Below are 112086 nucleotides of genomic sequence, written 5' to 3'. Positions count from 1 at the left end.
ATTTCCTGCTTCAATAAGTGAAACCGGCATAGGTTATGAAGAGCTGTTAAATGCTAGTTCATCTTATTGGTGCACGAAATCACTTTCAAGAAATGTGAGGATTAATATATAACTAAGGGGAGCATGGAGACATTAGCCTTTCCTACAATTTGCACATTATTATTGGCTGTCCTTTGGTTTATAAAGCAATGCAGATTCTTAATAATATGTTTTTTAACCAGGGAGGTCCAGGACCCATAGTAGGAGTTCTCTGGAGAGAGAAAGAGAGAGAGATTAAAGGTTTAAATTAGATGGCATACAAGTGAATTTAATGTTGTTCACACGACCAATTTGATGTGCTATATTTAGGAACAAAGTTGAAGATGATTTATGTAACCAAAGAAAAACAGTAAAATTTTTCAAAGGCACCCAAAAGTGCAATCCAGAACTCGTTCTCAAAACCCCAAACCTGAAATCATCCAATTCTCAGATCATATGCTTTTCTCTTACCTTACCTAATAAGAGGATAACCCCTATGAAACTTCTCCATGAAATAAGGTCGTAGGATACCATTGGAAATTTGACCATGTACCCAAAATCCTTCATTATTATCACAAACCTTACAAAAATAAAATCATATATAACTTTAAGGGAAATTATCCAGATATACAAGTCTTCAAAGATACAAGAATTCAAAATGATTTAACTTGACAGATTAGGTGAGATATTTTTTCAGTGGGAGGGTCATATCCTCTAGACATGGAGATCAGTGACTGGACCCGATGGAGGTAGCTCTACAACCACATAGAATAAAGTTAAATAAATCAAAGATAGAGATGATCACTGGTCAGCCAAAAGTAATCAATCGTAATTATAGAAGCGAAATTTCCTCTGAAAATGCGAATCGAATGACCTTATTGAGTAGTGGTTGGTGGGTTGGTCTGAAAAGGGTTATCATCGAGCTGACAGAAACAAATTTAAAAATCAAGGTGCAAGTTGAACTGAAGAAAGTAAAGCCCTCTCCCTATCACTTCCCTAGATCAGCTAGCTAGTGGAGTTAAACTTAGTAAAGTAAAACTTCCTTCTCTCCACTACTTCCCTAGTTCAGTTAGCCGCTAGGTGACTTTGTTGTTACATTCTAGAAAGAGAATATGAGAGTTCACTCTCTCTCTCTCTCTCTCTCTCTCTCTCTCTAAACCAATAATTATTATTGCAGTGACAACAGAAATCACATTTTAAGTCACTCATGTTTTCTGTTGGCACGGAAAGAGAGGCTCGATCTTTATTCCTTTATTCCATTCTAGAAACGAGCTCTTTTAGCAGCAAAAGTGATTAGTACCATTTCATTCCTAAGATGATATGAGAGAGAGAGGGAGGGGGGTCATGACAACTTTTCTAATCTGGGACCTGCTCACCTGTATGAAATAAAAGGAAGATCAACATGGGTCTCACACACACAGAAGCAAACTTCATCGCAGTTTCTTAAAAGGGAATAAAAGGAACAAAAGGACCAGCTAAGAACATGAATACTCTTTAAGATTTGAAATGACCAACTTCTCACACTTCATTATTGTGTCTTTGAAAGACAAAAGACCAAAAAAAGGTGGTCTAAGAATGGGTTAATTGTTGAAGAGGCAATTAGCCAGGGTAAAGATTCAGGGCTGTTGGAAACTGAAAAAGGGCTTACAAATGCTTGGTAGCTAGGTGCTAAGGTGCACTGTCTCTGTGACTTTTTTTTTTTTTTTTTTTTTCCTTTTTTCCGCCAGTGTCTGTTTGTTAGTAATCACAACTTTCCTCCCATGCACAGCTATGAACTGCAAGGACATAGACAAGCCATGCAGATTAGGCTTTCTTAATTATCAAGTAACTTGCTAAGGTGAGGTGATCAGATGGTTTATTTGGTCATTTCACAATCTGCTAGAGAATGAGAATCTGGAACGAGGGTATTAGATGCTTTGAAGTTTTTTATTGATTATATCTTAACCTTTTTTTATTAATATGTCGAATAAGTTGGAATAAAGTTAAGTAATTAAAAATTTTCACAGGGAAGGATATATGGTGAATCCAACTATTTTTGTTAGGTATTTGATAGATATGTCCAAAGATCCACTGTTGATAAGAATAAACTAAATCTAGTCATCAACTTATCTTATTATGAATTTGTACTTATACCAAATGCTAAGTACTTCAGCGAAGCATACTTTATTTTACTTTTATTTTTTTGGTATAGTTATTGCTTGTATTATATGTCTCATTCTGTTTAGACTGAAACTTAACAGGTGCATAAGAGAATTTAAGATCTCAAAACTGTAATCCACACAATCTATCTCATAAAATTCACACTAGCCTGTTGGTCAGTTATATAAGCATATGTACATGAATGCTGTGAGGTATTCAAATAGAATCTACCATGTGAGATCCACCTCTAGTAGATTCTATTGATGCCTGAATGCATTTGCATATATTCAAAATAAAGAACTCCAACACTCTGTGTGTAACTATCCAAGATCTACGAGTAGTTATACTTGAATGAAGAAACAAAAGGGGATATTTATGTGGTTTTGATAATAAGTTGTATGGAATGGAATGAAATGGAATATGAGGGGGATGAACTGGGGAAGGTAGGGTCTTTTTCAACATGCAATAACTTCAAAAAAAAAAAAAAGGGATGAAAAGAGAGAAAGGGAGAGTGTGATGCGATTCTCATTAACCTAAAAAGTCGATATTCATTTCTTTCACTTTATGAGAAGATCTCTAATGCGCCTTTTAAACTAGAATTTTATTTTTATTTTTTTTTTCTCTTGGTTTTGTAAGAGGTGGGGAAGGGTTCAGAGAGACTGTGATTTGTTGCGATAAAGGAGTTGCAGAAGGATAATTGTAATATTTTGTATAGTGGGAGTGGGAATATAACAACATGGGTTCGTAGCCTTCAATTCCTTCTTTTTCTCATCTCTTTCTCTCCTTCCTTTTTTCCTTATTGGATTCCACAACCAACAACCCCAACTGGTACCTAGCTAGCTAGCAAGCTAGTTGCTGCTCATCCTGAATGATCTTGTCCTACTTTCTTGTCAATTCCTTCTTTCCAACTTAATTATATGCTTCTACGTGAGGATGCATGCATGAGCTTAATTCCAAATCCTATAAAGTTATTCTGTGCATCTGGGTTCATGGAGTTTTTTAATTATAGTTGGAAGAATCAGAACTCTTTTTGTTGTGTCCATGGATTACTAATTGCAGTTGTGTTCGAAGATGCTTAATTGAAATTGGTTCTTCCCTGGATACTGGATAATAATACTGCATGTACTGCTTGACCACTATGGAATTTTTCCCCATTAATGCTTCCTTTATTTCCTGGTTTGAAGGTGTATCTTCCAACAACTACATGTACTTGGTATCTCAATCTCAGTATATAATACCAAAAATATAAAGTAGCTTTGATTATACGGAGATCATGTACTGCTTGTACCACTACTGATGTACTTGGAAAGGATTGCCCACTGGGTAGCAGGGATTCCCATTTCTCCATACTTTCTGGCCCCAAAAAAGGAATGATCAAAAGGAGAGAGAGAGAGAACCTAACCACACTGTCAATACTATGACCCTTCGAGTCTGATACTAAAGAAAGAGTGGATCCAATGTCAAAAGCTTATACCAAAGCAGAATGGGAGAACAATTTTCCAATGTCAAAAGCCTTATTCCAGCAATTCTTCGCTGTGAAGCTATAATAGTTTCAATCTTAAATGTCATGCAGTTATGAGTTTGATAAGCTGCTTAGCTGCACTGTCCCTCCACATAGATTTTGAACCCAAGACCCATTAGCTGAAGGAATATTATTTGGCCCAGATGGGGTTGGTTAGCTTGGCCTGTTCTGTTTAACCCTTAATCAAGATTCATGAGCTTAGAGCCCAACCGAAGGCTAAGAAATTGGTATTGGTAGATTGGCTTGAACACTCGATAAAAATCATAATAATACAAGGGCTCATGGCTCCACGGGACCAATCTACAGTGTCGAACACCTGCAGCTCTAACTATCAGAGCACCTGTCACTGCTTCTGTTTTTTTTAAGTTCAACATCAAACAACGCAGGCACCTCAAAGCCCTTTGCAAAAGCTGTTGGATTTTCAACCCTACTAAAGAAGCCTCAGAAGCTAAGAATCTTGTTTTACCGGGTTTCCCCTCAGTCTCTCTCGCATGGGATCAAGCTCCATTTAGATTGAGGAAAAGCATGTCCAATTTTCCTGGGACTCACTTCTCCATACACGATTGAGACTTTTAAGCCACACACAGAATGATACACCACAAATTATTAGTAACTATAACTTTGCGCCTCCTCTCCACTTGCATCACAGTAGATGACCCCCAAGCAACATTTCACTAACCTGTGAGCGAATCAAAACATTGCTGTAGCATTAATGTCGGTTGAGGTACTTTCATATTTACAAGCAATCTATCCCAAAAGGTAGATCTGATGCAAGTATAATATACAGACTTGTCATAACTCTCCACTTAAATATTTTTCAATCATACACAAACTTTGCAGGTTCTCTCAGAACACTGGAAACCCAAGGTACACCAAAATTTGCCGAAGATGTCCTGCCACCATCTCTCTTTGTTGGGGCCTAACAAGCACGGATCTGTGGCACCCTTCCAACATGTGATGTGCAGCAGCCTCCTGAAACTTTCAAGGATGCAAAAAGGCAACAAAGTCTTGCTATCATGGGCCTAGCTCCTGTTGACCTGCAACCGCTGATCAATTCCTTACCAGCAGCATCATTGCGAGGTCCATGGTAACCTTCCAAATCGGCCTTTGTTATTAGAACTTCATCCCCTACTGGAGAGTGTGCAGAAATATCACCAAGACACCTTCCATACTCTTGGACAGCCTGCATATTATCATGTGTCATGAATAAGTAAGAGGGGGCAGGGGGCTTGGGAATTAAAAATGGCAGAATATTTTCAAGACGCTGGCTCCATGTGGGTTAATGATACAAGCAAGGAGCACATCACAGACCCCCTTCAAGAAAATACCAGAATGAACTGCTTGATGGTGTCCCCATCCAGTTTGTGGGCTTAGTTTGTTAGTTTTTGACTCACCTGCTATATGCAATTTAACTTTTCCAGTCAGCAAGCAATTATTATTTCATTTTTATAAAGCTTGTACAAGCTAAGGCTCAATCACAATTTAGATGAATAAAATTTTAGAGCCCTATTCAGTGTCCTGCTATTCGATTCAGTAGGTTTTGAGAGCTCCTGGTGCAGGTATAGGGTTTGATGACCCTAAGATCACTCTATGCTCACCAGAAATTTCAAAATATATATTTAGTGTAAAGCAGAAGTGAGGCTTTAAAGTGGAATAGGAAACTAGAAGAGGGCTATACTGAAATCTGAAGAGAGGAATTATGAAGTAAAACTTAAAGACTAGTAAATACTGGTGAAGTTCGATAAAACAAAATACTGGTGAAGCAAGTCTTTAAAATCAAATCAACGGACTCTTCTTCCTCACGATTAAAGACTATGCATGGTAAGCAGATTTGGTCACAGATCCAAGAATTCTAATACGGAGCTTGATTGACTAGAAAATTTAGTGATGGATCATAGCTCATATCCCTCTCTGTTGCAAATGACATTGTCCCAGAAATTGCACAAATAACTGTCTATTGAGATCTGCATCTGGCTCTGGAAGATTAGATTCAGAAATGGTTGGCTGCAAGTGTTCCTGGAAAATCAAGGTGAATCCAAAACAGCTCAGGGAAATTGGAACACTGTCAAGGCACCATTAAGGCATCCAAGTGGATTTTGGTGATCTAGACTACTATGATTTAGTGGTACTGAACGCCTTTGTTTTACGCAAAATATCATTAATATAAATGTTTCATTTACTTAAGATATGTTCATACCCAAGCAAATAACCCTTACTTGAATGCAATAAAATAGTAAAAAAAATAATAAAATTCCAAAACGGATAGAAAATCAACTGCCACTCTTAACACCAAAAAATTGTATTTTACAACTTTCTAACACTAGAAAATTTCTCAGATTTTATATTTCCATAACTCTTAAAATGATAAGACACTTCCAAAAACCAAAAGAGCAGTAAAATAGTCATTAGCTTTGACATTTAAAGAAGACTATTTCCATTTGAAGCAATTTTAGCATTTCATGCACACCAAATAAAGTTTGAAAAGAACATAACTCGTTCAACATAAACCAGATTTAACAAATCTTGGAACTGTGGGAAAGCTAGTTTTTTATTCTTTAACTATACAAAGGTCCAACATCAAAAACAAAAAAGGGGGGAATTCTTACATGCAACCCTCAAGATTTCAAACATTAACAAAAGACTAAAGCAGATAACTTCGGACAGTAACCTTCAGAATAAAATTTATTTTGACAAAATTGGCCATCCTGCAAACACCTGTTAATTAATCTAAAACTAATTTTTAAAAAAAGAAAAAGAGGGAACCAGTTAGAAAACCCCCATTATTTTCCCCTATATGCAAAAACAGAAAACCTTCAACTGAAACCAGTGTCACTTCGTGTGGTCAACTCAAGGGTCAAGTTACTGGCAAATACCTTGTATTCAACTCTAGAGAAGAAATTCTTGCTGTTTTGTCATTTTTCTGCTGGACAGTGGAATTTCCAATGAAGCATTTCTTTGAGTGATCCAAAGAATGACCTATATCACTTAGCCCCCATTGGATCTTGTAGATCAACGTTTTACAATTATATGTTAATTCATGAGTTAGATCAGCTCAATAGTGGTCACAAAACCACATCCACCTAAATGAGCCATGGTATAAAAGAAAGGAATCCATCCTATCAGGTTTTCTCCTAAAGGAGTCATCGAACAAAAATAAAATAAAACAATAAAAAAAATGATCAAAATAAAACAATTAATTTAAAGAAACAAGAAGAGAGTCATGGCATAAAAGTTTGAAGCCCCAAACTCAGGGTAACCATCCACTTTTTTAGATAGATTCAAGTCCCAACTCAAGGAAACCAAAATTTTGTTAGGTAGATATTAGATTCCACAGAACTAGTTCCCAGTGCACCTAGATTGCAAAACCAAAGCATGCTATTGCAGAATTACACAACCAAAAGCTTCCTTATGCATTTAATGATTTTGATAGCCTGTTCAATGAATTCCTTATGCATTTGTTTCCTCTATTTTATTTCTTAAAATTTTAGACCCTTGATGATTCACTCTCTCCCCTCCTGTTTCTGGTCAAAGCTTATCTCATTCTTCATGCTCCAGCAATCTGCAGTGCTTTAATGGTTGAACTGAATTCAAAATTCAGTGGCAAATTCTGGAAACACAACGGGAAATTTTGGGATAAATTCACCCTGGAAGATCAAAGCTTCTGTCTCTGCATGAAGCTCAGGCCAAGGGGCCAATCTGAGAGAACATCTATTGCCTCAACAGAAGGAGATGATATGCTGACCGGATCTCCTTAGATCCCCTTGACCGATCTCAGGAAGACAAAGCCCAAAACAGAATTGCCACCAGAACAGAATTCAAAGACTCTGGTGGGGACTTATCTCAGCTGTGACAGTAAGAAAGCACATAAAAGGGATGATAATCCTTCTTCCTCTATCCCCTCTGTTGTTGCCCTCTCCAACAGGAGGCTTCCAATGTGGGACAAGTTCATACCAATATAGGAAAGAAATCCTCTCAACAGGTAACTGAGAGGTACTACTCTCAAATGACCCTTGATTTCCCTACCAACAATAGAATATTGAAAAATGTAGCCATCATCCCTTCCATGCATCCTCATAACAAGGTCACTGGGTTCTCTACCCACCTCATGTAAGCACACCCAAAGAGGCCCAGTTCGTGGAATCTCTCGAGATGCTTCTGAGTATTTTTAGAGTATGACCTTCATCTGAGAAGGCTGACTTCCATTGACTTATAGGATCTCCAGTTTGAACCAAGGATACATCCTACCTACTACTCCCAAACCAAGTAAAGATGTGGTATTCCTGCCATTGGATGCTAGTGGAATTCCATAAATGGGATACATAAAATCTACGTGGTAAACAGCATATAACACCTTCAGCCTTCTAGTTAGCAATCTTTGGCCCTTGACCAGTTTGTTATATGACTTCTTGAAAGGACTTTCTTCAAGCATTACAATAAAACTGGAAAATTGTCCACAAACTAGACTACAGTTCAACATGATGATTCCATGACAAGATGGATAGCATGTCAACTGAATTTGGTTGTTAACAGGCTGACAGTTGGGAGATGTGAATAGCAAACAAAATCCCAACTACATAGGTATTTTAAGAAATATAAAAAAGAGACAGGAAAAAAAAGAAACTGGTTACCAATAACTAAAAAGAACTATAAATCAAGTTATTGCCAAAATTAGAGTTGGGTCAAAGTCCCAAAGAACAGACAGGAAGGCAACATATATTAAAATGGAAAGTTCTAATAACCACAGCAATAACTAGACCACAGCCATACTGAAGCAGAGTTGATGTCTCACCAAGTAAGGTAAGTCTCAACAGGTTCCCTCACCAGAACAAGGACTAACGAAAAAATCTTGAAGCAAGAGTGACAAGACAAAGATTTTGTGAAGATGGAAAATAGCATACCTTCCATTGTGAAGGAGCTAACAGTACTCTAGGTCTTCTTGATCTCACATATTCCAATGCAGCAGCAGGTGTCATACTCTTATACCTCACCTATAACGTCATCAACATTGACATGCATACAACATCAGAATCTACCCAAAACAAATGAAGACAAGTTTCCATTTGACTACCTCTTTCTGGTTAAATAAACATTCATGAATGCAAAATACACCTTTTTGAAGAAGGCATTGATTCCTGGCACCCAAATATGAACTTAACCAGGGCAGTAGTTAAAAAGTGTCACAAAGAAGGGATCTTACCAAATAGCAAAGTACGATGGTTGTACTCCTACCCCTCCCAGCTTTACAGTGAACATAAGTTGTTCTTTCACATAATGCATTCTCTAAATAATATCACAAAAAAATTCCATTTCAAGATCAGAAAATACAAACAGCATCATCAAATTCAATACTCTAATATTCTACAAGCATTACTGAGTCATCAACTGCTTGCATCTGTTTGACAACTACAATAAATACAAATTTAAATGGGAGGAGCAAAAGCATAAATATAAACTAGTACTCCTAGGCTAAGGCACATTGCTAGAAATTGACAATGGACTCCAATTAAAATGTGGCTTGTCACACCCATCAACTCTAGAGCACCTATCACAAAAAGGTTCTGCATACAAGGCTCAGGTCTTTCTGAGCCAGCACAAGGAAAAGGGAATGATATACAAATCATAATTAAAACTAGCACACTGATAGACTGATAGTTAAGAAAGCAAGGATTCAAGAAGTTAGACATCAGTTTGAGATCCAGACGATCAGCTCAACCACCAAGAAAGAAGTTATAAATCAGCTCAACATTAGTAATTCAACAGCAGGTGCTCATAGATGAGGATGATTATAAATCAGCTCAACATTAGTAGTTCAGAAGTCCAAGCATCCAAACTTGCGAGCCTTTTAACAGGAAAATCCATTAGAAAGGATGATTATAAATCAGCTCAACATTAGTAGTTCAGAAGTTCAAGCATCCAAACTTGCGAGCTTTTTAACAGGAAAATCCATTAGAAAGCCCTACCTATGCTTTGACACAAAACCCGTTTAGGCAAGCCTTCTAAGGAGACAATCCAGCCAGATTGTCTGAAAGTGTAAGGAACCCATATTGAAAGTGCAACCCATTGCACAAGACTCCCGCTGCTGCAGGGTGTGGGAGAGGGAAGTGTACACAGGCTTACTTCCTGCTCCATGGGAGGGCAGATGAAAACTAAAATTAAAATTACTCACCTATACCATAGAAAAAGGGACGAAAAAGGTCAATTGATGGAAAGACAGTTGCTTGAGGAAATGAACCACGTAATGAACCAAAAAGTGCAAAGAACTAAAGGCCCTATCAAAGCTACCCAAGGTTGAGACTTAAAAGGTATTTTAGAAAAACGAGAAGGCTTTTGATTGAGTCGCCTAGTTGAGAACTGTGCGAGGTGGTTGAGGAAAACCAGAAAAAGTCCAATAAGCAGACACTCACTGTAAATCACCTTTCCTTTGTCATGCTTAGCCCATTAGTTTAATGTATTAAAGTAACTTTAAAAACAAAATCATGTTATAGCAGCAAAAGCACCACTATGTTCCAATGAGGTTATAAAAGATTTACTTACCATGAATGAAGTCAACAGCTCGGCTAATATCTGCATGCGACGGGGCAAATAAGTAGTCCCTTGTTGGAATCACCAAATGGTCAATCCCATAAGCCTGAAAACCATAAAAGATAAATGTTAGATCTCCAAAAGAAAGCTTGAAAATCAATCTATCTCCAAAAGAAAACTTGAAAATCAATTTATCTATGGGATCTATAGTTAGCTTTAAGGGAGATGAGCTGAATTTTCTGGTATACTATGAAACTGATGCAAATGAAATTTAAAACAAAAGTAATGCTAGTATTCTATATAGATATTGAAATAAGCAAACTCAAAGCCTGACTGACGGAACACTAGACAATCTCTAAGTCATAGCTGCCCATTATATTCTAAGTTTAGGCACTAATCCTAGGTACATCCAAAATACAATTCTATGGAAATACTCAACAAAACAGATTCATATTGATGGGGAAGAGACAAACAAATCAAAACTGCGATGGTTGACAATAACAGTGGAAACAAAATTAATCTTCCCTCTTTAGTGAACCTGTTAGGAAACAAACAAATAGAGATTCTATGTAGCAATCTATCAAACAAAAAGTGGGCAATATCTTTTGCTAACAACTTGACAGCAAATCATGTCACAAACACATCCACAAATTCACATGCACAAAACACAAACAATTTATGTGGAGAACCTCTCCGGCGTGAAGAGGAAAAACCATGAGACTTTAGTCCACCCAAAAATCCATTAATCACCAAATAAATGAAAATACAAGGAACTTCACTAAATAAAACTAGAGGCAAACATCAACAATCATCAAGAACAATAATTCTTGGCATACACCATCAATCATATGAACTCCAAAATGAAATCAAGAAAACTGAAATAGATCTCACCAAAACAGAGGCACAAGTAACGTCCCAAACGCATTGAGTTAGGGAACTCACATGCATGATCCAACCATTGGATTTGAAGAGAAATGAGTCACAAACATGTTGTCTGAAAATCAGCTCAATCAGAAACCAAATGACCAACCGATGAATAAGTTAATCGAAACTGGACAGCACTTCTCAAAAACGGGATTTTCACTTTCCTTCTCTATTTTGGGATTCTATTTTCTTCCCTTCATTCACTATTTCTTCAGCAACAAGTAAGCAATTAGACCCTCTTTAGAAATCAAAAGGAAAGATGAAATTGCCCTTCCATAAATAATATGGGTCATCCTTCAAGCAATGGGCCATTTTCCATATGGAGGGAAACCTAACCCAACAAATCTCCCCCTCTCGACTATGTGGAGGGATTTGCTAGCCAGATGATCGAACAACAAACCTCAAGCTTCTCCCTTTGGTAAACCCTTCATTAACATGTCCGAACTATTGTGATCAATATGGATTCTCTCAATTTCTAATAACTAGGAATTCAGTACATCCCTAATCCAACAGTATCTCATATCAATATGCTTCAACCTAACATAAAAAGTGAAATTCCTACCAAGATGGAGAGCATTTTGACTGTCAGAAAATAACACATAGCAATCTTCCTTAAAAGCAAGTTACTGCAAAAAATTTCTTCATCTGCTCCAATTCTTTACAAGCTTTTGTGGCTGCAAAGAGTTCCATATGCCTCTGTAGTATGCGATTAGATGTATACCATGGTTTGCACAAGGCCAAACATAGCTTATGATATCGGTGTAGTAAATCACTTCTCTCAAATCCAAGAAGAGAACATCGAAATGTTGTCGAGTAAACTTTGAGATATATTGGTGGTACTTCAAATTTGAGGCTTGGTTTTGGAAGTAATAAACCTCTTCTTATTAGTTACACAAATGCAGAAATGGTTGGGGATATTGATTCTCGCAAGTCTACCTGAAGTTACTTGATTACTTTCGCTGGTGGTGTTATGGCATTGCAATCAAGATTACAGAAATGTGTTGCCCCTTCAACTACTAAGGTAGAGTTTATTGCAGCAAAAGAAGCTTGTAAAGAATTGCTCAAATGAAGAAATTTCTGTAGGAGCTTGCTTTTAAGTAAAATGGATATGTGTTGTCCTATGACAGTCAAAATGTTATCCACCTTAGTAAGAATTCAACTTTGCATGTTAGATTAAAGCATATTGACATGAGATACCATTCAACTAGGGATGTGTTAAATTCCAAGTTACTAGAAATTTCGAAAATCTATACTAATCACACACGTTCCAACATGTTGACAAAGTCTTTACTAAGGGAGAAGCTTGAGATTTGTTGTTTGATCATTAGCTTGACAAATCCTTCCACATAGTCGAGAGGGGGAGATTTGTTAGGTTTGGATTTCCCTCCATGTGGAGAATGGCCCATTACTTGAAGGATGGTCTACATGGTTTATGGAAGGGAATTTCATCTCTCTCTCTCTCTTTGGATCCTTAAGAGGGTCTAACTCGCTTTCTTGCTCTTGAAGAAGCACCAAATGAAGAGGACAAAAAAGAATTCCCAAAATAGAGAAGAATATAATGAATCCCGTTCTTGAGAGGTTCTGTCCAATTTTGGTCAACTCCTTCATCGGTGATCATTCGGTGCTCAATTGAGTTGATTTTTTGATAGAAGGTTGGTGACTTCTTATTCTTCAAATCCAGTGGTTAGTTTGGGCATTTGAGCTCTCTAAGCTAGTGACATTGGAACGTCAATTGTGACTTTGTCTAGTGAGATCTATATTAATTTTTCTTGATTTCTTAGTTCTGGAGTTTATATGATTGATAGTGAATATCAAGAATTGTTGTTATTAATGATTGTTGATGTTTTTATCTAGTTTTATCTAGAGAAGACCTTTGTATTTTCATTTATTTGGTGATTAATGGATTTTGGGATGGACTATGGTCCCATGGTTTTTCCTCTTCACACCGAGGAGGTTTTCCATACTAAAATTGATTATGTTATGTGTGTGTGAATTTGTGAATGTATTTGTAATGCGCTTTGCAGCAAAGTTGCAAGCAAAAAACTCTACCCACTTTGTGTTGGATAAATTGCCAAATAAAATCTCTATTTATTTGAATATTAACAAGTTCCACCAAAGAGAGGGAAGATTAATTTTGTTTCCATTGTCTTCGTCAACCATTAGGTATGATTTATCCTTTCTTCCCCATCATATATAATCAACAAGAACGGAGTATAAAGTGAGGAATTCATCAGAGGAGTATAAAGTGAAGAAGCAAAAATTAACTCCAAAACCCGACAAAAAGCATCTTGAACAGATTACCAATATCAAGAAATATACTACAGTAACAACAACGACAACCAAAAAGCATCTTGAACAGATTACCAATATCAAGAAATATACTACAGTAACAAGAATCGGCTACATGGATTCTTACCTTCCAACCAACTTTGTTTAAGGTCATACTAGATATAAAGCCTAAGCTATGCATATCATTTCTCACCACTTCTCTTAAGGTCATTTTAGGTCTTCTAATTCCTTCAATCTAGATTAAATCACTTCTTTGTACGTTACATTTACAGCCCTCCTTTGAACGTGACCATGCTACCTCAAACGGCTTTCTCAAATCTTATTACTTAGCGGAGCTACTCATAGACCAGTTCTGATATGATCATTCCTTATTATCCTTCCTAACTTTGTCATTCATCCATCTTAGCATCTTCATTTCAACCACACAGAGTTTATCTATATGATGCTTCTTAACAGCTAAACATTCTACACCATACACATAGGTGCTCGCAAAACAATCCTGTAAAATTTTTCTTTGAGCTTTCAAGGAATACGTCGATCACACAAGACGGATGCACCTCTCCACTTGAACTACCCTAGTCTAATTCTTTGGGAAATATCATCCTCTACATCACCTTTTTTTTATTTATGATTGAGTCAAGATACCTAACACAATGGCTTTGAAGAATCTCTGTCTCATCAAATTTTAACACCTCATCACCAATCAAGACCAAAGTTACAAACTAGATATTAGATTTTCGTTATAGTTAGCTTAAAGCCTTTTGATTGCAAAGTTGTCATCCATGATTCTAACTTGGTACTAAACTCTACTTAAATCTCATCTATCAGGAAAGAAAAACATACACTAAGGAACCTCTTCTTGAATGTATTTGGCTAATTCATCCATTATAAGTGCAAATAGATACCGAAATAAAGCTGATCCTTGATGTAGTCATTGATTAATCAAACGCAAGAAGAGACCGCTTCGCTTTAAAACAAATATCAACATTGGACAACAGAAAGAAGATAATCATGATGTTCAGAAATTACACACGTGGTACAAGGAGGAAGGAACCAAAGTCTCATATGGTTCATTGAGAGTGATGACACCTCCGACACCAAGCTGCTTCAAGCGTGGAACATCCTTAGGGAATGGAACAGCCCCCAGCAAAAGAAACTGAAACGGGTACAGGAGACAAAACAGCAATTAAGACAGAAATCACCGCCTTCAACAACAAATAAACGCTTGTTAAAGAGCATCATCGATCAAGGAAAACGAGGGAGAAAAGGGGAGAAAGATCAAATTGAAGGAAAGCAAAACCTGATCGACTTCATCCCACCATCGGAACTCGGCTTCAGTCATGTTTCTAAACACATTATACAAAAGAGTCGGATAGAAAAGAATCCGCGCCCCAGCTCCAACTAACGCTCTCTTTGCATCCACGCGAACAATCTGCCTACGTGAAACGAGATCTTTCTCATCACACTCCACCGCTCCTAATTCCACGATTTTCATTTTACGATCTGCGAAAAGTGAAATTCAGGTAGGAATCCAATCCAGACCACCCGGTGCCGATCCCTAATATTTCTAAACAGCAAATCGACCCTAACTACAAACGATTATCGAGTGGTGTTCGATAATCGTTTGTAGAGAATTAAGGTCAAAGATTCAATGAAAATTCAAGAACCCTAATTCAGGAATTGAATCTCTTACGCCGGAACCGGAGAGTAAATCGAACGTAGAAATACCTTCTTGATCAAAGGCGCGAATTATTTGAGAAAGATTGATGTCTCTTTCACTTGTTGATTAAGAAATTAACTGGGAACCTTGCAACTTACGCTACTGGACGAAGACTATCTTCAATAAAGCAACAAGACTGTCTCTGCCCAAGTGCCCGACCTTTCTTCTCCGAATCCTCAAGTGCTTGTTCCAAGCAGAAAAGGTCTAACGCAGCCAATAATCATACCCAGAAAAGTCAAAAATATCCAAAAAAATGAACAGAAAATGTTATCCTCACTCGCGTAGTATGATATTATAATGCTTCCCGGGACCCACACTAAGTCGACATCGGCATCTTTAGCGGAATTGCTTCGGTACAGCGTGATTTACCCGCAGGACCATCGTGCAGCCGTTGGACTGTCGCCATGTGGTTGGCTATAAATCCCGACCACTGGTTAAGCAAAACCACAACTTTATCTCTGTTTATGAAACCATTGACCGTGATTCTGGTTTCTAGAAACGAAATAAAAACAATCATAAGTTGTTTGATAAAAAAATTTTGTTTTCAATAATCTGTTTAACATAAATTGAAATTTATAAAAAAAAAATCGCTTCCAGAAACATTTGTGATGCAATAATAATTGATATTTTTTCTATTTTTGCAAATAGAGTGTCCATGGAATATAACATCTTGAACGTAAAAACCCTCGTAAAAACCCTATTAAAACCCTCTCGTAAAGTCTTCTATTGGTATTTATCAATAAAAAAAGGTCTTCTATTGGTTACTTCTTCCATTCATTTTTTAATCATGTTTTTATTTTTCTACCTTCTTTTGACTTTGAACTTAATTTATATAGTTTTACTTCATTCACCAAATATCTCTCTCCCAAATTCTACGCAAAGATGATCTAAAGAATTACATTTTGTATGGCATTATATTCAATGACGAAAGAATAGACCCCAAAATTGGGTTATAAGTTGATAAATATATTGAAGAGAGAGTCCGTCAATTTGGTCCTAAGTAACTCTGATCAATTTTACATTAAAAAAATGTTGTCTTTTAATATTTTAAGTTAGTTTAAACAATAAGATAAAAACCAACATCAAAATATTCACCAACCTAAATGATTTTTGGCCAAATATCAAAGCCATTCATAAAAATAAGTCTGGGAGATCATCAAAACAGGAACAGAAATATGACATACTATACAACTTGGTGGATGTGACCAATTGACGTGTTTCAAAAATTAATCAACCAACGAATTCCTACAAAATAATGTCAGATATGGCCAACTCAGCAGTCGAGAAGTCACCTTTGAAACTAAAATCAATTAGTGAATCACCATCGAGCTCTAGCAAATTGCAGAGCTTAATTGAAAGATGAGAATGGAGGAAAACAATTTAGTTACATTTTCCTTGCATTGCGCATGGATTACATAAGATTTACCTCTTTCTGTCGATTTTTAAATTTATTCCATAAACTTCATCATTAATCGTTCGATCATAGGGTTTTGTAAGTTAGTTACGGTTTCCAACTAGAGCACAATTGCCTATCTCGAGTTTGACGGTATCACGTCTCCTTCTATAACTGTCGGCTTCATTGATGTTTATGATACTTCTGGTATTAATTCTTGAACTGGTCTCAACCAAATGGCTAGACCGACCTTGGTCCGACCCAGTTAATTATTTTTTACTCATCACCACTAGACCTTAGACAAGCCCAAACAATGGGCGCCCTTGACTAACAAATCAGCTAGATTATTAGCAGATCAATCTATATAACATACCTTAACAGTACCAAACAAATGAAAACAATCTTTAATAAGTTGAACTAATTTAAGACACATCCAGTCCAAACTAGAAGACACCTCATTCAAACCAAAAACGGCAGCCTTACAATCTGAAAAAAGCTTTATATGTTTGATTCCAATGGTGCTAGCAATTTGGAGAGCATCATAAAATGACTTCCAATTCGGATTGAGCAACAAATGATGCCCACCCAATTTCACACGAGCAGCGACAAAACTACCATTCGGACTCCAAATAACCCCTGCTCTACCACTTTTAGAAGATGCAAGCGAGTAAGCCCAAGTAGGTATTGAAGATATAATATCCATTGAATGAAAGGTTTCAGTCGAAGATGGGGTTAATGCATTTATAAGCCCTGATAAACAACCAAGTATATCCGTTTAAAAGAGAAGCCAAAGAGATTTGAAAACCGAAATAAACAAGTTTCAATGCCTTCAAATAAATAGAGATTCCTTGCCTTCCAAATTATCCAAACCACTAAACTCCAAATAGTATGCACCAAAGGAAGATTTCCAAACTTTTTATAAAATGACTCAACAAATTGCCACCAATTCATAATATCATTACCTTGAAAGAGGTCAAAATCAAGTCGAAGAGGAGATGCTCTCCAACATTGTCAAGCAAAAGAACACTTAAATAGCATATGAACAATAGATTCATGTGAGCTTTTACAAATAAGGTATAAAGGAGTTGAACTAACACCTTTTTGAAATAAATTCAAATTCATTGACAGAACATTATACCCAGCTTTTCAAGGGACATTTCTCACTTTAGGTAAGGTGTTGATATTCCAAATATTGGACCAAAAGGTTGAACCCGTAGAAGAAACTCCTCTAGAAAATTGACTACCAACAAAAGTTAATTACATGTAATAGGCTCACTAGAAAGAAAAATTCCCCTTTTAAGTATGTTTCCAGACCCATGAATCATTTATATGCTCTGATAAGTTAAGAATCTTAATAATAGCTGCTATTTCACAATTCATAAACCATGATCTCAAATTCAAAAAGTCCCAAGGCCTTGAAGGCCAGTCAATTAATTCATGCACCCAAATAGGACTATCCAAAGTAGGAGTACTACTAATGTGATGCCTAGGTAAACTACGAACCCGAGGATCATGAAATACTAACCTGATTAAAATCAACACACCAATATATGTCCAAAACACCTACCGATAAGAGAAATGACACATACTAATCATATTAAAGATAAATGTAAATATGTATGGGTCGATACACAGTTCCAAAACCCAATCAATTATATCAGAGATACGAGTTCCATATCCTTGGAAAATTCATAGCTGCCTCATTCACCATAAATCATTAATTAGTTCAAGGTTTAAATTGGGACCAGATTGGGCTAGGCCAAGATCTCAACCCTAAGCCAGCTTTGACCCTGTTCAGACTCAGAGCATGCCAAGGAAGGTTTGGCTCGTCAAGGCTAAATATTTTTTTTTTAGGTAGAAGAGAGAAGGGTTGTTAAGTTTCAAAATCATCGACTCTGATTTGAGAAAACTCAAATCTCAGTCAAGGCTAAATTTGTACTCCTAGCAAGAAAGCATTGTCAGAATGCCACATCAATGCAAATGCAAATGCTGCTCCTAGTGTCCGAGAAGTGAGCTTAACATTTAGATGCCAAAATTTAAATTTTAGATGGTAAAATTTCAGTGGTAACCAGATGTTTGTTTATAAAGTCGAAAAAATAGATCCATACGCATGAGAAATTATTTTCAGAACTGAAAACAGGGGTGGTAGTCAAAGTGTTATCGTGTCAAGAATTACAAAGGCCCAAGAAAACCTGCTCAGTTCGCCTGGAATCATATCCCAAAATTTTCCTCTTGGCTAATGAAACCCAGCTGATTGAACAACAGGCACAATTTTCCTGTTGGGTAATGGAAACCAGCTGATTTGAACAAATAATTTATCCAGACAGATTTACAGTTCAAAAGAACGATAAAACCTTAAAAGTTATTTCACTTTCTTGCCTAGCCACATGATGTCCTGGTTTAAACACAAATCCAGCCACACATTACACCGAATAACAATTAAAACAACAACATCAACTAAGAATCGTGATCCAAAGCTGGATCAGATTCAAATTCCAATTCCAATTCGTGGAACAATGGGCTGTGTAGTACATCAGTTTCTGATCATATCAAGCGATGTAGTACATTGGGTTGGGAAGCTTAAAGCTGCGTTTAGCCATCGCATAGCCCAAAAGATCACTCCACTGATCCCCAGAGCTTCCATGGATTCTGTAACCTTGAGCTTCCAGTTCATTTCTTTTCCCAGATTTGTAAACAGTTGCATGTGTGCCATGATCAGAAGCTCCCCTGTTTCATTGCCACCGAATAATCAATTAATCATTGATACCAACACTGAGCCTTAGTTACTTGTGAGTTATGAGGGAAAAAAGAAATCCAGTTTAAATTTTAGAGACGTTAGGTTCGATCATGGTAGAACATAAACTAACCTTAGTATGAGCTTCTCCCAGTTGCGGTAACCAGCATTTAGTAGATTTTTCTCAGTGTAGTTTCTCTGTTCCTCGGACCTCCCAGTTAAGAAGAAATTTGTAAATCCCAACTTTTGGAGGCCATTGTAAAGCTTTAAACTTGCAGGTAAAGCCGGTGCATCTGCCTGTTCTACCCATGCATCAAAAGAAGCTTCATCGAAACTTTGTGTACTGTAATCCAAATCCAAAGGATTCAAATTTTAGAATTAGAAAATCACAATGTAACTCACGTATTCTGAAATGGAATCTATGGTCGTTCAGTCATATTCACATCTTAGCGAAGTCAATAGTAGAGAAGTAATTAGCAAAGCCTTGGAAACCGAGTTGGCAAACCCCAAAAAAAAAATATTACATGATGAAAAAAAGAAGAGAGCATCATTAGTTAACCTTTAAAGAATTATAAATGCACATGACCATCAAGTCGAGATTTCGGCCGTCCGTCAAATCTGGTCGAGATTTCGATCCATCCAATACATATGGCTTGATGGTCTTGCACATTTAATGCTCCGCAAGACCCTTATTTTAGGATCTTCACCCTTGGTCACTCTGGTATCTTCGCCAGGGTACCTTAATATTTACGTTATTTATAGGGTATTCCCAAGAATAAATAATATAACATGCGCAGGACCAGATCAAGCCTAGGACGCCCACCCCCGGTCACTCCGATATCTTCGCCAGGTGCCTTACAATATTATTTATAGATATAACCAAGCATTGTAAGGCACTTGGGTATATAAAATTGTAAGGCTCAAAAAATCTCCATAAACAGTGGAGATATCGGAGTGACCGGGGGTGGGCGTCCGATATAAAATAAAACAAATAAAATAAAATCTCTGTCAACAGTCCCCAGTCCCCGCTGGCATGGCCACTGTACTGCCGGCCTGACTTCACTATCGAGATGTTGTTTGTCCGGTCACAACCGAGGAACATTGATGCCGCCGTGCCGGCGAAATCGTGGAACGCAGGAGAAGGAATTTCAAAACAAAGAGTTCATCCAATATCCTAAGTTTTGACCTGAGAAATTCGAAACAGAAGAGAAGAGAAAGAAGAAGAAGAAGATTGAAATGCGTACCCGAATCCATTCTGAGCATAATAGGGCAAATTTGAGAGAAGCGTTTCGTCGATGTCGAAGACCCAAGCATCCTTGCCGTCGCCGGTGATCTCCACTTTTTTGGCGAAAGCCAACGCTGCCTCCGCCACAGCATCGGAATCCGAAAGGTAACGATCTCCAGTCATATAATGCTTCACGAATCCCTCACACTTCGCCGGAACTGTCTTCCAAGCCCCTGCGTCATTTGTCTCCACTGTGAACTTCCAGCTCTCGCAAGCCGCTTTGCTATCCCTTCCGATCTTGCGGTTTCCTGATAAGATTTGGGATATAGATGGACTACTCGTACCAGTGTTCGTGATGCGACTCGCAGAGGCAGAGATGGACAGCAGCAATACGAACAAGAGTTTACCGGCGAAATCCATTATCGCAGTACTTAAAACCTCCAGCAGTTTGAATTAATCTCAGAGCCTCAAAGTCTTCCTTTCGTCGATGTAGAAGATGAAGTTTGCAGCGACGTCCACGAATTGGATTTTAATTTATAGTACGGCTCAATCATTAATCACATTTAGAACATGTAGGTGTCGTATCTAGTTTATTAATTAAGTAAAAATTCACGACCATAAGGTGGTTTACCAAAGATCTGGTCACGTGCTTTTTTCTGTTGTCCGTTGAAAGGATTACAACCTCAGCAACATTCCTGTTCGTCACTTCAACTGGATGAAACTGCAAGAATGAGCTTGACCGTGGAGGTTGAGTTTTCACCTCTGACGATCTAGTTAGGATTCCGATTGAGGAAGACAAGAAAGTAATGAACAATTCGAATAGTGTTCAGTGTACCTTTCTCTTGTAATCCCTTACCTTTTTATATATTTTCTATGTATGAGTTTGAGTGAGACTCAAACCTTAGTTAGGTTGTGATCTGACTCTTAGTCATTGAGTCCTACTCAAACATGAGTAGTTGAGTCGTGACTGAATACTGTTTTTTTGGCTAGAATCTTATTCAGTATTTACCCGACCTTGACTTGGTCGGTCTAACGTGATCCGAGCTGGTCTGACTAGGCTCAAACCAAACTGGTTTGATTTCGATCGGGTTGGACTGGGCTTAAACTGGACTAGTTTAAGTTTGTTTATTCTTTCCTTATCACTAAAAATCAGGAAAAAAATTATGACAAGATGAATCAAACTCTTTCATTGAGTTCATTGTACATTACATTACATATTTATAGTAGAAGGAGCATCTTCTTAGATATTGAAATATCAAATGGGTAATTTTCATCTGGACCCCCTGAGGTTTGGTCCAAGTCACTTTTAGTCCGGTTTGAGTTTTCTTTTGCATATGGCTCCCCTGTGGTTTCATGAAATAATTAAATAAGGACAAGTTTAACAGAAACTGTTAATTTAACCAATTTTGTGACGAAAATACCCTTTTTCCAATTTATTTGTTTTAGTTTTTTTTTTTTTAATAAGTTTCTTTCTTTTATTCAAAGAAAAAATGTAAAAATTTCATTATTGATAGTGAAAGGAGTCTCTCCGTTTTCACCATTGTCGGCCAAGAACTCAGCCGTTGCTTAGCCTTGTTGCAACTGACTTCTAAAGCTTCAGAGACGAAACAAAAGAAGAGCCCTTTGAAAAGAAATCTCAAAAATTTTAAAACCCAAAACCTGAAAATGACGGCAAAACAAAAGTGATGGCTTGAATAAGATTTCCCAACACTGATGCCAAAGTCGGAGAACTCAAGCTTATTCCACCGAACGCACCGACGCAAAGATCTGCCTCAAGCATATCCTGCAATTAATCACAACCATTATTTCTAGCTTCAATTCAATTTAATGTTCATCAAATACCCCTAAATTAAAATGGAAATCTAAGCAAACCCACTTGACTGCTTCAAGATTTGAATTAAAAGAACCAAAAATAGCAGTTGTTGGGCTTACCCAATGAAACCCAGCAAGAAGAATCTACAGAGGATGGAGAAGGTGAGTGGAGGGCGTTAGTTTCTGCAGATTCATTCATTAAAAGAGAAAAAGGAAATAGATCCATTGTTAGTTACCGTTTATGCTTCAGGATAAAAACAAGAAAGAGGAGAAAGAAACTGAGAGGAATTGGTGAAAGACGAGGAGAGAGACTTGGAGGAGGAAAGAAGGAAGAAGGATGAGAGTGCCAAGTGCGATATAATAGACGATGAAGACGAACTGGTTCATCCCCTTTGACATGGCTGCTTTGCTAAGAGTGGTTATGCCTACTTCAACACATTCTACCATCACCATCAATGCAAATGGCAACACATCCCACACACCATGCTTCATTTCTCCTCTTCTCTCTCTCACCCACAAACGCAGAAGATGAAAATGAGATACTGGAAACTATTAGATGTAAAGTGAGAGATTAGAAAACCATTATTTATGAAATCTTGAAAATTTCTTTTCAAAGGGCTCTTCTTCTGCTTCGTGTCTGAAGCTTTCAAAGTCAGCTGCAACAAGGGCTGAGCAGACCGAGTTCTTGGCCGACGATGGAGAAGACGGAGAGACTCCTTTCACTATCAATAATGAAATTTTTACATTTTTTTCTTTGAATAAAAGAAAATAACTTATTAAGAAGAAAGAAAAAAAATTAATAAAAATAAATTGGAAAAGGGCATTTTCGTCACAAAAATTATTAAATTAACTGGTTATGTTAAACTTGTCCTTATTTAATCATTTTATGAAACCACAAGGGAGCCATATGCAAAAGAAAACTTAAACTGGACTAAAAGTGACCTAGACCAAACCTCAGGGGGTCCAGATGAAAAAGAACAGAAAATGACAAGGTGTTAAAGTTACAAAGATCCAACAACCAAGTAGTGGAATTTGGCCAGTTAATCATCCCTGTTAAGGTAGCTACCTTCCCAATTAGAGAATGAGCAACACTGTTGCATCCCCTAAGAACAAAGTGAAAACTACAATCCATGAAATAAGAAGAAAGGTAGATATATCCTCTACAATATTCAAAATATCAATAGGAGAAAAAACTTTAGAATTGAGAGCATTGATCAACTGCTGACAATCACGTTCCACCATGAGATGATCAAACCCCTACGCAGTTGCACCTGGAAAAACCTCACGAATTCCTAAAGCTTCTCCCTCAAGAGATGTAGAAAAGGAGAAAGGAACAAAGACCGCACCTGAAGAAGCTCCCTTATGATCTCTCAAAATATAACCCAAACCTCCTCTATTGTCTTTGAGGGCTGCATCTGAATTTAGCTTAATAACTCCTTTAGAGGGAGGCTTCCAAGACAGGTTTGAGTTACTCACAACAGCAGCAAGGGTCGCATTCACCTCAACCATCCGAATAGCCTCTATATGAGCATTGGCATCTTTTAAAGCTTGCCAAACTATACAGCCAGGAAATGATTTGTCTCCTTAAAAAATCAGCCTATTTCAGGCTTGTCATAACTCCCAACAAATGAAGATTGCAATGCAAGAAATTCTATGAGCTTCTTGTTTATCCTTTCCAACTTTACTCCAATCTTGAATAAAACCTGAGAGAGACATTAGAATGAGGAACTTTATATCCAAGAGGGGAGGAGTGCCAAACAACTTTAGCTATAGGACAATGAAATATAATATGTTCAACAGTTTCCTCAGCCACACCACATCTAGGACAGCTAGCATCATTCAACAACTGCCTATTTCTTAAAGCTACAGCAGTAGCTAAACCACTTGAGAGAAACCTCCAAATGAAAGTTTGAAGTTTAGGAGGAACTTTACATTGCCATACTGACTTCCATACTTCCTTAGGAACCTGCATCTGTTGAAGTTGAAATATCAGAGTCTACAAAGAAATACAATATATGATTATTATACAAAATAAGATGCTATTGATATGGAATGATAGATTGTTATGATCTTCAATTAATATGAGAATACAGATCATAAAGATTGCACGCCGAAGTGGATGATATCTTTATTTGGAAGTTACATCTTTTAGTATTATCTTTTTAGGGTGATGAACATCTGCAATCAATATTATTTAAAATATTCCCTATAGATGTCCATCAATAGATTATGTACATCATTAAAACTTTACTAAGAAACTTATGAGAAAAAAATCTTACTGAAGAAAAAATAGTATATATATATGTCTAAATAATACGTATCCCTAGCTGCTTCATTAAAAATTTTACCAGGAAAACTTAGTAGGACAAAATCTTGGTGAAAGAAAAAAGAGGAGACAGTATATCTTCTACACCCTTTGATGATAACATTATTGAATATTTTTGAGCAAACACATCCCAATCTCACATAGCATTTTCTCAAAATCCAAAATAAACAAGGCCTTAATAAAAAAAAATAAAAAGTTTATCAAATTATCACTTAAACGAATTTGTTGAACATTGATTTCACTATTTTGTTGAATATCATGAGTGAAAAAAAATTTAAGGTGAAATATGTTTTGTTTTATTTCCTCTGATGTAACCTCTCTTCAATTGAGTTATGGATGTTGTATTATCTTCATATAATATTATTGAAATTATTTTTTCTAATTGAGGTAAGGATGGTAATGAGGCATCATGAGTAAAGGAGACCCTTTATGACCTTGGTTATGAGGCTCTTCATCAGGGGCGGACCCAGGATTCAAAAGTGGGGGGGGCCGAAGAATAAAAGTCCAGATAACCTTCCCGTCGGGAAGCACTAATGCTTATTTTGTAGGGCCCATTATTGATAATAATTTTTTTTGACAAATATAGATAAATTAAAGCCACAAAAAAAAAAAAAAAAAAAAAAACACATGAATTCAGCCCTAGAAAGTCATACGCAAACCAAAATTTTCTTTGTTAGTAGATGCAAACCAATGGTAATTTTACCTTACTAACTATAGACATTTTATTCACAGTATAAAATCAAATAACAAAAATTGTAAAAGAAATAAAGAAACAAATAGTATAAAATCAAATAAAAATAATAAAAAAATAGAAACGATAAATAAATTGAGAAAGAGAAAGAATACCTAATTGTGGAGAAGATTTTTTTCCAATTTTTCCTTAACACATACTTATAGAAAGGGAAGAGAATAAATAGAAAGAGAATATGAGAGAGGAGAGAATAAATACGGATTAAGGAGTTAATTTCTAATTAGGAATGAAATTTTGAATACCTAATAAGATTTTTTTTCAAAAATTTTCCTTAACCCACGTTTATAAAAAGATAAGAGAATAAATAGCAAGAAAACATGAGAGAGAAGAAAAGAGAGAAGAAAGGGGAGAATAAATAGGGATTGAGGAACTAGTTTTTAATTTGGAATGACATTTATATCCATTATATTACCTTTAAAAATGGTTCTCAATATTGGGGGGGCCAAATAGTGACATTTCACATGTAGAAAGAGAAAAAGCTGAAGGAAAATAAAGGAATTAGCATAAAGACCAAAAAATTAAGGAATTTATAACAAATTTTAAAAAATCCGGGGGGGGGGCCATGGCCCCCCTGGCCCCAATGCAGGTCCGCCCCTGCTCTTCATAACATTGGTCATGGGTCTTACAGGTCTTGATCATGGTGATGAGGTGGGCTTACTTGAATGATGGAATTTACTCAAATCCTAAGAGGTGTAAGGTGAGGTTTGGGCCTATATAAACCCAACATTTCCTTGCATGTGGGGTGCAATTGAGTCACTCCTCACTCTCACATTATTTGTATTACAAAGTTAATTTCTTTCTTTGAATTTGTCTAAGTGTTGTGCTCAAGCTTTTGGCTCCTTGAAGGGACTAGAAGAACTACCTCATCTTCTAGTTGGAGGTTGCTTTATCTTGGAGGTGGTGGTGCAAAGAACCCTTGGTAGTAGGGTGCATCAATTACTTTAAAGACAGCACTCAAGATGTGACTCAACCTCATTGATTGGTGATTCGTTCAGTTGCAATTTCAGGCTCTCCGGATTGGCTAAAGATCTTCATTTCTCAATTGTATTGCAATTTCATTTTTGTGTGTTTGAAGAATTTGTAATACAATTACCCCAACACTTTCCAAAGGAAAATTCTCACTTTAGATAAGGTGTTCATTTTCCAAATATTGGACCAAAAGGTTGAACCTATAGAAGAACCTCCACTAGAAACTTGACTACCAACAGAAATTAATTCCATGTAATAGGCTCACTTGAAAGAAAAATTCCCTTTCAAAGTACGTTTCCAGACCCATGAATCCTCTATATGCTCTGATAAGTTAAGAATCTTAATAATAGCTGTTATTTCACAGTTTGTAAACCGTGCATGATCTCAACTTTAAAAAGTCCCAAGTCCTAGAAGGCCAGTGAATTAATTCATGCACCTGAATAGGACTATCCAAAGTAGGAGTACTACTAATGCGATGCTTAGGTAAACTAGGAACCCAAGGATCATGAAATACCAACCTGATTAAAATCAACACACCAATATATGTTCAAAACACCTCCCCATAAGAGAAATGATACATACTAATCATATTCAAGATAAATGTAAATATATATGGTCAATACACAGTTCGAAAACCCAATCAATTACATCAAAGATAGGAGTTCCATATCCTCGGAAAATTCATAGCTGCTTCATTCACCATAAATCATTAATTAGTTCAAGGTTTAAATCTGGACCACATTGGGCTAGGCCAAGATCTCAACCCCAAGCCAGCCTTGACCCTGTTCGGACTCAGGGCATGCCAAGATAGGTTTGGCTCATCAAGGCTAAATTTGTATTCCTAGCAAGAAAGCATTGTCAGAATGCCACATCAATGCAAACGCAAATGCTGCTCTAGTGTTCGAGAAGTGAGCTTAACATTTGGATGCCAAAATTTAAATTTTAGATGGTAAAATTTCAGTGGTAACCAGATGTTTGTTTATAGAGTCGAAAAAATAGATCCATACGCATGAGAAATTATTTTCAGAACAGAAAACATGGGTGGTAGTCAAAGTGTTATCGTGTCAGGCATTACAAAGGCCCAAGAAAACCTGCTCAGTTCACCTGGAATCAAATCTCAAATTTTCCTCTTGGCTAATGAAACCCAGCTGATTTGAACAACAGGCACAATTTTCCTCTTGGCTAATGAAACCCAGCTGATTTGAACAAATAATTATCCAAACAGATTTACGGTTCAAAAGAAGGATAAAACCTTAAAGGTATTTCATTTTCTTGCCTTGCCACATGATGTCCTGGTCTAAACACAAATCAGCCACACATTACACCGAATAACAATTAAAACAACAACAACATCAAGTTTATTTACTAAGAATCGTGATCCAAAACTGGGTCAGATTCAAGTTTCAATTCAAGTTCCAATTCCAATTCCAATTCCAATTCGTGGAATGATGGACTGTGTAGTACATCAGTTTCTGATCATATCAACCGATGTAGTACATTGGGTTGGGAAGCTTAAAGCTGCGTTTAGCCATCGCATAGCCCAAAAGATCACTCCACTGATCCCCAGAGTTTCCATGGATTCTGTAACCTTGAGCTTCCAGTTCATTTCTTTTCCCAGATTTGTAAACAATTGCAAGTGTGCCATGATCAGAAGCCCCCCTGTTTCATTGCCACCGAAAATCATTGATACCAATACTGAGCCTCAGTTACTTGTGAGTTGTGAGGGGGGAAAAAATAAAACCAGTTTAAATTTTAGAGACGTTAGGTTCGATCATGGTGGAATATAAACTAACCTTAGTATGAGCTTCTCCCAGTTGCGGTAACCAACATTTAGTAGATTTTTGTCAGTGTAGTTTCTCTCTTCCTCGGACCTCCCAGTTAAGAGGAAAATTGTAAATCCCAACTTTTGGACGCTCTTATAAAGCTTTAAACTTGCAGGTAAAGCTGGTGCATCTGCCTGTTTCTACCCATGCATCAAAAGAAGCTTCATCGAAACTTTGTGTACTATAATCCAAGTCCAAAGGATTCAAATTTTAGAATTAGAAAATCACAATGTAACTCACGTATTCTGAAATGGAATCTATGGGTCGTTCAGTCATATTCACATCTTAGCGAAGTCAATAGTAGAGAAGTAACTAGTAAATACTCTCTGGATGTTGTTTGTTGGTCCGGTGTCCTAAGATTGGACGGTCACAACCAAGGAATATTAATGCCGCCGTGCCGGCAAAACCGTGGAACGCAGGAGAAGGAATTTCATAACAAAGAGTTATTCCATTATCCTAAGTTTTGACCTAAGAAATTCGAAACAGAAGAGAAAGAAGAAGAAGATTGAAATGCGTACCCAAATCCATTCTGAGCATAATAGGGCAAATTTGAGAGAAGCGTTTCGTCGATGTCGAAGACCCAAGCATCCTTGCCGTCACCGGCGATTTCCACTGTTTTGGCGAAAGCCAACGCTGCCTCCGCCACAGCATCGGAATCCGAGAGGTAACGATCTCCAGTCATATAATCCTTCACGAATCCCTCACACTCCGCCGGAACTGTCTGCCAAACCCCTGCGTCATTTGTCTCCACTGTGAACTTCCAGCTCTCGCAAGCCGCTCCGATCTTCCGGTTTCCTGGTAAGATTTGGAGTATAGATGGACTACTCGTTCCAGTGTTAATCGTGATGCGACTCGCCGACGCAGAGGTCGAGAGTAGCACTATGAGAAAGAGTTTACCGGCGAGATCCATTATCGCACTACTCAAAACCTCCAGCGCAGTTTGGATTACCTCTCAGAGCCTCAAAATCACCCTTTCGTCGATGGAGACGATGAAGTTTGTAGAGACGTCGACGAATTGAATTATAATTTATAGTACAGCTCAATCATTAATCACATTTAGAACATGTGGTGGTATGCGTATGTTTACTTTATTAATTTACTAAAAATTTACGATGATTAGGTGGCTTACCACATCTGGTCACGTGCTTTTTGCTCTTTTCGGTTGTAATGGGGTTGTTGGCTCACGTGGCCCTTGAGTGCTGCCGTGAAGCCAACGGTTGAGATCGAAATCTCAACCGAGATTTTGTTGAGATTTTGATCTCGACCATCCATTTCGATTTATGAACACACCAAAATGGACAGTCGAGATCCAAATTTCGGTCGAGATTGCGATCTCAACCGTCGCCTTCACATTTTGCGTATTAAATGTGCAGCATTGAAGTCACTAAGAAATATTAAATTTATATATTTTAATAAATACATAAGGACAAATTGGGTCATTTTTTGTACATTTCCTTTAATAAATGGTAAAGATGTCAGCAGATAGTCGAAGACTTGTGTTCAATTTGTATTTGTACCAATTTAAAATAATCTACTAAGAAATTAATCATCCGACTATCATCCGAGTTTGACAAAATCGATCTGATAATCGAAAGGATATTATCCAAATTTGAACGAACATAATAGGATGTGGATATCGTATTATCACTATCCGATCCGAATCTAATGCGTTTATGCCCAATGTTGTTGAAAATCCAATATCCAATCCACAGTTCTCCTTCATATCAAGATCACCTAATAAATTTGGCATCAATAATCTAGTTTTGCAAAATCTCTACCCCATTACGGTTGGAGGACCTAATAATTTAGATTAAGGCCAAGAATGAAAACAAACTAGATCAAAGCAATTGTAATGAAGAGATAAATGGATTGTGGAAGACAAAAAGAAAGAAGGTCAAGTAAAAATTTCAGTAGGGAAGGAGAGACATATAAGCAAGCAAAAGAGCAATGCACTTAGAGATCTACGAAGAAGGTAAAGAGACGGGAGAGATGGTGCTTCCAGACCTAAAGAGGAGAAGGTGGAGAAAACGAGAGCTTGGAACTGATAGAGGAGAGAGAATAAATTAGAAAGATGAGGGAACACCCATGCATGGTTGGTTAGAAAAAAAATACTAACCATTGGATTAAAATATCACATATGTCCATCATTTGACAATGTACTTAATGAAACTTGAACATGTAAAGATCTGAGCTGATAAAAATCAGATTCCTAGTTCTATAAACGTGCAAACAAAAATAGTAATAGCACAACTTAACAATTGGATCAAAACTTGTTCGAAACTTGTTCGTACATTTATCTCATACTCATGCTCGATCTTTTTGCTCGATTTCAGTCTTCTTTTTTGAAAAAAAACAGCCTATAAATATTATATCCAATTGTTCCAGGATAAATATTGGAGTTAATCTTACCCCAGCAGAAGCTTACCTGGCCCTATTACTTAGTACTTAAACTTAGTCTCTCTAATCTTTAGTTGCAAAAATGTAATTTTCATTTTCATGTTTATTGCATCCAAAATCTGCTCAGTCTTAGATGTGGCCCGACCATGGGGTCGGGAAGCCACCTCCAAAGGCTAAGTTAGTAATGGAACTGATCACAAAGCTCTGATGAGTTGAAGAGTTTAAATTGAGTATAACAATGGAGGCAAACGATTTAGATATCTTTACTGTGCATAGATTACTCGTTTGTATAAGTTTTACCTTTGATTCCCGACTGTTGGATTCGTTTGTGCCTTCTTCTAATGACCGTTCGATCTTAGGGTTTTACCCCTTTTTTCGGAGACGAGAGTATAATATCAGTTACCATGATTAACATGATCGCCCACTTCGCAAAGTGGTAGTTGTCATTTATAACTCGATCATGCACTAAAAAATCTTCGGGATAATGCTTTATCCTTAACCATAACATTCCTTTCTTTTTACGTAACGGTCTGGTTCGAACTCCAGACAAATCCCAATCAGATATTTGGACCTGATCATGGTTGAGCTGTATTCGACTAGAGTTAATGATTGAACTGAGGGTAGACCCGGTCTAATATAATTATTCCCTTATTAATGTTGTTTTTGCTATATCAGCCTATATGTGACCTACCTTGCTAACTTGTAATTTTGTTTTCCTTCTTTTAATAATCAATATTATTATATAAAAGTATGTACTTTTGTTTGTGGCAAATCTTTTTATTGGACAAAATTGTCCTACTTTTATATTATAAAGATTTTTTCATATAATTATTGGAATTGCATATTCTAATTTTTCTAGCAAGAAAGCATTGTTAGTATGCCGCACCAATGCAAATGCTGATTTAGTGTTAGAGAAGTGAGCTTAACATTTAGAAAAAAAATTTTGGGTAACCGGATGTTTGTTTTTAGATTCAAAAAAATATGTCCACACGCATAAGATTTTTTTTTTTGGTACTGGTGTTTTTTTAATACTGAGAAGGACATGAGAAGCATGAATCTTTACCACTCAATCAACCCTGAATTGGCCATAAGAAATCATTCTCAGAACAGAAAATAGGGGTGGTAGCTAGTGTGTTATCGTGTCAGGCATTAGCCAAAGAAAACCTGCTCAGTTCGCCTGGAATCAAATCTCAAAATTTCATCTTGGCTAATGAAACCCAGCTGATTTGAACAACAGGCACAATTTTCCTCTTGGCTAATGAAAACCAGCTGATTTGAACAAATAATTTATGCAAACAGATTTAAAACCTTAAAAGGTATTTCATTTTCTTGCCTAGCCACATGATGTCCTGGTTTAAACACAAATCCAGCCACACATTACACCGAATAACAATTAAACAACAACAACTTTATCAACTAAGAATCGTGATCCAAAACTGGATCAGATTCGAGTTTCAATTCAAGTTCCAATTCCAATTCCAATTCCAATTCGTGGAACAATGGGCTGTGTAGTACATCAGTTTCTGATCATATCAAGCGATGTAGTACATTGGGTTGGGAAGCTTAAAGCTGCGTTTAGCCATCGCATAGCCCAAAAGATCACTCCACTGATCCCCAGAGCTTCCATGGATTCTGTAACCTTGAGCTTCCAGTTCATTTCTTTTCCCAGATTTGTAAACAGTTGCAAGTGTGCCATGATCTGAAGCTCCCCTGTTTCATTGCCACCGAATAATCATTGATACCAACACAGAGCCTTACTTGTGAAATACTAAAGAAAATCCAGTTTAAATTTTAAAGACTTAAGGTTCGATCGAGGTAGAACATAAACTAACCTTAGGAGGAGCTTCTCCCACTTGCTATAACCAACATCTAGTAGATTTTTCCCAGTGTAATTCCTCTGTTCCTCGGTCCTCCCAGTTAAGAGGAAAATTGTAAATCCCAACTTTTGGAGGCCATTATAAAGCTTTAAACTTGCAGGTAAAGCAGGTGCGTTTGCCTGTAGTACCCATGCATCAAAAGAAGTTTCATCGTAACTCTGTGCTCTATAAACCAAGCCCAAATGATTCAAGTGTTAGAATAAGAAAATCACAGTGTAACTCACAATAACATTTTTCTGAGATGGAATCTATGGGTTGCTCAGTCATATTCACATCTTAGCGAAGTCAATTGTAGAGAATACATGGAAAAAGAAGAGAGCATCATTAGTCAACCTTTCAAGAATTAATCTATTATTTTCTGAGGATTAGGGTGACAAATCCTTTATTTCCTTTGTTATGAATATTGATGTTATTATCATAAATTTGGGTTTGGGTAAGAGTGATATTTTGTATTTGCCTTTCCAATTGTATCACAAAGGTTAACTGAGAACATATCGTAATTTTTAATAACAAAAATGTTGCTTGAGCCCTTTCAATTTCCTTTTATCAAGATTCTCCCACTACAAAAGCAGTTCTTGAGACTATTTTTCTCACCAATTCATTCTTAAAAGATAAAAGAACGAACCCACAAACACTTACCATCCCTTTCTTGTTCTCAAAGAACACAAGAACCCCTTTCCAATACCATTATCAAGCACATCCTACAATGCTACCAAACACATCTAATGAATTTTGCATCCTAAGTAAATGATCTAATAATAATTAAAGGTGTCAATTTGATACCAAAATCAAAACCACCAGTATAAAATCAAATCATCCCAAAGTGTTTAAAAGACAGAATGTTAAGATTTTTAAAGCCTGGTTTCTTTTCTAAGTATGGTACGTTAACAATTTTCAGTGCAGTACTACTGGTATATGCCTTTTTTGCATTGTCTATCATTTTTGCACAATTTTGTAAATTTCTGTACCGATTTATACCACTTATGTACTCACAGTATCGTTTAATATTGTATACAAACTGTTTTTTTTATGGCGAAATCATACCATACCATGACAATACGACACTGGTTTGTAAATATAGATACAAAAACAATGGGATGCAATTTCAATGTTGTGTTATCTAAGTCTCTCTATTGTATTGACACCTTGACTTTTTGACATTCTTACTAATAATGATACTTTATTTGAATAGTTCTAAGTAACGATCGTAAGCAATGGTGGTGGGTTGCCAAAAAAAAAAAGACTCCGAGTACCAAGTTTTAATCTTTGAATGTTCCAAATAACAATGGTGTTGGTATTGAAATCAACGTGATTGAAAGCAATTGTATCATGAAAGGATTGACTCAGTTGTCATGATCATTATTTTTCAATGAAAAGATTTGTTATCACCTTTTAATGAAAAAGTCATGATTCTTTGTGATACATGTAATAAATGGTCAAAAATCCTCTACTGTACACAGTAGTGCATTTTTGTACCAAATGATTGGTTGAGATTAAAATCTTAATTTTAAATTTAAAAAATCATCAATAGTATTGTATTTACTTTATTTTCACAACCAATTATTTGGTATATATGTGCACTGTTGTAGTCAGTGGTCGACAATCAACGGGAGAGGATCTGGACCCAATATTTGTTTGGTTTCTTTGAAAATGTTTTAAGGCCCATTTGCCTTTGATACAGTAGGATGCCAATGCAATTATGTACTAACAATTCCCCCTTGGTCATTTTCTTTTTGGGTAGACCCCCTTGGTCACTTTGGTACCTTTGTCGGGTACCTTAGATTATAGGGTGTCCCCATAAGCATGTGATCCATAAAACAAATAAGATCTTCTTTCGAAGTCTTCTTGGTTCCACTTTAATGCTATTCCTTACTGTCGAAATTGAAATCCGCCGTATATGAAACAGATGATTGAGATTAAAAGGGTGTACGTGCAGCAGCGTATTTACTACGCAGCATTTAAGTTCATTTCCCCCCTTTTCCCAACGTTCCCAGTGGCTAGTTTAACAAAATCCCCCCATGAGAAGAAACAATAAAAAAATCTCCGTCAACATTCCCAAAATACTAATAAGAGAATATTTAAATGTAAAGATTCTCCTCTAATGTCGCCCGTGCCGGCGAAACCGTGGAACGCATGAGAAGGAATTTCTTCACAAAGAGTTAATCCATTATCCTAAGTTTTGACCTAAGAAATTCGAAACAGAAGAGAAGAGAAGAGAAAGAAGGAGAAATTGAAATGCGTACCCGAATCCATTCTCAGCATAATAGGGCAAATTTGAGAGAAGCGTTTCGTCGATGTCGAAGACCCAAGCATCCTTGCCATCACCGGCGATCTCCACCGTTTTGGCGAAAGCCAACGCTGCCTCCGCCACAGCATCGGAATCCGAGAGGTAACGATCTCCAGTCATATAATCCTTCACGAATCCCTCACACTCCGCCGGAACTGTCTGCCAAACCCCTGCGTCATTTGTCTCCACTGTGAACTTCCAGCTCTCGCAAGCCGCTCCGTTATCCCCACCGATCTTCCGGATTCCTGGTAAGATTTGGAGTATAGATGGACTACTCGTTCCAGTGTTCGTGATGCGACTCGCCGACGCAGAAGTCGAGAGTAGCAATATGAAAAAGAGTTTACCGGCGAGATCCATTATCGCACTACTCAAAACCTCCAGCTCAGTTTGAATTAATCTCAGAGCCTCAAACACTCAAAGTCTCCCCTGCCTGGAGATGAAACTCAAGTTTTGTAGAGAACGTCCACGAATAGAAATTTATAGTACAGCTCAAACCAATCAGATTAGAACATGTGGTGGTCCAACACTCTAACCATGTTGTCTACTTTATTAAAAAATTCAGATTTGTGTGTCTTCGGTCAAGATGTGATCAAGTGCGCCACATAGATTCTGCCAATGCTAAGCGTGGGTTGGGATGTGCCTTTCATAGACTATTATAGGCTGGGGTAGTATGAATGGGTTGAAAGGTGGCTATTGCTGGGTAGTACAGATGGATATAACGGATTAATTTCATATTTCCTATTAATGCCTTTTAGGGATAAGGATAAAATTGTCAAAACGGGAAGGAAGAGGGTGAAGGGATTTTTCCGTTCACCCATCTCGATGTTTAAAGTTCAACTTTCACAATAAGAGTATTTAAGTCATTTGGTTATTTTTTATTTTTATTTTTTTTTTTTTTTTTTTTTTAAATTCTAGTTAGGTTGAAAATGGTCCCCAATGGTATTGGTACCTAATGTTGTGGATCCTTTTGTAAGGTTTGCAAAGTGGTGCAAAAGGGGAGGGGACCATGCAAATCAGAGGGTGCATGTGAAAATTTCAAAAAGGAAAAAGTGTAATAGCAAAGTGCGTAGTTTCACCTGGGGACTTATGAGTGAGTTATTGGGTCTACCTCTCCAACTATTTTTCCAACTCATGCTTCTTTTAATTATGGGCTTTTCGTTTCTAGCTAGAAACTCCTTTAATATTTGAACGGCTATTGTGGCTAGAACTAGATACTTCTAGCATGGTGGTGGCAATTTCTTATGTAGAGTCCTAACAACATGATGATTAAAAGTTAGAATCAAACCCTAATGATTTAGAGTTGAAAGCCACTAACTAAATCTTCTTCATCAATGTCATCTATTTTATTTTCATCATTAATAGAATCAAGACTATCGTATATAGAGTTTACCTCAAGGTCTTGATCTTCATCGGATTTAACCATCAAGGCTAAGTTGATATTCTCTTCATCAATGCTGACATGACATTACCAACATAACGGTTTCAAGTAGGTTTTAGTTTGGTGAAGTTTAGATTTGGGCTAACTAACGCTTTGGGCTAATGGTCTAAACTTGGGTTGACTAACAGTTTGGGCTAACAATTTATGGTATGCAAGAAAAAAGAACAAAAGAAATAGTTGAGTATCTTGCAACAACAACTAAAATTCTATGGAAAGCAAAATTGTTATTGATCAATTTCCATTAAAAAATGAAAAGTCATTTCACGTTGTAAAAATCATACTCGTCTTATAGAAATCAATAACCCAGATAGTAAGTAGTAACATAGAAACTGCAAGCTCCACCGGATAGTCCTCTTGAAACAAATCTTCAAACCAAAAACCATTTTAAATTCCAATTTGTGCTATAATTGATTGTCTTGAAATTGAGTTCTTGTTTTGTGACAATGTTGATTTTTTTTTTTTTTTTTTTTTTTTGCCCTTCTATGAAATCTTGTCTTTTTTTTTTTTTGTGGTATTTAGTTTGATATGCAAAAGAAATACCCCTGGATTGGATAAATATTTACTTAATTTAAACAAACTTGGTATATTCAATTGGGCATTCACACTTAATCCTTTTAATTGTCCCTTACAAGTAGTAGAATGACAATTTGATCTTTGAATTCATACTCAATTTTTTTGATAGTCTATATCAACTACGTAGTAGTAATATAATGATTCAAACAATATTTAATGTAAAACTATAAAATGAATTATAACGGGTTGCGATTTGGCTGGTGCAGACTCTGCCATCCTCACCCCAAACACAACCCATTAAGGTTCGGTTTAGACCGATTCGGACTATAACGAGCCGATACAGTTCAGTTTTAACGATTCGGACTGCAAATTGACACCCCTATATGCAATACTGTAATCAGATCTCTAAACTTCACAAAGCATCTAAAATATTTTGTCTTGTAGACAATTGATGTGGTCATTATTATCCATGATAGAGAAAGTGTTATGGATGACAACTAGCTTCTACAAAAAATGTTCTAGATTAATCACAAATCAAATTTTTTTAGAGTATAGTTAAATCAAATATCCCCTGATATTGGCATACCTCCAGTATATATGTCTTTACATGTGCATGAGTATTCTAGATATTATATAGTACATGATTTCAACTCTGAAAAAGGTATACACATTGCACAAGAGGGTACACTACCAGGAAAAAAAATGCACCCTCTTAGAACACTTTCATTAGATTGATGCAGCCAAAATAACTTCAATTCAAAATAATCTCAGAAACCAAACAAAAACAACCCGGAAAAAAAAAATTACAATCAATAAAAAGTTCCATAATTAGTAAACAGTAAACAAATACTAGAAAAGAATGTGACACCCTTTGATCTACAATTCTCTGTACAATTCAATTATGTGTAAACTCTAAACTGATTCACAAACAAAGTTTCTCTAACTTCTGATCTGAAAACCCAAACCCAAGGATTATGATTAATGATAAAGTCAGCCACTCACCATAACAAAAACCAGTATGGAAGCAGAAAGAATGAAAAAGAAAAAAAATTAGAAGGGTTTTGAAATAGGATATGAAACTGATCTTCGCTCTAGGAGAAGTAATCCTGCTCATCATGACAAAACTCCTTTCTGAGTTTATGAGAGAAGAGCCTACAAGCGTCCATGCTAAGATCAATGGCAGCAGATACTGCAATGAAGAGTGCAGCATCAGCAATGCACTTCACATGCTGCACACCCACTTCCACCATTGGTTTACTGATCTTCCCTTCACCTTCTACTGTAGAACCCATAACAAACCCTCTAATGGTTGCTGGCCACGAGCACAAGACAGCTTCACCACCACTAATAATTGCATTGCTGGTACTGTCGATACAGAATTTTCCACCCTTTCGGACGCTCATGGTGCCCTCAGACATGGGAATTCCACTGTTTCTGGTTCCACTATCAGTGACGAGCTCGAATCTGTAACCCAAAGCATCAATGGCGCCTCGCTCTCGCCATGCTTCAAGGCGTCCCCATGGTTTCCAGGTGCTGACGGATGAGCCATGAGGGCGTAGGATTAGCCATGCTCCTGGGTTTGAACGTGACACACGATCAGAACCAGGAGAAGGGACGAAGGGTGTGATCATAGAAGCAGCAGCAACAGGGGAGCCTGAGAGATCGTGTACTATGATCATCCACCCTTTTCTCTCCCTTCCTGAACGCTCTTTCTCTGCTTCAAAGGAACTCATCCATCTTCTTGTGAAATTGCCGGAATCTAGTTGCAGAGATCTGATTTCACAATTCACAAATTAAACAAAACCCAAGTTTTAACAAGGATATAAAGGTGATTTCTCTTGATTAATCAAATATTACTTTCTACGTAGCAATCATTTTTGAGATGTTTCTTCACCAAGCATGCTTAGGAGTGATGTAAGAAACAAAAAGAAAATCCAATCATTTAACCCAGAAACATATATTAAATTAAGGAACGGTTGATCATGGTTGGTGATATAAAATCCTAGGATTTCCCTTTACCTAACATCAGATTTTCTTTTCGAATGTTAACAGCAAAGCAGATCAGAACAGATATGATTTTGGCCAAAAATAGAACTGCTGAACCCTGTTCAAGAAATCTTCAACTACATTTCATTCATTTTCTTGTTTAAACTATAACAGAACCTTGACTAAGCTTTAATGGTGATCCACACGGATACCCAGTTAAGAACAGAAAATGGAAGTTGAAGGGATTACCTTGATCTGGAATTCCGATCAGAGCTAAACTTGCAACTAAACACAGGTTGTCTGATATTTCCCTGGATCTGAAAAACTACCGGACTACATTCCGGTTCACCACCGAACTGAAAGACGAACCGCGGGTCAGGTTCAGCTCGGACCACCAAATGTAACTGGGCCGATGGTTTGGCTGGCTGTTTGCCTAGCTTCATCCAACCAGTCTGAAACACGCAAGCGCGATTCTCTGATTCCTTTAAATCGATACTGATACGAACCCGGCCGAGTAATTTACCGGAACTAATACCGCAATTTCGACCCATGCGACCCGTGTAGACAGACAAGGATAGGGTTGAGGGTTTGGCCGTGAAGCGGCGGAGAATGGTGGGTTCAAGGCTGAAGACGGCGGAAGAGGTGGCGGAATCCGACGGAGAGTCATCGGAAGAGGAACAGAGTGGGAGCAGAGTTGTTTGCGATGGAGAGAAGTTCTTGAGGCGGATTTTGCAGAAGCATGGAGTTGAAGATGGATGAACACCTGACCCAGCTGGTTTTTTGGCTTGTGGAAATTTCAGAGCTAACGATTCGACGATTAGTCGAATGAATGGGCATGGATCCATTGTCGTTATCCTTCTTTCTGCAAGTCTCTAATGGAGAGAGTCAGAGAGATCTCTGAGAACGATTTAAGATGAAAGACTTGTAGACGAAGAGATATAGATACATAAAGCTTCTGGAACATCTGTCTTCATGAAGGCAATGAGCCGATGTCAGCTCAGCCGCTTCCCAGTTAACTTCTAAAAATAACGGAAAATTTTTCATTTTCTCTTATAACCTTTTTCTCAATTATATGGGCTGATGACATAGGAAATACGTGTGCTTCTTCGTCAGTATTTGTACTTATCCTTCTACCAAAAAAACAAAAAAGTATTTGTACTTATCGTAACAAGTTGATTTACTAGAAAATTGATTTTGAGACGTCAGATTGGTATCTGAGAATGACGAAACAGTGGCTAATGAACCAGTCTTAGCTGTGAAAAAGCTGTCAGAAGAGTGTTTCAAAATATCCTGAAATTCCTTGACCAAAGTAGAGGTCGGTGACGTGTTAATATTGTAAAAGGATTTTGATTTAATCGGGAATGATTATCTGACAGCCGTTCACTGACGGCGCCAATTCAGAAACAGAACACGTGGGCCCCACTTTAGCCAGGTTGTATGTATGTTTGCTTGCTGGGGGCCCACGGAAGCACTTGGGCTGTTGTTTGGCTAGTAGACAGGGCTTACATCCCCATACGTAGTAGGACCCGCGTATAGGGTCCAGTGGGCCCCACTAGAGAAATGGATTGATATGATGGTTTATGGTATTTAGCTCATAAGGAGGGTCTGTTTGTTTGATTGTTCGATGGTTTTTATGGAATTTTGGGAGTCTTTGCCAGCTCATACTCTCATCGTGTGACGTTGTAAACTTCATCACCCATGTTCCTTCTTCATGAAGTTAATTGTATTTTTTTACCATAAAAAAAATAAGTTAATTGTGTTTCTATCCAAAGAAAACAAACTAATTGCTTTAATTTTCTTTGACCGAATAAAATTTATTTTATTTTATTTTCTAATTAGTACGGTAACTTAATTAAGAAGAAGGTTGACTCCTGTGATTTTCCCTTTTTTTGGGTGAATGATTTAGATGATCTAAGTGTTTGATTTCTTGCCTCATCAAAGAAGAGCATATACTAAGAATTTCAACTTAGTATCAAAATTGTCCATACAAAATTATGGTATTAAAATTAAGGATATGAATTTCAAATTATTATCAAAATTGTCCATACAAAATTATGGTATATCAAATTATTTTAAAGAATGATATGGTATGCTTTTAGGTCTGATACCAATACTATATATTGAACATTACAATTTTTTTGTAGTATTCAATATATAGTATTGGTATGAGACCTAAAAGCTCCCTGTGAGATGTAATCGAGGTGCGCGCAAGCTGGTCCGGATGAACCTCAGACACAAAAAAAAGAAAACACTATAATTTTTTGAATCTAAATTTTATCATAATGTCTACATATCAAAATCGTAGTGAATCATTTTTATATTAACTTTGTACATTTTACATACCAAAATCATACCACACCATTTTCATGCCACTTTCGTATTAGAATTGTATCAATACAATATTAATATGCAAATACAAGTACAAAATAGTACAGTTTTGGTTTTAGGTAATTTTTTCAATGTGGTACTAAATTACCATAGTTGTACCATTTTACATCCTTAGATATCACTATCTTGACTTTTCACCACTCTACATTTAGGGAAGATTCATCTTGTCATTATTTAGAGATGAATTTCTCTCTTAAATGTATATGAAGAGAATGTTCAGATAATATATAATATATTTGACCTCTGTGAATAGAGGATACTGATTCATCAAAAATAGCCTTCCTAACCAGTCATACTAAATTGACATATAATCTTGGTTGTCCATTGAGTATTTGTGAGACTTTGGAGTACTCTAGAATTATTATAGGATTTTCATTTCCTACCTTTTGATTAGGGGTATCAACGATGCGGTTTCTGGCTAAAAAACACCTAACCCAAACACGACCCATTAGCTAAATAACGATTTCGGGCCAATTTCGGTTTGGGCTAACAGTTTAGATTCGAGTTGACTAATGATTTATGGTGTGTAAGAAAAAGAACAATAAGAAACATTAAGCATCCTGCAACAAAAACGAAAATTACATGGAAAGCAAAGTTACTATTGGTCAATTTTCATTAAAAAAAAAACCCATCAATTCTATAGAAATCAAGAACCTAGATATTAAGTAGTAAAATGACTATTTGATATTGAATTCATGTTTAATTTTTTTAATTGTCTATACCAACTACCGAATGGTAATATAATGATTCAAATATTATTTAATGTAAAATTACAAAACGGATTGTAAATGGGTTATAACGGGTTGCGGTTCGGTTTCGGATTGGTACGGGCTCCACAACCCTTAGCCCAATTACGACCCATTAAGTTTCGGTTTGGGCCAATTTGGGCTATAACGGGCCGATTTTAACGGTTCGGGCTATAAATTGACACCCCTACTTTTGGTTATGCAACTGTTGCTAAAAAATTAAAAAGGCAATAAATGGTTTGGTAAGAATTTTATTTTTTTAATGAAAAATAAATTGACATAATAAGGTTGAAACACAAAATATAATTATGAGAGAAGAACTAAAATCGAAAGTAGCTACTCAATGTCATATTTGAAAGGTGAAAGTGAGCAAAAATTTTGTTAGATTGTGGGCTGGAAGTACTGATTTGGAAGCTTCTAATGGAGGTTGCTTTTCATGTCAAACCTACAGTTTCACAGTGAGAGCCCTTTTGAACCCAAAAAAACAAAGGGAAAAAAAAAAAAGGTGAGGGTCCTTAAAATCCTCAAATTCAAATTTTTGATGATCATACTCTTAGAAATCAATTACTTATCAACGTTTTTACATTATAGTTTCTTCAAATTATTATGATATGTGTAATTGTTTATGAATGTAAGCTTCGCATGTAGTATATAACATTATCTTGTATTTTGATGTATAATATCATCAATTATTATTTATTAATCACCAAAATGAAAGGTATTATCGATTATTTATATTTGTATTATTGATTAAGATTTGTAATCAAATATTATTGAATTCTGTTAGTAAAATAAAAAGTACACACATAAAAAAAGATTTACTTGAAAATTACCTCTACCATCAAATAGAGATGGTTTTTTTTTATAATGAAGTACATATACAGCCAAAGTACATGAACAGCCTTGCCATCCACTCAACCTTTTAATAAGTTATATAAATATAGAAATAAGTGAAAATATTACTTCAATAAAAGGACAAAATGCCTCTATAACATAAATATCTAAAACATAAAGACACGACCTTCAAACAGCTTGGGTCTCTTTACCGAGAAAAAAAAGAAAGAAAAAAAAAAACAGCTTGGGTCCACAATGGAAATTGCTGTTTGCATATTAAATGCACAATATTGTGTTGCGTACAATTGAGTTTTAGGGTTTTGATTCATTGAAAAGCATGAATCTTACCACTCAACCAACTCTTTGTAGATAATTTTAGAGATTTATTAGATTGAATTCTTAATTAGGTTCTAATTGTGACCCTTTAATAATTAACTGTCACGTGTCACAATATTAAATAGAAATTATAGAGAATTGCATGGGTGAAATTATTGAGCATGTTGATCCCTCCACCCCATTGTGTTTCAAAAGAAAACCTAAAGAGCCCATCTTTAGGTTTTCTTTTTTCCCCTTTTGTGGGATTGTGGGGTGGTGGTTTAATCAAAGCTTGCAATTTGTTTTAACAATGTTGGAATGACCTAGTACGAGCAACATGAATGAAGAGATTTGGAGTATGAAACCATGATTTTCACCATGGAAATGGAAGCTCAAAGCGAAGAGAAACAAAGGGGAAATAAAGAGCCCCCCTCCCCTTTCTAGTTTCAGCAAGGTGAAGGAAGAAAATTGGTGGAATTGTTTGATCTTAAAGGAGATCTACAATTTTGCACGTGAGGGGTTATTTCTTGGTTTCGTCCAATCATTAATAACTTGATTATTTTTAGATAATAGTAGATAGAAAGAACGCTCATAAGGAGTCCTATTGAAACCAATAAATATAGGCCTGCCAGCATCCACACCAGAATAGATGGAGTTTTCCAAAAAAACCTGCTAGTGGAGGAAGACCTCCTAGGGATAAGAGACATAGAGCTGAAGAGAGAGCCAAAAAAGGATCTTTCGTGTATAATCCATCATAATCTCGAATGTTATCAGTTCCGGTACGTAGCTATTCCCCTTTCACCTTTGATACAATAGAGTATAGGGGTATATTTTTGTCATATTGATAAAATTGGGTAGGGTTATTTTAATTGTATCATATTTATTAAATCAATTGAGAATTTATTTTATGAAATAATAGAAAATATTTGGAATTTGAATGAGCAGTGGGGTTTTTTTTTTCCTCTTTTCGGAATGCGAATTAGGTCAACGCTTGTAGATTTTATTTTTTTTGAACTGAGGTTCATCCAAACCAGTTTGCGCACACCTTGACTATATTTTCAGGGGAGACGCCTCGATGAGAGTCGAACTCACAACCTCTTCACTAAGAAGCGTGGGTGTTACAACTAGAGCAATTCTATGTTGACAGCACTCAAAAATACTGTGAGGTAGTTTGGAATTTATATATTGTTAGGTTTTTTATAAAATCTATATTAAGTTTCTAAATTGGTTTTTGCATTTCTTTTATTTAATTGTTTTGTTAGTGTGTGGGACCCATGAGGTAAGGGTGGTAATGAGGCACCATGAGTAAAGGAGGCCCTTCATGACCTTGGTTATGAGGCTCTTCATGACATTGGTCATGGGTCTTAATGGTCTTGATCATGGTGGTGTGGTGGGGTTACTTGAAGGGTGGAATTGACTTCAATTCTAACTCTTAACCATCAATTATCATTTCAACTTCATGACCATTCATGGCCATTACCATGAGTGGGGTTGAAGTTATTGAATGGATTAAATCCAATTCATTGCCTTAAGAATCCTAAGGGGTGTAAGGTGAGGTTTGGGCCTATATAAACCCAACATTTCCTTGCATGTGGTGTGCAATTGAGACACTCCTCACTCTCACATTATTTGTGTTACAAAGTTAATTTATTTCTTTTAATTTGTCTAAGTGTTGTACTCTAGCTTTTGGGTCCTTGAAGGAACTAGAATAACTATCTCATCTTCTAGTTGGAGGTTGCTTTATCTTAGAGGTGGTGGTACGAAGAACCCTTGGTAATAAGGTGCATCAATTACCTTAAAGACAGCACTCAAAGTGTGACTCAACCTCATCGATCGGTGGTTTGTTCGGTTGCAACTTCAAGCTCTTCGAATTTCTAAAGATATTCATCTCTCAATTGTATTGCAATTTCATTTTTGTGTGTTTGAAGAATTTGTAATACAATTACCCCAACATATATAGTTTTTTTTGCACCAAGGTGACCCATGGTTTAGATCTCAGACACATTTACAAATTTTCATCCTATTATATTTGTCAATTACTTAGGGTCTGTTTAGTTACATGAGTCTGGAGATTTCAAATATCTAGAAATTTTAAATATATGAAATCAAAATTCATAAAATTAACTATTTGGTTCGGGAATGAAATCTGTGGAATTCATCATAAAAAACTATTTGATCGACGTAATTTTTGTGAATGTACAAATGTTTAACACTTTTATAATAGATTCACCCCATACCTATCAATAGCGAATCTCTATATTTCATGAATCTACGAATTTTCACAACTAAATAGGTATAAATTTTGTATTTATTAATCCATAGATTTGTAGCCAAATAGGCCTTAGTGGTCGAACACGTATACCCCAAAAAATAAAAAAGAAATGGTCAAACACTCTAATGAGATCTGCGTTGGAAATGGCCAACCGAAAACGACACTCTGGTCTGAGCGTGCAAGTGCGACTCCATAATTACAACTAACCCAAATATTCATCAAACCCTTCAACCCCATTGTAATGAATGGAAGTGATGTTGCAAGGCATTATTAAGAATGTGGAACCGTTTATCATTGGTTTATCCCAAACCCTAATTTTTTTAACTAATTAAATTAATTTGTGTTTAACTACAACTAATCCTTGCATCAGCCTTACCTCATGTTCTCCTCTTATCTTTATTTTCCCCCTTAAGAAATGCTCTGAACATTATTTGGGTTCGAATGCTATTGAGAGCTTTTAAATAGAGATCAGAAACTCTTGAAATATCCTGTCTTAATTCATCATATTTCATTAGATCCAAAATGTGATAAGATTTTGAAGGATGAATTGAATATGAACAGCTTGACAAGATTTCATTTTTCAACAAAAATCCATTTTTAAACCTACATTAACTTTTTGAACTATAATTTTTGGGGACAAATTTTCTAAAATTTTGGTTTTCACACCGTCTAAAACTTTACTTTTGTTCCTTCGCATTCTAGACATTACTCATAATATTAAGATTATTTGTGAGCAACTCAAAATAGTCTTGAAAGCCTCATCTTAAAGGTGTTATTAAACTAAACTCAGATGGATCCCTCAAAGACAAGAAAAGATGTTTGAGTTTTGTTTTGAGAGATCATAAGGGAGCTCCTTCGTGTTACTCTTTTTCTACACTTCATGAGGGAGAAGATTTGGGAATACGTGAGGGTCTTTTAAGTATAGCTACAGAGGGGTTTGATCATCTCATGGTGGAAAGTGATTGTCAACAATTGATCAATGTTCTAAATTATAAATTACCCACTCTTGTTGATATTTTGAATATTGTAGAGGATATCATTCACGTCTCTTCTTACTTTATGGATGGTATATCACTTTGTTCCTAGGGGATGCAACACTGTTGCTCATTCTCTAATTGGGAAAGTTACCTTGATAGGGAGGACTAACTGGCCAATTCTACTACTTATCTTCTTCTTCTTCTTTGAAATGAATGTTGGTTTACCAAAAAAAAAAAAAAAGATCGTTGTAATCTTCGTTGAAAAGATCATTGTAATCTTCATCGATTTTGATTTAATTATTAGATACATTCTATTACTAATGTGTCTCAATCTCAATGGTTGATAACTCATAAATGTAAAATAATGGCCAACAGGGTAGGACCATGGTCGGTTCAAGGGCTTTGGTAGCGATCGGTTTGAGAATTGAACCCAAGAATACCGTAAGCGTGAAGAAACTCGACAACTATAGAAAGAGGTGTGGTCCCGTTAAATTCAAGATAAACGATCATGCTCTATATGGAAACTGTAACTAACTCAGATTGAAGGTGGGGGGGGAACCCTACGATCGAACCGCTGCAAAGGAGAACTATGAATGAATCTAATGCTCGAGAATAAGAGATAAACCCTATAAAAACTAAAGTATCAAACAAAGCAGAGGTAACTAAATTGTTTTCCTCCATTATCATTTTCAATTAAGTTCTGCAACTAGCCAAAGCTTTGTGGTGATTCACTTCTTGACACAGCCTTCGGAGGCGGCTTCCCGACTATTGAGTTGGCCCACATTTGACGTTGTTTTGTAGGAATTTGAAAGTTGATCAATTTTTTGACGCATCAATAACAATGACAATAAGAAGCCCAAGCAATCACAAGATCAAAATCGCAATTTTTTTTTTCCTTTTCAACAAGGGTGCTTTTTAAATAGAGCGAATGAAGATACAACATATATCATCAATGAGAGTCGAATCCACGAACTCTTCACCAAGAAGTGTTGGTCTTACAAATCGAGCAAAGATGACTGACACTTGCTTAAGCCGGTACACTTGGCTAAATTGGGTGGCACCAAATGTCTAGGTGTGGTTTAAGGATGACCATGAGCCAAGGTCAGCCTAGATTTGTACCATAATTGTCAAATTGTATCAAATAAAACGGATAACTAAGTATGGACTGGATCGGACCAGCCAAAGAACTGAGACAGAATGGGTTGCATTAAGGGGCAATTTGGTAATTCTGTTGGAAAGGCTTGCGCAGTTTAGATCATGGACGCATGCCATTACCTCCTTAAATAATGGAGGACGTGAATGACACTCATTTAATCGGGAGAAATGGACGGTGGATAGAAGCTCGAAAGGTCCAATCATCGCTTCTTCTTATCTCTCTATTTATTTTGTCTCCATCTGGTCTGAGAGACTGAATTCAATTCGAAGGAGCGAAAAACAAGAAACCGAGACCTCGTTACAGGGAAGAGAGGGTGAGAAAGAGAGAAAAATTATCAGATAGAAGAAGAAGAAGAAGGTTGCAGAGAAGAAGATGTCGTGGCAATCTTACGTCGACGATCACCTCATGTGCGACATTGAAGGCCAGGAAGGCCACCGTCTTGCAGCTGCATCGATCATCGGTCACGATGGAAGTGTTTGGGCTCAGAGCGCTTCATTTCCTCAGGTTTACTTCATTTCTCTCTCTTTCTATCCTTCTCTCCTGTATTGATTTAGTTTTCATTTGATCTGCTTTATTTTTGATTCCATAGTAGCTGATCGGATTGTTTCTATGATGGATTATATTCTTACATATGTGTTTGACAGACAGTTGATTCGATTAATTGACTACCGTCTTGATTTAAATGGCTTTGATCTTGGATTAATCTTAATACATTGGATCTTACATTGTCATTGGTTCATTTTGTATTTTATTTATTTGTTTCTTTTTTGAGATAGAAATTGGTTCACTTTGCTGACTATCAATGTGAGATGGAGATTTCAAAATTTTCAATTCGATCGGCAATCAATATGACAAAATTTACCTCGTTTTATGTAGTTTGATTTGGAAATGGAGGAATGAATTATTTAATTGATTTCCCCTGATTAGCCAAATTTATCAATATCTATCTTTTTGATTAATTTATTTCGTTGAATTGGATATATAGCACACTTTCTTCGCTTAACATTTGCCACATTAGTTTCTTAATGTTCACTGACTTTGATTTTAGAGATACTAGCTTTTTTTCTTTCAGATTTTCTTCTTACATGATCTCTCTCTCTCTGTTCACATTTTCTTTTGGGGTGCTGCAACTGAGGATTGTGCTCTTTGCTTCTTCTTTTTGTGCGTGTTTGCAGTTTAAACCCGAGGAGATTACAGGTATTATGAATGATTTTAATGAACCAGGCTACCTTGCTCCTACTGGCTTATTCCTCGGGGGAGCTAAATATATGGTTATCCAAGGAGAACCTGGAGCTGTGATCCGTGGAAAGAAGGTGATATTCTGCTACCAACTTATACTGTCCATCCATTATCACCTCACATCCTCTTCTGTCTTCTCCCCCGCAAGTTAGATGAATATTCGTAGTTTATTTTCTTTCCCATTATATAGATGCATATGTACACACATACATCTTTCTTTCAATTGTCTATGTCTGCAATTATGTTGGTGCTTGTCTAGGACATTTAATTCTATACATGTCACCACTACGTAGGTGTAATCTGCTACTGGTTCTCATTTGGTTTTCGTTAGATTTCCATATGCATATATGGTCTTTAGTACTTGCTACATAATACATCAACATGGTTGACACGCACTCCACTTCAATATGCCACCAATGAATGTATTTCATGTTCATAAGTTCTATCCGTTGTTTACCTTGTTCGTTTGGTATCTATGGCAAATTAAGGATTTTAATATTTTATTTGAATCGAACAGAAAAAAGGAGGAGGAGTTGAGAATGAGAAGGAAGAGAAGAATGAGAGAAAAAGCTTTGAGAGTATCCATCTCAATGAGAGAACCCTCGAGAGTTTTCAGTCTTTATTATAGGAAAATTACAGCTACAACAAAGGAAACAAATACCCACGATTGAGTCTAATATGCACTCCAATCTCTCGTTGGGATCTTTCCTACCCTAATTTACCTTATTGCCCCTATTACTCAGACCTTGTTACTTTTTCTACTATGTTATTAATCCTCTAACACCCTCCAATGGGCTCTGTCTGAAGTCATCCTTGACACAAGACTCAGACTTTGCATGTCAGTCTCCATAGCCTCAATTGGTCATTTTATGCCTCCCACCATCTCTTTTGGGTCCTTTAATCTGAACCAATCACTCCTCACTAAGCATCTACCAGCATCTCTTGTGCAGGGCTAAACCACTTCAGATGATATTCTTGGAGCATGTGGCTGACTGGGGCAAATCCCACATCAGCAGTTCTAATACATGTCTTCTTTACTTCATCCTTGTTTTGCACAGTCACTTTGAAATCCTCATCTCAGCAACAAATAGCTTAGCTATTTGGGATTTCGCCATTTCATTCATTTGAGTCCCACCTAATTCTTTGTCAGACATCATCATTTATGTCACCTTCTTTTATATGATAAATCCCACAATTTTGAAATAGTCACTTGGCAATCTCTCTCTCCTCTATTTTATCATTTCATCACCCATCATAGTGTGACTACAGTTACACATCCTGTTCTCCATATTTGATCTACTTATCTTAAAAGTCTCTTGTTTTCAAGTCAATCTTCACATCTCTAACTTAATGGTGATCCTGCTTTTGTCTCATCCACCAAAACGATATCATTGATGAAGAGCATACACCACTATACGTTGTCTTGGATGTGTTCTTGGTTAACATCCATGATAAGCAACAAGCTAATAAGGCCTTAGTGCTGATTCTGTATTTGATTACATCTATATACTTACTTGACACAACTCTCTTTGCAAGAGCATGCAATATTAAATACCTAGGGTATATGTCATAGACTTTCTCCAGGTCAATCAGAAACATATGAAGATCCTTTTTGCTAGCTCTGCATCTTTCCATGAGCCTCCTTAGTAGGTAGATAGCTTTTGCCGGAGCTTGGCTTTCTGCTCATCATTAATTCTTTACTGAGTGAAGCCAAGATCAGCTACCACTTGTCAGGCCAATTTTTGGCTGCAAGCTGGTGCAACCATTTGCCTTTAAGTTAGATTTAAAAGCAAAAGGGATGACTGCACCATTGCTTTCTACCATAGACCACACAAGTGTGCCCTGTTAAGCACCAAGAAATGATACTGTTTGTAACAGGCAAGGTTGACAAACCAGGTTTTTATCCAACTGCTCTACCATGAAGTCAAGCTGGTTCCAAAATTCACAATTATGATATACTTAGAATTTAGAATACTAAACTATGAAAGCATAAGAAAGATATTGTAAAATTTGAGGAGAATGTCTAAACTAAGAGAGCCTTAATCAGAAAAGTTTCTGGAAAACTTGTAGGTTTATATACTGTTCTTATTTTTCTGATAACAAGACATCCCACTTCTGTTGGTCAATGGTGTCCTTGAATCATGATCATGTTATGCCTGAAATTCGACTGAGTTTAGTTAGCACCAGTCAAGAACGGATTTTCCAACCATGCCTTCAGTTTGCAAATAGTGTTCAGTAGGTTATCTTGCTTTTGCTGGAGCTTGTTAAGAATTACATGTCTGGTGTTTTGGTAGAATCAATACATTTATTAGGTTTCTTTGGCATGATGAAACAATAAACACTCTATGTAGGGAAAATGCTTTTGGTTATATTTATTTACCATTGCATTTTATTTATTCTGCAGGGATCTGGTGGTGTCACTATAAAGAAGACCAACCAAGCTCTAATTTTTGGTATTTATGAAGAGCCTGTTGCCCCAGGACAGTGCAACATGATTGTTGAGAGGCTGGGGGATTACCTCATTGAACAGGGTCTGTAGGTCCAGAATGCAATTTTTTATCCAATTTTCCATTGGACGTTTTTTGTTTTTGTTTTTTTAGCCTCTCCTGCCTTCTCTTCATCAGTCATTATGGCTTTTGCTTCTTACTCTTTTAGCTATGTATTGGCAATTTGGCATTGATGCAGACAATAATCGTGTGATAAATTTTTTTTCTTTCTTCTTTTGGTATCTTAGGGTCTATTCAAATTCTTCTTCTTCCTCCCTCGTATTGTTATGTTTGCAATTTGCACTTCCGAATTTCATGATTCTCAGGAAGGCTTCTGTTTCCAAAGCTCAGAAACTCAGACCTCTGGGTAGCTTGCTGTCCAAAAGTTCAATACCAAACATGTAATGTTTGTTTTGCATTTTCTGGTGTTTTGGACGGTAAATATTGTGCCAGATTGGGGTTAGGATCGATTTAGATTGGAATCCAGATCTTCTCCACCCAACTGCTCCTCCTCCCATCGCCCCACCCTCACACATTGGCTTGCCCGTGAATTTGTCAGCCCAACTTTGAGGGTGGAAGGACGAGGGACAGCCCACCTGGGTGAAGAGGATCTGTACTCAGATTTGTTTGTGGAATTCAATTTGAGAACCAACTTGGTCAAATCTGGAACTCACTTCCACTGCTTGTTACCAAACTGGATCCAAACAAAATGCAGTTAACCCAATTAGACCTGACCAAGGCCTAAATGGAACTCTAAGAACCCACCTTCAAGATTAGAAAATCAAACCAAATGATTAAAATTATAACCAATTTTTATCTCGAAAGTGACCTACTAAAGAGAGACAAACGTATGGCTGAATGGCAAAATACGAAACCTATTTCTACAAAATTTGTGGCTGGGCCAGGGCCGCATGCCCTACCCTAACTTTTTGAAAATTTCTCATACTCTTTGCTTAAGAAATTTTCCCTCTATCCCTCTTTTCATGCATGAAATATTAATACTTAAGCCCTTTAATTAGAATGTTACAAAGATAATGGCTAGAAAATTTATTGTACTTTGTGTGAAATATCGAATCTTAGGTCCACTTTTATGCGCATAGATCTTTAAATACATTTATTAACTATTTAACAACTAGTTCCTTGGCTTAACTTGTTTGAGTTTAGGTGAAAGTACCACTGCCAAAGTGTACAACAGTCTTTGTATCTTCCAAGTGTTTCTCCTTAGATGCTTTCTCTTCACACAAGTTTATGTTAAAAAAATTCTCTATATATATAAAATTCAGATATATAGTTAAACATATGATCTCTTTTATTTATTTTCATAATGGTTTTTATTTCTTATAATAAAACTAAAAAATATATAAAGATCAATTTTGGTTATTTTGGAGTTATTTTTTTGTTTTTGTTTTTTTTGTTTATGGAAAGTTAGATTCGGAGGATCCTAACAATGTGATTCTAATATCTAAACTAATTCAAGATCTTTATTAAATCATCAGATAGTGATTCATAAAATTAAAATGATCTAACAAAACTTGCTCTGATATCACTTAATGGAAAAATTGGATTCGTAAAATCTTAACAACATGATACTAGTATTTAATTAATTCAAGCTCTAACAGCAATCTAACAACTACATCACATCACGGTCTTTGAACCAAAAAAAAAAAAAAAGGATCACGATCTTGTGAGAGTCGATACACCATCTCCTTATTTTTCTCTCTTAGATGGGGAAGAGAAAAAAATTGTCTGTCTGGCTTAGGGACCATAACCCCTTATGCATTAATTTTCAATTGTGAGCCATTAATCACAATTGAAAAGTAATGTGGCTATACATGGATTCATATTCAAATAATGATATTTCTATAAGCTCAAATAGTTTAATAGAATATAACCAGGATTAATTTAATTGACAGCAGACCTCTGTACAATTTTATTAATCCATGAATCCACCAAAAGAAAATTGCTAATACAATTTTCATGTATTCTGTTTCCCACTTGTCATCTTCGTTTTCTTGTTTATCACAGTACTCAAGCACTTTCAACAATATTTTAGAGATGATATTTGGTAATGGTATTTGTGTTCCAATGTAGGCAACTTTGATAATGTTCTTATGGTTCTTGATACCATGAAAGCTCAATGATCAAATTCGAAAATCTCATCATTAGAACTCTTTAAAACTACCTTCATGGAAGACATCGTAAGAGCAAAAACAAAGAAGGCTCCAAGTAACCAAACATGCCCTTAGTGATTAAAAAAAAATTCTAGCAGAACTTACTCTAATACTAGTTGATGGAAGAATTAGATTCTCATAATTCTAACAATATGATTCTAGTATTTAAATAATTCAAGATTTTTGGATTCAAGTAACCAAACATGTCCTTAGTGAATCATTAGAAAGTGATTTATAAAATTAAACTAGGATGGAAGACTTATCGATCCATTGCAGAGTAGTCAAGCAAAATCATTTATATTACCAGTTGACGGAAAAAATAGATTCGTAGAATCCTAGCAACAATCTAACAAAACATACTCTAATACCACTTGATGGAAAAATTAGATTTGTAGAATTCTAAAAATGTGATTTTAGGATTGAAGTAATTCAAGATCTGAGTAAAATTTGTCTGTTTTCATATATCCCCTCTCCTCATGAAGTTGAAAAGTTACCTAGGTTAATAGTAAAATTCAGATTTGGTCTGAATTATGACTTTATTTATGATTGTAGAATGATTATGTCATATGTCACAATCTTAGAAAAGAATTGCAAGGAAGGGAATTGTAGATGATGTGCCTGTGCAGCTTTGCAGTGTGCCCCACCCCAAAATAAAAATTTCATATTTCTTTTTCTTTTCTCTAGTTTTTTGAAATTTCATCTATAATTCTCTTTCTATGTGTGAAATATATCATTGAAGAAAATTTTAAACTCAGATGATTATAGATTGGAACCTCTTTCCCTTTGAAGCTCTTGCTTCTCTTTCTATGCACGGTAAAATCGTAAAGATAAATGGGAGAAAATTTCACTGTAAACTATCTGAAATTTTGGTAATTGATTCATTTCAAAGTTAAATCTTTGCTCCACCCCTATGCATATAAATCTTTAGATATTTTTTTTAGTTGAAAAAAAATATTAAATAATACAACTACAAATACAACATTGCAGTGATATAAGTTTTGTTCTTAAATCTTCAAATACTTTTGTTGACTTTTTAGCCACTGGTTTCTTCGCTTAACCTATCTAAGTTTGGGTGGTTATACCTATACTAGAGTCTTTCCTTGTACAATAAACTTTTGTATCTTTCAAGGTTTCTTGTTGAATACTTTCTCCTTGGCTAAAAAAAGGGTCACCCAAATATAAATACATGCTCTTTTTTTTTTTTTTTTTTAATAGTTTTTATTGCTTCTAAGAAGACAAAAAAATATATAAAAATCAATTTTAGGTTTTCTAGCATTAATTATTTTTATTTTTTTAACTTTAAATATCTTGTAATGTAAGCTTCAACTTTTCGCGAATCATTAGAAACCGTAAATATGATAATTTTGGTTGCCCTACCGGGTCAAGGCAATAAGTTTGGATGGTTGACCAAGTTTCAATTTCTTGGTTTCTTTCATTTTCTCCTTTTCTATGAAATCCTTAATAAATTTTTATTCATAATTTTTTATTTTTAGAAATAATAAAAGAGAGAGAGAGAGAAAATGGAACAATTCCATGAGGGGTGATATGTCATAAAGTGTCTTTCATTTATGATTAGATACCAAAAGAGGTTTCGTCATTCGTCCAAAGCTACCTGTTTGCAATGTACTATTACACAAATGCCCCCACGCCCTTTTCGGATGTGAAGTGACTTATGCAATTGCGTTAAATACGATGTTTGAAAGTTTCGAAGAAGAGGAAGAAGAGAGGCTAGAATTTTCTGAGCGTTACCTTTATTTATTGTCTCCGTGTTTCCACGCTTTCAAATTACTACGTGCTCTCTTTCTCTATCTTTCGCTTCTTAAGCCTTACGCGACAATAGAGGTTAAACCCTTCACAGCTAGATTTCCTTCCTTGCAGCGGCAGAAAAATCGCCGGAGTTAGTAGAATCTAGAAGAAATTTCAAGCAACGATGTCGTGGCAAACTTATGTCGATGACCATCTGTTGTGTGACATCGACGGCTCCGGAAGTCAACTGTCTCACGCTGCTATTATCGGTCATGATGGAAGTGTTTGGGCTCAGAGCCCCGGCTTCCCTCAGGTTGATCCATTTCCCCTCTTCTTTTGATTTAGATCCAGCATAAAGATTAGATTTTTCTTCATTTTAATTCATGGGTTTTTTCTATTTTAGTCTTCGAAGTCTATCCTTGATATTCTTGGATGGGAAATTTTGTTTTCCTTTGGCTTTTGGTGTCTCAAGCTAAATTAGATTCATTTTTTCCCCCTCGGTTTTGAAGTTTACTTTTGCTTTTCGATCTGCTATTCTTTTTGGCTTTGACTTCTCTGGCATTGATTTTGAACTTATTCCAATCGTACTTCATCACCTGGATTTTTGGTCCCCATAGTTTTGCAAGATTTTGATTCCAGGCTTTACACTATGGTGTGTTAAGTAGTTGGTTCCTAATTATTCTCAGGGTATTGGTAGTGATCGCAGTATATCGCATGATTTTTCGACTCACTGGTGTGAATCCTGTGAAACCTAGATTGCTTTCTTTTCATGTAAGTTGTGAAATTGATGGGTTCAGGGCATTTGAAGTCTTTGAATATGCTCATTTACTATGTGCAAGATCTTGAATGGATAAGTTCGAGAACTCGTCTAAAGAGAAGGGGAACAAAGTTTAGGCCATTTGTGTTACTGCTGCTTGTTATTTGAAAAAAAAACTAAGTAGATGTTAAAGCTGGGTTTATGCACAATTAGTGGTTCTTGAGCTGGTGCTACAATTATGACAAATTCATGGAATCGGGTTCTGTAGGACCTGTTATTTTTTACTGCTGTATCTTCGTTCATTGCTTTATGCTTGTTTTTGTAGTTTAAGCCTGAAGAAATTGTTGGCATAATGAATGACTTCGCTGAACCCGGAACACTTGCTCCGACTGGTTTATACCTTGGTGGCACTAAGTATATGGTGATTCAAGGTGAAGCCGGGGCTGTCATTCGAGGAAAGAAGGTTAGTTTTTGATATATTGTCCTGTTAACTTTAAACCATTTGATGTGCACACAAGTATCCACTGACAAATGCTTATGCCACATTTACAAATCAAACACCCACTTGCTGTGGTGGCACTCCACTAAGTACAAGCCATCAAGCACCCATCTTTAGATTTTATGTGTTATTCAATTTTAGATGCATCCTCTTCTACCTGCTCACATGATTTGGAAGAATCAGTCTGACCTTTCAATTGGTAGTCACACCATGGTTGTCAAAGTGTTGCACGAGCAAGACATCTGAAAGAAAGGGGTGGGGGTAGAATCAAGGTGTCACCTGGATGCCTAGGCACCACCAAAGCACCTAAACACCTAGGTGGCCCTTGACAATTCAAAGCACAAGTTTGGCATTTTGAGTATTCTATCTGTCCTCAAAAAGCCTTCCATCTCTGGTGGAATATGCCTTGTCAGCATTGTTGATTCATGGCTTGTCCAATAATGCATGTTTAGTTCAATTCAGAAACATGCAGAAAAGAAAGAGAAGTGGGAGGGTGGTTTTAACAATGTGTCTCAAAGTGATTACTTAAGTAGCAAAGAGGGTATACACCCATTTCATTAGCCACACACATGTATGCCCTCACACACGTATGCACTCACACACAGACACAGGCACACAAAAATAAAGTATGTATATATATATATCTAATAAAGTAAAATAAAGTTTAGCTTGTACGAAAATTGCAAGGTAGAGTAACCAGTGATCTAACCCCAGGCCTGATCTTCTTTCAGTTATTGATTTAATCTTCAGCAATTTGGAAGGAATAGAATTTTGAAACAAGTCTTCCCTCAGAAGCAGTCATAAGAAAATTGGAAAGTAGGGGCCATAGAAAAGTAGTAAGTTGGGTTGAGTCTCTCACTCTTTGCTGGGCACCTCACCTACTCTCAGGCCTCAACTTCATCTCATAGTGATCATGGTTTGAACCAACCGACACTCTTCTTTTTCTTAAATTGTTGACTATCTTGTCCAGCCACATCTTTATAATTTGTGGATTTGAAAATCATTACAGCTTACTAGAATAATTCCTTATTAGGAATGATTATGAAGCAACCCAAATTCTGATCTAATTAATTTACAGATAAAAGTATTTTAGAAAAAGGAAATCATTTTTAACATATGAAAAGAGAGTAACCCCTAGTTAATAAACCGCCTACTAGGACAGAAAAGTTCTTAAGAGTCTAGGACTGATAATGCTGTCAAATATTCTTGTGTATGTCCAACTAATGTTCAATCATGATCTACAAGTTAGCTGGGAGTGGGGCGCGCTATCTGGTTATTATTTCTACCTAACCAGCAATGGAATCTGGGAAATAATCTTTTATACTGCTGGCTGATACTTATCCCACACAATCTGCCGGACGCCTTATTGTACTCTCATACAGACGTCGTCGGGTATTCTTTCCTTGGTTCAGCAATGGTAGTCCAAACCAAGGCATTCTCTTAAAACCAACCCCTGTTACTTCAAATTTGTCAATGTGGCACCTGTGTAAGTCGGGCAATCATATTGATAATAGTCCCCCACTTGCATAAGAACAGTCCTAGGAGTAAAGGTATCCATCCGATGCTAGATGATATCATCTTGTTATAAAGACCTATTTGAAATTTTGAATTCAATGCATCTCTCTTACTTTTTGCTCAAAATTTTGCATCATCTGAAGGATAACTCAATGGTTGTATGATAATTTATCAGCTTCCTTATCTAATATAGACAGTAACATTTACTTTTTCAAACTGAATTCAGGGCTCTGGTGGTATTACCGTTAAAAAAACAACTCTGGCCATGATCATGGGAATCTATGAGGAGCCTGTAACCCCTGGACAGTGCAACATGATTGTTGAGAGGCTTGGTGACTATCTCATTGATCAGGGTCTTTAGTTGATCGGTATGTCAGTACCGACTACCGTTCTTCTGTCTTTCTCTTTATAATGTACCTCTACCTACCTACATATACTGTTGTAATGGTTGCAGCGAAGTAATATTTACATAGTTTTGAGGTCATGGAGCTGTGTTGGGACGAAGGTATCTGAGACTTCAAAGTGATGGATAATGATATCTTCCCTATTTTAATCTGTTTTTCATTGTGGAAGGTATTAAGATGAATTTGGAGTGTGGATGTTGGCTTATCCATCTCTCTGTGAAAGCTTTCTATTGAGGGGGTTTTTCTAATTAGAATTTCCTCTGCTGGATGTAAAAGATTTGACCCTTTTCATATTTTACTCCGTGTGATATGTGTTCCTTGAATTTGATTATTTGTAGTTTGGTAGTGATTGTTGCATACTTTTATGTACAGATCGAGCTAGGATTTAATATTGGGAAGGGTCAAGTATTGATATTTTAATGAGTTTTTTTGCATTATTTTACGCATTAAGAGTTTTCTCAAATTGGGGGTCCAAGTATAAATATTTCACACATGAAGAGAGGGTTACAAGGAAAATTTCAACCAAAGAAAATGTGGGAAGTTTAACAAAATTTTCAGAGTCCAATTTCAAAGTAAGATTTATTTTTTGAGCAAATTGTTTCTGACACTTCAAAACAAAGGCTTTAATACAGTGGCACTTCATTTTATGTTTAATATGCACAACACCTGTTGGACTTATTTTGGACATATTGGTCGAATTTATTAGGGTCTATTTGGTTACATGAATTTAGAGATTTCAAATTTTTAGATTCACAAATGGGGAGATTTATACTCATTTGGTTGTGTGAATCTTTGGATTTATGAAATCTAGTAGATTTATTTTTTTACACTAAAAAGTGAATCGGTAGATTTACAGGTGAGATTTCATCTCTACTATAAAAGTGTCAAGACATTTGAATCATAATTTCATTTCATTCCAAAAATTCAAGCTAACCAAACAATTAATTTTATGAAACATGACTCCATTTGGATTCTCAAGATTTTTCAATCTTTAGACTCAAAAGTAACCAAACAGGCCTTTAATAATGTTTGTTAAATCATCATAATATTTTCTTTAATTCCTAAATTACCCTTAGGCAATATCATATCATTTTAGTTCTCGTTCCTAAACTACCTTACTACCGTTAGTACGTGCATATTACCTTAATACCCCTGAATTTAAAATTCCAAAAGAAAAGAAGCCCCCTCAGATTTTTTGGAAAAAGAGAAACCCCACAGCCCCACATCATCTTTTTCTTTACGGTCCCTCTCCGGAAAACAGGTGACTTTCTTTTTTTTTTTTTTTTCCAAGGAAAAAAGGGAACACGTCACAGAAGGCATGTTTTTGTTAGTTCAATATCTGCAAAACCCTAAATTTTGTTTCTGTTAGTTCAATATCCGCAAAACCCTAAATTTTGAATTTTGTTATTCATTGAGCATTGCAGAGAAAAGTAAATGTCTTCTCGTTCTTGGGTTTTAGTTCTGCTAGACTTCTCGTTGATTGTTGTGTTTTCCTTTTGTAAAGACAATATATAACCAGTGTAAGACTTCATGTATTTTTTTTCTTTTGCAAAGTGGAAATGGAACTGAGGAAGAAGAAGAGAGTGGTTATGGATCTGATGTTGAGAGCCATGGTGGAGCTGGCAACACCGCTAGCACTGCTGCTGCAAACAAATATTTGGAAGAGAATACAATTGATACAGATGATTCTGAGGGTCAGAAGCGTGTTATCTGTTTTGCCAGAAGACAAAGATTTGAAGAGATGTTAGTCACTCTTGAGCAGATGAAAATTACATGAAAACCAATAATTGTGTAGGTTATGGTGTTACTGAATCTGAAAATACTCCAACACTTCGTATGAAAGCACTTGTAATGTACGTTAGAAGACTTCTTGATTGTTTCTATAGCGAATAGGGATGCAAAGAAGAACAGTGCTAGTTATCAAAAGCCAACTCCACTAAGCAAAAATTTAAGAATGATAAGCAATATGAAGATCCGATTAATTAAGTAGAGTGAAATTCAAGAGAGATTTTGTTATATTCTCCATTATATCAATGCTATTTTTCCACCCCATAAAAAAATACAGTAAAACTTATATCCAATTACCATTACAAACATAAGGTATAATATGAAATGGAGTGTCATTGCATTAAGGCCCTTGTTTTGGGTGTCCATGCAAATTTTTTTTAAAATAAATTAGTTAAAATAATATTTAACACCATTAATTATTATTTTAATTAATTTACTTAAAAATGAAATGAGATCAACTATGTTAACTACTAATTATGGATGAATAAGAATAAATGAACGTACAACTTCACTAATTAGTAGTTAATCAACTACTAAATTGTTCAATTTCCTGTAGAATCATACAGAGCTGTAAAAAATATCATCATTCCCCTAAAAATAGATAAATCATGGATGCCGTGCTAGTTCCTGGTACTGCTCAATCAACTTAGGGAAAATGTGATCTACAAATACAAAGAAACAAGATTTGTTATGCAATAAATACCTTTTCCCACTAGCGATCCGTGTAATATCTGCAAAACCTGGGCAAGTTTTTGAGCCCTGCCTTCCAGGACCACTCAAAAGAGTCATTGAAACAGGAGTATAATCATAAGCAAGAAACCAGGTAACCATGCTGAAACTCTGTGCTCGATGGAAGATGAAGTTGAATCAGCTGCTCTCGTCCCATTACTTGACGTGCTAGTATTACCGCCACTGCATGAAAACGCAATACCCACCACATTTACAGTTAGAAGCATAACATAGATCAGCCCTAGAAGTTTTTCATCTAACCAAGTAGTTTCATTTGAACTCCTGATTACCAAGTCCTATGTTGAGGCACCCAACTCTTGACATAAGATGGGTAGAAGTGCATGACTCAGAAATACAATTTGTTAAGCATAACACATCACTTACCCGGAACTCATGTACACACAGTTATCATAGCCTGCACACCCACATATAATAAGGTTAGCTGATTCTTCCATGTCAGAGATTGCAACAGTACTTGAATCTATACATAAGAAATATAGTAATGTTTGAAAAGAAGAGCACAAGGGCAACTATAGAACCTTTAAAACTGGCCTCAGCATACACATGGGCCAGATGTGCAATGAAGTGGTGAAAGCTCAGCACTCTACTTATGGACCATGGCTTATATTCTAATGAACTTATTTGCTATATATCATCATTCTCGTGAGAGTAAGAACGATAATATCAGAAAAGAAGTTCAAAATCACATTGAATAGTATTAACAGATTTTCTTTTTCAGTTAGGTAACAATGTAGATACAATAGAAGCTAACACAAATCATTTGTCTTGGTTAACAGATCATACAAATGCCTAAACCAAAAGGTTATTAAAAACAACTCAACCATGCTACTAGGTTGAAGTTTATTTAATTAGCAAGCAAGTGATTGATCTATTCCTTTCATGCACCTGAATAGGATAAAAGCTTTTCCAAACAAAATTTCCCCCCTTACCCCTTCCAGCTGTTACATTAACCAGCTAGATTTAGATGTATGCGTTAAAAAAGAAGAGTGGGAAACATCAAGTTTACCTGGGTTTTTATTAGTTTTCAACCCTGCACCTCCAAAGCTGCAAGCAACATCTGTAGCTCCATTCTGCTGGTAATAACTGTTGAAGGCATATGATGCATGAGAGAGTAGTGTATCAGGCTGATAACAAGGCTGGCTAGGCTGGATAGCAGAGCAATCAACATTCCCAGAACCACAAGCCCAATCTAAAGCACTCTGCAAGTCTAGCTCTGAAGCAGTAGATGAAGCAATACACCAAGTTCCATTAGAACTCGTAATGTTAGCGTGAGTAGTCATGTCCACAGCCCCTCTTCCAGTAAAATCCAGGCTGTAAACGCTTGTTTGGTCAGGATAAAACAAACCCCAGTTTCTCTCAGATTCCAACCCAGGTTTCCTGTTCTCATTGAACAACGAAAATATATAGACATCAAGCTCCTCTCCAGGCTTCGCTGGAGTTCCTGTGTTATTGATAACATGGCGAATAAGATTATTGTTATATTTCTGGGCATTATCAGGAGTTGCAACAGTCTCTTTAGCTGACCCTTTTGAAGGCCACCCTGTCTCAGTAACCATGACTTTTATTGTTTTGAAATTTAGAGCCATCAATGAGAAATAGATAGCATCTACCTGGGCATCTAACATGTTTGTATAAATCAATCCAGTGTTTGGATCAATGACTTCTGACGAAGATTCAAATAGAGCATAATCCAAGGAAACGTTTGGGGAGTTCCGATAAGCATAGTAAGGATAAGTATTAACCATGAACGGGGAACGGTTCTCTGCAAGAAAGTCCAGCAGAGGTTTCAAGAAGAAGGCATGGCTGCTATTAAAAGCCCCAGCTGATGGAGGGAATGACCGAGATAAGACTCCAAGCGAATGAGTGCTGGAAACCTTGATTTTCCTATGCAGACCAGTTTTTCTCAGAGCCGCAAGGACTTTGTACATGGCAGGTACAACAAGGGCAGATACATTGGTAGAGCTTTCTGTTACTTCAGCTCCAACAGTAATGTAGGTAATCTTTGTGGCAGGGTAGTAAGGCAAGATACTGTTCTTTAACCATGTATCCACATTGGACTGAAACTGGGAGAATGACAGTAAGTCAGAATTTGGTACTCCGACCATGAGCTCCACTCCAGTATTGGCAAAGGCCCTAAGAACCTGAATATTGGAATCATAGATCCTTATATATTTGATATTGTGTAGTCGAACTAGTTGGGCTACTTTATCAGGGGTGGGAAGATCATCAGCATTTCTGCCATAGCAGACTCCAATTTTGCTTCCCCCGCATAGCACTGTCACAGAAACACACTACTTTAGAGCCATTTATATCAATGAAGAAACCATAAATCCCTACAGGAAACAGAATAGTTTTCATCTCTCTCAGGGGGGTGGGGTGTCAGTGGAAATGGAAGATCAATGTCTAATGTGGAAACAGTAAGTTTATGAGTAACCTTTTCAAAAGTTCTAACATTGAAAGAACAAAAATGCAAAAGTATAAAATTATTATGTGACCATAAACAACCTAAATACGTTATGCTTGAACATAAAAGTCTAGGATCTAGATTAAGCACGTCAAATAAGTGAACTTCCATGTTTTGATCCTGTACCAAATAAATAACACACTCAGCCACATGTATAAGTAAAGATACACTATGAACCCAGTCCATTTAGTGAATGAAAACCAGTTTGCTCACCGTAGGAATCCTTCTCCTTCATGATGCATTATCTGAGCCCTTCCAGTCCAATAGCAAGTTCAAGACCAAGTGGAGGGCCAAGGGAGCCACCTAAGAGTGCTGCCCAGCCCCTGTGTTGCTGCCCAGTTCTCTATTTTCAGTATTAATTGCTTAGTTTCAATTCCAATTGCTTTCTTTGAGTCTACTCGATAGGTCAGGGGTAGATTTTACAATTCTGCCCATGTAAGGGGTATATTTGGAATGTAATTTTCTTTATTAGAAGTTTGTGTTTGATTAGGAGTTTTAAGTCAGTCCTTCGTTCAGGTTAAACTACAAAATCCAGTAGTTGAGTTCTAGTAATATTGGGTTGGGGAATACAAGTCCCAGCAGGAAACCCAGCCCCTAGCATGTATAGATAAAGGCAGTTCTGAACTTCTGATTATTGAGTAATAAAGCATCCCTTTCGAGCACTAAGTGTGCGTTTTAGCATTCAATAAGTCAATTAGTTAGAGGATTCAAGTAGTAGCATGTCTGATTCTGTCAATAAGTGTGAAGAATCAACCATATGAAGATTCTAAATCAAGTCCAGCTCAGATCCTTGACATGGCTGTACAGCCTTCGACCACCATCAACAGCAGCACTCGAGCTTTAGCCAAGCTCCAATGAAGGTCCTAATCACTAATCAGGTATTACTGGAATCCCTCCTCAATCTCATCCCCAAACAGCTCTAAAATTTCAGTCTCAGACCCTAAACCTAGGTGCACACTCTCTCTCCCTCCTAAACCCTAGTTCATCCTAAACTCCCTAAGCTGTCCGCTGTTTAGCCCCATATTTTAGCCAGCAGTTCTTCATCATCCCTCTCATTTTTTATCCCAATTTCAGACCTAACTGACTAGCCATACCCTAGATCCATTGATCCTTGTTATTATCACCCTATTTTCCCTCCAAAATCAACAAACCAAGTATTGCCTGATCTACCCACACAAAATCATTGACACTTGAAAAGATTATTCTAAGGCATAAAATAGAAATTTCTTTCAATTTTATGATTTTATCCTATTCCCCTAGGTTCTCACCCCATCTAAACGGAAGACCCAACACACCGAGGTAAATCATCACTATCCCGTAAAAAAAAACCAAACCCAAACCAGGGAATTAGAGTACAGTTATGAGGAACCAATTGGGGCAATCACTTGTTAAAACCACCCATTGACCCAAACCAAAACCCTAGTTTTGGGCCTGGAATTTAAATCTACCCTTTGTTAGGATACTATTCCCTAAAGGCCATACACAATATGGGTAAAATAAGGTGTGATAGGGATCCATTCTAGAGATGGAAAGAGTCTCATTCTCACTTACATGGGAAGTAGTTTATTATGATTGAGATTTGTAAGGATTGTGTCAAGATTATATTAACGGAAAGAGAGGGCTATGGGATCGACTCAATACCTGGAAAGAGATCTTATTCTCACCCAAAGGGGAAGTAGTTTGCTAGGATTGAGACTTGTTAGGATTGTATCAAGGTTATATTAAGGAGAAGAGAGGGTTTCTTTGTATTCGTCTCTCTCCTTTTTTTTTTTTTTTTTTTTGGGGGGGGGGGGGGATTAGTTAAGTGACCTTGAAGCAAGGAACCATGACTACGACATAATACATGCAAAAGTTCAATGCCCTTGCTCGAAACAGGTATCCATGAAGATGAGCTACAGCTAATGACCCAATTCAGACTTGGACTGAAGAATGACATCAGAGTAGGTATACGTGTATTAGATGTACAAGAAGTGGTCATGGTTTGTATTGCAATGGTGGTGTCTCTCTATCCGTATTTAGAAGCAACGGAATGGATAATCACTCATTGCTATAGAGAAACAAATGTTGTGCCGGACTTTTCGGCAAAATCAGCAGCAAAGGACCAATTGTTTACCCCAATTCAATTTTGGCCAGTAGGAATTGCTCAAGAGATAGAGAAGGATGCAATGGGTCGACCTCGGTTCAGATTCTCTGACTAGGTCAATGTAGCTCACTGCTTGTACATTCTATTTTGTCTGTTAATACAACTGATATTTAACCTAAAAAAGAAAGGGAAAGCCCCTATGACCAACAATCAATGCTATCAGTGCAGGGGAAAGGGACACTTTGAAAATAATCTGTCTCAATAAGAAAAGGGTAAGTCTTTCGCAGGTGAAGGACCAGAAAATGACTCAGGAGTGAACCTAGATTCTGAAGAAGGTTCAGAAGAAGAACCATACTACTGTGGCTCACAAGGAGATTACACAGCTGTCCATGTAATCACTAGAGTCCTAGTTGCTAAAACACAGGAAGGGGGAGAAAAGACTGTTTCACAGATAACATTACAAGAAAATAGAACTGCCCTCGCATGAAGATGCCTCACTCCAAGTCCCCAACCAATCAATCTGATGACTTCATCACTGTAATAGACAAGCCGACACAAAAACAATGTATATTCTTACCAAATTTAGTTACCACAGCAGGATCCAACTTAGCATTATGCGGTATTGCTCAAAATAATGCGAAAATCCAACGAAGTTTTAGAATCCACAGAGCATACTGAGAGGGATGTTCACCAGATTAACTTCATTGAAAGTCTAAAAAGAAAAGGAATAATCATAGGAAAAAAACACCCCATAATACTTGAATTCTTCCAAGTCTAGACATCCATCCTTGGACAATGAAACATTGATAAACGAAATCGGAAAAAGCAGCACAATTGCAGCTTTTAGAAAAAAACATTTTCGCCATGAGGAATAAGGAATGCAAACACAGCGATCACTACGAAATGTGATATGAAGGCATACCCAATTCAAACTAGCCACTAAAAAGCAAGGAAATCTCAGGCCTTTTATCTTTTAACTGTTTAGATTGAAGAACGGGAGCATTCCAAAGATAGAAAGGAAAGCACAGAAACAGAGAAGTGAATGATGAGGCATGCAAAACCAACCTGTAAACGAAAGAAGAATAAGCAGTAAGGTGAACTGGAGACGAACCGCGAAGACAAACCCAGGAAGCGTCGTCATTGCTCACCACTCCCCTTCACCCAAAGGCAAGCATTCAGTATTTTTTCACTCTCCGAGCTTCCCTTCAGTCCTTAAACTAGTTTCTTTCTCATGGGTTATTGCAGTAACGTTTTATTTGCTCGGATTCTTTCTCCAGAGGTCAGAAACCAGCTTGAGACCGCAGGATAGGTTGAGCCAGTGAAGACTATGGAGAGAGAGAGACGGGTAGCTTTTGCGTTGGAAATTGGAAATGGCCTTGGAATCGGATTTAAGATTAATTATGAAATGGGGTTGAGAGTATTACCCCGAATCCGCAACTCAGCTGAAACCCCTGAGGCCCTGAGCATGTCTGTTGTTGTGTACTGTTCAAAACCCTTCAAATATTCAAAATAGTCTCTTGGGACATCCGTACTTCAAATCTTCAATTACACGCAGCCCCAGTCGCCACACCAAAGCCAAGACGACAGTGATTAATTGATTATATAATTTATATCTCTATATTCTATTTCTAGTTTGAGATCAGAGATCTTTCTTTTTTTATCCTGCTTTTTTCAAATCTGGAAAGTACGATGGAGACATCCCTACTTAAATTTGAAAGGGCTTCTAGATAAAAGAATCTGTAAGAACTTCCATATAATTGCGAGGGGATTTTAAATACAAAGTATTTATAAAAAAAATTTCATATAATTGTGACTCCAAATCCTCTACTCGTTAGATTAGAATATTAGAGGTGAGAATTAAGCATTAAGACGCACATATTATGAGGCCTCATGCGAGATCCATTACTAAATTACTTTATCATATTTTAGTTCAATTACTTCATTAATTATATATATATAGAGAATAATTACTTTAATAATTAGTTCAATACAAATATACAAATATATAATATTAGAGAAGAACAATTAATTCAATAATTAAATTTAAAAAAAATGTTAAGTCGTTTTTTAAAAAGAATAACAGAAAAAAGAGAGAGAATATAAATTGAAAAAGAAATTAGTTCAATATAATGTTAGAAAAAATAATTAATTCAGTAATTAAATTGAAAAAAAATATTTGTTTCATGTCTTCGTGGTTTTCTTAGGTTTTCTGAAAAGAATACTATAAAATATGAGAGAAAAAAAATTTGAGAAAAAGAGAATACTAAATAATTGTGAAGATTATTTAAGAAAATTTCAGCTTATATGCTAGTTTTTCTAAACTTTTCTTATCTATCTAAATAATTGTGAACAACATTGCTCACGTGTTATTTTTCACGTATAATTTGTCATTTAGTCGGTAAAGGAATGTTAGTATGAATAATTCCTATTTTTGGTGTTTACCAAAAAGAGAAAAAGAAAGAAATTCCTAGTTTTGGTGGAACTCACAGTTGTCCTCGCTCTTTGAACATATTGTCTTTAAAATGCTTTTCATGTGAATGATTGTACAATGCTTTGGGGTGATCTCATGTTAAGCACTCATTCTACTATTTCTTACAATTTTCTTTACTCTCTCATGACATAACATCGTTCACGGCATTTTTGAAGTGCATCGATCCTCATCACCCACTTTGCTTCGAGAAATTTATCAGGTCCATTTTCTTGTTAAAAATGAATCATCCATTTCCTTGTAGATATGTGACATGTGTTCCAACATACATCAAATGATTGAAATCTATTTATAAGTCACATCAAAGACAAATATCACAAATCTTCAAATAAATAAATGGTCAATTTCCTTGTAAGAAATGAACCTGATATTTTTCTCTTTATATGGTTATATTATCTAGAAACAAATTATTTTATGCCATATCTCAATTATTTGCTTATCCTCATTTATATACAATTTTCTAAATCAATTCTAAACAATTTTTGTTGGGCATCTTGCATTTGCATTTTGTTAGGGTGACATTTCATTTGAATTTTTATACAATTCATTTGGTCTTGCAAGTTAGCAACAAAATAATGATGTTTAGGGATTTTTATGTGAGGCTAGCTACAACAAAGAGACAAAAGGTTAAGAAGTCTTCTCTTCTCCTTCTTCTTTTTTTAATTTTCAATGATCAACAAGAGAAACAATGTGGAGAAATAGACAAAATGATTCTAGATAAGAAGACTTCTATAAACGTGTTAGGTGTTTCAACATCCTACAAGACTCACTCTTTCTTGCTTCTTCTCACTCTCTGTTGCCTTCTTTTCTACAATCTAACCAACAACCCAAATCCTCTATTTATAATAGGGAGACTACCATGGTCTCTATAGATACTTCATCATTAAATATGAAATTTCTTTTGTTTTCTTTTCCTCAACTTATCTCTTTCAATGTTCCAAGTCCAACTTCCAACCTTATCTTCCCATTCTATTACTAATTTTATCTCCAACAACCCTCTTTAGAAATAGCTAGATTAATTTCTTATGGGTTTGATTTTTTAACCCAAGTGACCAAGAGATCCTCAATTCAAAAGATAATGATAAAAAATACTACTTCACATCTTGCTACTATTATAGAAAACTCAAACGTAATGAGTGAATATGCATATGTATTTCCCGTCAACAAAAATTTCACACTTGTACACACTCGACAATGCACAAAGATCACATAGGAGTAGAACTGACATTTATTCATGTTGTGAGTCAATTTAAAAGGAGCTCACACTGACAATTTTTGGTGGGCAACCCAAGTGATCCAATTCCTTGACATGTTTACCCGATTAAATCTATGAATATGTACCATATGTTCTTCCATGAGGTAATCACGAAATTTAAAAGTATTGCCTTTTTTTTTAATGTCATTAAAGCTATTGGTTGTGAGATTTTTATTATTTTCTTTTTTCTACATAGTGAAAGTTTTTTTTTTTTTCCTTCTAACACACCTCATTAGTTTATAAACCACATTAAATATATGTGTTTATTTTATTTTATTTTCTATTTCTGGACGTGATTTATTGGTGTTCATTTTTACAGATGTATGTATCTCTCACATGAGGCCAAGGATAAAATGACTATTCTTCCCCCCATTATGTCAACACATATTTTCGTTGACATTTTTGTGTGCTTAGTTATTTTACACATACACCTATAAAATTAAGAACAATGAACCTTAATATAATATCTTGGAATAAGAGACTCCATTTTGTATGTCCTACATCACATCAGACACATGAGGATAAAATAATCACCCCAACCCCATAAAATGTATAAACTAAGCATTTCTTTATATACTGCCTCCATATTTAACAAGAACCATGTTTATAAACAAATATTTCTATTTTAAATTTTATCACATGAGGTTGTTTGCCAAAATTGAATTTGTTTGATTGCATGAATAGAAAATAATTTGAAACACATTTTTGCAATATATTCATTTATTATATTTTGGTATGAGATATGATGGTAAAAATGATAGAGAGGGTTTTATAAAAGGGATGAAATTGAAACTACAAAGCAATTACTCGCAATTAAGAGGAAGCAATGTAAAAATCTTATGGGGGAAGGAAAGGTTATTGTTGGTCATCCATTTATAGAAGCCTTATTGACTGTCATTAAAGCCTCATGTATATAATGTATCAAAAAAAAAAAAGCCTACGTGCATTCGGAGGGCAAGGCTGGCCTACACCTCCACTCAGGCGGGGGCGACGGCCCTTGTGGGCGCCGGGCGGCGGGCGGGCCGCCTCCTCTCCCCCTTTCCGGGTTTTTGGGGGGGGCCTCCTGCTGGCGGGTGCCGGTTTGGGTGCTCTTGGTTCGGGGGTGGTGGTCGTGCCTTGTTTGCCCCTTTCCGGCTTTGTTTGTTCGGGCTTGTTTCTCCGCTGCCTGTCCCTGGGGGCTCGGCCTCTTCCCCCTGGTCCTTGCTGTCCCTTGCCTTGTGTTGGTTCCGCCTCCGTATATTGTTTTTGCCAATTTTTGTAATAATGCATTATAGTGAAAAGCATAAAGAAGTTTTTTAAATGGCTAATTAATATTTTGTCTACAATTGGCTTACGTATTTATAATAGATGATGTTAGCTCGTTTATTGACTAGTTGGGCTATAAGTACATGTATTTCCCTGTATCGGTGCTATTATTCTTGTGGCTTCCCCATGAAAATTACACATCGCGTTAAAAGTGACACGAGCCCAAACTCTATAATTATGCAATCAACCATTTCATGATGGTAGTGGGCTGTTTGATGTTCACGGACCTAGCCACTGACATCACGGGTTACGCTTCGATACACCTGTCGGAAGGGTAGTAGCACTCAGGGGCGGAGCCAAGATTGAACATGGAGGGTGGCCGAATGTATGTGGGCCAATGTGGGACCCACGGTAGGTCCCATCTCATAATATATTATTATATTTTAATGTAGAGTCTACATTAAAAATTAGGTAAATTAATAGAAAATTCGTGAGTGTGAGAGTGAATAATTTTAGAAAGAGAGAGTGAATACCTTATGTGGAGAAGATTTAGGAAAATTTCAAAGTTTGCTAACAACTTCAATATTTTGTGAGACGTGTGAGAAAAAAAACAGAAAAAATAGGGAATAAAAGAGGAGATTCATGAGAGAATAAATATAAATGAAAATAGGAGAGAATATATAAGGAGAAATTCATGGATCGTGAGTTAGTTTTTAATTAGAATTTAACATTTTATTCTTTAAAACTAGGAATTTAATGATAACCATTAGATAGAGATTATGAATGACATTTGCACCCATCATCTTATTTTTAATTTTTATTTTTAATTTTTGGAGGGGGCCAAATAGTGGTATTTCACATTTAAAGATAGAGAAATAAGGAAAAAAAACAAGGATCTTTACAATTTCAAAAAATCCGGGGGGGGCTATGGCCCCCTCCGGTCCCAACGTGGCTCCGCCACTGGTAGCACTCATGGCGCTACCTAACCAACACATCTAGACACCTAGTATTCATGTACTTAGGTCTAAGTGAATATATATATATATATATATAAAATCAAGGTAATGGGCGAACCCGCAACCCTTGTTGGCATGTATGTACAAGAGGGCAAAATCCCACAATTCAATCCACACATTCACATCATTCCCATATCACAATTCATGAAGAAAGTAGAGGCAATCAGGCAAACATAGAATAATATTACCTTCCGTTCGCGCAAAGTCACACACAATTTATATTATAGTACAATATGACAATATAAATGAAGATTCAAATAACACCAACAATTACACAAGATATCGTTAAGTGTTTTCTTCACCTTTTAAAGTTAATAATGCTCTTCAAAGTCCCAAAAGATTCACCAAAGAGAGTGCAATTGATCAAAATAACCATAGGAACATAAGAAAGTGAGTGAATAACAATCGATGATCGATCGAGGGTCAAAAGAGGACCAAAACACACATCCCGAATTGGTCAGTTGGATAGGTTTATAGGACCGGTCGATTGGCCAATCAACCACCCCGCTAGAATGGTCATGGGCAAAAACCCCGATTTTGACTTGGATTCAAAATCAATTTAAAATGGGACCTTGGGGTCTTTCAATAACATTTTTAGGGTATCGAAAGTACCATCTAAACATCCCAACTAGGACTCAAACGAAAAACCCCAAATTTGGCTCTTTGTGTCCGCTCGCGAGCGACTTAGAGAGGTTCAAAATGTTTTCGAGTGCAAGGATTAGTACAACCAAGTCTCAAAGATGTTGAGAGACACAGAGAAATAAGGGAGAATATTCAATACAACCTAACAACTCCAACAACCATAACCTAGCATTCATTGCTAATAAACAACATCACAATTCGGTTAGAAAAGAGGGTTTTCAAGAATACTCACATTTCTAAGTGTTATTGTGACGATTCGGGCTTCAATGTGTCACCACACATGAAAGAATCACCAAATCTCTTGGGTTTCTCCTCTCCTAGGCCCTCAACACCTCTTTAGCATTAAAAAAATGCGTTTATGAGGAGTAGAAACTTTAAATAGGGTTTTAAACCCAAAATACCATTTTTACCCCAAATTGGTCAAGGGGTGATTGGATTAGTCTGGTCAACCAACTCGTTTGACCGGCCCTTCAATGCCCCTCAAAGGAATTATATTTTATGAGGAGTAGAAACTTTAAATAGGATTGTATTTTATTAATAGTTTAACACTAATCAAAGGAATTCCAAGTTATTGCTTCTATATCGATTGTTCCTAGAGTCAATAACACCATCTAGTCCCTGCATAGCACTGTCTAAGGTTTTTTTCTTCTTCTTCTTTTCTCTCTCTAGAGATGCCTAACATTCATCAATGCCTTGGAAAGAAGTCTCTCATAGGAAATGGATGATCAATTTCCTTGTTAAAAATGGACAAGATAATGGTCTGATCCTCCAGATAGAATGAAGATTGATAGTTTAATTTTAATTGTAGTGTATTTGTGCTTTCCTTTCATTTTCTGTATACCATTCATATTCATCTGTTATGTCGGAAAGAAGTTCACAATTTTGGTGCTGGGGCGATAGGGACATTGAAGTAAGAGACAAAACTACCGAGATCTTGAAACCCATTGTTTTTTCCCAAAGAAAAAGAAAATATGTAGAAAACCGAATCATTTTCTTTTTCTATTTCTTTCATCATAATCTTCACTTCACCAAATCTGACCTTCTTCATCCCTCTTTTGAATTCTTTGCCTTTGTTTATCCATTTTCCCAATTCTCTTAAGACAATAGTCGATTAAATTCAGACTAAATGGACTCCTGATCAGCATTAGTTTAGTCTTTTGTTCTGTTCTGACAAGGATGTCTTCATCTCTTTTCAAAAGGAATATTCAATTCCAAGGAATTAATCTGCGTTAATTATTGCAAGAGATCACAAAGTTGTTGTCCTACTCGTCACAAAGACACATGAAACCTTGTTGTAAAGCATCTCTTATTGCCTTTATTGTAAAATTAATTAAGAAAGTGGTAAGTGTAGTGGGGGATCCACTATATTTTGTGTTTAAGCCAATTGACAAAGCAGTTATGTAATAATAGATAACTATACTTTTATTTATTTGAGTAGGATTTTCATATTATTTTTTTCCACTTAATTAAGTCTAAATGAAACTCTAATTAATGAATTAGAATTAAAAAAATAATATTATAAACAAAATAATGAAATACGAAACATATTACTGGAAAAAAAATTCAAATGCTCTCCCTTGCTCTCTCTTGCTCTCTCTAGCTTTCTGTGTGACTTCTCTTGAAAGAAACCTCCTCCATCACTGTGTTTCGCTATTTTGAAAGCTTGATAATAATCTGCTAGAATACAAGAAGGCATCAAGGGAACGTAAACACAAAGAAGTACTTTCTATGTCTAGATCTATTGCAGTCAATATTATTAATTGTTTAACAGAAAGAAATACTCAAAGCAAATCATCTTTTAAGAATCAATACTTTAATTAATTACTAAAAAAAATTAAAATCTCCACTGGAAGACTCACCCACCACAGCCAGGTGTGCGACAGGGGGTGGAACCACCGGTTTATAAACTTGGGGTTGGCAAAAAAAAAAAAAATCTTTATTCGTTTATTTATATTAATTTCAGAAAATATTTCATTCTTTATTTGGATTAGAGTTTTGAAGACGAGTGTTGAATTAAAGATTATTTTCTTCAATATTGTGAAAATATTTTATACTCAGTTACTCACTCGTTTAAGAACTTGTATTGAAAGGAAATAATGTTTTGATAATTATCTTAATTATTGCAAAATATATTGAAAGAAAATAGATTTAATTTTTTTTCTTCTTTTTCGGTAAAATGTATCACGGGCTTCACGTGGGAAGGAAAAGAAACAAATAAATGCTCATTCTTATTCAATTGCATTGCTTGTAAGAAAGAGTAAGACTAGCATTTTCTCAGATTAATCAGTGGGCGCCGCCGCCGCCCGATTATCCGAGATTCCGAATAATAGGACCACAATGAAAGTTTTGATCTCATCTCTATCAAAATGACACGTGCTATAATATAATGTCTCCTTTTTAAAAAAAATGACACGTGCTATATAAGAGGATAAATTAATCACGTGATCGACGTCATACGGTTTGCCGCGGCGGTAGGTGGAGGTTTCGTGGTTTCACTGGTATTTCTTCTCAGTTGTAACTGTCGGCTGCGTTTCTGTTCGGTTCTGATTTTGTCACAAACACACCATTGAATCTTGTTGAGATTCGTTTTCTTCGACTTACAAGGTATTCTTCATTTTCCTTAGTTTAAGTCTACCTCTTCTTCGATTTCTTTTTTTGTTTTTTTAAGATCATAGTGAAATCGGAGTGATTCTGGTGAATAGGAAGAAGCAATGGGGATCCCATCGGAAATGAGAGATGCGTGGGTTAATAGAAGAAAATCACTATTGATTCCTTCTCCATACGAAGAAGAGAGACGCGCCGCTACAAAACGTTGTACTGAAGGTATTAGCTTTACCATTTCATTATTATCGTTACTGTTTTAATTATTTCCAGGGTTCGTAGCTTGGTCTTTAGTTGTGTCTCGATCGAATCCTTGCAGTTGTTTTCGTTGTCGGGGTTTTTTTTTGTCTTCTTTTCTTTATGGGTTTTACTTTTTGTTTTTTGTTCTTGTTGATGATTGTGATCTTGTAGGATGTAACCGAAGGTTTCATTCTTATACTTAGCATCCGTCATGACATATTGGTTTCTTGCATTTCGTTGGTCTGCAGAGGGGGTTCGTGCTGGAACTAAGGCAGCTGCGATTGCTTGCGTTGTGACTACTGTGCCCACGGTATTCTCTCTCTCTCTCTCTAAACACCGCCACCCCGAAAGAAAATGGCTGGGATGGGTTTTGCAAATAGGATGCTATTTGTGGCCTGTGGGTGGTTAGAGAATGAAATCATCAAGATCGTAATGTATTTTGATTATAGGTTCGAAATTGTTGTTTCGAAGTGTAAGGGGATTCATAATGGGGTCTTTTTCTACCATTGGGGTTATTGCCCTTTGAGATAGAATTAGATTTACTCTTCTTAGTTGGAGTCAAATTAATTCAAGTTCGGTTGCCAGACTCGTCGGCCAGTTTATCAGCACTCCATTGTCTTGTCATGGCTTCTACTGGGTAACAATATACAGTTCAAAGACACTTGAATTGTTGGCATATGATTGTGGAAACCACAAGACCATTAATTATTTGAAAGAAGATAATAATGGATTTTGATTTGTCTGATCCATTTCTTTCTTTTTACGTATTTTACTCTTCATTTGTTTCTCAAGTTTCTAGTCAAAGCCATCGAAAGAACTAGAATTAAACATCCTACTTTCTACTATTGGTAAAAGATGAGGATTTTTCTTAGAAACAAAATAACCCTCAAGTCCCTATCTTATATGACTATTACATGGTGCTGATCCTGCCTATACTGGGGCCTGGGAGGGGTGAGTTCGGAAATGATCCTAACCTTTGGTCTTCTTTTTGTGGAAAATGATCACAATGAAGACTCAAAATCCAGGCAGTTATCCTGGCAGCATGAACCATCCACCATTATGGTTTCTCTTACTCTCCCCCCTTATCTTTTGTTTTTTGAATATTATTTCAGTTACTTGCGGTTCGTATGATTCCTTGGGCAAAGCAAAATCTTAATTATACTGCACAAGCACTGATCATATCTGGAGGTACTACTACAACTCATATTCTCAAATTCATATTGTTCTGATTTAAGCAAAACTTGTACACTATATTTTCATTGTTTTTCTTTTGGTCTTATTAGTAATTCCAGTTAAGTTGTATTTTCCTGCCTTTGGGGATTTCGAATGAAAATTGCACTACTATTTTCTTTTTTTTTTTTTGTGGGGGGGGGGGGGGGGGGTGCGGGGAGTTGTTGTTTGGGAGGGGAAGAGAGGAATGGCATTCTAAAATATAGGTCGCCTATTTCATTAGCATTTATTGGATTCCGTTGGAAGATATGATTGTACTGAGAAGTGAGAAGCCGGGGCCAAGGTTCTTCCAAAGAACTCCCATTTCAATATGTAATGTTGTCCTTTATTGCACAGAAACTTTCCTTGCTGATCAATAGATGAAACCCCACCTTTAGAGCCATCAGTTCTACCTTTTTAGAATTGCCTTTCTATGATAAGGCCTAAAGCTGGAGGAAGTTTTACTATCTTCTAAAAGTCTTACATGCGCTTATTCCTGCTGGACCGGGAATCACTAAGCAGCATCACCTAATTTTAATTTTGTCACTCCCTTCGGAGGAGGCTGCCATGAAGCTATCATGCTGTCTATACATTCCTTATTCCCGAGAGGAAAGCAGAAAATCAATGGTCTGTAATTCCCCATAATTAGACCACTCAGAAAGCCTTAAAAAAATCATCAGCTGCTGCCTAGTAAGCAACTTTTACCTTTATTATATATTATATCAATTTATCTTGTTGGAAACCAGAACCTTGTCTTGGATATACCATAGCATGTTTTTCTTCCAATACATAAGCAATTAAGATTACCCTGTTACATAAGATTGTGCATTGGGTGGTTTTATAATAATTATTATTATTGTTTTTTTGGTGGGGGAGGGTCATATTCATGGGTGGATTTCCGAGGTTTGGATGAATTGGAAGAAGTTAATAGAACATGGACTTTAGAGAAGATTCAGCTGCTCCTTGCCCATTGGCCTATTCTTGTGGGAATCCTGGTTCAATAATTCAAACTTGAGTTTAATCTCGCCTTTTCAGGAAAGCAAGTTGGGTTGAGTTTTCAGTAAGGCTTTGCAATTTTTTAATTTAATTTTTATTATTATTTTCTCTGGTGGTGGAACTTGGACATCCATCTCAAGGGGCATTAGGTATCATTTGGGGCTGAAGCTTGTGTCCAGTCTATTTTGGGCCTCTTGAACACACTTGATGACCTCATATTTATGAAAAGAATTAGTGTAAATAAGATCAACATTTTGGACCTGAAGTTGGAACTGCTATGTGGAAATAAAATCCTAATATGGCCTATTGTACACACAATATACTCATGCAAACTTTTGTATATTATTGTTCAAGTGAGTCTAGCTATACAATACATGTCTCCATGGTTATAATTACAAATTTCAAACCATAATTGAAAGGGTAAAGTTACAACTTGCGAACCAACTCTTATCTGCTGAGCGCAAGCTGCAGACCTGCCTCCACCAGCTTCAACAGCTAGTCCAGTTCTAGCCAGATCCAGTAAGCTGTATGCTATTATAATTTGTGCACATTAGCATGATCTTGGGTGTACTTGGGTTACCCATATAATCCCCAGCCAAGTGTTGCTGCAAGCCTGCAATAAGCTAGAATATGTTGTTACCTGTTACAGTAACAATCGGGCAAATAAATGAAGGACTTCTGGCAACTCCAGCTCCAGCTGCTCAAATGGGGAAATGTTTCAGTCTCAATTTGAGATATCTCGACTTGATCAAATTGGGATACTCTTATAAAGTGGGCTGGTTTGAGTTGGTTTGGATCTTGGTTGAACCACGATCTCGGTGAGATCTTGACTCAGTTAAGATGTTGACTGAGTTTTACTACTTTGTTATTCCCCACTAGATCGCAACTCGCCTTTACCGAAAACAAGATATCTTGTTGAGATCTTGTGAGCTGTCAAACTATGTCATAATTCCTCAGTGTGCTTGTAGTAGAACTCTTGGTTCAAAGATGTATCATAGCTTCTAGTGATGCTTGTGAGTGGAGGTGTAGAATCAATAATCTCCAGCTCCTATATAGAAACTCTTATGTTTTAAACCTTAATCCATTTTTGGCCTTACATGGAGGAGTACAAATACGAATTTGTGAAATTTATTTTTCCTTTTACTGCTTGACCAAGAGCTATCGTCATTGGCTAATTAAGTTCATTTCTTTCTGTTATTTTCCTGTAGAGTCCCCTCAATTGTCTCTTATGTATAAATAATGATCTGTATGCAATAGAGAATGTCAGTGTTTTCACTCAGGCTGCGTTTGTTTGCTGGAATAAAGGTGGGGTGGGAAAGTGAGAGACAAACTTCCTTGAATCAAGAAAACTTGTCTGGTGAGGTGGCAGCCCAACTTCCCTACCCCAAGGCTTTTTAAAACCCCACAAATTAGGTGGGATTTTGTAGAAAAGTTTGGAAAAGTAAAAAGTGGGACCCACCACTATCACTTTTCCACAAAACCCTTTCCTTTCCTTTCCTTTCCTTCTCCCTCACCCCACTACACATGTGGCCCACATGTTTTTTTTCCCCCACCCCACCTTTGCAAACAAATGCAGCCTCAGAGTTGTATGCCCCATGTTTTGTCCACTCAATAAGGGATGTCTGTACCCTTCAGTGAGGGAAACATAAAACAGAGATTCTTGTAAAAGAATAAAAGGGTAAAAACTGGGATTTTGGCAAGGTTTAAAGGGATAGAAAAAAAATCTGATACTGGTCAATAGAATTAATGTACGAGCGCATCCAAAGGGTGGTTCGCCTGGATTTGCTCCAATAGTGTGTAGAGAGTTAAATTTTGTGCAACCATTATATGTATTGGCAAAACCATTATTTGTATTGGAATCTTATAGTAGGTCACTTGGGGATCTCATGTTGGCTTTTAATTTCTTTTATATAAATTGGTCAAACATTGAATTGCCCAGAAATAAAATTAAATTATGCTGTAGCTATTCAAAGTGCCATATTTGATCACTTGTTGGATATAGCTAGTCAGGAGTCTAGATTAGAAAACTCCTAGTGTAGTTAACTTTTATCTTTTTAATTCTAGAGATAGATAAACAAGACTGTGTATTCATATGCTTTAGTTGGGTTGCATAGATAAGAATTGGTCGAAACCTAATGGTTCTTTTCTTCTTCTTTTTTTTTTTTTGGTGCTTTATTTTTTGTTTGCTGGGGGTGGGTTGGGAGGGTGGGGGTGGAAGGGGAAATTAGTTAATCCTTAGTTCTCTTATTGAGAGAGAGTTGCCTGCTATTCTTTTTTCCTTTCGGAATCGGTTAATCCTAATTTCTCTTATTGATATACTCTTTCTCTTTGTCTCTGTCTCTCTCTTTCTCTGTGTCTTTTATTCCATTACCTGTTTAAACCATATTCTTGCTGTGTTGCTTTTGTCATTAACTGGTATTACTCTCTTTGGACCTTGGAACTGTCCACTTTGGGCATTGAATGCATTAAATTGTAGTTAACTCTTTGCAAACTACTCTGACTAATCTTGCTTTTGTTCTAAGGTTAGGTCAACTTGGAATCCATTTTCTAGATGAATGATAAACTAGGAAAGTAGATTAAAAAATTTGGGTGGTTTGAATACTGAATGCCATCTTTATTCATTTTATTATTATTAATTATTTTCTAAATAACTCTTTTTTTTTCTTCTAAATAACTTTTCTGTGTAATTAACTATTTTTGAGGAAAACCCGCTTTGAAAATATTGTGATGACAATTTGGGTGGGGCATGCTCATACATCACCAGGTAAAAGCAGCCTGTTTGCTTTGTATTTCTAGGCCTGACTGACTTCATCTGAAGTATTTGCCATCTTATTTCTCTGGTTTGCATGATGGCTAAGCATCTGAAAATAATCATGAGTTCTTTCTCTGTTAGTCATGGTGATGGTGTAGCTAACATCCTGTAGAAATGGGATTTTTATCAGCTCAAACTCTGAAATGCTCATGTTTGCTCAAGTGGGTCATACATGATGGACAGTTGTCTTATTTTAATCCTAGGGTTAGCATTTTACCAACCCGTTAACCATTGTTTTTCTCATTCCTCCTCCTAACCTATTCTAACTCCAATCTTGTCTTTTGGCCTGCATCTTGTCCCTCTGCTTTCTCCTTCGGCTCTGGCACTGATGCAACCACCTTCCTTCTCCTCTCTCATCCTCTCCGGCAACGTTCTGCTTGGCATGATAACAGCACCAGAACAAGCCCCAACACTTCCCTTCTCAACAGCCTTGTCCCTGCAGGCCCTGCTGGCCGGCTCTCTGCTCTTCCCTCCTCTCACTCCTATACTCTAGTGGTTTTCTCACTCTCTCTCTCTCTCTCTCTCTGCAGTCTCTTTTTCCTTCTCATACTCTAACCTTCTTAGTCTTTCTCTCTGTTTCAATTGCAGAGAAGCCCAGAATCCTTACCAAACCGTCAATTTTGTTATTTTATTGGCGGAAGAATTGGAGAAGCAGAGATTTGTCTCTCTACATGTATGAATAATCAATTCTCCAAATGAGTGTATTCTTTTAATTAATTAATTGATGGGTGAGGAAGGAAGAAGCAAATATATAAACAAAGGTATTCTCAGAAAGAGATCAACCTCTTAACATGCCGCATCTAAAGTAGATAAAAGCTAATCAAAGTTCTCAATTAGATGATGAAGTGTGTCTGGTTTTCTTGGAAAGTTAGAAATCATAACTAAATGAAGAAAAACAACAAAACCCATGGCACCACATGTTTTGGGGAGTGAGGTGAGACTTGGGAGAGAAGGAAGAGAAAGGCGTTGTTGGACCCAAAGCCGAATGGGGAGGATGAGAGAGGAGATAGACATCAATGACACCGGTACAGTGCCGTGCTTTAGCTGAAAATGGAAAAGGCTGAGGGAGAGGATGGAATCATAGAGGCAGAGTTGAGAGGAGGAGACTTGGATTAGGGGAGGATAGAGCAATGGCTAAGTGATGTAAGCCATATTAAGGGCCAAAATAGGGCCTAGGGTTGTTCCCCCAAACCCTATGCCCCCTAGTACCACTAGGGGTATTTTTGGTAATTCTTCACATTTTCGTTAGAGTCCAAATTAGGGTTTAGTTGGTTCCATTATGTTTGTGGGACCCTAGATCTATTTTGTTTTCAAATTTGAGTCTTTAATTGTCGAGTTACTGAAGAGTCCTAACTCTTGATTAGAGTTGGATTCCTAAGTTGTGAAGGAGTCCACTATAGTAGTCCTACTCTTGCAAAGAATCCATATATACTGATAGAATTCAAATTGGATTCCTCTAGGTTAAATTTTGAAGGTTCCTTGTGTGAATAAAGTCCTAGTCAATTAGGAGTTTCAGTTTGATTTGCATTGCAAATTAGAGTCCCTTTAATTTCTCTCATTAGGCTATAAATAAGCCTTCTAGCGTTGTAATAAGCTAGTTGATTTATGAATAAAATATTGATTTGAGTGTTGGAGGCAAGCATGAGAGGTTGTGGGTTCGCTAGAGGAGGCCCGAGGCCCGCAGCTACTTCAACATAGTGATTTCTGCAGAATTTTCTGAATTCCAACATTCTTCTTCAAGTCCCAAGTAAGTATAAGCCCCCTTTTGCCACCCCAGCTCCATTCCTCCTCTCCTCTCTCACCCACAGCTTCCCCTACCCTTTAACCCTAGTTTTCTGCAACCCAGCCCCTACCAACCCCTGCAATTGCCTCCTCTCCATCCCTGTTACATAATCCCCTAGCCTCGCCAAACCCTAGTCTACCATTTTAGCCTTTTTCCCTCAACCTTTTTCTTCTCTTTTCTCCTCCTAAAACCTCCAGCACTTCTGGAAAGTTCCAGAAAACTAAAATTCAGAAGTACAGGAAATATTTTAAGACCAATAGAACCCTATCCCCTTGGTCCAAACCTTTCCCCTTTTAAACTTAAAACATAACTACAGTCCCCTACTGTTAATCCCAACTTCCACATCTAAAACCTTAATATTCTGCAATTTACCTTCTTATTAGAAACCCTAACCCTAGAATTCTTCAAACCCTAATTTCTGAAACCCTAACTCAAAGTTCCAGATCTGAAATCATTAAGACAGCAAGGTTTCAAGTTCTAAAAACACAGAACCCTAGACCCCTAAGCCTGGCCCAACCTACCCACCCTAACCCCCTAGCAGCTATAGAATTTGTCGAAAAAAATCCTCCACTGAAGGATATTCCAGCCCTAGAAGACTGTTGATTCTAAGGAAGAGGATCCTGGAGGTGAGCCTAGATCTAGCATTATTCCATTCGGTCAAATCCTAGATCTAGGGCATTATTCCATTCACTCTTGGGGGGCCTTTATACACAGCATTCAACTGGGGGGGAACAAGTAGATGTCAGTGGAGCTGCTTTAATTTTCATAGCTAATTGCCTGTGTAGGACTGTTGGTGATACGTCTTTCAAAAATTTGAAGGAGAACTTCCTTGTAATTCCTGAAAGCTTCTAAGCAGGGGTTTCAATCTTCAAGACCTGATCATATCAATCTGAATCCCTCAGAGAGTAGGGAAATTTTGGAATAATCTGTAATCTGTTAGAGTTATTTTTCTTCTTCCCAACTCTCAATTTTTGCCTATGGACAATGTTTCTAGGATATATGATCCAGGCCTGATGGGTAGCACTAGAATATTTGGGTAGTTGCCCTTCTCTTGATAACCTGTGCTCAATTATTTTTATAGGTGACTGGTCTGGATATGGAGCTGGCTTTCTAGCAAGTTTTGTATCTTATACCCTACTTTCTTTGAATGCATTGGCTTTGTAGTATCTGTAGAACATTCACTATTTATCAAAATAAGTCATTCCTTCAGAGTGTGTATTGTGTGCTATTTATCATAAATTATTCATTGATTCTCCAGTGTGGAAAACTGAACTGCTACTTTGCTTACTGTTGGACAGCTTCAATTGCCACCTACTTCATCACAGCTGATAAAACTATTTTGAAGTGTGCACGCAAAAAAATGCACATTATCATAAATCAGCTTGAACGGGTAAGATTTTCACCCTCTTGAGCATGTCAAGTCGTTACTGATGAGACTTCTGTCCAAAGTTATTCTGCTTAGGCTTTTGCCATCCTTTTCAGTTTGCTCTTTTTTTTTTTTTTTTTGGTAGTAATGCGTATGATCTGTTTTTTTTTGTTATTGTTACACTATGGATGCTGCCACTTATCATTTTACTACACTTTGAATGGCTGTTTGTGTGTATTTAGCATGTTCTGCAGTCTGCATTCTTCTTGCACCCAGTGAAATACTTGGGCTGAAAGCAGATACTATAAATTATAATATTCAATGATGTATATCTTCTTTTGGTAATTAAAATTTCATTCAGAGGAGGAACAACCAAAGCCTCAGAATTACAAGCATTCTGAAGCCAAGTAGTAGAAATGGGCCAGTCTATCCTTCCTTCAATGGATAGGGTCCTCCTAGCTAGAGCATCCATTACAGAATTAACAGCTCTAGGGACAAAAGAGAAATTACAGTACGTAGGGGTTTTTGCTAGGAGATGCATATCATCAATTAAAGATTCTAGATGGGATGGGGGCTTCCTAGCCGGGTCAGATAATAGATCAATTACATTGTTGTTATCTGATTCAAGCAACCACTGCCGAAAGCCTATTGGAAACACCTCCATAAGGCTCTGCTCGTTATGCCATAGCCTCCCTCGCAGCGATATCATCAAACTCTGAAGGAATTGATACAGCCTTGAGCACATTACCACCTGAACCCCTAATTACAAATCCAACCCCCTATTTGCCACTTCCTCCCTAGAAGCATCTGCATTAATCTTTGTTAGAATTTCAGGATCCTGTGACCAGCCCAAGAATTAAGAGACAGAGAAGAAGAATGAAGAAGAGAAGAAAAAGAGAAGAGAGAGCTTATGTGTGTTGAGGCTCTCCCCTGGTACTTTATTTATAGTACAAGATCAACTACTAGTTTAGGAAACTTTCCTAAATTGAATAACTGCCAATAGGAAAATTACACGTCTACTAAAAAAAGAAACTATCCTAGGGAGATTACTTGTCAATCAAGCAATAGAAAATTAGAAAGTAACCAAAATTTAAAGCAACTGAAATAGAAAGTAATTAATAACGTAAAATAGAAAGTGAAATATTAACAATCTTAACCCATGGGCCTGGTGGAGGAACCCATACAGAGGTCTGGCCATTGCTTCAGCTATTAGAAGTTGGGCTTGAACCACTTAACTGTTGTGCCTCTACAAACTCTTCATAGGCCTTTCTAGCTAGCAGCATTGCCTCGTTGGGGGTCGATGACCGAGCTTCATTGAGGACTCTCCACAGGTACCAAAGAGTGAAAGAGATCTCAGTTTGTACCTCCTTCTCTGTTGCCTTCCCCAGGTTTGAAAAATCCTGATTTCTCAGGAGCCACTCAGCAAGGGAAATCGATGGAGCCTTTGGGACCCTGATTGTCAATTAACTACAGAACCAAACCTTTCTCACATATGGGCAATCGGAGCAAAATATGTTCAATCGTCTCCATTTCCTCTTCGCACTGATGATAATGAGGATCCAGCTGCGGCTTTATCGCACATGCCTCCCCATTGCTAAGCCATCCGCACATGCTCTATAAATAAAGTTTCTAATCTTCAGAAGGGTCCTTGACCTCCACAGCTCTTTGCATGCCTCTTTTGGAGTTGCAGTCCACCTAGAAATCCTTGAGAATGATGGTGTTTCCTTCTGGTTCAACTTTAGTGCTGTGCATTTAGCATTAAGCTCCGCCACTCTTTCTGTATAGGCCTACAATCGAAGTGGTCGAGTGGTCGCCCCACCCCCGGCCCCGAAATCTCGACCACTCTTTTTGCACATATATATTTTTTTGGTTACAGCTAGGTATGGTTGAAAAAGTTACAAAAAAAAAAACTAAAAAAAAAGGGACGAGAGGGTCGAGAGAAAAAAAAAAAAAAAGAAAAGAAAAAAAAAAAAAAGGAGAAATTGATGGGGAATGGGTTTGTTTTAAAGTTAATTTTTAATTAGAATTTACCTTCTCTTCCACTCATTCCATCCTCACCGTTAATGCACAACACTGAAGCTCTATCCGATCTGGCTTAGCTAGTTTCTAGTCAGTCAAAAAAGAGTAGGCAGACTTCACAGAGATCACACCAGATTTTGTTGCCACACAAACCAGTTTGTCCTCTCTTGTGAAAAAAGAGAGAGGGATCTTTAAAACCTCCTTCGAGACTTCTAGGTAGAATCCATGTTAAATTAAAATCCTTTTTCATAAACCCCTTGGTAGGATGAGATCGGCCACCCTTTGATTCTCCTCCGTGGGAAGATTATAAGCTGGTACTTTAAACCCTGGAAAGGTTTGAACGCAGGGGTCCTTCCATATGCTAATCTTCATTCCAACACCTACTCTTCACAGGAATCCTTTCAACAGAATATTTCGCTCCAATAGAATCAACCGCCAACCCCATGAAGGGTTTGAACCTAGCCTAGCTTCCAAGAAATCTGAGGATGGAAGGTATATATTCTTCATAAGCTATGCCCAGGTTGAATGAAGATTGGTTAATAAGTTCCAAGCCAGTTTCCCAGAAGTGCGTGTTGTGTAGATTTGTATCTCTAAAGTTCAACCTCGCTTCTCCTTTGGTAAACACAATTTATCCCAACGAATCCAGTGAGTTTTCATCTTTCCTTCCTGATCATGGTTGTTAAGGTGGTAAGGCGACCAAAGCAGTTGGGGCTCCGCCTAGGCGATCAGGCAGCAATAAGGAGACCAAAGTGGTTCGGTCAAATTTTTTCAATACAACTACTTTTAAATTGATAAATTTCTACTATAAGCTAAACAAACATTCAAGAATCACATTCATGCAAAAAAAAGAAAAGAAAAGAAAAGGAAACGGCATTCAAGAATCATAATTATGAAAGATTATCCAAAAATGAACACAAACATAAGTTCGTCTCAACAAACATTATAGCATATGGCTATGAACTATATCGAATTATAGGTATGAAAATGAAAGTAGTAATTTTACATTTTTGCTTACCTTTATGGTGTGATGCCAAAAAAGTGCCTTGTGCATAGTCCCAACATTGTTTGACCCAATTTGTTTTAAATAAATGAATAATTTTCGAATCCGAATCGGAATTGATGTCATTTTTTACCACTTTTTTAATTGAACACAATAAATTAATTGATCACATCATTCCGATTTCCAAATCATTATCCATTTAATGATTGATTGATTCCCGATTTTGAAATGACTAACTAATAAATTCATATACGGCTCTATAGAATAAAATTTTGATTTAAAAAAGAAAAAATGCTATATGTACAAAATGTCAAAAAAGCGAACGTTTTGGTGTCTAGGTGGCATTAACGTGCACAAAGCGACAAAGCGGTAGTGATTAGGCGAAAAAGCGGCTGGAAAATGCATGTCAACAAAGCAGTGGCAAATAAGGCAGTTGAAAAACCGCCTTCACCACCTAGTGGATGCTTTGAAAACCATGTTCCTGATCACTCAAAAGAATGCAGCTACTATTGTCCAGTTCTATTGTCCAGTTCTCTTATGATGGGTCTTGGGAATCTGAAAGTGGAGTGCTGTATAATTTGATGTAGGCAAAGCAGCAGCTTTCAATAATGTTTCCTTCCCCGCTGGTGAGAGTAGTCTTTTGCACCACATGTTGATTCTATTAGGTAGTTTATCATTCAAAGTATGAAAGACTTTAACCTTTGAGACTCCAATGTCCGGTGGAAGACCAAGATACCAAGATGAGCTGTACCCATAATGTATCCTCATCATTCTTGATAACCACCGCTTAATTCTTGAGGGGGTGTTCTGACTGAAACATATTGAGGATTTATTGTGGTTCACTTTTTGTCCACTGGCCCTTTCATACACACAGGGTGTCCTTCAGTTGGTAAATGAACCGAGGGCTGGTCTTTGAAAATACCAAGAGGTCATCAGCAAAGCACAAGTGTGTCAAAGGTCTTCCCCTCCCATGGATGGCAAACTCCACAAATAAACTCATATCTTCTGCTTGTCTGATTAGGGCACTGAAAGTCTATGAACAAATGACAAATAAGGCTGGGGATAAGGGAGGTTGCCTGGATGGAGGCCTCTAGAGGGTTTGACATTGCACCTAATGGACCCATTGGTTAACAGGGAGTACATCACAGTAGTAATCCAGCTCATTATCATAGAGACCACCTTGGGTATCAAACCCAAGCCAATAGAGGTTCTGTTGGAGGAATTCTCATTATACCCTATCATAGGCCCTTTGCATATCCAACTTGAACACCATACCTTCTGTTTGCCTTTTTTCCTTGATTTTATATGGTGGAAAGCTTCATGTACAGCAAACACATTTTCAGATATTGCTCTACTTGGTACAAAAGCTGATTGTGCAGGATCAGTCTAATCTGGGAGAATATTCTTCAGCCCAGATGCAATAATTTTAGAGATACCCTCCATGGAAACCCCACAGAGGCTTATGGCCCAATAGTGAATCAACTTCTTCTGGCGCAACCCTCTTTGGAATTTAAGTAATTAAGGTCTTGTTAATCCCCTCTGGCAGAAAACCTGAAACAAAGAACTGGTTAACCGATACTATTAAATCTTTTTTAATCAGCTCCCAGTAGGACTGGAAAAATAGGGGAGGGAACCCGTCAGCTGATGGTGTTTTTAATGCTCCCATTTCAAATAAAGCTGGCTTAATCTCCAATTAGGTTGGCCTTCTTGCAAGGGTAATATTCTCTTCCTAAGATACCGTCTGGTGCACAGCTTCCAGAAATTGCACAAGTGCTTCAGGGTCAGATCACTCTGATGAAAAAAGTGGTTTATAAAGCTGCTCGAACCTCTCATTAATTTGCTGCTCTTCCTCTTATCTATTCTCCATCTTCCACTTTCTGCTTTAAAATTCTGTTAATTTGTCACCTTTGGATAGTATTAGCATGAAAGAAGCTAGTATTATGGTCTCCACACTGAAGCCAGTCAATTCTAGACTTTTGGGCCCAAAGTTCCTCCTCATAAGCCAGGTATTTGTCCAACAACTTCGTCAGCACCTGTTCCTTTAGCTGAGAATCTAAAGATGGTGGCAAACTCTGCTGCTTCTCCAATTCACTTTGCAAATTCTGAATTTTAGTTTGTAGGTTACCTGATCACTTCCCTATTCCACACGTGGAAGTGATGTGACCTGACACTCCCTACCCACTGGAAGTGCGTGCATGGAAGTTATTTAGCAGGAGGGTTTGTGTCCTGCAGGCTGCATGATAACCCTGGCAATCCAGCTTCGCCGGGTTGGGTGGGGGGGGTGGCGCCTCTCTCTTGGGTTGCCTTCAGTATCATGGAGGAGAGGGGAGTGCGATTGGATCCCAGGGCAGCCTTCACCTAAACTACAGCTTCAGCAAGTGAGTCTCCAGGCTACATTAGAGAAGGCTCTGTCAAGCCTAACCTGAAAGTTTGTACCCCCTAACCGCCTGTTACTCCATGTAAATGCAGGACTTTGTGCTTGGAGATCAAGAAGCTGACACTGATCCACCATGTCACGGAACTGGCGAACATATTGGCTACCTGTACATCGCCCACCAATTTTCTCCTTCCAGCAGTAATAGGATTTAAATGCTCCTATAAGAAGCGAGTTCTCCTTTCTATTAACACTTAAGTGAATTAATTCATCCATACATGCTGTCTATTTGATTTCAAAGGGTCACCATAGATGCCTGTGAGCTGGAAAGGTGGATGGTTTGGTACTGAGATTTCCCCATCAATGAAGTTCTGAGAGGTTTCAAGTACACTAGAGCAAATGGAGATCCTTCCATAACATTGCATGCCCACCTGCCAGCCTTATAGCAGTAACCATAACCAACCCGTCCATTCTAAGTTTCCTCCTGACTTTTTTTAATCTTGCGGCTGAGCCATTTGTCTCCGTAAGAAAAATGAGATCCACTTTATTATGCTTTGAGAGGCTTGACAGACAGCGAATTGCAAGGGATCTCCCAATTCCCCTGCAATTCCAACTTAAAATCCTCATTGTCTCCTGTGGATCTGCTCTTCAGCAGTATCCCCGGGTTCTGACGATAAAAAGGCTCATCCAATTGATTCATGCATCCCCTAAACAACTTAATACTCCTTTGCTTTTTACACTTCACCTTTCATTGAAGGGAGGATTTAGCAGAGTGAGCTTTCCTTGTTCATGCTTCTTGTGGCTCGTGTCCCTTCTTTTTGGTTTGTCATCGCCTCCTCCTGCTGTGATGCTCTATCTCCTACACTGTCAGTGACCCCAGGCTGAATTTTGGCTAACATAATCCACTAGTTACTAGCTTCTTCTGCCACTACCTGTTCTTCTGGGTCCAAGAGTTCGGTGGTTGGAATGGGAATAAAGTAATTAGCAGTCAAAAGGTGGTCCCTTGGCCGGGTTATAGTGGTTACAGGGTTTATAGGCTGAGTTGTTGGTGTAGCGGTTCAGAACTCGTTGGCTGTCATACAGGTATAGGGGAGCCAGGGTTGACCTGGGGGGATGGCATGATATCCGTGTTGACATGGGGGCTTTGGTGTGGGGTCATGGGGGATTCAGTGCCAAGGACTTGGCTTAGGGACACATTGTGTTGGTGTGGGATAAGGGAAATTAAAAGGTTAGGAATATCCTGCGGTGATGGGACCTACAATGGTGTGGGAACGGAGGTACTAGGGTTAGTCAACTGGGATAGGATGGCAGTTATATGGTCCGGGTTATGGGTCAAAGCTGATTGGATTGAAAATGCTGAGGATGTATGTGTTGGGGACCGTTGTATAGAAGAAAAGGTATGATTTGGAATAGTGTGGGGATCTTGTGACGGGTTGCTGAGGGTGATTAGGCAACAAAGGGGATGTACCATTTCCAGGTGTAATGTCAGGTTGCAAGGTTTTTGAAGATGGGACATCACTTGCCTACCACTGAAAAGTCCCTGCTTGTGCTTGTTCCTGGGTCAGGTCTTGGGTTGTCTTCTCTGGGACGGTGGTCAGGTCTTTGGTTGTCTTCTCTAGGGATGGCAGGGCAACCCTGAATCAGAAGCTGCTGAACCTGCCTAGACTCCATACTCACAGTTGTTCTTGGTGAGGTCTCCTGTGGGTCAATACTCAAAATTTGTGCCGCTTCCATGGACCTTGTGTCGGGTGACTGACCCCGTATTGAGGGCTGAGTCATCCTTATAACGTTCTTTGGTTGCTGGTCTCTCATCATATAGAGATTATCACATCTAGTTTCATCGTGACCCAACTTTGCACAAATATAAAACACCAGGGGTTACCTCTCATATTTAAAGGACACTCCTACCTTCACTCCAGACCTACTCCTTGCTGCGACTAATATTTTCAGAGACCTCACGGCTATCAGAATCCAGCATCTAACGTATTGCACCCATTGACCAAACTGGTTGCCTGAGAAAACCATGGCCCTCCTTGCCTCTCCTATCTCTGTTGCCACTTGGTGTACCACAGTTGCAGTGATCATCTCTTGAGGAAGGTCATGCAGCTGGACCCAAAACTCTGTATTCGTAGAGCTCCATTGCTTCTCCTAATTCCACCTCTCCCGCAAGATTAGGTTACTAGAGACTGACCAAAGGCCCTCCTCCAAAGTGTTGAAAAGGTCGGCAGGGTTTTGAAACTGGAAGAGGAAGCACTGAAACCTCTACTGGAAACCTTGGGTTCCATGTAGCTGGCAGCGCCTCAAAAACAGCTTGCTGTTGAAACGGTTTCCGAGGGATAACCCAACCAACGAGTGAGTTTGATGCCGTCAAAAGGTTGGCAAACCTCCTCAGGTTCTTCTAACACTAACTTCGTCCTCATAATCCGTTGTGTCTCTCTCCTTTCCCATGTTTGGGGGGTTGGGCAGACGATGATACGGATTTTGCATGGTAGACAGGAGGCTATAAGAGTAGAATGAAAGACTCAGAAGCTCGAACTGGAATGCAGAATCACTTACAATGGAGGAGACATCACTCACAATGTAGAAAGCTTAATTTTTTTTTTTCTGGACTTCCAATGATGTATGTCATGTTCTCCTTTCTCTTGTTTAAAGTTTGAGTACTAATTGCATAAGAATGGGAATAGTGTACATCATAAGCCTCTCCATTGTTTCAAATTTTAGTTTGAATTGCAATATGAATGAGAATAGTGTATATCATAAGCCATATCAGTCCTTACTTGGCAACACCGCATCGGGTAAATTCAATGATACCAGTAGAGTTTTTATGTTGCTGTTGGCTCTTGGATGCGTTTGCAGCTTACAGAAGGATCTCCAAGAATTATCCTTGGAGCCTCTGGTTTGCACCGATGATTGCTTGTTATTCTTTGAGTTTTTGTTTTCTCTTTGTCCAAGCTAAGGTCCTTAACTTTGTTTCTCCCTTTGTTTGCAGGATCCACCATAAAATTTGTGAAAAACTAGAGACATGGGACTCGATCTTAGGATCCCAGTGGGCAGCGTAGAATTTCCTGTAGACACCCTGATGATAAAAACTTTTGTTAGTGTGAAAACTGTGGCATCTGTAACTTTTCAATGTTAAGACATTTATTCAATCTTTTTTCCCCCAAATGAGATGATGTTTTCAATCTATTTTCTGACTTCGAATTCAGAATTTTTAGCTGCATGATCACTTTGATTTAATTCAGTTGATTAGCTTAACTATCAACTTTGGCAATCTCAGGACTCTCTCAGCACTCGGCCAACATGCCGAGCATAACCCAATAAAGTGAACCAAACCCGAAGTAAGATGCCATATCCCATGTTGTTGGAATTGTGCATCACCTGACTCAAAATCATTCTGGCTAGTCTAGCTGAAGACATTAACCGCAGTAGGCTCCTTTAACCAAGTCTCACTTTAATCGCCTTGGAAGTCATACCTTCCATTTTGGGTAGTTAGTCACTTCAATGCTTGTTAATGCTTTACATATCTCCTTGTGTTGTTGCATTCTGCTTTTGGTTAGCCGGAAGTGCAGGGGAAGGCTGTTTCAACTTCCTCTTTCTAGTCCTGCTTTCAAGTTTCAACATCTAGGTACTCACTCTTAGGTTTAATTTGTTTCAGGCAAAGTCAGTACTTTCAAGTAGGTGCCATTAAAGAATAAGGTGGTATGTAGGCACAATCTGTCCTCCTTTCCTTGAAGGGCCCTTCAGAAAACAAGAAACAATCTGTCTTTTTTGCTCTTGTAAATACTTACAGGTAGTGAGTGGGAAAAAATGGATAAATGGAAAAAGAAAAATGATGGAGGAAAAGGAGTGAGAGTTGAGGAGCCCTTGAATTGGGTTTTCAGAAATGGTCGGGTATAAACTAATAGGAAGTCAACTTTTTAATCTCAACCCTCTATTTGATATATTTTACGTTGCACAATGTGGTAGCAACTATGTATTACTATGCATAGTAGAGAGATGTGCACAGACAATATTTTTTTCCTCAAAATGCATGCCATATAATGTATTGAATTTTACTCAAAGCAATCATAATTAACTACCCAAAAACATTTGAAGTTCTGAATCTTCATGTAAAAATTTCAACTTCAGCTGAAAATTTTCCATCCACTTAAAAGGGCAAAAAGAAAAAAAAAACATAATAAGGATGTGACACAATAACTAATCCTTTAACCAAAAAAGACACAATAACTAATCCGTGTGACAGGAACTGAAGAGTGTCCGCATTTAAGGAGCAAAGACTTGGCTCCCCTTTGATGGTGTTAGAGATCAGGTTTTGGGATTTTCAGAAACTGTGGGAATTGAGTTGAGGGCCTTGAGGCCATTGTTTTGTGAAAAGTGGTATAAATAGGGTATAGGTGGGCCACCATTCATTCATTCATTCATTCAGACAATTCCTGTCGGCATTAGATAAGAATTAACACCTCCAGGCTCCAACCCACAATTCCATTCAATCCAAATCTCAAGAAGACCTTTACCACCCCAAAAATTAGAAAAAAACTAAAAAAAATAATAGTCTTCTCTTAGATGTGGTAGAGATTCAAGTGTCAATCAAAGATCAAACACTGCGAGTTGAGTTGTGCCCTCGTCAGCCCCCCCTCCTTATCTTCTTCAATCCCCAGAAAGTGCCAAGATGCCCTACCATTTAAGAAAAAACAAGAGAAGCAAGCTCTGAAAGTCAAAAGTTCTGGTCTTTCTTTAATTGTAGTTTAAGCTTTCAGGGCCGTCCGTATCTTCTATGATAGAGTGTAAATGGGTCAGATTCAGATCGGATTGGCATTTGAGGGTATTAGATGGATGGATGGATCCAATAAATATATCTATTCATTTTTTGGATGTATTCACTTGGATCTTGATAGTGATTTTTCATAGAGATTTTAAACTAGATTTACTCAATAAAATAATTTTAATTTTTTTTTATTCAAATCGATTCTGTTTTTAAAAATAATTACTAAATCTCATAAAAGAGAGATAAATAAAATCTAAAAATAAATTTTTTCATAATAATAAAGAAAAATAACTTAAAAAAAAAATTCAATTTCTAGGGTGAGGAAAAAGAGTTGAAACTTTTAAGATGGGATAAGAATAAATAGAAAATAAAAGAAGAAAATTATCTATGTTTGATATTTTAAAAAGAAAAACGATAGATTTTATGTAACAAAAAAATAAAAGACCTGTTAGATTTCTAGGAGAATGATTTAAGGAGATCTTATCTCTTCTACGGAAATAATAAAGGAATTTAGTGGGTAATCATGGTTTTTCACAAGTAATAGTTTAACTGAGAGAATCAAGGGAAAGAGATAATTCTCTGTGATAATTAATATTTTTTAACTTCAAATTAATGGTTATTACAATGATAAAATACAAATAAAATTGAATGCATTAATTTTGACCTTATAGGAAAGTTAAATTCTTTATGTATAATAGCTTTGTAGGCAGCTTTTGTAAATAAAAATTAGGTTCATTTTGTGTAATTAAAGATTTGTCACAGATTGAACAAAAAAAAAAAATTTGTCACAAATGAAAGTTAAAATGGACAATTTTGACCTTATAAGAAAATTAAATTTTTAATTTTTAATAGCTTTGTGAGTAGTCTTTATAGATAAAAATAGGATTGTTTTGTCTAACGAAAGATTTGTCATTTCTACAAGTATGTACTTTAAAAAGAAAATGAAAGAGAAATTAGTGAGAATTATATAAGAATTTTCAAGAGTATATTATTTAAAAAAAACAACAAAATTTTGAATGCTATAGTAACTTATTAAAAACTCTCAAACGTGAGAGTTGTGTACTAATTTTTTAGGAATTGAATTATAAAAATATAAAAATATAAACAAATATATATATTGAGGGTAATTGGGTAGTTCATAAAAAAATAATTGTACGCGGAAAAATTATCACAAAATTTGGGAGTTGGATAGCGTGGGGCTTCCAAATAGGGCTGTTCATTGAAGATGCGGGGAAGCAGGAGATGCTGGTGGGGGGGGGGGGGGGTGTGGATAACAAAATAAGGAGATCCGCTGGACCCGTCCTTCTGCTGCTCGGATCTTCTCTAGTTGGGCAAACCAATACTTCTTTGTGGGATTTTCTTCTTGGAAGAACGACCTCCCCCATTACTACTACCACCACCACTGCTGTTATTTTTATATTTTTGGTGGTGTTGTTCTACTTGTACCATTCTTCTACTCTCTGCCATCTAACTACAGATTCATTGATGACTAACCCAAGATTTATTGATCTTTTCCAAAGAGACGGTGATAGAAGTTTAACGTTAAAGGCTTTGTTATTTGTTTGTTTGTTTTTTAATTTTTTTTATTTTAAAAATCTAATGTCATTTAAATGACAACTGGTGATAGAAGGTTAATATAACTAACTCATAAATAAAAGAGAAAAATTAAAAATATTGTTCGACGATTTAGATTTAGTTTATCAAATCTGATGGTAGATATTTAGAAACGTTCATCTAATAGATTCACACATCTTAGCTACCACCTTTCCCATATATAAAAGGCTTGAGGGTAACTTGGTAGTTCACAAGAAAACATTAGTTGGACGAGAAAAATTATCACCAAACTTTGGGAGTTGGTAATTATTTTTTAAAATAGAATCCTTTTAAATAAAATTTTTAAAAAAATATATTATTGAGTACATTTTTTTTTAAATTTGATCATGTGGTAAATTTTCACTTTTTTAAATTCAGATTAAATACAAAATATTGATTATATGTTAATTTTTTTTATCTTTTCATTGATGAAGATTAGAGTGGAATTAGCAATTTTTTCTTTGTTCTACTTTACTATAGTCATTGATTTTCTAATCTATTTATTTTATTTAGTATATATAAACTTTTAAACAGATAATAACATTAGCGTGAGTTAAGTATTTGAAAAACAAGAAAACATATCCAACAAAAAGTAACTTAATTGAAAAATTATTCACTAAAATAAGGGCATCGCCTTACCAAATTCCCCTCCAAATAGTTTTTGAATGGATGCAAATTTTGATATAAAATTAGATTTCGATTATCCATTAACATCCCTACTAAAGTGAGGGATTCAACGCTTGTCAAGGTTTAAAGTATTGATATCGAGTATCATATCAGTCAAGTAATTTTGTGATACATATCGTCTTGTATTATATCATATCGTATTAATAAATATATTTTGGTACAATCTAGTACGTACCCACTAAAGAAACCTATCAATGTATATCATATCATATCATGAAATACATTAAACCACACTACCTCTACCACTATTTTTGGACCAAACCTCCAAATCATGAATTTTTCTTCTCCCAAAAACCTAGATTAACATCAACAGGACTTTAGAAGGATTTCTTTTATTTTCTTGGAAGCTTTGGGTGGTGGAAGGGATGAGAAGAAGGTGGTGGTTGGAACTTAGAAGTCCAATTTTCTCTTCTTAATTTAGAAAGTGAATGTTCCTTGGACCTTGACTACATAAACATGGAAAATTTTCACATATAGCAGAAGAAAAATGGGGGTATTATTTTTGACTGGTTCCTTCTTGTCAAACAAGTTGAAATGTTGGATTCTACGCTTCTTTAATTTAAAGAAGACATTAACATGATTGTATTCAATATACATTTTCAAAATAAAAAATTTTGATTTTAGAATAGTAAAACTTTATTGGAAAATTCATACTAAACACAGCCTTAAGTACATATTATAAATTTGTTACCTAATTGGTTAGGAGGTTTTGATCATCAAATCCTCCTGAAATTTAGTTGGTTAGGAAGTTAAGCTAACCAATTAATGTGTCGTACAATTTCAGACACGTTTGATGTGTTTATCTTATAAAAATCAGTCCCAGTTTTCTGGGTTTTCGAATTTTTAATTTGAAAAAAGAAAAAAGAAAGAAAAAAAAAAGAAGTCTAGTTTGAATGAGTTGATTTTTAATAGAAGTGATAATGATAAGGTTGGTGCCTTGGTGGTGGGGGTTGAGTTTTATGGCAAACATGATGACTCAGGATATGGATGAGAGCAAAGCTTCAGATCCACTTTTCACTTTTCCCTGCTACAAAGTGTACAACCCTCATCTGAATCAAACATTCCTGATATGTTTAAAATAAGAACATATAAATATTCTACCTCAGAAAAAGTTCTTCTGTGTATCTCCTCTTTGTAGTTTGAGAAATCTCTGAATCAGAACCCCAATTCAGTTTCTAGTCAAATCTGTTTCTTTTTCTGAACATTTTGATGATCTTGATGGGTGAAGAAACAAGGCAGAGTCTTGGAGATTCCTTCTCAAAATCAGTTGGTTCTTTTGCTGCCAATGCTGCTCAAGATGATAAATGGTTGGTCATGGAGGTTGAAGAAGATGTTTACTATTCTGGGTCTGTTACACCATCCTTTAAAGAAGTAGATTCAACAATTTCATCAGTAACATCTTCATCTTTGTCTTCTTCAATGTCGGACTTAACAGAGGATGCCTCTTCCTCTTTGACATCAGAATCATCCTCTCCATTACAGCCTTCTGATAGTGGACCATTGTTTGAATTATCAGAGCTCATGGCTCAGCTCCCCATCAAGTAAGTAATCTGATCTGGGTTTGTACCAACCCTGAAACCACCATTTTCTGCATTTTAAAGTTTGAGTCGACTCAAATGTTTAATTTTATTTATTTGCAGAAGAGGGTTGTCTAAGCATTATCAGGGGAAGTCCCAGTCATTTACATCTCTATCTAGTGTGAGGTGCTTGGAGGATTTTGCAAAAAGAGAGGCTCCTTGCAGAAAGAAAATGAATCTATCCAAGAGAAATAGAGGTGGGTTAGACACCCAGAAGTCATGTATTTCTCCCAAGGCTGTCATATCCAAGAAACCTTCAAGGGCTTCTGCTTCTTCATTAGCAGGCAAGAGAAGGGGTTTTGTGGAGAGTCGTAGACCTCCACTTCCTGTACAGAAGAGTCAATATATATAATTATATTTGAGCAGTTTAAATTATGTTTCCTTATAAGCCAACACAAACATCTAAAGAGAGGACTTGTTTAATCAGACAAAAAGATTATATTCATTTAGTAGACCAATTGATTCTTACCTTCTTTTGTTTCATTAGTTGCTTTAAGTGTCAGTGATGCTGTGAAGACTGCAGCAGACACTGTCGGAAGTACTCACCTAAATCAACTACATGCAGTTGCAATTTCGTCATAGTAGTAAATAGTAATCAGCCAATGGTTTTCACATACAGGAGAGTTGTTCTGCGCACACCATGAGGGAAGCCAAGAACCCTAATTTTAAATGGAATCGTAAATTCTCCCTAATGTTCATTTCAATCCAGTGAAATGGTAGCCACTTAATTTTGCTGAAGGCATTTCTCTTGCATCAACCAACCATGCAAGCTATGGCTAAAAGACACTAGAACAATAAAACAGATTCAATGGAACCACCCCAAAATCAGGGAAACGAAATGACTAAACAGAAACGAGAGAGGTAAGGAGGAACTGATATCAGAATGCAAAATTGACATTAAAAATGAATATCATTACAAGAATGTAATTTTAAAAATTAAAAGCAATTAACCAAATGTTATTAATCCGTGGCCCTAGACCCATCAGCTGTGTTCGGCCAAACCTGGGAACTAGCACAAGACAAAATTGCCACAATAAAAAGGAGATAACCCCAGAAGACTCCTAATCTCATTACATAAGGGGAGTCAAATGTATCAAGCTGCAAGGAGGGCAGCACAGTCATGGAACACTTGGTGCTGGGACTACATCCAAAAAGAGAACAGCCGATTTCTTAACTTCCTCTCTTTCTCTTTAATTCTTATTACTGAATGATCATCTTTCCGAGGATGAATTGAAACAAACGAGGAAAACTTATTGCACATCTTGGGCACTCTGGATGACTCAAAATGCATACCGGTAGATGGCATCAGCAACACCATCCTCATCATTGCTGCAACCAATTACATTGGCCACAGATTTTGCCTCTTCTGATCCATTACTGAGAGCAACGCCTAAGGAAGCCAGCTCAAGCATCTCAACATCATTCTCCCCATCACCAATAGCCATTACCTAATCAGAGAAAGCATAGGGATGTGAGTTCACATGGGATGATTCCTCAAGAACTTGTGGGATAAATACACAGAAGTGATTAATTTCGGTTTCACATTGAGAAAGTGTCTCCATTTTGGTACAGCCAAAAGACAATTGTTTTGAGTGTGCAACAATTCTGATTGTCATTGTATGAGATGGGCTATTGATATTGGCATGTAGAAATCTAGGGGTTGATCTATATATGCAATAGTGTCCAAAATCAGTCCTCTACCTGGTAAAATAGCTATAAATCTAGAACTTCTCTAGGGATGTAAGCCGCCTAATTCATCACCAAAAAAAAAATATATTGAAGGGGAGCAACCAAAATTCAAGAACTCAATCCCTACCTCTTCTGTTGCCACCCCCAGGTGATCCAGAAGTATTCTAACTCCATTTCCTTTTGACAATCCAGGGGGAACAATTTCAAGCATATCTGGCTTAGCTTGGATGACATGACCAAGCCCTTTTGTGGCTTCTAACCAATATGGCCGTAAATTCGTAGCAACCCCTTCAGCAGTGTCAAGGAAGATTAACTTCTGTAAAATAAAGAATCTTCAAATAAGAAAACTGAATTGCATGAAAAAACTTTTGCACATAATTACCTTTACAGGCATTAAATTCATGGAATTCGGGAGAAGGGAATGCAACTAACTGGGCCTGCTCAGCATGGAGTCTCCCTTCCCAGAAGACATCCTTTATAGGTAAAAAATAACAGTAGCAACATGTGCTTCATCAAATTGCTCTCACTAAATAATAACTGGAACATAAATCACCACTGGACCATAAGCAGTGAAAAACAGGATAAAGTTATGAGAACTTTTCTTCTAATAAACTCAAAATAAAGGTTTTTTTTTTTTTTTCCCTCTCATTAAAAGAGTAGTTATTGGTGTCAAAGATGGTTGTTATGTTTCTAGAAGTCAGAAATAGAATTTCAAGGTTTTTACAATCTAAACTATCTATTCCTGTGTGGTTGGTACAAATGCATAGATATACAATGGATGAATGCTCAGTACACGAGAGGCATTAATTACTCTCTAGACACATAGCTAATCTGTCCACACAGTAAAATCCTTCCGATGTTCGGGAGTGTAACAGATCCATGTGAATCATATTGACTAATCAAAACTGCATCGCACTGCATGAGGATCCCAATACTGCAGGGTCTGGGTGGGACAGTGTACACAGCCTTAACCCTGCTTCACAGGAAAGGTTGTTTCCAAGTTTTGAGCCTGTAACAAACAGTTGCATAGTGAAACCTAACTGTTGCACCAACTAGTGTAAATCAACCTGCAAAGCTTTCCTGTACATTTGTGCTCCCTACTTGATGGAAGTAATTTGACACGAGGGACCATCTAAATGGATCAGAAGCTCAATCTAATGCATTTGCCCTTCTTGTTAACTACTACAAATGGTATGATTGTGATTATGAGTACTAGGAATCCATGTACACTGACAATTGATAGTGGTGAAATTAACATACCTGTATCTCAGCAGCAGTTACAAGGTGTTCAACTGAAGGCATAGTCTCTGCCTACAAAAGGAAAACCCGCTTTGACATGAGTTCTGATATCAAGCTAACCCATCATCAAATAATAACTAAGAATACAATTCAGACCTTTGGTTCATGATACACTGTATGAAGATGGTCAACCAAAGGATGATCAAACAGCGTCAAGCATCGATCTTGGCTAAATGCAATAAGAGGAATCTTCTGCTCCCAGGAATACAGAAATGCCTGCAAATGGAGAGCACAAGAATATTTTATGATTGTTGGATAATGATATTGCCAGCAAAGCATGATTTCCTGTAATATCAAAACCCCACAGATGTTAACCCAAGAAAAAACTTGAAAGCCCAAAAGGTTAGAGGTCCTTACAGGCTGATGATAACACCATGTAAAGAGCCATGAAAGCCATACTGAGAATAAAACACTTAGTCATCAGCAATATATGCTGGAACTAGATGCAAATTGATAAATTTAAATGAGAACTCATCTTTTGACAAATTTCTGAAACAACTCTATCAAACCAAAGTTCTAATGGGACAAAGAAAGCACAAAAAGGAAGTGTCTCAAAAGATGTGGTGAGCTATGTTTTTCAAGAATTTCAATTAAATAAATACCAAAACAAATCATTGGTAAGAAAACATAAGAAGATCAAAGACTAAGAAGTGTAAAAGAAAGGGAAATTGCTGAATTCTCAAATCTCAACCCTAATCCTCATCAATAAAACAGTCAAGACATCAACAGGCAGCCAAAAATCCAAATTCAATTAAAAAATGACTTCTGGAAACTATCATGCAGATATGATAATGCCACTATCCAATCTGAATCAGGTCTGTTTACATCCCTAATGGTCTGTCTAGGACAACCATTCGAAACATGTGGTTGGAAGGGTTTCCTTTTTCAATTCAGTTTTAATTTTTATTGGAGAGTCCAAGTTAGTTTTTGTTCTCTATTTTCCTATGATAACATGTAAAGACTGAATGTACCCACTATCCGTAACATTAATGAAAAAATGCTTTAGCCGCAACTTCGTTATGTGAACTTCATACCAGCTCTGTTGGATTTTACAATGTTAGCTGTTGGATTCAAGAGGGCTGCCGCCATGGGTTCTTCTGACCTGACTTTATCCTCTTCTCTTTCTCTCTCTTTCTTCCATCGGATCCAGGCCAGTTCTGCTTTTCTTAAAATCATGAAAACAATTTCTTCTGTCTTTAGTTTCCAAATTATTATTATTGCTTTTGTTTATAATCTATCAGTTAGATCAGATTACTGGCGTTATGATCTTCAGTTTCTGTATGTCTTCAGCAGAAGTTTCTAGTTTGATCTCAGTTTTCAAAACCTTCAAATTACAATTCCTAAAATATCAGCTTATTGACACAATGTATTGCTCTGATTTAGGCTTATTACTGGGGCTTCAGTTTGATGCTTATCCTTAATCCAGTTCTTTGTTCAACCTTTAAATTGATCATTATTACTAACTACTGTTAAGGGTGGGCCTTGGCATAATGGTCGGTGGCAACAGTTGTAGCCAGTGGTCATCAAAACAACCTCTCAGCAAAAAGTGCCGGGTAAGACTGTGGAAGAATATTGTCCCCTTGGACTCTGCTTGTGCAGAGGCTTATGGCACTGGGTTCACCCTTTATTACTATACTACTGTTAAAAATCAGCTCCCTATATTGGTTTCTAGAATTTTGATTCTGCCCTACTGCTTCGTTTCTGACTTTTTCCACTTCTAATTATGGAATGGCATTTAAGACTTCCATTTACTGTGAATTCTTACAATATGCCATCACTTGAATCTGTTGTGAAACCACAAAGACATTACATGAATTCTGCTGTTCTAGATATAAACTAGGATCCTAGGGCTAAAAAGTTCTTATATAACTTGGGGTCTGACCTTCAGATCTCAATCGAAGTTTGCTGAATTATCCCCATTCCTATAGGATCACTCAGCCATAGTTTTACCCAGATCAGGCTTATCCTTGTTAAGTTCTTGGAAATCTCCAAAATCTGGTTTTGGTCCCTTACCTGCAATTCTGTTTTTTGTACACCCCGACCCTCAGATGCTTAGTAGCCCATTTACCCAGGGATTACATGTGTTACCTTATGAGTGAAAATAACCAGAGACATAATGAAATCTTTAAACAAATACTATATTCTGTACTAAAAAAAGATTAACTTACCTCTCGACAGAGATTAAGGTCCAAATTTCCTCTAAAAATCTCCTGACCTTGTCTTCCGTAAACTAATAACCCCTAGAATCCAGCAAGAAAGCGAGAACATAGGTGAGTGGAAATGTGAAATCAACACCATAAGGGTAACGTATCAGCAAACAGTTTCAATAATATGTGGGCCAGCACAGATATGCAGATTAACATACATAAGTAGAGAAATGTTCAGCCCCTAAGATGAAATAACTTCAATCATTAGCAATTTTTACTTGTTACATACTACCTTATTCTGGATGTCACAAGTTAAATCTTAGAATTTGGCTTCGTCCTAGTTAAGCATTATTGATCAAATTCTTGTGTCTTTAAGAAATCTACTAAGATCATTGTTCATCAAGCCTGATCAGAGACTCACAGTTCTTGCTGGCATATTGTCATTCTAATTCAAGAAACTTATAATTTTCATCTGCATTATCCACTCTAGCACCATAAGGCAGACGAGAGAAATCAATTCTCCCTCAATCATATGGTGTATTTATATCCCTCCCACATTTGCATTGTCAAGTTTCATTCTTTTTGGGTTTGATCTGATATAATTTATTTGGTTTCTACCTTTTAAAGCTTTAATCTCAATATCTTCTCTATTATTTTCACTACGACATTGCAATTTTCACAACCATAATTTCTGGTGTTCATTCTTAGGCCTTTTTACCCCTAGGGATTGGATTGTAGTAAAACCCTCCTGCATCAATCACCAATAAACAACTAGACAATTTCATGCATCCTAAATGAGAAACTAAGAAAATCCTATGGAAAATCTAGGTTTTGTAGATTCGTTTGACTATTGTGAGGTTTGGCTCCATCTGATTCCTATTTGTCACCTCATCAGCTACGCATAATTATATCAAATGATGCAAGTGAAGCATATACCATTGGCGTACTTGTTTTATAACCAAGTACGCCTTTAATTAGACCTACGAATACCACCCAGTGGCACTTAAATTAAAAAAAACTTTTAAAAATTAAAAAGTGATAATATTTACAAGAAGCAACACTTTAGCTATGGGTGTACATGCTGATTTTTGGCCTTAACTGTGGTTTCCACCTCTCACACCATTATAAATCTGGAAGTTACTAATATCCAACAGTCACCCGCAATTGTATTTTTCTCTAATATTTTGTCCCATAAACTACACAAAATTGTTTCTGATGATGCAAACGATTGAACTTCTAAGACTAGCAGAGTTTGAGAATTGACCTAAGCATTAGCACCAACTAGAAAAAGTAATAGTATTAAAAGGATGTAAGTTGATTTCTGGCCTTGCCCAGTGGTTTACAATCCTCTGAACCTAACACATTGGAATTTAATGACACTGGAGACATATAAAAGGGGCTATCTGAGTCATTAAGAATTTGTCTAACCATAAATTGGACTATCATTGTGTGCATAAAAAATAGCTTCAATGGTGTAAATGGATAACACCAAAATCATAATAAGAGAATAGTATAAAAATCTTCAATTATATAACCAAAATGCCATAATGCTGTCAAGTATCATGAGATGCTAACCCTTAAGTTACCTGACATGTTGAAAGACAAAACGACAATAAAGGAAGTCCAGTGGATAAACCTGTAAGAAGACCCCAGGTGAAAATTCTGAAATAATGCCATTTTTTCCAGCTAAATCAGCAGTCTTCAAAGCATGTATAACAGCAGGACGAGCCTGTTTCCAAAAACAAATAAACAATTGATTATTGGTTAATTATGAAACAAGTAATAAAGACCCCAAAACAAGGACATGGAAAGGCAAGAATAAGTAGTTAATACAAGGACAATTATCTCTTAGCGCAGATGGAACAATGTTCTGAATAAACTATGACTTTGTGTGCAGATGCATACAGACAAGCAAGTCGTGGAAGGAATATTCTCTCACATGTTCATGGAAGAAATATGATTGGTGAAGATATTTCTAAATAACATTCCCCAGTCTATAATTTTGACAGCTAGGACAAAGAGTGTAAAATCCTTTCTCACCTTTCCAGTGGCAACAACTACTTTTATTCCCCTTGACACAGCCTCTTTTAGTGCCATCGCTGTTGTTGGAGAAACTTGGTTTCTATTGTTCAGCAGTGTGCCTTGTATTTAGATAAGCCAGTAGAGTAAGTTGCTGTAAAAAAATCAAGAAGGATGCTACCAACTTCTGCATGAGCTCACCATCCATGTCACAGAAGATATAGCTGAATTTTGGCTTGTAAAATCGCAAACTGCCTTCTTTCTTTCTCTCGTTTGACAGTTCACCTGCAAAGAATCTCAAACTGCCAATATCTTTATGAAATCTTTTACCAAAGAATAAATTCAAAAAGAAACAATTTTAGGGAAAGGCCCATCATGAAGTTCAATAATGGAGTAAACACTAACCATCTGAAGTTTCTGGTTGATGGCCCTCTTTATCAAGAGCATCACATGCACTCCGAATTAACCCCTTCCCTTTCCATCCAAGACTTTTCAATAGAAGCTCCTCCTCCTTTTCCATTTCTGCTTCAGCCTCATCACTGACCTCATGATCAAATCCCAGAAGATGTAGCAACCCATGAACCTGGAGGAAGACATGTCAAATTATAGATGTGAACTTGCACTCAAATAGTTTCAGTCAAGACAAAAATCTAACTACGCATGAACTACTTTAGTATTACAGGTTTGTACCAAATCAGGCCTGGGTACATCTGGATTTGATTAGCTTATGCATTTATGAGGTCTACTTTCAATCCGACATATATCAGATTCAATGTTATTGGATTCAGATCAGAATAGTTATCCTCATTAAAAGGTAAGAGAAAAAAAAATGCAAAAAGTGGAATTGTACAAAGAAGGATCAATGGATGCATATCAAAGACTGATGGTGATCATAGATGATCATAGAGGAGCAGCTAAAAGAAAAAGGTCAGGCCAGAAATGTACTTAGAAGAAGTGAGGAAATATAGCTATCAGCTTAAAATCAACAACAGTCTATGCACTTTATAGCATAAATCGAAAAATAGAATTCTTCTACTGACCTCAATTAGTAGGGATAGAGCTCGCCTGACTTGAGCAGAGTGTATAAGATATCCCCAAGAAAGATATATGCATAAAAGATATGTTGAGGAAATTTCATGCAACAGAGGGAATTGTACTTCTATAAGATTGCATTAGGTTGTATCCAGATATGATTAAAAATACATTGAACCTTGTATGGATCATATCATAATAGAATGAAACCAGATATAAGTATATTGCACCTCTCTTTCAAGCCAGTTTTGGTTGATGACTTAATCCCATGACACCCTAGAAAACATAGTACCATTTTGTTCTCTTCTTTGTGTTGTTTTAATAGTGGCTAGTGTTCCCTTTTACATATTTTTTTGACAGAAATTTACAACAAGAAATGCCCAGGTGAGCATAAATCAAGAGATTGTGGAATCCAGAAACATAGGCAGTGTCAGACAACTGCAAGAAGTGTCTTAGCTCTATCTATGCCAAGAATGCTTGTCATATACTCATATCACCCTTCGATGCTCGCGGCGCTGCGTCAAGATATCTCAGATTGGACCAAATGTCTACTTTGCTTGATGATATGAAGCAATCCTCAAAATCCATACTCCATTTCCTCAATCTTATTCCCTACCCTTTTAGTTTTTTCATTTACAGCAACCCAAGGATCTCTTTTGATTCAATATAAATCCTGTTACATGACACACAGGTGCGGAACTACAGTGTGGCGGGGGGGGGGGGTATGATTTCTAAAAAAAATTGAATTAGTTTCCTTAATTTTCCCTTGTTTTTCTTTCTCCATGTGAAATACCAATATTTGCCCCCCCCCCCCCCCCCCACCCCAAATATTGGAAACAATTTTAAAGATAAAGATGAAGGATAGACATGTCATTCTTATTTTTTATCTAACGGTTATAATTAAAATCCAATTTTTAAGGAGGAAACAATAAATTTTGAGGATTGCACCACTCGGTTCACTCCCAATTGAGAAAATTTTCTCCAAATTGGTGTCTATTATCAATCTTGCTAGTGCCTCCAAGCGAAATGATGAATTAAAAGTTGTTCATGCTTCTAAAACTGCATACTTGATCTCCATTGATGAATTTGAGACGGGAAGCGGTCTAAATCATATTGGAACTTTACAACGTTCTAGAGATACTCACTAGAGTTCTCATTTGAGATCTATTTCCAATTTGATAAATATGTATGATGCTATATGTGAGGTTGATCACCATGATTGATAAGGAGACATACTTCATCACGGAGAGTTGAAGTAGAATCGGCCTATGATACATTGACCTTCTTTGATTTTGTTATGATTCTGCATTTAATGCAAGAAATTATGAGCATCACTATTTTGCTTTGTCAAGCTTTGTAGTGGAAGTCTAAAGACATCTTACAATGATATTCAACTTGTGTCAATTACAAAAAAGCTTATTCAAGAAATGAGAGATGTTGCATGGGATAGGCTTTTGACTAAGGTGATCTCTTTTTGTGAAAACGTAATGATGTCCCTGACATTAGCGTTTAGTTTGTTGGAAGGAAAGGTCGAGCTCGCTAGTAACAGGATGATTTTGCAGTTGAACAACACCATTGAGTAAATATTTTTTATGCTACAATTGATAAGACAGTTGAATGAGCTAAATAGTAGATTCAATGAGCATGTTATGGAGTTGCTTACTTTTAGTTTTTCTTTTGAATCCTAGAAGTGGATGCAAAAATTTTAAAATTGATGATCTTTGCAAGCTTGTGGCTAAATATTATCCCCAAGATTTTACTGAGCAGGAGAGAGATCACTTGAAAGTACAACTACGACACTATGAGATTAATGTAGTCAAAGGTCCAGATTATTAGAACATGTCAACAATTAATTGTTTGTGTTAGTGGTTGGTGAGGTCAACAAAATTTGACGTCTACCCACTTATTTATCGATTGATCAAACCATTGACTACACTTCCTATTTCTACTGCAACTTCAGAACGAACATTTTCTGTCATGAAGATTATGAAGATTGAATTGCGGAACATGATGGAGGATGATTTTCTCACAGATTCTATGATGTTATATATTGAAAGAGAAATTGCAGAGAAAATCAATATAGAATAAATTATTGAAGATTTTTGCGATCTCAAAGATCGTCAAGTTCCACTATGATATTGACACTAGAAAGGTGTTTTGTGGCTTTTCACTTATTCTTGTTTTACTAGAATTTAATATAGATTTTGAATTATTATCGGTACAGTTTTCTTTCCAAATATTAGTACTGGGTCCGCCCCTAATGACACAGGGCTGGAAAAGATCTGTACTGAAGATGGAACCCCACATTAGGCCTCCCAGCCAGAAAAATGAAAAGAACTTGCACTGCCTTCTAGCATCAGCTTAATACATGACAAAAGTACATCTGACATGGATGAAGGCCTTCCTATGTGTTTGTGTTAAGGACCTTCTACCATTTTTATATGTCTAATGGTTATCTGGTTATTGTGCTTCGTCTACAGCCAAATAATTATCTAGGGATATATCTTTAAACAGGAAAAAGGAAAATAAAATAGCACATATTAATATAATAATATACTCAAACTAGTCGATACCATGTTAGCAAATTAACAGATACATGAAAGCTGAAAATCAAAATAAAACAATCTGGAAATGATAAAAGTGAGGAGAAAACTAATGTAAAACAAACCATAAGGATGCGCATCTCGTCTAGAATGGTATGACCTCTTTCCTCTGCTTGTCTAGCCGCAGTCTCAACAGAAATCACTATGTCACCCAGCATAAGCTGCAAAATGAATGAGACATGTCAACAGTTCATAGACATGAGGAAAAGAATCAAGACTCATTTAAAAGATCGAATTCATACTATTGGGAGGTTAAGTTGAGGAATATGTTGTGACATAGAAAGAACATCAGTAGCATGGTCCTCATCCCTCCAATCTTTATTGAGTTTCTTGATGAATTCATCATTGCAAAGAAGAACAGACAGCTCAACTGTATCAAATCCACCAACATCATCTATAGTGGTATCTCTAGTTTTATACTCTGAATCTTTTAGACCATCAAAAGCCAACTTCATCGCCATTGGAACATTTAGTCTGAGCATTTCTGCAAGACTCTGTTACAAAAATGATGGCATCGATAAGATGATAGAGAAATTTGCATCAAAAAGGTTTGTAACAAAGAAAAAAAGGACCCATTGGTCCAATGTATAAGATAAGAAAGAATTGCTTCAGTTCTCAATTGCACAATCGAGCTTCTACCATTCACTATTATTCACATTATCGTTGGTAGTATCCTATATAGAGAAACGGAAAAAAGCATAGCCAAACACAAACGCACCAGAATCTCGGGGTCGTCAGGCAATTCTTCTTCGATACAGATTCTAACATTAAGCTCCAGCTCCTTCTTCTTCTTCCCCAAGCGGCGCCGCAGCTTTCGGTACCCTCTCTGCGTTGTAAAACTCCCTCCTACCACTCGCTCGGGAGTTCGATCTGCTCCACAAAGAAGAGGAAGTCTCCGGCTGAAAACCAATGAATCAGAAGCGGAGGTAGCAAAAAGTGCTGCTGCAGAGGAAACCGAATGCGGTAAAGAACGAAAAGCAAGGGTTTTGTTAGAAGCCAAGCTGAAAGCACAAGGAAAGAGGCGGCTTAGACTTCGTGCCATGCCGGCGGAAGAGAAATGACGGTTGAGCAGTAATGTGGCAACCGGAAAATGAAGAACCGGCGAGATTATAGAATGATATTGAGAAGCTGGAAAACGAATTCGCCGGGGAGGAAATGAGAGAGCATGCATCAAGCTGATGAAGCTTGATTTTGATCACTTTAGTCTCTCTTCCTCCCTCATGTGTGCAGGAAGAGGAAGTGACAGAGAATCTAAACTCTACGGCGTTCCTGCAACAAAAACAACACCGCCGTCTATTCTAGGCGGCTGCGAAAGCCTCATTCATGGTGGCCATGGGAGAAGAAGTGAACCCAAGATCTCGATTTCGTGGCACACGGAAACCAGTTTCGGTTACCGAAACGAGACATTGACTCGTCAAAATAGCGGGCTCGAACCTGCGCTGAGTCGGGTTTGAACCTAATCCTGAATTTTCAGCATCAGGACCGGTTCTGGTTTGATGGGGTTGGATTCGGTTAGGCCAGACCATGCTGAGTCCGATCCAACCGGACTTGTATTATATAAACTAAAGATCTTATGAGGAAAAGAAGTTTGTTACTCGTTACTTTGTTTGTGTGGATTGTTTATATTCCACACAGCCAAACTTATGTTTTGAGATTACAACTACTATATTTATCCCAAAAAATAAAAATAAAAAAAAAAAAAAAATTACAACTATTATGAAGGAATACAAAAACATAAAAACCTAAGAAGAGAATGAAATAGGGTTATTCAATGTCAACCCGGCTGAATCTAGATAAATACGAGTTGGCATGGCATGGGTAAAGGAAAATCCTATAAAAGTCTGGATCACCTCCTCGTTTGGGAAAGCATTAAGTTTTTTTTGCTACACAACTGTGTGAGGCTCATATATAAGTATTGAGTAAAAAAAGTCAAAGGTGCTATCCCAAATGGGTCTCACATGGGCCCCACATGATTGTGTGGTGAAAAAAGCATTGAGGGAGTAATATATGCTCCCCTTACGGGAAAGGTGATCCGCACTCAAATCCCCTTATAAAAAACCCCCTTTTAGGTAAAAGGTCCTATGTTTTTATAAGTGAAAATAAAAAAAGAGTTACATCAAAATTGTTGCATAAAACATCAATATCAAAGAAAAACCTACTAAAATCTGAACCTCGGCTGTCCAGATTGATTCCTACTTAATTCAGGAATCATCATCTGGTCAATCCACCATTAGAGAAGACAATTGGTACTTTGCCGATGAGTTTACCAAGAAATCAACCAATATATTTGTCTCCCTAAAACAATGTCATTTTTCATCTGATACCCTTCGAGTATGAATACCCTATTTTTATCAAAGGTTGAATCACCAGAAGAAGAACTAGACAAAAAAATTAGGATATATTATTCAAAAATGAAACTTCCATGAAAGATAAGCAAACAAAACTCATAAAAATTCTCCTCGAATCGAGAATGAAGTTTTCATTTTCACATCCAAGATCATGAATTAGTAATTACATCTAGTCTCCAAAAAAATCTCAAAGAGATGTTTATCTTTATAGAGTATACCATAGAATTTCTTGTTTCTATATTAAAATCACATTGGCCACTGAACTCTCCTTATGTGAAAACCTTCGACACCAGGTTTGTCGTATAATACTCGTACTTGAAATGCAAGAAAAACTGTGCATATCTTAGTCCTCCTAGGCTTGGTTCAATGAACCAACTGCCCATGTAAAAATTGTCTAAAAGGTATAATAACATTATGAATTATGCTGAGAAAGAAATACAAATTTCTTATTTTTATGCTTTAAAGTCTGTTTCGATAACTCACTTGAATATTAAAGAGAAGACGCAAGGGTTGCTTTCACCAGGGAACTAAAACGACCAATTAAGACTAAACAAACCCATCATTTTCCTTTGAAAAGAAGTAGAAGCTTTCATTTACTTTCTAAGTAACTCGTCTGCTTATTCTTCCTTCAAAGTTGAATATTTTTCTTTGGTAAACAATTTCTTGGAAGTTCAATCTTTTAAAACATTCCCCCCATTATGGAACACGGAAGGTTCTTCCTTTCCTTCCTTTAAATTTACATGAAAAAATCAGACCGTTGCATTTTCCAATTTGTTAGTCAAAAGGTGAACCCATAAAATACATCTTAGACGAGATCCATAAGACATTCCCCCATTATAGAACATGGAAATTCTTCCTTTCTTTCCTTTTAACTTACATGAAAAAATGACACATTAGTCAAAAGGTGAACCCATAAAATATATCTTAGAGGAGATCCATATTGATATGGGCTGCTCAACATAGTCAAGAGATGAATAATATAATATAGATAAATGAAGACATTTCAATGACCAAATAGCATGCCATAAGAATGATCTAGAGAGTGGAATACCAGATTTAAAAGGTTATACCAGTGAACAAGACTATTATACGATACAAGTTTGAACTAGATGGTCCAAAGATGACCTGACTTAGCTTAATTCGCAACAGTATTTGGGTTCACAATTCTAAGTCATGAGATGAGTCGAGGTCAGGTTATGGGTTAGGTTAAGATTGAATGTTTGACTTGACTCGATTTGGCTTACCTTAGATGGAAATTCGAATCTAAGGCCTTTTTGGATGAATATTTCATTTCGTAAAACTCTAACTCATTCCAATTGGTTTCTTAGTTTTAACTTTCTTCCATGAGCGTGCATTCCATAAATATTGTAAGATGAGAAAGAGAATATATGTCCATAGAAATGACCATAACACCGAATCCCCATATGAGTTTCCAGGTATCTATGAGCATAGACTCCTGTAGATTCCTTTCCCTATTCTTTATTTGGTTTTTATTTAAGAAATGAAATCCAGGTTCCAAGAAGTTAGGGTTTAGAACTTTTAACCTTTGAAGGGCCTGCGGGGCAGCTGTTTACTAGATTTAGGGCACCGAAAGAAACGTTGGGCTGAGCGTAGGCGCTGTCAGCCGGCGCTCATAACGAAGACGACCCCACTCTCAGACTTTTCCAACAATTGATATGTCTTCCATGGAGAATCAGTTTACCTGTAAAGGGTATTGATATGCGTGTCTCCCTCTGGTTCTAGTGCAAGAGTGGGACAAAGAGACTAAAACAACATTATCAAGGGTGATCGTGGAGGAAGAAGGAGAGGAACTGAGGAACCCTGTCATCACTTGCAACAAATTTCAAGGTGGTTGATGAGGAAACTATCCTGCATGTAGTCTTCCCAGATAGTTCATCCATTAATGGCGTAAGTCTCAAATCTTGGTTTGTGCAGGTTTTGCTCTGTATGGAAAAGGGATTTCCCTTTCTGTTAGTAACTGGATATATAATCTTTCATTAAGTTTTTGGAGTGGTTTGTGACCTGC

At 36.8% G+C, this 112086-nt stretch overlaps 10 protein-coding genes and 1 pseudogene across 14 annotated transcripts; 4 read left to right on the top strand and 7 right to left on the bottom strand.

Moving 5' to 3' along the window:
• Positions 1-4153: 4153 nt before the first annotated feature.
• Positions 4154-15345, bottom strand: LOC149018330 (phosphatidylglycerophosphate phosphatase PTPMT2-like). Of its 3 annotated transcripts, none has more exons than XM_089152620.1 (7): positions 15233-15345; positions 14715-14917; positions 14448-14570; positions 10214-10307; positions 8877-8959; positions 8578-8667; positions 4154-4862 (listed from the first exon to the last, which is right to left on the bottom strand). In XM_089152620.1, exons 2-7 carry the CDS (start codon positions 14907-14909, stop codon positions 4599-4601), a joined length of 849 nt encoding a protein of 282 aa, XP_089008746.1. In that variant the 5' UTR covers positions 14910-14917; positions 15233-15345; the 3' UTR covers positions 4154-4598. The 3 variants fall into 3 exon arrangements, with proteins under 3 accessions (XP_089008746.1, XP_089008745.1, XP_089008744.1); XM_089152618.1 differs by having other exon boundaries at positions 4158-4862; positions 15143-15345; XM_089152619.1 differs by lacking the exon at positions 15233-15345 and having other exon boundaries at positions 4157-4862; positions 14715-15134.
• A 3464-nt stretch (positions 15346-18809) lies between these two features.
• Positions 18810-21011, bottom strand: LOC149018329 (acid phosphatase 1-like). The gene is made up of 3 exons (XM_089154333.1): positions 20506-21011; positions 19395-19604; positions 18810-19254 (listed from the first exon to the last, which is right to left on the bottom strand). Exons 1-3 carry the CDS (start codon positions 20904-20906, stop codon positions 19077-19079), a joined length of 789 nt encoding a protein of 262 aa, XP_089010459.1. The 5' UTR covers positions 20907-21011; the 3' UTR covers positions 18810-19076.
• Positions 21012-27305: 6294 nt separating this feature from the next.
• LOC149018328 (acid phosphatase 1-like) lies at positions 27306-29173 on the bottom strand (annotated as a pseudogene). The gene is made up of 3 exons (XR_016173173.1): positions 28686-29173; positions 28138-28348; positions 27306-28003 (listed from the first exon to the last, which is right to left on the bottom strand). The product of XR_016173173.1 is annotated as an acid phosphatase 1-like (transcript).
• A 2691-nt stretch (positions 29174-31864) lies between these two features.
• On the bottom strand, positions 31865-35194 carry LOC149018327 (acid phosphatase 1-like). The gene is made up of 3 exons (XM_089152617.1): positions 34685-35194; positions 32397-32606; positions 31865-32274 (listed from the first exon to the last, which is right to left on the bottom strand). The coding sequence occupies exons 1-3, from the start codon at positions 35083-35085 to the stop codon at positions 32097-32099; spliced, it is 789 nt and encodes a 262-aa protein (XP_089008743.1). The 5' UTR covers positions 35086-35194; the 3' UTR covers positions 31865-32096.
• A 2521-nt stretch (positions 35195-37715) lies between these two features.
• Positions 37716-39670, bottom strand: LOC149018326 (uncharacterized). The gene is made up of 2 exons (XM_089154332.1): positions 38915-39670; positions 37716-38452 (listed from the first exon to the last, which is right to left on the bottom strand). Exons 1-2 carry the CDS (start codon positions 39508-39510, stop codon positions 37771-37773), a joined length of 1278 nt encoding a protein of 425 aa, XP_089010458.1. The 5' UTR covers positions 39511-39670; the 3' UTR covers positions 37716-37770.
• A 7918-nt stretch (positions 39671-47588) lies between these two features.
• LOC149018325 (profilin-3) lies at positions 47589-51353 on the top strand. The gene is made up of 3 exons (XM_089152616.1): positions 47589-47857; positions 48529-48666; positions 50997-51353. Exons 1-3 carry the CDS (start codon positions 47726-47728, stop codon positions 51129-51131), a joined length of 405 nt encoding a protein of 134 aa, XP_089008742.1. The 5' UTR covers positions 47589-47725; the 3' UTR covers positions 51132-51353.
• Positions 51354-54983: 3630 nt separating this feature from the next.
• Positions 54984-58503, top strand: LOC149018324 (profilin-4-like). 2 transcript variants are annotated; one of them, XM_089152615.1, is made up of 4 exons: positions 54984-55308; positions 56078-56215; positions 57993-58134; positions 58221-58503. In XM_089152615.1, the coding sequence occupies exons 1-3, from the start codon at positions 55180-55182 to the stop codon at positions 58125-58127; spliced, it is 402 nt and encodes a 133-aa protein (XP_089008741.1). In that variant the 5' UTR covers positions 54984-55179; the 3' UTR covers positions 58128-58134; positions 58221-58503. The 2 variants fall into 2 exon arrangements, with proteins under 2 accessions (XP_089008741.1, XP_089008740.1); XM_089152614.1 differs by having other exon boundaries at positions 54985-55308; positions 57993-58503.
• Positions 58504-60422: 1919 nt separating this feature from the next.
• LOC149018323 (glucan endo-1,3-beta-glucosidase 13-like) lies at positions 60423-66713 on the bottom strand. Its single transcript, XM_089152613.1, has 4 exons — positions 66321-66713; positions 61715-62983; positions 61072-61102; positions 60423-60870 (listed from the first exon to the last, which is right to left on the bottom strand). The coding sequence occupies exons 1-4, from the start codon at positions 66394-66396 to the stop codon at positions 60744-60746; spliced, it is 1503 nt and encodes a 500-aa protein (XP_089008739.1). The 5' UTR covers positions 66397-66713; the 3' UTR covers positions 60423-60743.
• Positions 66714-74365: 7652 nt separating this feature from the next.
• LOC149018322 (early nodulin-93-like) lies at positions 74366-91552 on the top strand. Its single transcript, XM_089152612.1, has 6 exons — positions 74366-74505; positions 74604-74724; positions 74991-75052; positions 75855-75930; positions 82841-82932; positions 91291-91552. Exons 2-6 carry the CDS (start codon positions 74613-74615, stop codon positions 91300-91302), a joined length of 354 nt encoding a protein of 117 aa, XP_089008738.1. The 5' UTR covers positions 74366-74505; positions 74604-74612; the 3' UTR covers positions 91303-91552.
• Positions 91553-96306: 4754 nt separating this feature from the next.
• Positions 96307-97550, top strand: LOC149018321 (uncharacterized). The gene is made up of 2 exons (XM_089152610.1): positions 96307-96887; positions 96987-97550. Exons 1-2 carry the CDS (start codon positions 96556-96558, stop codon positions 97273-97275), a joined length of 621 nt encoding a protein of 206 aa, XP_089008736.1. The 5' UTR covers positions 96307-96555; the 3' UTR covers positions 97276-97550.
• Positions 97551-97876: 326 nt separating this feature from the next.
• LOC149018320 (endoribonuclease YBEY, chloroplastic-like) lies at positions 97877-109061 on the bottom strand. Its single transcript, XM_089152609.1, has 12 exons — positions 108431-109061; positions 107955-108206; positions 107778-107873; positions 104483-104660; positions 104279-104362; positions 104099-104199; positions 103695-103787; positions 102080-102151; positions 100008-100127; positions 99873-99923; positions 98740-98928; positions 97877-98371 (listed from the first exon to the last, which is right to left on the bottom strand). The coding sequence occupies exons 1-12, from the start codon at positions 108881-108883 to the stop codon at positions 98204-98206; spliced, it is 1857 nt and encodes a 618-aa protein (XP_089008735.1). The 5' UTR covers positions 108884-109061; the 3' UTR covers positions 97877-98203.
• Positions 109062-112086: the final 3025 nt, after the last annotated feature.

Source organism: Hakea prostrata, chromosome 4 (genome assembly GCF_041222555.1).
Source record: "Hakea prostrata isolate BN-2017 chromosome 4, UWA_Hpros_2, whole genome shotgun sequence".
Taxonomy (NCBI): Eukaryota; Viridiplantae; Streptophyta; class Magnoliopsida; order Proteales; family Proteaceae; genus Hakea; species Hakea prostrata.
The sequence above is the reverse complement of the archived record's forward strand: the minus strand, read 5'-3'. Positions and strand labels throughout refer to the sequence as shown.

What these genes read in the sequence shown, in the direction of transcription:
- LOC149018330 (XM_089152620.1), bottom strand. Translation starts at nt 14,909, where the DNA reads ATGAAAATCGTGGAATTAGGAGCGGTGGAGTGTGATGAGAAAGATCTC. An exon ending in TTCCTTCCTCCTTGTACCAC is followed by an intron (nt 10,308 to 14,447) that starts GTGTGTAATTTC and finishes TATGGTTTTCAG; the next exon opens with GCTTATGGGATTGACCATTT. An exon ending in CCATCGTACTTTGCTATTTG is followed by an intron (nt 8,668 to 8,876) that starts GTAAGATCCCTT and finishes ATGACGTTATAG; the next exon opens with GTGAGGTATAAGAGTATGAC.
- LOC149018325 (XM_089152616.1), top strand. Translation starts at nt 47,726, where the DNA reads ATGTCGTGGCAATCTTACGTCGACGATCACCTCATGTGCGACATTGAA. An exon ending in AGAGCGCTTCATTTCCTCAG is followed by an intron (nt 47,858 to 48,528) that starts GTTTACTTCATT and finishes GCGTGTTTGCAG; the next exon opens with TTTAAACCCGAGGAGATTAC. An exon ending in CTGTGATCCGTGGAAAGAAG is followed by an intron (nt 48,667 to 50,996) that starts GTGATATTCTGC and finishes TTTATTCTGCAG; the next exon opens with GGATCTGGTGGTGTCACTAT.
- LOC149018322 (XM_089152612.1), top strand. Translation starts at nt 74,613, where the DNA reads ATGGGGATCCCATCGGAAATGAGAGATGCGTGGGTTAATAGAAGAAAA. An exon ending in TTGTGACTACTGTGCCCACG is followed by an intron (nt 75,053 to 75,854) that starts GTATTCTCTCTC and finishes ATATTATTTCAG; the next exon opens with TTACTTGCGGTTCGTATGAT. An exon ending in AGCACTGATCATATCTGGAG is followed by an intron (nt 75,931 to 82,840) that starts GTACTACTACAA and finishes ACTGTTGGACAG; the next exon opens with CTTCAATTGCCACCTACTTC.
- LOC149018324 (XM_089152615.1), top strand. Translation starts at nt 55,180, where the DNA reads ATGTCGTGGCAAACTTATGTCGATGACCATCTGTTGTGTGACATCGAC. An exon ending in AGAGCCCCGGCTTCCCTCAG is followed by an intron (nt 55,309 to 56,077) that starts GTTGATCCATTT and finishes TTGTTTTTGTAG; the next exon opens with TTTAAGCCTGAAGAAATTGT. An exon ending in CTGTCATTCGAGGAAAGAAG is followed by an intron (nt 56,216 to 57,992) that starts GTTAGTTTTTGA and finishes AACTGAATTCAG; the next exon opens with GGCTCTGGTGGTATTACCGT.
- LOC149018320 (XM_089152609.1), bottom strand. Translation starts at nt 108,883, where the DNA reads ATGCATGCTCTCTCATTTCCTCCCCGGCGAATTCGTTTTCCAGCTTCT. An exon ending in TCAACCAGAAACTTCAGATG is followed by an intron (nt 104,363 to 104,482) that starts GTTAGTGTTTAC and finishes GATTCTTTGCAG; the next exon opens with GTGAACTGTCAAACGAGAGA. An exon ending in CAGTGTATCATGAACCAAAG is followed by an intron (nt 99,924 to 100,007) that starts GTCTGAATTGTA and finishes TTCCTTTTGTAG; the next exon opens with GCAGAGACTATGCCTTCAGT.
- LOC149018329 (XM_089154333.1), bottom strand. Translation starts at nt 20,906, where the DNA reads ATGGATTTCGCCGGTAAACTCTTGTTCGTATTGCTGCTGTCCATCTCT. An exon ending in TATGCTCAGAATGGATTCGG is followed by an intron (nt 19,605 to 20,505) that starts GTACGCATTTCA and finishes TTTGGATTACAG; the next exon opens with TACACAAAGTTTCGATGAAG. An exon ending in TGGGAGAAGCTCATACTAAG is followed by an intron (nt 19,255 to 19,394) that starts GTTAGTTTATGT and finishes GCAATGAAACAG; the next exon opens with GGGAGCTTCTGATCATGGCA.
- LOC149018321 (XM_089152610.1), top strand. Translation starts at nt 96,556, where the DNA reads ATGATCTTGATGGGTGAAGAAACAAGGCAGAGTCTTGGAGATTCCTTC. An exon ending in ATGGCTCAGCTCCCCATCAA is followed by an intron (nt 96,888 to 96,986) that starts GTAAGTAATCTG and finishes ATTTATTTGCAG; the next exon opens with AAGAGGGTTGTCTAAGCATT.
- LOC149018323 (XM_089152613.1), bottom strand. Translation starts at nt 66,396, where the DNA reads ATGACGACGCTTCCTGGGTTTGTCTTCGCGGTTCGTCTCCAGTTCACC. An exon ending in TATTCTTCTTTCGTTTACAG is followed by an intron (nt 62,984 to 66,320) that starts GTTGGTTTTGCA and finishes TTTCTGTGACAG; the next exon opens with TGCTATGCGGGGGAAGCAAA. An exon ending in TGTGTGTACATGAGTTCCGG is followed by an intron (nt 60,871 to 61,071) that starts GTAAGTGATGTG and finishes GTTTTCATGCAG; the next exon opens with TGGCGGTAATACTAGCACGT.
- LOC149018326 (XM_089154332.1), bottom strand. Translation starts at nt 39,510, where the DNA reads ATGGATCCATGCCCATTCATTCGACTAATCGTCGAATCGTTAGCTCTG. An exon ending in GATCGGAATTCCAGATCAAG is followed by an intron (nt 38,453 to 38,914) that starts GTAATCCCTTCA and finishes TTGTGAAATCAG; the next exon opens with ATCTCTGCAACTAGATTCCG.
- LOC149018327 (XM_089152617.1), bottom strand. Translation starts at nt 35,085, where the DNA reads ATGGATCTCGCCGGTAAACTCTTTTTCATATTGCTACTCTCGACTTCT. An exon ending in TATGCTGAGAATGGATTCGG is followed by an intron (nt 32,607 to 34,684) that starts GTACGCATTTCA and finishes CTTGGTTTATAG; the next exon opens with AGCACAGAGTTACGATGAAA. An exon ending in TGGGAGAAGCTCCTCCTAAG is followed by an intron (nt 32,275 to 32,396) that starts GTTAGTTTATGT and finishes GCAATGAAACAG; the next exon opens with GGGAGCTTCAGATCATGGCA.